The sequence below is a fragment of the Alosa alosa genome, chromosome 1, assembly GCF_017589495.1.
Source record: "Alosa alosa isolate M-15738 ecotype Scorff River chromosome 1, AALO_Geno_1.1, whole genome shotgun sequence".
Lineage (NCBI taxonomy): Eukaryota > Metazoa > Chordata > Actinopteri > Clupeiformes > Clupeidae > Alosa > Alosa alosa.
The window spans coordinates 34,063,527-34,173,018 of NC_063189.1; the positions used below are offsets into that span (position 1 = coordinate 34,063,527).

The 109,492-nt window shown below is 42.7% G+C and overlaps 4 protein-coding genes and 1 non-coding gene across 11 annotated transcripts in view; all 5 read right to left on the reverse strand.

Annotated features, from left to right (window-relative positions):
* tmem131l (transmembrane 131 like) overlaps positions 1–24,364 on the reverse strand; it is a 44,765-nt gene extending 20,401 nt beyond the window's left edge. Inside the window, exons 1-9 of the mRNA XM_048250820.1 lie at positions 24,278–24,364; positions 23,905–24,203; positions 23,121–23,191; positions 20,869–20,912; positions 6,210–6,281; positions 3,648–3,771; positions 3,064–3,180; positions 2,846–2,950; positions 674–751 (exon numbers count right to left, since the gene is read on the reverse strand). Coding sequence (XP_048106777.1) covers positions 674–751; positions 2,846–2,950; positions 3,064–3,180; positions 3,648–3,771; positions 6,210–6,281; positions 20,869–20,912; positions 23,121–23,191; positions 23,905–24,028 — 735 coding nt within the window. The 5' untranslated portion in view covers positions 24,029–24,203; positions 24,278–24,364. The remainder of the gene's footprint in view (positions 1–673; positions 752–2,845; positions 2,951–3,063; positions 3,181–3,647; positions 3,772–6,209; positions 6,282–20,868; positions 20,913–23,120; positions 23,192–23,904; positions 24,204–24,277) is intronic.
* A 1,821-nt stretch (positions 24,365–26,185) lies between these two features.
* On the reverse strand, positions 26,186–50,998 carry mnd1 (meiotic nuclear divisions 1 homolog (S. cerevisiae)). The gene is made up of 8 exons (XM_048263646.1): positions 50,863–50,998; positions 49,817–49,882; positions 44,153–44,210; positions 37,361–37,509; positions 36,749–36,823; positions 35,468–35,582; positions 30,641–30,685; positions 26,186–27,011 (listed from the first exon to the last, which is right to left on the reverse strand). The coding sequence occupies exons 1-8, from the start codon at positions 50,863–50,865 to the stop codon at positions 26,905–26,907; spliced, it is 618 nt and encodes a 205-aa protein (XP_048119603.1). The 5' UTR covers positions 50,866–50,998; the 3' UTR covers positions 26,186–26,904.
* Positions 50,316–50,388, reverse strand: trnav-aac. Its single transcript has one exon. It is a non-coding gene; the product is annotated as a tRNA-Val (tRNA).
* A 2,110-nt stretch (positions 50,999–53,108) lies between the features above and the next one.
* Positions 53,109–82,579, reverse strand: trim2a (tripartite motif containing 2a). 7 transcript variants are annotated; one of them, XM_048248433.1, is made up of 12 exons: positions 82,556–82,579; positions 62,613–62,794; positions 61,903–62,140; positions 61,265–61,416; positions 60,923–61,103; positions 58,545–59,280; positions 57,948–58,051; positions 57,459–57,626; positions 56,968–57,136; positions 56,785–56,855; positions 56,544–56,684; positions 53,109–56,315 (listed from the first exon to the last, which is right to left on the reverse strand). In XM_048248433.1, exons 2-12 carry the CDS (start codon positions 62,747–62,749, stop codon positions 56,163–56,165), a joined length of 2,250 nt encoding a protein of 749 aa, XP_048104390.1. In that variant the 5' UTR covers positions 62,750–62,794; positions 82,556–82,579; the 3' UTR covers positions 53,109–56,162. The 7 variants fall into 7 exon arrangements, with proteins under 7 accessions (XP_048104390.1, XP_048104365.1, XP_048104356.1 ...); XM_048248408.1 differs by lacking the exon at positions 82,556–82,579 and adding an exon at positions 79,716–79,949; XM_048248399.1 differs by lacking the exon at positions 82,556–82,579 and adding an exon at positions 79,712–79,949.
* A 4,706-nt stretch (positions 82,580–87,285) lies between these two features.
* fhdc1 (FH2 domain containing 1) lies at positions 87,286–99,572 on the reverse strand (the record flags this gene model as incomplete). The annotated part of the gene is made up of 11 exons (XM_048250929.1): positions 87,286–92,325; positions 92,421–92,585; positions 92,728–92,845; positions 93,590–93,660; positions 93,833–93,940; positions 94,217–94,287; positions 95,321–95,421; positions 95,828–95,913; positions 96,948–97,050; positions 98,310–98,371; positions 99,267–99,572. Coding segments are annotated over 11 exons (3,378 nt in total), but the record flags the coding sequence as incomplete, so codon positions are not given.
* Between the last annotated feature and the right edge of the window lie 9,920 nt (positions 99,573–109,492).

Here is a 109,492-nt window from a genome sequence, read left to right on the forward strand (position 1 = left end):
GCTAGGTTTAGCTGTGACAATATCCTGGGTAACATCCTACTATCAAGAGTTAATGCCATTTTTCACAGTAGAATTCACATTTGAAAGCCTGGTCATGTTAGGCTACCAGTTGTAGTTGCCAGTTTGTGTGGCTAGTTATTTTGCCTACTTAGAATCTGCAAAATTAAAAAGCTTTGTATGTCCCTTTTCGTCTTTGGTGGCATAGCTGATCTACAAAGCACAAAAAGGGGCAAAAATGTACATGCTGAAGGGCAAAGGGAATATTAAAATGTGGCCTATGTTGGGTTATGTATTGGTAGAGAACCCTGATAACTTAGCCTACCCGACACATCTGCTCGCTTGTCAGCCAGTGCCACCACGAAGTGAAGTATGCTTTGACACTTTTGTGTGTGTCAGATCAGGTGTTTCTTTTACTGCCGTCCTGGCCATCGGAATCAGTCCAAATAGCACAAAGGAGTTCGCTAAATTGGTGGGGACAATTTTGTCATCTCAAAATATTGATGGGGACTAATACCTAGCCATCATAACGTGCTTAATTGCCTACAAGTTTCTAGCTTCATTCTGAAATTGATAATAAAGGGTAAAAACTGGACTGTGAACTGATTATATATGCCAATGGGAGACATTTTGAAAAGCATTCAAGATACATGATGACATTGATCAGATACAGTACCTGAGGATGGCTGTACACATGTTTAGGCAAACTGCAGTGCAGCAGAAGTCCCAGAATGGTTATATTCGAGGCCTCTTCCTGGGAGGGGAGAGAAAACCAAAAGCACATGAACTAATTTCGTTTAATCAGATCAGTGATGCTATCCCACAGGTAGGGGTCTCCTTTACCAGTACACTGCAGTGTTAAGGTTTGGGATATGCAAAGGGAGTTGCGTTGCATATGCGTTGCATTGTGAATGGTAGCTGATACCATTACTCTGTGAAGGATCATTTAACCAAAGGAAAGCCTTGTGTGCTGTGCTAAAAATCACAGACTGTAGAGGCACCATTAAAACATTAACGGCAAACCAAGTAGCATATCATTCTGTTCCTTGTTTGTCAACCTTTTAGCCAGAAAAACCTAAAATGTTCAAGTCAGTCATGCATGTCAATCTACTACTGACTACTGTTGACTGATACAAGCTTCCAAATATGGAACAAAGGCCTTAGTGCACACCTCATTTGAATACTCTCTGAAGAGAAGTCATGGAACCAAAAGTAGAACTGGAACAAAAGTGCCGGTTCTCTTTGGCTCACACAGAGAGCAAGCTTCTCCCATGAGATCACTGGCTCTTTCTGATCGTTCCAGTACAGAACAGAACAGACCGTGGAGCTGGGACGCACTAAGCCTTCTCAGAATGTCATTTCCAGGCCTGGTCAAGCCTTTGGCCACCAGGGCCGTCATATAGAGGACATGTCCCCCAGCATACGGAACTAGAGGGAGACTGTGAGCCACTTCCCTTGTAATCAGTAACAGTACTTACATATGTTTTGTCATGGTGTAAGACAAATTAGTTTAACTGCTTTCACTACTTGAATATGTACCATTGTCAGTAAAATGAAGGGCATATTTACACTGGCATAACCCCATGTGAAATTAAGTTATGGCATTACACTTAACCCCATGTCTGTCAGCAAAGACTTAATATGGACTTAATTTCCCTCATTATCCAAATGACTATGGTTAGAATTGGGACTGGATAAAGCCACAGACACAGGTAGGGAATCCTTCCCTTCAGTCTCTGTAGGCTACATGGGATTAGATATATGTGGCAAATATTTACACAGTTTCCACCAGTGCTGTTGCTGTAGAGCGTCTGGCCAGATGGGTATCTGTGTGCATGCGTCAGCCCAGCTCAAGCAGCACAAGAGCTCAAAAGCTGGTGTTGTCATAGCACTGATCTCTTTCAAACAATGCAAAAGTTCAATTTCAAATGGGGCTGGGGGGGCATCTATATTTAAACCTGTTTAAGCGCACACGAGATCAGTGAAGCCTAACCACAACGCACAAAAGTGCAAACACTGCCGTCAGTTGATATTATCGCTCTAAATATAGCAACATTAGATCCTTTCACTTGAATTATGCTAAATTATCCTCTCAGCCTCTGAAGGTGAGTTCATGTGTCCTAAAAAAAATTAATTAAGTAAATTAAGTAAATTGTCCTAAAATTGTTGAGAATTGCTCTAAAACTTAAACTGTTTACCATGTTGTTAGTCGCTTTGGCTAAAAATGCGTCAGCCAAATGTAATGTAATGTAATGTAATGTAATGTAATGTTTCCTGACTGTGGGTGTGGCGATAGGCTTGTAGCTTGTTCTCTATCGGAGGCAGCAGTAGCAGCAGCACAGTAACACAGCCATGCGTACTGTACTGTACAATCTGTTCTGGAGATGATGAGGCAACACGATATATAGCTCTGCAGCTTCACCTCAAACGCCTGACATTTAGCAACCTCCACTCACTTCCTGTTGGGGAAGTGCATCACCAGCTAGCCCCATTTACACATTCACTAGTGTGTGTGTGTACACATTTATAAGACGTGTATGTGTAAGTGTGACATGTATGAGTGTGAATGTGACTGTGTGAGTTTATGTATGCACAAGATGTGTAGGTAGGTGTTTTATGTAGGAGAGCCTCATTTCCTCTTTCTCTCATGTCAAATCTGTAAATGAGCTTGTGTGTGCGTGTGTGTGCATGTGTGTATCAGTGGCGATATGCGCATGTGTTTGAACTGGAGACAGTGGTATGCGTCACTGCCTAAGGGCTGTTAATGTGTGAATATGAGTGTGTGTGTGTGGGGTGATGGGTGGATTTAAAAGCTCTGGCATTGTGTTGAGAGGGGCCTCAGTCTTACCTGAGTTTGTGTCAGTTTAATGCTCTTTATATGAGGGGATATTAGCACACTGTTTTTTAGGTGTTCTTCTCGTCGAGAGCCCCACGGGACACCAACACCAAAAACCTGAAATGGAACATCAGAGAGAGAGTCCTCACTACCAGGCCTCCAATAAGGACAATACGAGGAGAAATGCAGTGCTGTTTGTTTTATGGCTAGTACGGGAGATGGCAATTCACCTGGTATGATAAGACCCCGTGGGTAGATGTATTAATAAATAAGGAATTCTCTACATTTCCCTCCTCTGTTGGAAGGAAAATTAGTTTAAATGAAGTCTTCCCTCGGGGTGGAATCACCTGCCGAGAGACAGAGAGAGAGAGAGAGAGAGAGAGAGAAAGAGAGAGAGAGAGAGAGAGAGAGAGAGAGAGAGAGATCACATGACTAATCACATTACAAACACCATGAGAAAGAATATAGAAAATAGATATATTCAATTACATGAAAATGTAGTGTAGAGTGTAGCATACTTTAAAAGGAAAGAATGTACTGTTCTAGGCAGCCAATAGCAGTGGGAAGACTATATTAAGCGGTGCATTATTTTCAAAATGGCCTTCAATGCTGTTGCAGTTAAAAAAAAAATGGCTAGCGTCAGAGGTTACGATCAGTTTAGTTCTGCTGTTTTGTGAGAGGAAGAGGACAAAAGACAGAGAGTGAAAATGAAAGGAGGAAGTTGGTGAAAGTCAGATACACGCTACTGAGCAGCAAAAAGAGAAGTGGAGGAGGGGGAGGGGAAGACAGCGAGGCAGGCCAGGGACATACTTACCCTTTGATGGAAGGAAGGCATGTGAAAATGTCTACTAGATGTAAATATTGACAACAGAGTCAGAGGCAGCTCTGGGCTGGGGTTGTGTATGTATACAGTTTCAGCTCTTGGCAGCCCCAGCGGCCTGCAGGAATACATATGGAAGAGAAAGGTCTCAATGAGAGGCATTATCTTGTGTTTTAGTAACTGCAAACACCTCCGAAAATCTACACACTTCTAAAGTCTACCCATCTTAGCAACAGATTCCTAGCAAGTGAACGTGACGAGTGGATATCACACTGGCACCGCAACGTAAATGTAACACCTCCTGGAGCGGAATCATCAGCTTGTAGCAGAGAATAGGGCATTAACCAACTGCATACTGCAAGGACCGCCTCACATAGCCTATTCGAAGAGGTATGCAAGAGGCTTCAGTGATGTGACCACATTTCACGTAACCTGTTCGCTCTTAGCAACTTCCCCCTCGAAATAGCTGTGCATGCAGCAGCCCACAGGAAGACAGTGGGTGTGCTCTCTGACCAGAGACCCAGCTTCCACAACATGAAAGGAAACAAATGTCATGCTGCAAACTAAGGCCACCGCACAACAAAGCACAAGGTGCTAAAAAAAGCCGGCCGACGACATTTGGGTGCAGGTTGACCATTAGCAGCTTGGCTCTTTACCTTTTGATGTTATGGAGGTCAAAGGGAGCCATCAATGTCAAAGAGGTGCATGAATGCCAATATGAGAGGCATTCGCTATAAAAGTGGCCGCAAGGCCCGTATCAGATTCTGACAGGGGTGCTCCGCGCGGCTCAGGAGCACGCTGGAATGGCCCCGCGACCTACGGCTCAGCGGGTCAGCCTCCATGTGTGAATTTGCAACGGCCATCCAGCCAAGCCTCACACAAGGCAGGTAAAATCCCGAGACTTACTTTTGGGCAAGAACAGGACTTTCTCTGGGCTTCCTTGGAAGTGATCTCTTTTTTACCAGAGGTAAACCCCCCCCCCCAGTTGGTAAACAGGCAGGAGCATGTGGCTGTGAGGACAAACAAACTGATGTAATTAGAAGATAAGGTAAATAAAGGCCTGTTTGTTCTCTGTGCTGGCTCAGGGTGGAAATGCACGCAAAGAGAGAGAGAGAGAGAGAGAGAGAGCGAGAGAGAGAGAGAGGGGGAGAATGTGTGTGTGTGTGAGAGAGGGAGAGAGAGAGAGAGGGGGAGAATGTGTGTGTGTGTGAGAGAGAGTGAGTCAGTGAGAGAGAGAGAGAGGGGGGGAGAATGTGTGTGTGTGTGTGTGAGAGAGAGTGAGTCAGTGAGAGAGAGAGAGAGGGGGAGAATGTGTGTGTGTGTGTGAGAGAGAGAGTGTGAGTCAGTGAGAGAGAGAGAGAGTGAGAAAGAGAGAGAGAGTGAGAGTGGTGAGCTCCACACAGGGCTGTGTAGTCTATAAGATAACAGATTTACAGCTTCAGTTGGGGCAAGGGGAGAGAACACAGGCCTCTGCACAGGACTCTGATGGCTCTGAGTGCTCAGCCAATCCAACATTGGTTTGGGTCACTCCTTTAAGAATAGCCTCCTTTTACCACCACTTGGAACAATCTCACATGGCAATCATTTGAAAGAGTACAGCCCAAATTGTTAAGGTACTATTGAGAATGTACTATTTTAGGCCAAGCAGAAGTGAAAATGGCTGCTGCTCTGTGACCATCAGTGGTCGGCTTAGCCAGTAGATTTGTTGGACATTGCATTAATCATCACAATGATTGATTTAACATCGGCAAACTATCTAGCTCATGACTAAAGGAGAATATTTGCACTAAAGACTGGAGATTACAAATGTTTTGTCAACTGTTGTACTGTAGGTTAATGTGACTGCTTCATTGACAAATGGGACCTTCATAATAAGCCACACCTTTTAATGAATCTTTAATTAAACGTGACGTTCACTACCACATCCTTATGTAGAGAGCATGCGATTGAGGAGAATTCACAAAACATCAACTGTGTGCGCGTCATGTCAATGCTTCTGAAAACAAGCAGTGCGTAGTAACAGACTGTCATCCAAGTCCAACAGAGCTCCTGCTATTCTAGTTGTTTTTGGAGCCCGCAGGAAAACAGCAGAGTTCGTAACCTCTCCCTGATCCTCTCCACACAGCCCATGAGAAAAGACAGACTGCCATATTTGGCAATTCCATCTGCTGTCAAGCATGCTCTAAAGAGCCCTATTCTGTGCAGCCAATCGGCCTCAGTGTTCCACACTTATCACCACAAATACATGACGCTTGTTTTAACACCTCATCAGTCATAATGCAAAGCAAACAATGCCATAGACTTGTCAAATGCATTTGTCATAATTAACGGGAAACAACTTAGATAGATAGATAGATAGATAGATAGATACTTTATTGATCCCCAAGGGGAAATTCAAGACAAACTTGTTGGTTTGTCTAAAATGTCTGAACAGTATAAGGGCCTCATCATTTGAAGGAAATCCTGGTAGTACACATACAGTATTTTAACTAGCTAAATATTACAGCATTCCCATTTTGGAGGGTTTATGAGAACAAGACTGCAACCATCACTTACTGTGTTCCAAACTCTAGAGCTGGAGGCTGGAATCGGAGTGGCCTTCCACTCTCCCGCCCATAAAACGAAGAGCTGACCGAGACAGGGAGAGAAAGAAAGGGAAGGGAGAGAGAAACACAGTCAGTTAGTGGACAGTTAGTTCTGTCCATACTCCATAACGGATCAGTAGTCATGCATCAACTCCTACTTCAGAGTGCACATATCAACTTCTAGGGCAAAAAGGGTGGTCAGGCCTGATCCTGGAACTCAAAACCCATCAACGTCTGTACATTTCTTGCTATAATGCTAATGGTATATTAATGTCAGTGCATGGTTAAAATGGGGTTGCTTTAGATGAGGGAATTTGTCAGCAATGAACAATATCAATGGAAGAATGAGTCAGATGGTTGCAGGGTGTAACACAGGCTTTCTGTGGAAGGCAGTGACTCGGTGATAGGGGTGGTCGATATATATCGTCTGCGATAATATCGTGATTGTTGTTTTAACGATGTGCAAATTTACATTATCGAGTATTTAAATTACTTATGGGGAAAAACACTCGAAATCACGCATTGAAACCCCATACATTCACTAAATCCAGGAGGTGTAGCCTATGCGAGAGAAGCCCCTGGCTGCAGCAGAGCAAGTGTCTATTAGCATTAGTTTCTATTCAGTAACTTGGAATGTTAGATGTACTCTGTTGGTCTGCTTAGTTTTACAGTGAATCCTAAGTAAAGGTTTTTGAAGGGAACTTCAGCTTCAGACTTTCTCTTGGGAAACTGTTAGGCCTACTCATCTTCTCTAATGTAGCTGGCTAGACCATGTCATTGCCACACACACACAAGTGGGGGCAGAATTGGAAATGTGACAATGCATTGGTTGATTTGGTTAAAAAGTCACAGGTTAGGTTATTATTGTATTGATGCTATTCACAAATAATGAGCTGTAAAGTAACTCAGACTTTTACAAATTTCTTTTAAGGGATATCGACTAATTATCGTTATCGTCAAAATCACAAAAAATAAATATCGAGATATTATTTTTTTGTCCATATCGCCCACCCCTACTCGGCGATCCTCCTCACCTGCTGGACTATGACCTGCTTCACCAGCACACTGATAAGACTGCGGCGGTCGCTACAGAAATTACATCATAACCTCAGCACACAGGCTGTGTACATGGATAATAGTCTTGAGCAAAGGCCAGCGGAACACCAAGCCAATATGCTACCAGTTAGTGTGCCTTTCCTTCTTGAGGCACGTGTATATCAAGGCAACGTGCATATCAAGGCAACGTGCATATCAAGGATCAGACTGACACTTCAAGAACACTGAAGGACACAGGTCAATGGGGAAAATATCCCATATGTCGACAGAGTTGAAATTAGTTGGGTTGCCCAATCCATTCCACCCCCAAGGGCAGACCCAGGTTTCTGAAGAGATGGGTAACATATGGATATTCCATTTAAAAGAAAAAAGGCTACCTTAGTTTCTTTATTGATCTTACTGCTTTAGCAAAGAAATCCACATAACTGATGTAATATTTGTTTCTTGGTTTGTAAGACAATTGTGACAATAGTGGCTTGTACAGGATGCTGCATTACCACTGCTTTCAGTTAACTTGATCTTGAGATCCCAAATTCTCAAGTTGAAGAACAATAACAACAAATAAGTGTGTTTGTGTGTGTGTGTGTGTGTGTGTGTGTGTGTGTGTTTTTAGTTACTGCCAAAGCAGTAGTCATGTGGGAGCAGCAGCTGCAGCTTTTATTGATAGAGAAGCATACCCATCCTAAGTAACCAAGTGTGTGTGTGTGTGTGTGTGTGTGTCCTTTTTCTCCGAGGCTCTGTTGATAGAAGGTTACTGCAGCTGTTCTGTCAATGGGTGGGAGATAAAACTGGTCAACACCTTGGAGGCAAAAAAAGAAGCGCTCTTGCAAGTGACCTGCTGCTCTGGGAGGAACAACTGGACAGTGAGTGCAACTCTCCAGTCACTACAGAAAATCACCACCACACTGGTTCCACAGCCACATCATGTGCTCTGGTACTTATGAGCTAGCATGGATGTCTTTATTGGCCACTGTTATCATTTCAACTGAACCATGAGAGAACTGAATGTGGAGAGAGATCTCTGCATAGTGCTGCTATCCTTAACCACCACAGACTGTCAAAGACTTGTCCAAACTTTCAACAGCTGATAGCCTTGACAGCCAAGCCCACATAGCTTAGGAGCCATGGTTACTACACCAGCAGAGAGGGGCAAGACCAGACACAGCACTGGTCAGTCCAGTCCAGTGGTAAAGAAAAGAACTGAATCGAAAGCTTTGGTGGCGAGAGGTTCCCAGTCACTCAGAGACAGTGTTCTGTTGCTGTTCTGTGCCCACACCACATGCAGCATAGGGTCATGAACATGCCCACTGACACTCAGGTCAATGGGCAAAACAGAATGACCTGGAAAGCATGTTGGGGTGGCTACCTTTAGGGTCATTCCACGTCAATTCAACCAGGACCCACACACTTAGGTCTCAAAGAAATTCTGAATGCACCATTGACATCAATATGTTTTGTATAGAGCTACCACAGGTTACTCTATACAACCACAGGTGGCAGTGTGGTGACTCTATATAAAATATATTGATGTCAAGGGGGCATTTTGCCCATGTTCAGGGTGGAAAATAAAAAAAGAAAGATTTGCATAAGACAAGTCAAATTGGTGTCCCTTCAAAAAGAAGGGATCATGGAGAATAAAGAAAAACATATTTAAAAAATCTTTGTATATTCCCAAGGTGTTTGGGTGCTCTGAAAATGATAACCAAAATGATTTTTCAGACTTGTGAGGTCTGCTGTTCAGACCCTGAAGGGATTTGTTTTCTGTTCATTGCTTTTTGTGAGAGTATTTCTACTTATCTCAAAATAAATCAAGAGCCTATGTTGAGTACAAATATGTCTTCTGAAGGCTTAAACAGAGCCCAGCCAAAAACTCCAATAAAATTTGTATCAACTTTGAGGGACAGCTATGACCATGCAGGATTATCCAGACCAAACGTGACGATTTTGCTACATACTATTCCTATTTATGTACCAGCATGCAAAATTTGAACCTCCTACATGGTTTAGTTCTTGCACTGTGGGCTTGTGAACTTTGACAAAAAAAAGAGGCCGAACAAAATCGACACCCCCCCTCCCCCTGTAAAACTGGCTGTATCTTGGAAAGCATTGATCTTACATAAGAGTAATTTTACAGTGTGTCTCCTGGGTAACATAGGTACACCTGGTAATTTTTTCAGAATTTTTTGAGACCTAAGTGCGTGGGCCCTGATTGAACTGACGTGGAATGACCCTTTAACAAACACAGCACAGAGTTTTGCAGTGGAGGGAATTCCAGCCATCGGCCACAGTGAGCATGGGGTCAGGTAGGCCTTTCAGTGCCCGTTGGCCACAGTGAGCATGGGGTCAGGTAGGCCTTTCAGTGCCCGTTGGCCACAGTTAGCATGGGGTCAGGTAGGCCTTTCAGTGAGCATGGGATCAGTGCCTGTTGCGACTGGACAGGCACGGGCCGCCTGGCCAATAGCAGAGACAGAATGATGGGGATCAGTTTCCCGGCAGTGGAAAAGTTCACATCCCAACCATGTCATCATCAGCAGCGAGAACAGTGGGTTATGGATGCCCCGACACTGATGGATTAGCGCAGAACCTTCCACACCGCTGGGACACAGAGGAAAGGGCAGCCCTGCGCCACACACCCAGTGAGGGAGTCGTAGATGGTCAGTAGGAAGCCCAATCCTTCATTAACACCAATGCTGGAGCGTGCGCAAACACACACACATGCGCGCAAACACACACACAATGGTTTTCACAGCAAGGTCACACTTACTCTAGAGTTTTCTAATGTGTCAGTGTCTGATTAGCCAGGTGAATCTGGCTGGGAAAATTCACGCAGTGAATAGCGACTGTTGATTCATGCTGAACCCATTTACTTTCATTTATTTCTTCAACTGATGATTTTTGTTAACAATGAATTCATCTGCAGAAGGCACATCTATTTGGGAAAGGTCATACTGAAGCATGCAGTCAGCCCTGGCATCTTTCAGAAATAACATGGTGAATTATTTCAGCTCTGGTATGCTGTGTCAACCAAATGTCACAACCTCTCAGTTACAACAGCCCATTGGGAAAAAGCTGTTTGAGAAGTCGACTATCCTTTAAAACCGTGAGCTTAATGTTCTAGGAGGGGTTAGACTGTAAACGCTGAAATGATGCTTTGTGCTCAATCAGTCTCTTGAAACCGACTGCATATCAGAGACAGAAACCATACCGGGCACCATGTTAGATTCTAGAGACTGCTTGCCACTGCACAAACACAACACTACACTACAAGTAACTTCCTTTACATAATTCCAACTTAGTGCTTGAACTGGACAATAGCAATTTCCATCACTGACCTAACCATGTTGCACAAGCATGCATCTCAATCACATCCAAAATTTGTTTATACTCTCACTAGGCAGAGGACGTCAATTCTCATGCTGTGACTAGCAAGCTATGTATTACTGTTACAATTGCTTGCTCAGAGCAGTGTTAGCATTGCATAATTTCACAAGCTCAAAAAACACAGAGGACATGTTAGAGCAACTCTCCACCTCCTCAGGCTAATAACTGGGATTTTTCAACCTGCTGAACATGCAATGTCATACAGTGTTTCCCACAGAATTTAATTATATTTGTGGTGGTAGGTTTGCAGAATTAACTTGAATGCAACAGTTTTTAACAAATTGTCGCAGCGATGCTAACCAGATTTAAGTACAATTTAGTAAAACCTGGAAAAATCATTGTGTGGTGGTCAATATTGATATTGTGATGGGCCGCCACAAATAAGTCAATGTATGGGAAACTCTGAATAATAAAGTCATCAGAGGAAGCACCTTTTATTGAATTAGTTACACACCGTACAGGACAATATTTGCAGCGCTACATTGGCTTATTGCTTCTTTCTCATATTTATGCATTTTTAAACATCTCAAGTCAAGAAGTTCTTAGTTTCACATGCAATCCCACTACTGCCAAGCCATCACTTAGATCAGGGGTCTCAAACTACTGGCCCGCGCCCGGCCCAATTCCGGCCCGCGACCTAATGTCAAAAAATAATAATGTAATTCGGCCCTTGAAGGTATTTTTAATTGCGAGAAACAACACCACTGGTTAAAATAGACAATATATCCAAGTACGGTGACAAATCCCATTTGTACTCTCCTCCACAAATTGAAGCAGAAATAGGCTGACACCAAATGTTGGAGGCAGTGAAGTGGTTGAAAAAAACGTTCACGTGTGATGAAGTCTTGGGTAGGCTATGTTCTTCACCTATTCTGATTCTGAAGGAGAATATCTGCCTTTTGGGATTTTGATCGACTAATGACAGTGATCATCACGGTGCGTCTGTGAATGGAGGTGCGTCTTTGCGTGTATACGACGGTGTCCACTAAGCATACCATGCTTATTTCGACCCTCTGCCCAACATAGCTGGAGGTGGCAGTGGTAATCGTGAAGATCGTGTCCATAATGGACGTGGCAGACAGCAGGGGTAGTAAAAATAGGGCTCTGAAGAACTACAAAGTCACCCACGACAGGAACTGATTTGACCAGGCTACTTTATTGTAGGCCTATAATAACGGTTTGTGGTTATATAGGCTAATAATAGTTTACTCTTATTATTAGGCCTACTGTTTTCCTGTTAATTTGTTATATGGGTAATATGACAAAAAAGAAAGTAAACCTGCTCAAATATGTTCAACATCCAGTATTTACTGAAAGGTGCATAATTTGAGGTGCTTGCCATCCAGTGGCAAATTAGATGGGTAAATTTACCCCCTTCATAAACTTTTGTTTATACTCAAAGATTTTTATATTTACAGTAGGACTTTATCTCTGACCACTTTCAAACCTTTTGAATTTTTGATGTCAAAATCCAATGGTGTTGTTTTCTTAACCCTGGCGCCTAAAGTTTGTCATGCAGGTTTAAATAAGTTATGAGAGGTAAATATTTTTTTATTTGGTGTGAAACACAAGCATACCTGTTTTTATGCTTTTTGTTTGTTTTTATAATTTGTATTAATATTTATTTCATCATTATTTTGTTTATAAGCTAAGGTTGCTAGCACAGGTATTTTAGTTTGAGACCCCTGACTTAGATAATAACAACACGCTACATGTGAATCCAGCTATAAATATCTACCGTTCCCAACTACCACTCCATATTAGTTCTTAAACCCTGAAGAATGTCTCTTCTCATGTGCCCTACAGGCTGCTTGCCTAAAGCTTACAAGCCATTCTGCTCAGAGATCACAGAGAAATGAGAAAGAGAACAGAGATGGCTCTAATGGCGTGGGGTGCTTATTTCCTGCATGGGTAGAAAACAGGAAGCAGAGGGCAATTTGAATACTGCAGGGAGTGGCTGCAGCGCTCAGAGCTGCCAATCCTGCAGCTCATCTGCGCTCTCCGCGAGGGAGGTAATCTGTGCTCTGATCTCGGCTAATCGGGTCGATCACATTTCAGCCGCCTGACCGGAGGGGAGCAGAGTATATAGATGGGCCAGATGGAGCCTTAGCCTTATGGCTCCAGACACACTGAAAAAGGTCTTACAATTCGGATCATAATTTGGAGTTAAGATTGTCTATTGTAGATTTGCTCATAGGGGTTCAGACCAAATAACACCAAGGTTGAATCAGCCTTAATTTAAAACATGTTTGAACAGTCCCAGTGAGAACATCTCATATCAGATCATCTGTGGAGTCAGTGCACTTCTCCCAGATGTAAGCCTGATGATGTCTTTGTAACGTGTGTGTGCAGTGAGGTGAGGGTGTCACGCTGCCGCTTAAACCCCTCATCACCTGTCAAAGTCCTCCCAGCCGCACGGCTCTGAAGGCAGGCAGCGGACATGGCGTCCACCTCCCTCCCGACGCGCTCTTCTTGGAAAAACAACGAAGGCAGCTACAACTCGCAAGTCCCACAGGGAGGCAGGGGGGCCCTCGGTCATACCAGCGTACCCAAATTCACAGCCCTCCTTTGTTTCCTCTCGTCCTCCAGCTGCTTTCGCAAACCTCAGCCGTAAAACAGTGTTTGTGACGCAGTGCACACAGCAAATATGCCAGGGAGAGCGAAATAAGCAATAACTGATCCAGGCTGTGCAAGTGAGCCATCCACGGGGTCAACAACAATGATCTCATTGAATGTTAAGAATGGAACAGAACCCAAAATGGCAAAAGCCATAGTCCTGGGAGGCAGTGAAGTGGTTCAAGATGCTCCACATACTTTGCAGAAGTAAAAGCAGACTCATGCTTTATCTGCCTCAAATCCAGCAGTCATTTGCACCATACAGTAGTAAAACATCCAATAGGATACTAGAGATGGCCATTTTAAGAGATGCCAGAGGAAGTTGGATTATTATACTTCCAAAGCTAAGCAAAGAGCTACTCAGCCTGGTGATCATCTCATGCTGAACAGAACATGAGCTCCAGTTTTTAAAGGTTTCTGATTGGTAACTGGTTGACCAAACTAATCAGCAGGTCTTTATTAGGAGTTATTCAAGGATGCCTTCTAATAGGCCTTACATAACAAGCATGTATATTACAAAAAGCAATTTCAAACGACTGCCAACACCATTGAGCTCATTAGTCTCCCTCCCTGACAGAGAACACTCTACGTGACACAAAAAGCTACAAGCTACCACAGAACAAAAGGACAGTAAAGTGTCAGAGAACAGGGATTGGAGGAGAGACTTATTATGTGCAGACAATCTGCATTAATTCTGTTCAAATTCCCCCCCCCCCCCGTTCTTTGTTTTAGAATCACAACTTACTGTTGCTCAAGGAGGAGCTGCATGAGTGTCCCGTTTGAAGTGTGCTCTGCGAGACAAACAGCACCCTTCACATGGTCCACTGCTGTCTCCTCACATAGTGGAGGCCCATCACCTACTCGGCCGCCTCAGAAGAGTAAATGATCTCTGGCAGCCTGCTCGTCATGAAAATGCAGACGAGATGCCAGTAACACTGGTGTTTGTTATCTTTTGAACTGATAGGCACTATTATCTAAACTCTGCTGATACACTTACGAAGATTTGCTCTTTTTCATCTGCCGTAGTGCAAACACAGATTACTGCAGCACGCCGCACACCACACACACACACCATACCCACAACTTTGTAGGAGAACTTTTGAGAGTAAGCGCGGTCTTATTAGCAAACAGAACAGGCCATTGACATAATGTGGCAGTGACATAACGTGGAGTGGTCCGACCCTGTGGAGGCCTCAGGTGAATGGGGGTGTATCAGTACAGGCATTTAAGGGGAGCGCTAAAGGCTCCTCTAGTGAGAAGGAAGCTGGTTCCCTGGATTCCAAAGCAGACAGCACATACTCGACTGTTTGAAGCCTCAATCTACACGCACAACAATTACTTTACAAATAGCTCATCATCGTAGTCATCTGCTACCTTTCATTCAAAACTACAACAAAGAGTCCAACTTTAGTGGACAGGTTCACACGAAGCCTGTGCCATGCGTTTTCAAACAGCACAGAAGAGCGCACTGAAACATGGAGCAACTTGTTTAGAGTTGGAGCGTGCACTCCAGCAGACCCGCCCCGGGGCCAGGAGAGCAGAGAGGCTGGAGCTGCTATTTGCGGCTGGGTGAGTAAGAGCCTCCCTTGGCAGCGGGTAGGGAGAGAGAGAGAGAGGGATGTGTGGGCGTAGGACAGCAGGAGGTGTGAAAATTAGCACTCGGAGGGTTCATCTCCCAGCTTTTCACTGCACTATAGTGCTATAGGAGGGGTCTATAGACAGATATAGACAGAGATTGAGAAAGGACATGTTTTTTTTTGGGTGAGAGAGAACCCAAAGTCAAGAGCAACATGCAAACTTTGTACGTTTATTACAGTATGAAAAGCTGGTAAGCATACACCACATCAAAAGGAACATGCAAACACAAACACACACAGATATCGGACGCGTCTCCTTATCACTGACCTCATCAAGCAGGCCATGAAGTACAGGGTGTGCTTTATGCATTGAGAAAAAAAGAAAACCCACCACAGCTAACAGTGTGACAGGGCATGTTTGAGACGGCTTCTTTTTTTGTGGCGTACGTAGAGACTGAGTCAGCGCAGCAGTGAGCTCATAGGCAGCATAGAGCAGCCTTGGCAGCCACCGAGCCATGTGAGGGACAGGCCTGCCCGCACAACGCCCGAGCCAATCAATCACACAGGTTCCCTTATGGACTGGACGCTCCAGCCTCACTCCAAGCCCTGCAGTCTAGTGGGGCTTTGGTATGGCTGCAGCGACGGGCCGATCCACAGCCGGTCAGAGATGGACACACAGAGCAGTGGTGGCTCCGGTCCAAGCCGGGTGCAAGAAGCGAACTCAGTACACCCGCTACAGCTGATGGGGAGAACACATTTTATATGAGCAAGGGATTAAACAGCAGTGTGCTGAAAGGAGATAAGTGTCTTACAGCAGAGAAAGGTTTGGTGCGAGTCGGATAGAAACATAAGTACATGTTGCGTATGTATGGGTTTGCTTTAACACAGGCTAGCTTTATGAACGAATAACCACTAGCTTAAAGCTAAAGCAGACAACAGGGAGGCCATCTTGCTGTAAGTATATCAGACGCCCTTCATGTTTACAACCACAGGAAATTTAAAAAGGTTTCAAGTTACATTTTCAAGAAATGCATCTATTGTGAAAGCAGAAAAGGTAGTAGAGGCAATTAGAAACTCATTCACCAACATTTACAGTACTTTACAGTATTTCTGGAAACAATGTGTTGCCTGTTGACAAATCCAGTACTGCCAGCAATATTCTAGATCTTTCTCTGAGGCAAACCACAGATAACTTAACTGTTCACTTCCCCTTTCAGACTACAACTTTCCCAGATGGAGAAGCTGACCATCTATTGTAAGTGACAGTAGGAGGAGCAAGAGTAAATGCAATAACTTATCACCTGTCCCACAACAAAACATACACAGGAAAAACAAACCAACATTCTAAACACATTAACTACACAAATCTCTGCAAAGCTGCCTACAACAAAATGCATATCAAGCATGCATACCAAACTAGAATTCATATGACAAACAGAAGGCTTATCTAGTCTCTACTCTGGGTTTGGTAATTGCAGATTAATAATAATAAAAAAAAAGTCTTAATGATAAAAAAACCCGAATTGAATTGCCCATGGTAAGCTCCAAAAACAATTTACATTTGTTATAAATTTGTTTGTTTGATGTACATTTGTTTGTTTGATGTACATTTGTTATAAATAAATAAACAGTGTTGGAAGAGGGACTCTGGTTATTTGTTGGGCCTATAAACTTTTCTTGAACTTATTTTGTGGTCATGAATGAGTGAGTGAGACGTCATGACGCAGACACTACTTCTACTGCACGTCGCTGCTTTATTCAGCAAATGCTGATTTACATGTAAACAGGAGTATTCAGTTTCTGCTTCACATGAAAACATCTTATTCTGAATACTGCCAAAACCAGAATATGGTGTGCATAGAAACGTAGCCATTGTGTGGCCTTACATAACAGCAGTGCTGCACGGATGCTCTTTCACTGCTGGAAGTGCCAGTCGATTCTTAAGCTGTCAGACTGCATCATGTCACCACGCACCCCTCCCTGTGCCACCGCTAGGGTCAGAGGCGATATCTCTTCTCTAAGGCCAGACAGACAGACACACAGACACACACACGCGGCGTTCCATTAACATGATTATTGACAGGCTGCAGTTTAGAGTCAAAAGGGGCTGGTCTCATTGGTCTCTTTTCTTGTCAATAATATCCCGTTTCAAAAGTGGTTGGTGGCATGAGCAAGCATCTGGGTTTGTGAACTTGTGAACTGTAACACATAAAAGCAATAAACAAAGAGAGACATTTGAGTTCATCAGACCACCACCTGTACTAAAATGTAAATAAATCATTACCATGTGAATTTTACTATATTTCAAACACTAAGAAACGTAACTTTGACCAGGTTTTTCCACAACCCTTGCCTTAAGTATTTTTCCAAAATGTTTAAATGCTATTTGAAAGAGGTTACTGTTAATCCATCTCCAGTGAAGTGAACCTATAGAGCAGGATGTGCCGTCTGAGAGGGGGCAGTGTTGAACATATGGCTCGAGGCCTGTGGCATCTCAGGTGTGTGGGAGAATGAGGTAACACAGTAAGGCAGTGTTCTCCAACTGTGGCAGCTCACTCAAGTGCCCTCATCTGTTTGGTCAAGACCTAGGTGTGTTAGTGTGTGAGTGAGAGTAGGGGGTGTGTGAGAGGGTGTGCCCCAGCTCCAGCTGAGAGTTTGTTTTTAACTGGCTTGCAAAAACGCCAGTCAGCAGCACTGTTGACATCTCTGTGAGGTTCTGTCGCATTCAGTGTCTTAATGGTGAACTCTTCAAAAACATTTCCTACACAATCCTCACTAGGAAGGAAAACTGCCCGACAAGTCTGTTTCCAGCACGTGTGAGGTCAGACAGGCTTTGCTGTTATTTTCAAGGATTTCCAAAAGTGTCAGGTTTCAAATCTCAGCGTCTGTGAATAAACTCTTAAGGTGTCCCTATAGAAAAAAAAAAAACTCTCTTCGTGGTTGTGAACAGATACCATCACCAACGTCTGGATACATGCAAGCAAGCTACAGGCCAAACCAGCCACAAAGCCCAGACTCAACTGCATGGTATGTTCTCACTGTGTGAACTCGCTGAGGCTTTTAACCTTGCGGTGTCACAGTATTTAAAGGGTTTATTTCCAGTTATTTAAAGTTTCATTTCACTTCTCTATTTTCAGAATTCTGGCGGTTTTATTTCCAAAAGTACCAAAGTAGCACACATGGTCTGAGCTTGCCGTTTAATCCGGCTATGCACAACTCGCAGAGCTCTTCACTAACCACACAACTGGCCACTTGTTTTTGCCCAGCATATAAGAAACCAGAGACCTGTGCTAGTTCACTCACCACACAGCTGCTAGCAGAAGATAGCAGGGGCGGGTAGACAGAAAAGCTCAGCCCAGCACATATGTGGTTAAGAACTGGCTAGACTACTTTTTGTTGTTCTCAAGAGTGAAAGCACAGTGGTGTCTTCAAACACTGCCATCCATGGATGTGCAGGGTCAGTGAAGACATGCACACAAAATACTTCATACGCATTATGGAGATTTGGTAGCTAAATGGCATCTTTTATCCACCCTGTTTGTGATCTCAGGCTATGAACACTTTTCAAGGCGTGTCATAACTACACCATGCATAATAGCCTGGATGGGAACAACATACGTGTTTATCTATGTGTCAGGTACTGCAAATTTAAAATGACATCAAAAGTAGTTATAGACAAAGTACATATATGGTGTTGCTTAATCCACACTGCCACAATGAGCTCTTAATTATCACCCAAACTACCATTTCTATGCTTTATTTGTCATTCGATCTCTTATCATATCAAAAATACTACAAGGTCCTCGATGTCACGCTCAATTTTAGTGCATATGAATGCAAACCTATTCTAAATACATGTACACTTCTGTCTTCACCTGGAGTCATTATCAGAGAACAGTGCAGGGAGCTGGACTCAGTCCCTCCCCCATCCCAGAGCACAGCCTCAGAGTGCAGGGGGAGTGGTGGCAGTTAGTGAAGGAGCTGATAACCGTGGCCTGTGCGGGCAGGACCTTAGGAGCCCGCCAGCTCTACACCAGCACGTCGCCCAGGGTCTAATCCTGACAGCAGCTCAGACAGACTCAAGCAGTTCACAGCCAGCCCTGAGGACTTCCAAATGAGCCAGCTTGTGGGATAAAGGCCTTGCTGCCCCTGCCGCCGCTGGGATCATCAGTCTCTGACAACTGGTCAATTGCTCGCTTTTTGTAACCTCTAAGGTATTATGGGTCAGTGACTGACTGATGTACAGGAGTGTTTCCTACCTTTCAAAAGTACCAAATACACAACAGCATACAGATCAGTGATGAGGCACATTTTACAACATGAGACTACATTCCTTTTAAGGCATCGCAAACGAAACAGAGGTGCACTGTGTCCCATCAGGAGAGGACACACACACACACACACACACACACGCACACACCCCTTTGTCAGAGCACTTTAAATAAGTTGACACAAACCAGTGGCTGCAGTGACACTGGTCTGGCTAACCTTAGCTGGGGAACAGCTTCAAAGACAAATACTATACACATTCCCCAAAACAGCAAAGCAAACCAACAGTCCTGATTGCAAAACTACAATAAAAAAAGAGTTTGGAATACTACAATAGATTTCATCTTCCCTTGCAAGAGAACAGGCTTAACCACTTTTGGTGATATCATTCCTAACAGGCAGCTATAGCCCTGGCTGGTGTCCATAAACTGATTATCTAATGTGGCATGAATGCTTAATTAAATAACAGCAACAGGAATAACAACAGCATGGATCATGGGAACATACAGAGAACGTAAGTACAATGTATAATTGCAGTGTTGAAAAGTATGTACTTGCAAGATACATTTATTACCTTCAAAGAATTCATGAACTAAGTATATTTTAGGCATTCAGGAGCATGCGATCCACAGTTCAGTCAGCATCTATGAAGGTATTTCAGCTGCACCTTTACACAGTAAACAGGGCAAGGAATGGGCCTTTCCAATTCTGATATCTAACAGTACTGGAATGCTACTCTACACCTTTTAAACATCTCATTTTCAAAGCTTCATAGACATATGTCAACTATAAGTCACCAAACATCCTTTTAATGAGGACCTGTAAGTGCTAATGAATAGCAACTTAGAAAAGTATGAATGAGTCCCCTTGTTTGATGGGAAAACTGCTTCCTATGAGCGCACCATTCCCCTAGACTGTCCGACCTCCTCTCCATATTCTTTCAAGGAGTTCTAAAATTAGTCATTAGTCTGGAATGTAGAACTGTGCAGTAAACCTCTCCGTGCCCCCCTCTCTCTCACTCACAGATTTTCCCCTCTCATAAACACACACCAACCCACAGCACATGGCTGTGCTAAAGAGTACAACTACCATGGATTGGGCATGTGATCTATAACTCCTTTCATCACCACAAAATAATCTGCATATTACAGCCTGTTATCCAAAGATGCATACAGTCCTCAATCAGTGTGGCACTGACATCATGTAATTATCAATGTATGGAATCCATGCAAAACCTAGTGACATGCATCACTGAGTGAGTAAGTCTTAAGAGCTTAAAACTGTTCTGACCTTTATCGGTCACTCCCTTCCTACCTGTTTTTTTCCACAGAGGAAAAACAAACACATGTCCACCTGTCTTGCATGTTTTCCACCAATCACAACACAGTATGCCTCTGTGGTATTCTTCCGCTGGGCTCAGCTATGTTTATGTGCTCCTGCATGTTTTCTCCTGTCTAACATTCATCGCTCCTCTTAAGTCCTCACACAGGGAGTACCTACACAAGACTCTCCACAGACTTCATGTGAAAACGCTGCAAGATACTTCACATATGCAACACCAACACGGTGCACGGAGCCTTCTGTGCACACTTAAGCAGCTGACTGCAGATCAGAGCTGGCCCTCAGCAGCTTCTGCCTGAGGCTGGCTCAGGATCAGCTGTTAACAGCTGGAGCGCAGGCAGAGCAGAGGGAGCATCTGTGGGGAGTTTAGGTGGGGTAATGAGATCTTACCTCTCTTGCTGTGGGAGACTCTCTTTGCTGCGCTCTTCCTCCACCTGGGGAAAACAATACCATGACGCACAGGTTAGGGAAGCACAAACCGCTAGTAATGCTTATATAAAGCTGCTGCAAGAGTTGCATACCCTCCCTTAAAGCCTTTCATCATGTAGTAACAGAGCCAGCGATTATGTACATGAACGATCATCTTTATAGAGCTGGAAATGTACATGGGTATTGCACATATTCAACTATATAATAATTTGTGTCGAGAACATAGGCAAAAAAAAAAAAACCTCTTTAAAACCTCATTTCTATTCCAAAACCATTTGCCGAGATGCATAATAATATCTTTATCGAAATAATGACAGCTGATGATTCAGCCACACATTTAGCCTACTGTAGGGTAGATTTGCCCAGTAAGTCATTTAGCCCTTTTACTCCTTTGCACAGAGGTGCCTGTAGAGCATATCTGTGCGCGCTGATAGCGCCAGGCATGTGGGAGTACTAGGATTTAAATAAATTACTTACAAACGATGCAAGGAGTCCAGTGTTGAAAGGACTGTAAACTGCAGAACTGAACATTTCCAGCTGGTATTTTATATGCCAACAACATAACTCCTTATGAATATAGGCTATCCCTATAGGCTACATCAATAACAATATGGGGGGATGGCGGTAAACATGCCACTAGGTCACTCTGAATGGAATCTAGCCGGACACTTATTCAATCTTGGGATGGCTTACAGTTGGGATGGCTTACAGCCAAGAAGCTTCACTAAATTCCTTTCATATTCCATATGTGCTGTCAAGACATATATTCAACACCTGTTAATTGTAAACATATTTTTGTACTTTCTAAATGCAAACCTTGTGTGTTTAGACATGGTGGGGAGATGGGGTATGTGCAATATCACTATGGATTGTAAATGTCATGTCAGAAGATGGCTATGTAAAGTGACTTCAAGTTGTAGTCCCAGATTCTAATCTAATAGGCTGTTTGTCAAATTCAGGAAATTGATTCTCACAGTCCTCTAGCTTTGCTTTAAATAAATCTGGTGTTCATAAACATTACTGGATTTTTAACAGTGCTGACCAAGTCATAAACAATTCCAGCCAATCAACATATTGCTTCCAGAGCACAGAAAGGAGGTGTGATTTGATTGGCTGTTGAGCTCAAATTTCAATTGGATCTTTCCCAAGCTGTGACAAGCAAATAGTACATAATGTTTCAACAGCTACCAAGTCTTTTTAACAGATTGCCCCTCCTTCTTTGAAGTAAAACAAGAGGGGAAACATGTGTACTTCTTTAGACTTCTTTCTTTACTGGTGGATTTATACCCTTCCTTTCCTCATCCAAGTCACAGACAGTAGATACACCCTCATAGCTCAGGATCACGTCTGCCTCAAATAACAAATATCAAGATGCACAACAAGTTTGGTATCTGTCTATTCAGTCAGCTATGCTTGACATCTCAGTCAGAGTGATGCACCCTATACCACGTCCTAAACACAGGTCCCCGTCACCCAATATGATCCTTAATGAGCCTTTATCGACTGGGCTTAAACACATTTGACAAACTTGTGGGACTGCATCGTCTGCAAACCTTTGTCGGGTGGGTGAAACACTACAACCATGAGACTATCTTGTCTGCACACCTGTGTCTATGACCGCAGAGCGAACCATATCTACCTCACAGTTCATTGCAACACAGCTAAAAGCACATCGACTAGCACTGAAAAATAAACTTACAGCCGGGTGAAAACAACAAAAATACGCAGTAGCCTAGTGCATGCAATACATTCTACTGAATTACCTTTTCTGATTTGTGTGAAATAAGTGTCCGAAATTTAATTAAAAAACGATGACTCTCCGCACTGACTGTCAATGTAACTGATGCAAGTCCGGTGACTGCAATGTCCATATGCACATACCCCCGAATTCCCGCCTCGAACTAATTTATTCTTCACAGTCGAAACCATAAGATGTAAAACATTTTGCTTAAAACACCCCTCTCAACCACTGTGAAGGCAAATCTTTTAAATTGTACACTTTAGACAGAACAGTCTTTGCTTCGGCCAACATGGATACAAAATGTTGCCCTTTACGCTTCCATTCTACATGTGCCACGGGAAAGACAGTAGCTGCTAGTCAACAATGAGACTGTGATGTCACTGCGCATCGGATGCGTGTGATGTTTTATTGACTCGCAGCTTTTAAATTGGAACAGCACTGTAAATTAGGACTTTTTGTTTTATCCACATACCTGTGTAGGGACCAAAAAGTCCACATCTTCTGCCTGCAATACCTCCACCACGCTGGGCACTGGAGTAAGGGCTTAATACAAACAAGCAAGGAAGAAAGAATACAGTGTAAACACATGGGTATAACACGATATAGCCTGAACATAGCATCAGTCCTTGGTAATGGAATATTTTAACGTGGTTTATGTCAAGAAGTTTATCGATGCACATGATCTGCAAATATGATGAGCACGTTTACGTGTAGCTTAGGCTGCTCAAGAATGACAAAGGCGTGCAGCTTTCACCTATCTAGACTGATTCCGAGAACGCTAGTTTTGCTAGCAAAATTAGTCAGTATACCCACAAAAAGTACACCTATAACTTAAATTAACGACATACTTAGTATCTCATCCGTCTTTCCATGTAAGTAATAATGCTGTTGGGCATGTCAATTACATTTCTCTACGACAATAGTTAAGATTGACTGTTCAGAGCCCTGAAATAGGCTGTGCATGTTACACAGGAAACTCAACAAAAACGGCCAGGTCGAAATGAAAGCTAAATGTATAACTGATGCAAATGGAGTGCCAAGTAAGTTACACCAGTAAACGTGTGATAAAATGGGTTGTAATAACTATTTTAAATCTTTAACTTGGAACTCAAACTAGTAACTGTTACAGAATCAGAGTAGCTTCCAGTTTTCGCAGCTCGACTTGGTGCATGACAGATTTCAAGCATTCAGTTCTCTCCGACATTTTCGCAATCAGTTTAACGTTGTCAGAAAAACAGAATAGCTCCAACTCAGACCTGGCAGTTGAGCACCTCCATGTTGAAGGCAGGATAATAACAGCTGTAGGATCCCAAGTAGTATATTAATCCACGTTTTTCTGTGGCAGTGGCTGCCTTGCTGGAAGTCCCTTTGCCCCGCCATGCTGCTATGTTCAGTTAGCAGCCTACCGTATGTCCGCTAGTAGCAAGCGGCTTTCTCTTTCTCTCATTTACCCCTCACACACCCTTGCAGGCTATACCTCGCCCTCCTCCTAGCTCAGCAGAGTGGGCGCCGTCTATAAGGACAAGGCGATATGTCTGCACGTGTGCCTCTGGCGCTGAAACAATAGAAAATATATTTAGCTTGGATTGACACAATGACCCCAGAAGTGTTCAATATGAAATTATTTACCTGTATAGTACTACGATGGACTACAAAATAAACATTTGGGAAGTATACACTTAAAGGCAAGTTATGATGTTCCACTTATGTTTTTGTCTAGGCCCAGCGTTTCTCGCCAGTTCAAAAAAGCCTATTCTCCCCCGCCTACTTAATATTTGAAATAGAACACGTCAGTAGGCCAGGAGGACCCATCTGCAACATTTGCATATAAGCTGCAGAAGGCTACCTGTTTCTTGAATTTCCCCTGGGGATCAATAAAGTATCTATCTATCTATCTGTCTATCTGTCTATCTATCTATCTATCTATGCTTAGGGCATTCTTTCTTTTTTCGTAAACTTCAAGACTGAATTGATAAGCAATCTTAAACCAGAATAAGCATATGGATAATTTAGCCCTTGAATCAGGTAAGCACTTGCACAGTGAATAGGCCTACAGTAATTTATTACCAAAGAGCAATGCCTTCAATTTGGTTTGTTTGTCTGTCTGCAGGATTACACAAGACACTAACAATTTTTACTACTCATGAAACTTGCTGGAGGTAGAGCTTGGGTCAAAGAAGGAACCCATGAAATTATAGAGCAGATCCGGATCCAAGACATTTAACATTTCAAGATGGGGCATTGGCCGGCTCTTTGATTGAAGTTCTAGTTATTTGGCAGTCTTGAGAGGAAAGTAATCTCTTCATGTACCTTCCCTCAGTAATCCTACACTGCACTTCACCAAATGTAACATTGAATATCTGTTAGATATAGGGGGAAGATCTATTAGAAGAGGCACTGATTAGACATTTGTGGATGGCATGATCAGAAAATGAATGGTCTTGACTGCATCTAGCTGTTGTCTTTCACAAAGAAAGGTGAAAAGATGTTAAATATGTATGTACATTCTATTATCATGAAGCATGTTTCTAGACCTCTTGATGGTATAAAATTGAATAAACATTTAGCATTTTATACACATCGGCACAGTCCTTTTCTGGTGAAAGGCACTGGCAGGCGAGCTAATGTGGGATCATCATATCTGTTCATCTGTCCTACACTTCAACATGAAGGAACCATAAAAAATTGTTATATACAGATATCCATTATTATGACCGCTGCGCAGCGACACAGTAATTTTGTGTCAACGATTCCCGGGACACTGAAAGACCGGGGTGCACAAAACTTGGTGGGCATGTAGTCCCACAAAGATGACACGGAACCATTGTTTTTCGTTTTGATCCGTCACCCAACACCCCGCTGGGACTGGACCCCCAAAAGGAGGGTAGGGCGGACACAGTTTTCTGTGAATATCGAGAACTGTAGGGCCTAGGAGGACCACATTTTTTTGTATGTTTGTCTCAAAGGGCCATGTCAATCCATCCCATAACCACTCATTTGATGTATAGCGCCACCTAGTTAAAAATGAAAAAGCAAAAACAAGGCATTGTAATCGCGGGTATCTTTGGTTGACACAGGTTCAAAACTGCACAGAATTTGAAGTGTAGGGTCCGTAGTAATTCCGTTCATGGGGGACCATACAATAAATTAATGTGTACATTTAGTGACTACACTACGCATGCACACACTCTTTTGAACACACGCAAACACACACATAAATATACATGCACACACATGCAGGCACACACAAACACACACACACAGGTACGCACACTCATACGCACGCATGCACACACACACACAGTAGACATGCAGGCATACGTACGCACGCACTCATACACAGTCATACGCTCACATGTACACACACAGTAGACATGCAGGCATCCGTACGCACGCACGCACACGCACACACACACACACACACACACACACACACACAAGCATGCATGCACATACACACCCACACGCACACAGATATGCTTAACAATGCAAAGAAAGCACAAATTCTTCACGCCAAATGATTCTTCACACATACAGTCAATTTTAGACAAATTTATTAGACTAAGGGGATCCAAAAAAAATGAATACAGAAAATGATTGCTTGTTTGATCTGAATGAAGAAGATTGGAATTGCAGTCATGGGGCATACAAATTGCATTAATTTATGCTAGACCTCTGCTAGTTTAATCCATCAATAATGGGCGGGGCTTGTTGACTCTTAAACTGAGCAACAGCAGCAGACCTTTACTTGTCTGAGTGCTTCATCTCCATAGCTTTGGTTTTTATTTTCCCTCCAAAAATGCCCACCCAATTTAACCCATCTCAAATCTGGACATTCCTCCATACATTTTGAAGAATATTTAATAAACCAAAATCCAAATAGGTCCCCGTCTTCCAGAATGTCCAGCAATGAACCATTTTCGCCGGTCGGGGCACAGGCTCACTTTTCACACCAACAGGTGTCCCAAAAGTCAGGCTCCATCTGAGAGGATCAGAGAGGCAAGGAGCAGCCAGGAGTTAGTATAGCGCCTTCTCCAGTTCCACATTAATCGCATGTCCAGCTGTGACCCTCCACTGCACACATCAGATGGCAGGGCACGATCTAATGTGGCAACTCGGAAAAAGAGGGACAAGGCCGGCAGCGGAGTTAAGGCATCGTGGAGTTCAAGATGTGTCCCTAATTAGTGATAATCTCTAAGTTTCCTCTGAGGACTCAGGTGGATGGCTCACAGTTGTGGAGAGAAGATGAATGGTGGTTAATCCATGTAATCAAAGTCCTCAGGTATTCCGAATGCTTTGTCAATTCGGCTGTCCTCGAACGCAAATTTTCTCTTGGCCCACGATTTAATGGCGAAAACATTATCTAGAGAACAACACAAACATTATAAAAACACTCATCTGATCATAACAAAAAACAACTTTGAATAGCACAACAAACAACACAAAACATCTGTTAAGTGTAAAAACACAATGTTCTATAAGGACAGAGTTGTGATGTTTCACCTCCATCAGGCCTGAGGTGAGTGGCCTGATTTTATGACCATTACAGGCCTTTCACATTAATCACCTTACCATGCCACTCAACTTCATAAATGTATACCCATGTGTGTGTAAGTATGAGGGCGAGAGAGAGAGAGAGAGTGAGAAAGGGCTTGTGTGAGTGGGAGTGTGTGTTTACAGTCAGGCTTTGTGTCAAAACCAGATAACTTACACTCAAATGCTGCTTTGGTCATAACGTTTGGAACACATTTTGTTCAGGCACATTACTAATGTTTTTTTTCCCTTTTTGTATAGAACTTCATCAGTAGGCAAATTTTAACGATCATCCACTCAAAACACATGAAATCAATAAAATTGCTTTAAAAGTTGGCCCATGCATCACCTTTATACGACTATTACGAGTATTAGGGCCACACATGAAGAAAAAAATATTTTTGCCATGACTAGATTAAACTCGACATGTCAACATTAAACTCAACATTTCGAGAATAAAGTTGAAATGTAATGTCGACTTTAATCTCGACGTGTCGACATTAAACTCAACATTTTGAGAATAAAGTTAGAGAGAACGACCGCTCGGGACGATTGAAAGGGAGGACGAATGAAACATTCTAGTTTTCTTCAAGTGCAACAATGATTAGACATAGGCCTATATCATGTGGACAAAACATAGAACATATTAACCTCCATTGCTCAGCCAAATACTTTCCTGTTAGGTCCTTATCACGGAGTTACAGGCGATAAATGCGATGGTCAAAAGTAAACGTCATTAGCGGTTTAAGAGTGTTTTTCATCTAAAGGTTCAACTTCATGCTTGCACTAGACTAGGCATACTAAGTGCTCTCCCCAATCCTAGACTTTCACATTGCTTGTTTGTTTGTAATGGATGCAAAACAGCCTATTGCTGGAGGGACGAATGAAGCTGTCCTCCCGACCAGGCAACCCCATGTATTCTACATGCACACGCACACATAATGCATAAATAAAGTACATGCTTGTGCACATATTCCCTCATGGGATCAAAAGAGTATATATCCTTAGGCCTATACATATCTGTGTTAGCCTATATTTATTGCAGGTGAGACATGGAAAAGCAGTTTTAGACAAATAAGTTTTGCCATGTTAACCTATGGAGAATGATGGCCTGTGGGTCATGAAGGACAGTTATTTGGATGTGCGGTGGCCTTACGTAAAACAGACTGAAATAACATTTTGTATAGAAACATTATATCATTGGATACATGTATGATTCTAGCTATATAAATGGCATAGTGCATGGTATTCCATAACAGCGATAGCGCGCTTCACGATGACGGCAATGAGTACCTAGTTAACAGACAAGACGCAATCTATCTGAATATCTACAATCTATCTGAAATAACACCTATTTGAAGCCTATTATTCATGTCACATATTGTGTGTTAGTGTAGGCTACATAGCTTAAACTGTAGGCTATGTTTAAACTGTATTTCGAGTTTAATGTCGGCATGTCGACTTTAAAGTAGACACGTCGAGATTAAAGTAGATATGATATGATAACTTTATTCTCGAAATGTCGAGTTTAATGTCGACATGTCGGCATTTCTCTGTTCATTCTGGTTCATAAACAACACAACACTTGGGGTTAGTGGTATAATAAATAACACCATCATTCTCTTTTGCTCTGCTAATATTTTCAGTCAACATAACACAGCTACATAATAATAATAATAATAATAATAATAATAATAATAATACAATAATAACGGTTGCTATTATTATTATTATTATTATTATTAATAATAATAATAATAAACATAAAGCATAAGAGTGCTATGTGACCGCATCAACTATTGGCCAGGAAAGATGACAGAGACTGCTCCATTGCCTTCTCTCTTTACCACTTCCATCACCCAACATTCCACCCCCGTATCTTTTACATACTGCCAACCTGCTCCCCCCACAGTTTCATTCCCGCCCACTCATTAGCAGACCTATTGCTATGCCACTGCAGTCCACAACAATGCATTACCCAGCCCTTCTATCAAGACGCATAGCATTGAGTCAGAACTCCAGAGCAGGTGGCTGGTGAAGCTAGGAGCTATGAATTTGGGTTGCACAATTAATCAAATTTTAATCTCGGTCATGATTTTGGCTAAACATGACCGATCGATATTAAAAATGAGTGCTCTGCTGCAAAACAAATAAAGCGCTCCCTAAACCTGTCTAACTATGGACCTGCATGCGTCAATCACAGCTGTTCCCGTCACCACACAGCCTGAAGTTTCCTGGATGCACTGGACGAATAACATTGCGCTAAAGGAGTAATATACATCAGATAACAGACAGTCGAAATCAAAAATCAAATGGCTGGCACAGCAGAAAGACAAAGAGCTTATCCCTCGGAACGTATCATCCATTGTTAGGAAATATTTTGGATTTAGGGCAAGTGATTTTAATCAAGAGCAAATCATAAGCAGAGCAGGGCTCTCAACTCTCACGGACTGAACTTGAGACACACAATTGACCGATCTCACATGACCTCACGCCACACATGCTTTATCTCACACTAACTTTTAGTCTTTGCTTCCTTCAATGTATAACAAGAATTGAGCTGACAACCGGATCCGTGAGTTTAGTACACAACAGGCGACACATGCAACATGCAACACATGCAACCTGCAATGTGCGTAACATTTCAAGGTACACCAATAAAAACACAGAGCACACAGTTACTCAAATCATTCACACATCAGTGTTAAACAAACGGAACAAAAGGAACACGAAAATAGCCAGATTAATCAAAGCGAGTGTAGGGCAGAGAGAGAGATGGGTAAAAAAGAAGTGCCACCACCTTACTTTCTGCCTAAGGATGCCTTATATTCATATTTCCTGCAGAAAATCAAAGACTGACAAAGTCACCCAAGTAAAAAAAAAAAAGCAAAGAAGGGGAGAGGCTAATAACCTACACTGAAACTGACTTTAAATGAATGGCATATCAACTATTTCACTATGTAGCGCTTTTCCTGCATAGAGAATTATGAGGCAGCCGCCTCAGTCATATTTGTGTGCCACCCCAGCCTCCTGACAAATTTCTAGTTCTACGCTTGTTTTCACAGAACGAGCTTCCTAACAAGCTTCCTAACAAGCTTTGAACTAGGTGGTGTCGTTTGACGTTTGTAACTGTGGATCAAATGCAATGGTTTTTCTTCCTTTAAGACTGCAGCTAAATGAAAAGTTACATCCTATCAGTGCATGTTCTGTTTGCATACATGTCACTGGTGAGATTTGTGTTTCTTTGTCAGGACTGAAAGTAGGCCAAGTTCTCAGCCACAAGTGGAAGGTGACGGTGGAAGAGAGAATCATGTCTGCACTGTGTAACGTTTAGCCCAAAGGCACTTTTGAGTAACTGCCGTTTAACATACAGCATGTACAGGCATATGAATCAGAGGGAGAGGCATCTGCAAGGTGATTAATGTCTGACTTAGTTAGAGTATGGGAAGTAAAGCTTACCTGTCCACCTGGACACAGCCTCTTTAGCAGTAATGTTTTCTTTGCCTGTGGAGAACAGAGAAAATTAGCAAAGCTTTGCCTGAAGACCAGCTTGAAAACCACAGCTACACATAATCTACACAATCTTAAATGGTTAATAGGATGCACTATGCATTGCACATCATATACAACCTTTACGTATATTATAACATTTCCACATTAAACGTTTTTTTTTTTACTTCTGTTTATGGATTCAAGTTAACAAAGTGAGATCTGAATGCATATTATTACACATACATGTGTTTTAAAAAAACACACATTTAACAGAATTCTTTCGGTATGATGATGATGACTGCAACTACCAAAGTCAATACTTCAGGCAGGTAGTGTTGGTGTGCCTGAATGCATCTCCTTTTCAAGAGCAACAAGCAGCTCATCAAACCAGAGCTATCAGCCACTTCCACAGCAAAGCAGGCTTAGTCACAGCCCCTCGTCCATTAAGCTCTTGGAACAGCCCGCGGTGGAAAGATGTCAGAGCAATCTGCTCTCTCAGTGAAACTCAACACCCAGCCTCCCGCCAGAGGACTCCTGCTTGGCCGAAGGGCAGTGTAGGCTATCCTAATTCAGGGCTTTTAGCAGGCGCCTAACTTGGCATCACTTTGTTTCTGGGGTGGATGAGGAAGGCATTGCTCTAACTTTATTCAAAGCAAGGTTGACTGGGTGATTTAGACAAGAGTGCCATCAACACCTCACCCAAATGCTGCGTTAGTGCCTGAGTGTTCCAGATGGTTCCCAATGCTTCAGTATTGGTCTGAACACCCATAGGCAATCCATGGACAACCTCGGCAAGAATAATATAATGGACCACACCAGTGGTATAGTCTAGTTAGCTGTAGTGGGTATAATGTGCTGTAGAAGTTAGCTGTAGTGGGTATACTGTGATCAACCCCAAATGTTAATACATATCCTTGCCTAATTTAACTGGGGGCAATTCCATGGAAAATTACATTTTTGGTAACATCCATAACGCCAATAAAATGTGATGGTATGGTATGATGTGAATGATTACATGAAATTTGAGCTTTTGCTATTTTTGGCTGAAGAATGTAAATGAGAAAAAATGCAAAAAAACATGAATGATATCATTCACATCATACAAATGCCAAGGGCCGGCATTTCACTGGCGTTATGGATGTGACAAAAAGTCAATTTTCCGTGGAATTGCCCGTGGGTATACTGAGACAGTGATGCTTTTTAAGTGGGTATACTGCGTAGTCCTGCGTATCACGTAGACTATACCACTGGACCACACCCTTCACATACTCTACCTGACCCTAGTGTAACCCACCTTAAAGTTTGGTTACTAAGACCATAACTTTAGTTTTAGAACAGTTTGAGTTCAATAAATATTTTAATATATAAATAGAATAAATAGCAAGAAGCTGAGTTTACATGATTATATGTATTTCTTTTTTGGTCTGCTTGAAAGTGCAGGTATTCTAAAATACTTTTATTGTGGTATAGTCATCTCCTAGGTGACGGGTTTTTTTTTCACTCTCGAGACTCCACTTGAATGAAATTGATTAGACGTTACTGATAATCCTCTTAAGAAAAATAATACTCTTTATCTAACTCTAATCTAACTTTTTCTAAATCTATCTCTCATATTGAATCATTTTACCTTTCCTTATATCTATTTTTCTACGGATTGTTGAAGACCTGTGTTGTTTGAACCTCGAACTCCGGTGAGTTAAAATACTTCGCTAGCATTCTGCTAGCGAGTGATTAGCACCGTTAGCTGACAGTGCATTCAAGTCAATAGGATGATTAGCATGCTAGAAAACTGAGCTAACTAATTAAAACCAATCGGAGATGCTTTTACTTTATTGTTCTTTTAAGTGCTGCTATTGTAATAATATTGTCTTTAAGTATGTTTTTGAGTAATAGAGAAGTTGTTAATGAATATATTGAATTACATGATTTTAAATATATGATCGTTGGTAGTAACGAACTCCTAAGAGATAGGAGACGTTAATATTAGAATGTTTAGAGGAGCGCGCACAGTAGTAGCCTGTGTGTGTGAGTGAGAACGGCACCTCTTCTCTCTCATTACCAGCGACGCTAACGTCGTAGTTTGTGCCTAGCTAAGTTAATAGGACTTAATTGAACTGGAATTGTAGTTCAATTGGAATTTAATGATATCTTACGGCTTTGATATTGAATATATATCCTTAATTGTATTCTCAAACTGCTGTATGCAGATTGGTTTTTATGTACACTGGAACACTGGATGGCGAGTCAGTCCCCTTGGATCGATTGAATTGTTCTACCCTTTCATACTGGATAACCAACCCCTTGAACTGCCCTTTCATACTGGATAACCAACCCCTTGAACTGCCCTTTCATACTGGATAACCAACCCCGTGGATCTGTTCCCTGGATACAGATAAGCCTTCACACATACACTGACATTGTACACTCACACCACCTTACCCGGGTATTTCTTTTCTTTTGGACATTTGAGTTTTTAACTATTGATTTGATACTTTGCATTTTTAAGAGCTCTTTTATTATTTCATAGGGTTTTGTATTTATTAACTATTTATTTTCTATTTACTAATATTTCCTCTTCTTTTCTCATAGAGAAAAGATATTCTTGCATTTAATAAACCTGCATTATTTATTTATTTATAACAGTTTACATACTGGTGTCCTTGTCAATTTACTCCCCCCTTAATGCCGAACCTAGAACTGGCCTAAACTTAACAGTAACTCATAGAAGCACCTCCTTTTACTTTAAAGTGCAATTTATTATTAAGTAGAGTAGAGGGGTGCTACACTAGCATTAAAAAATACAATACAACTCGTGAGAACTTGGCTAGTTTCAAGGATACATAACCATGATCTGAGCAATGTCTCAGACCTTCACAAACAGATCCAACCCAAGCATCAGTGACTGTTGACCGGTACTGATGTTTTATGAAGGTAGCACAGGAGCTGACATGCTGAGGGCTTCTAAAACACCAGCATAACGACATACGGTATCTACATCAAAAGTAATTTTATATGCTGCTGAACAGGACTTCAGGACAGACTCAGAAGAAGCATTTACAGGCAAACATTAGGAGCAAGTATTTACAAGCCCCAGAATACTACGTACAATTTGAGTTACTGAATAACTCAACCTTGGTGTAAAACTCTGGCAAACCTAAAGACAATAGCATTGCTGAGCCAGGACTGAGTGTTATCTAGAGACAAGTTGGGTCATGCCTCACAAGAAATCTATATAAAAAAAAACACGCACTGCCAACTTGTGACTCTGCCTGTGATTAAATGAGTGTTTCCTGACCTGTGATTAGCAGTTGGTCAAGTTTGTGAACCGGAGAAGATTATGTCTGAAGCTGTTGGCATGACTGTGTAGGCAGCCTCATGGCAGCAGCTGCTGGGTAGGAGCGTACAGTACTGTAGGTGATGAAAAGTGGATCTTGGCCCTGTCCACACGTGTACACGAGGAGATCCCACCAGCGCTGATAGCTGTGGTCATGCTGCTCCTCTGAATCAGTCACATTGCTGAACAGGCGAGTCAAGCAGCGACGGCGTGCACAGCAGGACACTGCATTCAGTTGTGTGTCCCACAAATCACGCCAAGGCAGGTACACACACACACACACACACTCACACTCGTCCTTTGTGAGCTTTAGGGTGCAGGTTTTCCAGAGGTGTGTGAGAAATTAGATCTTCCTTTGCGACAGGAGGATGACACTCAAGAGGGTCCCGCCAGCTAAATTTAACATTTATGTGACCTACAAGCAGTCACAAATACATAGCCTCACACTCACCAAACCATAACACTGCATTTATGTGACCTACAAGCAGTCACAAATACATAGCCTCACTTTCACCAAACCATAACACTGCATGGATGGCCAGAGTAAACAACTCCATTAGGACCAGAGGAATAGGTTTCCCCCCAATTTCACTCTCTATTACCTTTGCTGCAGGGGGGACTTTCTGACTGTACTCATAGCTATACACTAAAGCCAACAAGGAGAAATGAACACAAGTACTTCTCCTGTGGCAATTCCTGTGTGTAAATCCTGTGAAGTTATTATTTATCCACCAGAGTGGCAGTATTTAATAGCCACTGCAGCAACACAGACAGACACTTCCTAGATTCATCTCCACAGAATGGGCCTGGTATCAGAACAGCAACAGACAAATAGACCTCTGCGATAAGGCCATGCCACAGCTGGAATAAACCACCTTCACAGTAGAAAACTTGTGAATGAACTATTTACTGTGTGGGATTAGCCGCCCGTCAGCACCAAGTAAGAAAACCCGCACAGACACAAACACAAGGGCTCTCCCTGGCTTACAGCTCCCGGGCTGTGTTGGTCAGGACAGCGGTAAAAATACTGGCCAGTAAATCAGCTGTGAAAGGGGCAGTGGCAAAGCTGTGACAAAGTGTTAATCTGGCCTGTGAGGGGCATCTGCTCTAAAGTCAGTGGGAGGTGGGCGTTATGGGCTGCTGGAGGACTTACGGTCGGCAGAGACAGTTTATACGGTCTGGGAGCAGTGAAACTGGAGTAGAGGGTCTGCTTTGGAGCCACCTACACAATACACAACACACATGCCGCCAACTAAAAACTCAAGGGCATGCAGTTGGTCCATTAAAACCCAAGTGCCTGTGTGTCTTTCCATGGGTGGCCCAACATCTAATGTCTTTCTGTGGTGTTGAATGAACACCATGAACTGCTCCCGTGTGCTCATAGGACTCATAAGGGCGGCATGAGATGGACAAATGACTGGGAGAATATGGAGGTGACTCTATAGAGGTTAGCTACTCACGCATCTGCTCGACGACTTCCGGGTCACACTCTCTGTACTTCTCCAGCTCGGCCTTCAGCTGGGCCTTTTGCTCCCTCAGGTCCTTTAGCTCCTGATGTAGGGCCGCCCTCTCCTCCTTTAAACACACACACACACACACACAAAAAACCCACCACAAAACCGTCAAACCACCCCACCCCCCAACCGGTGGCAGTTGCCAGGTGGTGATCAGGGAGTGCAGTGCAACATAACCTAGACAAGTGAAGGGCGTTTAGATGATGGCTGATGAGCTGGTTTGGCGTGCTGCTTGACATTTTGAGGAATGGGGAAATGTCTTTAGACACGGTGTTATTAATTTGCCAATGTGCCAAACCATCACTTAATAAAAAAAACCTTAAGGAGGATCCTTAAGGACCTGTATAAGATCACAGATTAAAGGTGGAATGAGCAACCAAGGTCTCTTCTGCACTAGTGAATTATTGAGGGCATTTAAAATGTGATAAAACTCAAGTAATTAGTCCATGTACACAGACCAACTCCAAGATAATAGATATTCTTCAGATTAATATGCCCGAAGATCACACCATTCACTCAAACAACACTAGTGACTAGGACTGCAACAATTAATTGATTAATTCTCAAGTATTAAATAAATTGCCAACTTTTATGGTAACCAGTTAATCAGTTTGTCAGTTTTTTTAAAAAATACCTCAAAATTCTCTGATTGCAGCCTTTAAATTTGCCAAACACATCTTCAGCTATTCTTACTCTTCTAAGACAGCAAAGTCTTTGATGTGTGTGCAAAACAGGGCATTGGAAGACATACATTTGGGCGCTGGCAACACCGATCAACATTTCTTCTGTTTTCTGACATGTAATTGATCAAACGAATCAAAGAATCGAGAAAATAATCCACAGATTAATCAAATCTGAAAATACTGTTGGTTGCTGCACTACCCATGACCATGGCATTTTCATTAAGAAAACATCAACAGCAATTTATCATTTGAAAAGGACAATCAATCAATGATGGTAAAAAAATGAATAACATGAGACATGAATAACACTTGTCTAGCAGATAGATCACGTTAGAAGACATACAAGAATTGCACATATAAAATAGCCAGAAAAAACAGTGCAAGTACACCTTCAATTAAAGATAAAAAGTAATTTCAAATCATAAAATATCCTACTGAGACAGGTGAACATTTCTGCTGCTGAAAACTGACAGGAGCCACCCCACCCCCAACCAGTCCAGTCCCACTGAGCATCTCCTTTGAAGGGGGCTTTAAAAGCACTCACTGTGTCCTGGCGTCCCACTTTAGCTTTGTCCACAGCATGCTGCAGGGCTATTTTCTTCAGTTTCCCTTCGTCATGCTGTGGCAGAGAAAACATGAGTTAACATACCGTGTTATTACAGTCTAGCTGTCATCATGTGAGAATGTCACAATGGGAATAGAGTTAGCAAAACCCAATAGAATACAAATCCATGCAACAAGTTCTGTTGTCGTGGCAACAGAAAGAAGAGCGCTAGCTTGTTGTCTGTCATTCTAATTGCACCTTAATTCGCCAACCCAACCTGAAAAAACATTCTCCATCCCTCTTTGATGGAGGATTTTTATAAACAATCATTCTGAGCTTGGGTGAGAATTGGATAAACTTACATTCAGATGTAATGTGCCTAAAGAATATGGTCTTTATGAAAACTGCTTGAATGCATCCGTTTTCATCCCACTTTTACATGGGGAATAATGAAGACTGAGGGATGGTTTGCCATTATGAATGAATTTCAAATTCAGCTCATGTAAGAGATACTGTATGCACAGATCACGGGAGTGAAACCAAACTGGACTATGAGGGGAAATGCATCATATTCCTGCCAATGAATTCAGTGTCAGACAGGGAGACAATCACCTGTTTCTCCAGTTCTCCAATCCTCCGCTTGCGCACATTCACAGCTTTGCTGGGGAATGCCCAGTAGTAGTTAGAGGTGCCCACTCGCTCACAGTCCACCATGTTGTCATCCACCAAGCTCTGCAGTACATCCTTCACCGACATGGGCGCTTAGGACGACATACACATGATTTCATACAACAGGTTAGTGTGGTGGATTATTTATTCATTTATTCACTCCACGAGTGGCGATCTCTCAGGATGTCCCAAGTGGGACTATTAGTAATCACTGCAAGTAATCACTACATTTCACATTGAATCATCCAACGTTAACATTCAGTTCATTCAAAGCAAGAGAGCCGTGATTTTATAATGTCACATTTGACAGTTATTGAGTGAGATGTAGTGAAAAGAGTAGATTAACAAGTGAGTCCACAAACTATTGTGCACACAGCCTCTTTCACTCAACTTGGCTGTAGTGTGACATTTTCCGTTGCTTGGCAACTCTAGACGCCAAGACTATTGATTGGGCAGAGGATGAACGAACAAAAATGTAAATAAAGGATAGAAAACACTTAAACTTGATTAGTTATAACTGTTGCATAAAACCAATTTGACTCTCGTGATGGTGGTGCTGGTAAAGGATGTATACCCATGGCTGTGGTATCCTTAACCAACTCTGGCTCATGTCACAGATACTTATACGATGTGGAAAAAAGGGATTTTTTTAGTTTCAGTTTTAAAGGACTACCTTATCAAATGTAAAACTTCCCTGTAGTAAGTGTGAACATACCTCAGGCCATCCTTAAAAATATTTTTGTTTGCAGTAACAGCCAAAAAAAAATAAAAATGGGTCGGTAGGTAGGTCAATATTTTTTTTTTCCAAGATTCAAAGTAAAAAAAAAAGTTCAATTTTGGTCATGGTGATTACGTAGGAATGAATTTACACAAATGTGCATATCGTGACGTAACTGACTGGGTCTTCAACCCGTGCCTTCAGGCGCAACATTGCAAACCTCATTCTGATGCAGGTTATATAGACCAGCCTTTCTCAAACTTCTTTGACCTGAGGCCCGGTCATGGCAGACCTTTGGGTCATAAGGCTCATCTACATGTACCCAGAAAGAAGGCTACAATAGCTCTTGGCCACGTTATATTGAAATTTGACTATACAATACTCAATGCTATACAGTATATTATACAGTCTCTGCTCTGTTTCTAAGGAAGTTCCAAAAAACAACGTTGTTCTATTAAGTTTCGTTAAATAAATAAATAGCCTTCCAACAGGTTGAAGCGGAGCTTTGATACCAACGTTATCGATTAGTTTCAGTTTCTCTCGGCGAGACGCCGCATTGAATGAATGCTCATACCACCACTTAATTGTAGGGCTCCATGTTTAATGACATCGATAGCAGAAACGTTTGTTTTTTTTTTTATTCGATCCGCGGTTTCTTGATCAACTGCGCAGCAAATTATCAGATGAAGCATCGGGCCTAATTTCACTCCACGACTCCATGAACCAGCAGTCTCCATGTTGCGGACCCATATTTCGAGAAATGCTGAATAGACCACAACCAATTTCAATACTCCGACACGGTCACCGCTAGACTAGGGGAGAAGGGATGAGAAAATATCTGGCCACAGTTCTTCCAGAACTTAGTGCCAAGTAAAAGCGTTATCAGTTTGTGTGAATGAAACGAAAGCGTAGGCCATAGTGTGACATCGTAAAACCAATGGTGTAGAGATGGCGCCAAGTGAGCCACGCAAAGTGAGCCACGCTTGCATGTAGGCAATTTATATTCACAATACTTGGGCCTACTAAAAGAAATATTATTTTATTGCATTTGTATTGGTATTGGTTGTTTAGAGTAAATACAATCGGTCGGTATTAACGTAAGTTTACAACCCGGCAAGTCGGTCGGACTAAAAGGGGAAAAAAATAAATATTTGGGTCGGTTCTAAATTGACAGGGTCGGTCGGGTTACGGCAAACGAAAATATTTTTAAGGATGGCCTCACAGCCCTCAAACACATGCCAAGGTCAAGGTCAACTTTATTATCTATTCATGTGGTCACCATTACACGCTCCATTGTTATACAGCCTACTGCATAACAATAAAAACATAAATACAAAAACATTAAAAGAACTAGATGTACCGCAGAGCGGTACAAAATATGACCGCCGCCCAGTCCAGCACATTTTTTCCAGAAAAATAAGTCACGCTTGTCAAATTGTGTTCATTTCCTACTTTGTTCCTTTTTTGTGTGTTTGTAATTGAGTGTCTGCAGAGTGTGTGGTTGTTTTTGTGTATATGTGTTTTGTGTGTGAGTGTGTGTGTGTGCGCAAATAGGTGTGTTTGTATGTGTCTGTGCATGTGTAGTGTGTATGTTTTTGTGTGTGTGTATGTGTGTGTGTGTGTGTGCGTGCATGTGTGTGTGTGTCTTTATGTATGTGTACATAAATAAAGCAAATCAGGGAACCACCTACTCTTTGCGATAAGTGCCATGGGATCTTTAACAACCATGGTGTGTCAGGAACTCAATTTAACATTCATGCAAAGGAAAACATCTCCTGCAGTACAGTGTCCCTGTCACTGCAAAAGGACATTGGGATTGATATTTGTTTGGTGGCTTTTGGCCACAGGGAAGAGTGCCACCTACTGGCCAGCCACCAACACCGCTTCCAGCAGGAACCTACCTCATCCAAGGAGGTTTCTTATCCAAGTACTAACTAAGCCTGCTTAGCTTCAGTAATTCAGCAAAGTTAGGGTATCTGCTGGTCTGGCTGCTGGCTAAAAACAAAAAGGTGAAAGGCATATAGGATTCTAACTGTCTGAATTGCATTATGCACACTCAATTTTCACTGGTATCTGCTAGACAACAAGTACCAAAACATGATTAGTTCATAGATTTCACATATAAAATACATTTTATACAACCCCACCCCCATTCTCAAGACATTCACAAAAAAATTCTTGTTGGTTTACGGTCAACTTGGCATGCATTCAGAGGGTGTCATAATGATCCTACACTTTCAATTTTGTGTCAGACAGAGATATTGTGATTACAACACCTAATTTTTTGCTTTTTAATTTTTAACTAGGTGGCGCTATACATGAAATAAGTGGTAATTGGATGGGTTGACATGGCCCCTTAAGATCAACATACAAAAAAAAGGTGGTCCTCCTAGGCCCTACGGTTCGATGGTTCCATGTTATTCATGTGGGGCTACATGCCCACCAAGTTTCGTGTACCCCGGTCTTTCAGTGTCACGGGAATCCTTGACGGAAAATTGGCCATGCGGAGAGAGAAAAAAAAAAAAAAATCTGACTAAACCTATATGACCGCCGCTTCCCTGCTAGGCGGTCATAATAACAAGGACAAGACAGACAAAGCAGTAAGAACATTACAGAATGTATGTATGAATAAATAAAATAGTTAAGTGCCGATAAACAGTATGCTCATAGTTTAAAATGCCTATACGAGTTTTTAAGTCTATTGTTGTACAGTGTAATTGCTGTAGGCACAAAAGACTTGCTATATCTTGTGGTCCTAATTTTCCTTTGCAGGAGTCTGGCACTTGACCTGAAATTCTGATGAAGGTGGGTTGAATCATTTAGAATTTGTTGTGTCTTTTTTAGACTAAGGTCATTGTACAATTGAGCTACAGATACCTATTGATCAATGATCTTGCTGGCTGTTTTGACTATGCGTTGCAGTTTCTTCTTTAGCAGTGCATCTTCAACCCCTCTCTCTGCACGATATGAAAAATGGTTTGGGTCTAAGATTGGTGTGACCTCACATAAAAGCTGTTCCAGGATTCTTTTTTTTAAAACATTTCATTGCTGTAGATGTTAGAGCAACAGGGCGCAGGTCATTAAGTTCCCTATAGGTTTATTGTTTTTGGGTACGGGCACAATCAGAGATTTTTTCCCATAGACAAGGAACTACACCAGTGTCTATTGACAGCTGGAACAGGCTTTGAAAGGGATGTGCCAACTGATCTGCATACACCCTTAATGTCCTGCTGCTAGACGATTATCTTGGGATCGAGTCATAAACTGTCAACCACACCAAAGGTGAGTATGAGCTTTTCTGGGGAAGATAAGGTAAAATTACTGGGCACAATAATAGATAGTCAGCTCTCATGGGCAGAACTCATCGATACCATAGTGAAGAAGATGGGTTAAGGTATCTCCATGGTGAGGAAATGTCTTTCTTATGTCCCTACACACATCGTGTGACAGGTGGCTAAATCTTTAATTTTATGTCATCTGGATTACTGTGCACCTGTATGGTCATCTGCATCTAAAGGTCAACTAAAGAAATGTCAAACTGCACTGAACAGAGCGGCCAGGTTAGTATTACATTGTCCCATAAGAACAAACACTATTAGTACTGTGTGCACCGTCGACTCTCATGAATGAGACTGTATTTCAATACAACTAATTTTGTCAGGAACACTGTCTTTTCTTCTCAACCTGTTTTCTTATATAACCAAATTGTTAGATGTGATCAGGTTTACTCTCATTTGACTAGGTCAGCTGATGATGGCCAGTTGATGTTACCACGCCCAAAATCAAATGCTTTAAAGAGAACGGTTATTTATCGTGCCATCAATCACTGGAATAATTGCCCACTGAATATACGTAAAATTAATAGCAAAGTATCTTTTAAGTACCATCTGAGAATACCGGTACATTATCTAAATTTGTGAGTAGGGAATAGACATATTTACTGTATGTATGTAATGATGAATGGAATACTGTAATTTATTTTGAATAATTTTTGTTGATGTTTTTAAGGATGTCTACAATGTTTTACTGCTTTTAAATTATCATTGTTACAGTAAGTGATCTTTTCTTGTTGTGGACCCCAGGAAGACTAGCTTGTCCCATTTTGGTGACAGGCAGCTAATGGGGATCCTTCTAACAATAAACAATAAACAATACCATCAGGCCCACTAGTTTTACAGGGATTCACATGACTAAAGTAAGACTTAACATTATCTATAAAAATGTCAATGTCCACACACTTCATACTACTGATTTCTTTACAAACCAATTCCTGTTCAGCTGTAAAATCATGAATATCAAATCTACAATAAAAAAATCATTCAAGTCATTGGCCATTTCAAGTGTTGAGCAAATTTGGGTAAAAAGACGATTTTTATTAACAACGCGTGTTGTGCTATTTAAACATCACAGACCACATAAGTAGTCTTGCTCACAGAGAGAGAGAGAGAGAGAGAGAGAGAGAGAGAGAGAGAGAGAGAGAGAGAGAGGGGAGAGAGAAAGGGGGTGCATACACACACAGACCAATAAAAAAAGGTATGTGTTCAGTGCCAAGTCATTTCCCTACACCTACACATCTGAGATACATTTCACACAACAACCTAACTGCATTGGCTAATTGTGCATAGCTAACATCTGAAGTATGGCGAGTCATGCACCGCGGCTGCTACAGAGCTGCAGTCATAAGGTTTGGTGCTTAGTGGAGAAAACGACACTGGTGCTCTTGTCTTGGATATAGACATGAAAGCCATCGGACAGCCAGAAGCAGAATGGAGTTGCTGCCCAAGTGCATCTCTCTCCTTGTACAAATGCAACTTTATCGGTTAGTTGCAATTCACTATCATATGCATGTTTTTTTTTTTGTTGTGTGAGAAGCCCACAGACATGAATACTATAAACAGTCATTCAGTGTGTGTTAATAAATTAGGTTATTTTTAATCAAAATGCCAAACATTGCTTCAGGTCTGTGTTTTCTATGGAGTTCAGCAAGAACCCAGAACCCACTGATGCACCTCCAACCTCTAAAAACACCCCTACGTCTGCCCCTGTCACTAAATCACCACCACAGAGTGGAACCAGGGCCTAGAACATGTGCTTTTAATCGCCTGCCACAAGCACCCGGGTCAGATTTCTCACAATTAAGATGACGTGCAAGGCATAGACCCTGCCTAGGTTCAGCTCCAAACACATACAGGCCCGCAGTTGTTTTCAGCTGCGCTCCTCTCATGACTGTGTACTGATGCAGTTTCACCCATCCATCTGTGTTTAAATATGGTAGGTTTCTCTTCACAGTAAACATGTGGTGTTTACGATTACAAGGCTAAAGTGTTGCTAAGCCACAAACTGGGGGGGTTAATTTTGCTTAAGTGAATTGAAGTTCTTTGAGTTATTATCATTGGCTGCGCTCACTGTCCCCCTACAAGCTATATAAAGATGTAATCGCACCCTGGAGGACTTGGTTGCCATGGCACTGTTGACCCATGCTGCCTTTGCAATTGGGGCTCTCAGCCAATAAGAGTTTGCTATGGGATGGCGTGGACTCGGGTGTTCATGGGAAGAAAATTATGTGCAAATATGTTAAATATGCCTGGAATGCTTGTTTCTAAACACAGACAAATTATCCACGTGTGAGACAGGCCTTTTAAAGGGTCAGGGGGCATTTCATTCCCAATAAAGTCGGAGTTTGTGTATTTTCTTTAGTGGGAAAAAAAACAAACTGTTCTGCCCAGACTGAGTCATATTTACACAGTGCAATTGAATCAAAATGAAAGATAATTCCAGTTCATATGTTTCCCCTATAAAAACTTCTAACAACTGGCCTAAATGTATTGATGATCAAAACATACATTCACAAAGTCTCTTATGATTGGCATCACATTGCTGAAGCTGATTTACCCTTAACAGTGCCTCCTCATGGACATACATTAGGCATGGCCAATAAATACGGTTGGTCACAGCTTAAACTGCATCAACCCAGTGAACCCCTGGAGTGAGAGCCCAATGCCAGATCTGATACTCACTGATTCCTTTCTGTTTGGGGGCGATCTTCTCAATGTCCTTCAGCTGAAAAACATCTTTCTGTAAGAGGACAAAGAACAGACAAATGGACATCATGATAGGTACATTCCCGAATTCCATTAGCAACAGCTAAATACGGAACATTCTGCAAATGACGGCCACATGGTGATGCCATTTCCAAAGAAAATAAAGCACACATCAGCCTCTCTTCATACTCTACTCCAGCAACTCCTTGTAAACCAGAAGACTTACATGCTCTCCCCTTGGTCGCTCAATGACGGGTGATATTCTAAATTCTCCTTGTAAACCAGAAGACTTACATGCTCTCCCCTCGGTTGCTCAATGACAGGTGATATTCTAAATTCTTGCTTATTTACAAAATGTAAAAAAAGGTACATTTGAATAGTGCTGTGGTGGTCATATGGGTTGTCAGAGTACCCCTCCTAAACTTTGATGTGTAGGATCACCACGACAACCTCTGGACATACGCCAATTCCATCCATAGGGGGCGTATGATGTGGTCATACTTGGCCTAAATTGCTCACATTTCCTCATTTCCTTTACTCACTCGTCAAAATGGCTGCCAACGGTCAATCAAAACTTAGCAGCCAAAATATCTTTTTGCCGATATTTCTTGCGATGTGAAGGTTCAAACCATCACTGCCACATTCTTAGATGCATGCCTTGTTTTATAAATTGGGGACGCTGCAACATATTTTACCATCTCAAGACCTGCATGTGCAGTGTTTCCCATACGTTGACTAATCTGTGGCGGGGCGCCACGAAATCAAAACAAAAAACAAGATAAAATCATTTCATTGAGCTGCGCTTTTTCTGCACACAGCCTTTCCTTGCCCCGCCCCGCCCTCTCGTAACGAACCCGCTGCCCCCGGCTGCCCATCCTCTGCATGTGCATTTAACAAAACATTAATGATTCTTGAAGGATTGTTGTTGCCACACAGAAGTATTGCATAGAAAACGGCGGACTAAATTGCTATTAAATCCGCTTAGCATCGTGACCATGCTGCGCAAATTTGTTCAAAACTGTTGCGTTCAAGTTAACTCTGCCAAGGTCTTATCACAACATAGTTTAGTCTCATCAATGCACTAAGTTAAGTTATGCAATCAAGCCGTTTCTCAAAGCTAACGTTAGAATACTGTTTGGATGTCGAGCTTAGCATGCTTAGTTACTGCTGCTTGTCAATTTCGACTAGGTCACTCATGCAGGGCTTAAGAAGAAGTACGAACCTTTATTTTAAATAACCACTTAGAAAACATTATGAATTGCATCCATATCAGCAGCCTTTTAACTGTGTTAAAATTGCAAGGGTTCCTCACACAGGCCCAAAAAGGGGCGTGTCACTACCACTTGGGGGGGCAAATTCTCACTATATTTTTCTGAAAGCTACATATCTCTGGAGTATGAAATGGTATGATAGCAAGTTGGATCTTGTAGCTTTGTGGCTGTACAGGCCTTCAAAGTTGACCTCTGATTCGAAAAAAGGAAATTCCGCTTATTGGCTTTTTTTTTGTTATACCACTCATAAGAGCCCAGACAATGATTGCAACCTCATTATTACTGATGCATATGTGGTGATTGATGTTGGCATACATATTTTGAAGCATTATGTGATTTTGCCCTTCATTTTGGTTGATAAAATTCAAGATTTATGTGTAATAATGATCAAATCTACGTTTTCAGAGACACGTGTTGCAGCACTAATTAAAATGCCCACTACCTCATTAATCAATTTACAGTATACCTTCCTACCTCCCAGCAGAGACTTGAAATACAAATGATTACATAGGTCTGCATTGCTATGCTATTTACTATTTGTAAATGTACTATTCGGAAACACCCCCAAATTCAATACATTTGTATTTTATTGAAACTACCCATTAGAGATATTCCAAGAGATCAAAACATCATGATTACCAATCACATATTACCTTTACATTCAAGGAATACCATATGAAAATTAGCAATTAGCATTTAGCCTACATTTGGCAGGATACTTGATATACAGGCTAAATGCAAATATGGCAATGTATTATATTATTTTACATTAACAAAATGTAGGAAAATAGAACAGACCGAAAATAAAGTAGGCACTGATCTTTAAAATCCTGTTTCCTGTAGCCTAAATGTTGTCAGTCATTCTTAATATTTGCAATTGGTGCATTGGCATGTTTAACTGTTAGCTGCAGTGTAATGCTAGATTATGTGTAAGTTAAGTACAGAAGTGACTGTGCGCCCAAATTTTGGTCTGTGCTCCTAAATTTTTTAACTTGGGCACACAAGTGCTCCTGGAAAAAAATGTTAGTGTAGAGCCCTGTTGAGGGTCCAAGAGAGGTCCTCAGAGATGTGGACACCCAGAAACTTGAAGCTGGTGACACGCTCCGCCTCAGTCCTGTTGATGAGAATGGGTGTGTGTGCTAGACTTCCTGAAGTCCACAATGAGCTCTTTGGTCTTCTTGGTGTTGAGAACCAGGTTGTTATCAGTGCACCACGATGTTAGATGCTGGACCTCCTCCCTGTAGGCAGTCTCATCGTTGTTGCTGATGAGCCCAATCACCGTAGTGTCATCTGCAAACTTGACAATGGTGTTAGAACAATGTACAGGTGTGCAGTCGTAGGTGAAGAGGGAGTAGAGGAGAGGGCTCAGCACACATCCCTGTGGTACACTGGTGTTCAGGGTGATGGTTGAGGAGGTGCAGTTATCTAACCTAACAGACTGAGGTCTGTTGGTTAGGAAGTCCAGAATCCAGTTACAGAGGGAGGTAATGATGCCCAGTTCACTGAGTTTGGTGATCAGTTTGGAGGGGATGATGGTGTTGAACGCTGAGCTGAAGTCAATGAACAGCATTCTTACATAGGTGTTGCTATGTCAAGGTGGGACAGGGCAGAGTGAAGTGCCATAGAGATGGCATCCTCTGTGCTCCTGTTCTGATGATGATGAATTCAATGAATAAAGATCCTTTGTACTCGTTTCAGCTACAATTTAAAAAACATTTGTGCTGCAGACTTATGTATGTCATTATTGAACATAAATTTCAACTCGCAATTGAAAGTAAGGAAGGTAGAATAGTAATAATCAATAAGGTCTGCATTCAGGTATTCCCGTAACATGTTGCTCTGAAAACTCAAATTAACTTTTTTTGCACATAAATCTTGAATCTTATCAACCTCAATGAAGAGCAAAATCACATAATGAGTCAAAATATGTATGCCAACATCAAACACCACATATGCATCAGTAATAATAAGGTTTGGATTATTTTCTGGGCTCTTATGAGAGTCAAAAAAAAAGCCAATAGGTGGAATTTCCTTTTTTTTCCAAATCAGGTCAACTTTGAAGGCCTGTACAGCCACAAAGCTACAAGATCCAACTTGCTAACATACCATTTTATATTCCAGAGATATGTAGCTTTCAGAAAAATATAGTGAGAATTTGCCCCCCCAAGTGGTAGCGACGACCCCCTGTGGCTCATGGACTATCAGGAACCTCTTAAAGTGACGGGCACTTAATTAGACCTGTACACTACCAAAACAACCCACCCACCCCGTTTTCAAAGTCAGCTACCACCACAGATTGAATCCAATTCTGTGGGAAACACTGATGTGCCAATATTTTGTGATGTAAAGGTTTAAAGTTTACAAAATTTGAGAAGCTGACTCACTGCCATGGTCTTTGCATGCATGCAAAATGGCGTACAGTACATATCCGTCCATAGGGTGTACTGCAACTGATAAATGTCAATAGCTGAACAATAACATAAATATACTAGCACTCAAACATACACACAAAGGAACACGCCACACCAGTAGAAAAAACAAGTAAAATAGAGTAAGTAAAATAGTAAGTAATTCCATAATACGATTCCGAAAATGAAAAAGGGACTGACATGACATGAGTGTTTAACCTGACTCTCAGGTTAATGAGTGTTGCCTTATATGCAGGATCACATCATAAATTACAAGATGACAATTTTTGTCAACTAACCAAAGCGCAGATGCAAAGATACTTCCACTAGTGCCAATAGTATATGTAAGGGATAATGTATTGTCCGCCGGTAATTATCAGAAAATAAGTCCCGACAGGGAGAACAGATCTGAAGGGACTTATTTTCTGATAATTACCGGCGGACAATACATTATCCCGCTTATTACACAGCTACTTGCCAAAACGAGAAAAGAAACCTAACACAATGAATCTTAAATGATTTTGCTACCATTTCGTGTCTTCCGCTGACAAAATAAATAGTTCGCCACACAGATAGAACTTGACAGTTTCAGGTGTTGCGATGGAGGCAAAGTCTTACTAGCTTACTTTCCCTTTCAATGAAATTCCATTGCAATAAGCGAACAGACGTCTTGCGGAGGGATATGAAAGACGTTAATCAACCCGTTGCCATTGACAGCGGTGATTATATACTTTGCCGGTGATTTATATAGATTTAACATAGGCCCGAACGTTGGGAAGGCCCATTCATGTGAATGGAACTTTCTGCAGCACTCTGAAGAGCCGTGTAATAAATACTGTATACTGTATCTCTCTCTCCAATGGATGGAGAAGGGGAAGGTGCATCAATCTCTCTCTCTCTCCCTCCGTCCCTCTCTTTCAAATAGATGAAGAAGGGGAAGGTGCATCAATCTCTCTCTCTCTCTCTCTCTCTCTCTCTCCCCCTCCCTCCCTCGCTCTCTCTCCAATGGATGGAGAAGGGGAAGGGAAATGAATGGGTACGAAAGAGATCAGTGACAGTAATGATCTTTCAGTCAGAAATAAAAAATATCCAGTGGTGACAAATGTCAGTCTCAGCCTACGACATTTAATTCTTTAAAAATGAGGATCTGTGTTGTACATCTTTTTCTTAAGAAGGTGTTGTATCTTTGCATAATCTGTTTAGTGGACTGCTTAATAGGCCACAGCATGGTCTTTTCATGTTGGAATGTATCCCCAAAACAGAGCACTTCTAGCAGCAGACCTGCTGGCTACTTTACCTCAGTGACCTCACGTGCTGAAAATGTCTAATTAATAGCTTTTCTTTCAGCTCAACTTACTAAAGTGAGAGTGAGTACTTAAGTAGGCCTACTAAAGTGACTTAATTGCCTAAGTTCATACTGCTATAACTACTTCTGCTTACACGTGGGTTTAAATAATAAGAGGGGTGGCTAAAGAAGTGTAACTAGTTAGGAGAAAGAGGGGTTATAACTGCCTGTTCTCAGTTCAAGGACCTTCCTTTCTGCTGTAAAATGTTCCTGTGCAACATAAATGTATTAACCATTAAATATAAAAATTAAGCAATGTTGCCAGAACTCTAAGTAGAGAAGCTGGGGTACAGTAGGGTTGGAATGTAGGTTTCAAACTGTAGACGAGGAAGAAGAGTTCATTGCTGATGATGGTCAGAATCAGGTTTTAGGCTACGTTTTATGTTTGCACAACCCTCAACACTGTAAGGTGACATGCCTTGTGCCTGAGAGTAAACCTGTGGTTTGTATATTGAGATTTATATTGTTATCGCCAAAAACACCACAATATATTGTGATATAGTTTTAAATCATTATCGCCCATCCCAGCACATACTACAATACCCACTACACAACACAACAAGACAAGACAATGCAATAAATCACCAATTAAGTCATGCAAAGGCCAAGAACTCACAGTCTCAAAGAAGATCTCCATCATGCGACTGCGCTTCTCCTCCAGACTTAGGCCCTTTTTCTTTGACTGAAGAATAAAGATCAACACTCACAAAAACAGAAGTAACAGGCAACATATTCATGGCAGACCTATACCAACTCTCTCCACTAAGGGGTGCAATTGTTCGATTTTCCAGTGTCATTGACTAAAACAAACTAACAAAACAAATGACTAAAAATACAGTCGTTACCGTAAAGAAGAGTGATTAGAATCTAGGTAAATGGAATTCCCGTCTGATAACGTAGGCCTACTCTCTTAACAAGATTGTAGTTCTACAGGTCGATTGTCTTCATTTGTCATTCAAATTCCTCCAACACAACGCCCAACGTACACCGTTCCTATTCATACCTTGATGTTATTTCTCATCTCCGTTTGTCTTTCACTTCTTTTCACATTTCCTTACCTACACGTTATAACTAGAATCCTGAACTAAGCAGCAGATCAGCAAGAAAACACATTTTGTTCCCGCCCGGTTTCGAACCGAGGACCTTTCGCGTGTTAGGCGAACGTGATAACCACTACACTACGGGAACTGATCATACAGAAAAGAACGGCCATTTTTAAAATGTATTTCGTTAGTGTAATGTTCTCTGCACAAAACAAAGACTACAATAACCATTACACATTCTTATTACAAACGTAACATATCTATCTGATGTCATATTTTTCTAACTTTAACTTGAGTAACGACACGTCTTGTTTGACAAGCGTTAAGTTTATTGGCCACTTTAACTAACGTTAGGCTAGCTGCCTTTTTTAACGACAGCACAGCAAGTCGTTTTGGCAGCTAACGTTGGTTAGCTATGTGCAGCCTCGGTTACAGCAACCCTCAGCGTATTCCTAGCGAACATCGATAACGTTAGCTGTGTTCAGAATGTCATAGAAATTCGTCTCCACCACTCCAAATGACACATTTGCCGATTATGAATAATGACTGTCGAAAATAGACACGCTTTAGAATCAAACCATAATAATGAAGTAATGTTAAGATTGACTGGGCTACTTGCCATTTTAACGTTCAACTTCAAGATTTGGCTCGTACTGTTTCCCTTAGGTCAGCTTGAAATACTCGAATTTTCCCGCGGTGTGCCAGCAAGTTTTCCAAAGTGTACATGTGCCATTCCATGCGTTTGTTGATCTCTGGCGCCCTCCTCTGTCCAGTACTATCGCTGCCAGTGATTATGCACTAGCAACTGTTCAACTCATAGACTGTATATATAGAACGGTCTGGTTCAACTATTCTCGAGTCGACGCTCAGGTGTAAACATTAAACTGCAAAATCATTCTATCGATTAATTGTTTTCCTTAAAAATAGAGAATGAGTGGGGGTAGGCCTACATTAGCCTACGACAAAATAAAATGGTGTGAGAGCCAACAGCTGACACTTGAGGCCTCCAATCGAAGGTGACCAGATTTCAACAAAAATGTCGACAAAATCCCGGGACATTTCCGTTCAGAAGCGTTAATTAGTTAAAAGACTACAGTCTTTTAAGAATCTTTCCCAAATCTTGTCAAAAGTTCTCAAAAAAGATAGGCCTATGGTTTGGAGGGTCGAATCAGTTTCCCCTTAGCCTACACAGGTCAAAACTCATCAGTCATACACTCGAATTTTCCCATAGGCTAGGGTTGAAGGGTGGGACATGTCTAAACACATGTTAGGCTATATTACATCTTGAGCTATATGCTTTCAGAAAATAGATGGTTTAGATCAGGGTCGGCAACCTTTTCTCTTAAAAGGGCTATATATTTTTGACCAGAAATATAAAACTGTGAAATATAAAACTATAAAACTGCAAAGATGTCAGAACCATTTAAAAGAAATCAGTTTAAACATCTCTATCTTTATTAGCCTCAGGCATGACATACTTTGCTGTATTGTACAGTATAATAGGCTACTCACTCACTGTTAATGTGTTGGGACAGCTTGAAGCTTAACAACTATATGAAATTGCTAGAAATATTTTATAACTTCCATTTTTATAGAAAGCCAGGCAGCCACTAGAGAGGAACTAAAGGGATGCATGTGTCCCTCGCTCCACAAGTTGCTACCCCTGGTTTAGATGGTTGAATGGTGCTGGCCCAAATGTATTGCCATACTAAGCATTAAATAACTTAATTTAACAGATATTGCAACTGCATGGTTAACTATACCATGAGGTTAATAAAACTGGTTCCGAATTAGTCATTGAATTAATAGCTTTATTTTGTTATATAGAAGTATCTAAATAACCTGTTAAAATGTACCAGAATTCAGGAAATTGCATCTAGTCCAAAAACAAAATTCTGGGGGAGGACACACATACCCCCCGCTGAAATGTCCCACCCACTTTCAGAATGCCTCCGACGCCCATGGCCATACACCCAATTTACGTATCCCCAATATATTAAGTGTGGGCAACAAAGGAAGAAGATGGAACATGCCACAGTTTATATTGTACGAGAGACAGCTGCTTTTACACACACATTATTGCAAATTGTAGATTATGGTTAAACCAGAGAGGGTAGCAGAGCCAAGGGAAGTCAAACAACTATGTCTGTGACTTTATTAGAAACAAACTGTGATTTTACCATTAGATAGCCAAGCCTGCCTCAGCTTCAGCCCTCTCTGTTGGAGCTGGCGTTCCACTCCAATCATCAAGACAACCTTCTTACCCAACTTTACTGTAAATTGGAGCAAGTTGAGATTCTGCCTAGTCATTCCCTTTACAGAATACATTCAGCAAGCCTTTAGAAACAATTCCAAGACAACCAGCCACTATCATATTATCAGTATATCAGTACATCAGCATTAAATTACAGTATTATATTTTATAGTAGGGCTAAAAGTGCTATAGTTTTCTCTGGCTTTACTTTGCAATAGAGTAGATGTCCGTGGGCAGAGCTGTTGCAACACGTGACGTGTGCTGGTGAGTGCCCCTCCGCTCTCACCCCAGAGGGACGTCTCGCTCACATCAGAAGGCTAACCGAGGCTCTTCATGTCTGGGGTCCTCCATGCCTGGATAACACACTTGATGGCAACCAGGCTGCACTGTCCCATATCTCTAAATAATGACATTATTCTACTACAGTGAGGTACTGTAAAAAGGACCAATGTTATGTTATGAGTATATGGATAAGATATAACTCTACTAATGAGTGATCTCAGCTGTGTGAGTAATTGAGAAAGGGTTACAATGTGATAGAAGTAATACTCCAAATAAATCAATCAAACAATCAAAACAAGTAACAAACCGCAAATAAAGCAAGACAAACCTTTAAAGACTGCATTATTTATTTGTGAGAGGAGACAAAGCAATTATGGGTCAGACTGTAAGGTAGTTGTGAACATACACTGCAAGCACAATATGGCCAGAGGGGACTATGACCTACAGCCTACGAGTGACCTGCAAGGACCTTTAACACAACTGGTGTTTCCAGTGGTGCCGTGTGTGTCAGTAAGAACTACTCTCAAGTTGGAATGTGTGAAAAATGTATAGGCCTGTTATTACAAGGCTGTGTTTTAAAGTGTGAGGATAGGTGTGCAACATGCAAGTCGATTCTACCATAGGTGACAAACAGTTGTTTGAAAAAGTCTTAAAAATAAAACAAATAGCATCAAATCACACAGACTTAATAAAAAAAAAAAGCTCCATGAAACACACACACTTGAGACCTGAACACTGGGAAAGCAATAATCAACATCTCTGTGGGCACTTTTTCATTTGGCATCATAGTCACTGTATGTACATATGAGATAAATAATTTTTACAAGAAAATAAAATCCTACTGTGCAGAAAACCAATATACACATGCAATGTATGCATTCAAAATGTTTTCACATTACTTCCTGTGATAGGAAACATTCATTTATCCTAATTAATCAGACTGAATGTACATAAAATGTTTTCCTACAGTTACACCCTGTTAAATGATCTTAATACACTCACTAACCACTTTATTATGTACACCTTGCCAGTACCAGGTTGTTTGCCTCCAGAACTGCCTTCATCATTGGTAGCATAAATTCAGCAAGGTGCTAGAAACATTCCTCAGAGATTGTGGTCCATATTGACATTGCACGTTTGTCGGCTAATGAGAATCCCGTTCCACCACATCTTAACGGTGCTGTGGAAGTCACCCGACTCTAGAGAGCTCATTAAGAACAGTGTGAGATGACTTGAGCTTTGACATGGGCCATTATCATGCTGGAAGTATCCATCAGAAGATACACGGTGGTCATAAAGGGATGGACATGGTTGGCAACAATACTCAGGTAGGCCATGGCATTTAAACTATGCTCAACTGGTAAAGGGCCCAAAATGTGCCAAGACACTATCCCCCACACCATTACACTACCCCCACCAGCTTGAACCATTGATACCAGGCAGGATGGATCCATGTGTTCATGTAGTTTACGCCAAATTCTGACCCTACCATCCGAATGTTGCAGCAGAAATCAAGACTCATGAGACCAGGCAACATTTTTAAAATCTTCAATTATCCAATTTTGGTGAGCCTGCACAGGCTGTAACCTCAGTTTCATGTTCTGAGCAGGTGTCAGGTGTGGCACGTGGTCCTGATGCTGTAGCCCATCTGCTTTAAGGTTCTTTGTGTTGTGCATTCAGAGATACTCTTCTGCATACCTTGGTAGTAACGAGTGGTTATTCGAGTTTCTGTTGGCTTTGTATTAGCTTGAACCAGTCTGGCTGTTCTCCTCTGACCTTCTAACCATTCTCTGTAAACCCTGGAGATACATTGGGTGACAATTTGTGCTAATGGACAGTTTAAAAGGTGTACCCTAATAAAGTGGCTGGTGAGTGCATGTCTGATACCAGTTTAAAAAGTAGAAGTGATAGCGTGTCCCTTTTTTCAGTCCCACAGAAGAATAAATGAATACAGTTTTAATCTGTCAGCCATGATACTTGTCATAGCTCATTGTTTATGTCACATAAAGTAACGAAAGAAACCACTATTGCTTGTTTAAATCAAATTCTATCACAAACATTATACATATTATACAGCTTCTTCACAAAAACCTTGCTCCCCTCAAAGAAAGCTTGTGCTCATTGCATCTTACAAAGAGCTACATTAAGTGCTTCACTTGCTGGCTGCATAGTGCAGTTGCATTTCAAATGGTGTTATGTGCACAACCACTCAATCACACATGCTCAGTCACACATCAACCTTCTCCTGCAACAGAAATATTAAACTTATAGCAATCCCTTTTCCATGTGAACTAAATCAAAGTGCACACTACTGTACATTTTAACAACAGAGACCCACCAAACGTCTCCAACCTATGTGACCGGTGTTTACCCCATGCAGATGTGTGGCTAGTTCAGTCGCTCCACAAAATACAACACTTGCATCTTAAACATGCTGTACTTCCCCTGAAATGATCTATCTGAGGTGGGGCCAGTGTCTTCCAGTCTTAACCAGGCATTGGAAAAAAAGAAACTTGATGGTGAAAGACTCCACCCATACAAATGGCATGCAGTGAAACATAATGAAATGGACAAAAACTAAACAGGATTGCAAATGGCCCACATTAGATCTTCTGTTTTGGTTTCCAGAACTTTCCAGATATTTCTTCTGCCACCAAAGACAATATATTTACATTTACTTACATAAAATATTTAACTTGTGACTATCACTGTCAACTCAACATTACTAGTATTCAACAATAATTTAACTACATGTGATTTTTGTAGATGGAAGCCTCCAAGTTAACATAATATGAACTCATTGTAAAAGAAAATTCACTGCCTATTTTAGGTGTGCACTACTGAATGATCTATTTGTCATTTTTCATTTATTATCACTTTTGTGCAGCATCAAAATTGAGAAATAATTTTCCAATCACCCTTGTTGTCTGGGGTAAAGAAATAAAATGATTGAAGATATCATTGGTGATCGAAGGAAGGAGGTCTGTAACACAAGAATGGCTAAAGACTTAGCAAGTGATGTTATTAGTGATTTTCTCTCCTAAAAATAACTAGGGAATGTCATACAGTAGTGTGCCTACAAAGCTCAGTAGATGGAGACAGACTGTGTTGAACGCTCTGCTCTTTCCTTGTAGAGTCCACACTAGTGCATGTAGCAGATATTTTGAGGGTCTAATTCATTCACACGTTTCCATTCAGTCTGCATCAGGCCAGGCACCTCTCTCAGGGCACTTCCTACACTACTGAGATGGTACCTCAGGGGTCCTGGTGAAATGGGGGAAGATGAGTGCAGAGGAATCGGCGTAGGCGTCCTACTGGCAGAGTGCAAATAGACAGGAAAGGTGGTGGTGGTGGGTGGGAGATGGAGGGCTGAAAGGCATGAGTCACTGCAGGTAGCGGTACACTTTGAAACAATGGTTCCCAGAGTCCGCCACCACAACATGGCCATCAGAGGTGAGGGCCAGACCCTGAGGGCCATACAGAGGGTCCGCCGATGTGTTGATGTAGGACAGGAAGGAGCCACTGCCATCAAACACCTGCATCAGAGAGACCCGTTAGTACCAGACAGAGGAAATCGGATAAAAAAAAAAAAAAAGGGCACCGAGTGGATTGTGAATAATGTCTATCAAAATATGAATATTACAGGCATATATATATCCACTACATTCTCCTATGCTCGAAGGCAACGGTCCCGCTGGCTCCAATGTGGCTACGCATGTGCATTCGCCATCTAAATCAATTAATTTGAGATGAGTGACCCTCACCTGTATCCGGCTGTTGCCCCAGTCTGCCACTATGATATTGCCATTGATGTCTACTGCCACCCCTGTAGGGGCATTAAACTGTCCATTTCCTTCACCATTGGACCCAAACTTCAGTAGAAACTCTCCCTCTGGATTAAATACCTGCAAATATAAGGAATGATGAAATTCGGGACACCCTGTTATGGTTACACCGGCATGATTGTGGGTCTGAGTAAAGTGTGCTGGTATTTCTATAGCTTACCTTCACAGAATGGTTGTGGAAGTCAGTCACAATTATTTCATTGTTCTGATTCACTGCAGCAAAATGTGGGCCTAGAGGAGAGAATGGCCTTCACTATTCAGTTCAAATGAGATGCTTTTCCATAACTCATTGGATTCTTAACCAGAAAGAGACAGCCAAACATGTATTCAGACTATACTGTACCTGCAAACTGTTTGTCTCCATTGCCACGGCTTCCAAACTTGGTGACCAGTTTGCCGTTGGTCTGGAAGATGAAAACACAGCAGGCCTTGTTGTCCACGACGATGATGTGGCCGTTGCGGTCTACGGACACACCCTTAGGTCCCATCAGCTTCCCAGAGCCAATTTTTGCCTGAAGAAACAGATGAAGAGTTAAGGCAGATGACATAACTTCTCCCATTGATGTTTCATTATAAACCAATACAAAGGCCTACTAAACACCAGGGGATAATTGAGCAGTATATTTTATGGTTTGTGGGGATTACTGTTGCTTAGGCTGTCGTTGACTATGACACACAACATTTACTACGGTTTGTATACCGTAATGACATGAACACCCCATAAATGAGGGCTTTGATAAGTATTTAAGATGTTGGCATTTCTCTGTTTTTTCATGTTGGAAGATCTAACCCACTGTATTTTATTTGGACGTATAATGAGCTTGACAAACCTACCTTGAATTTCCCCTCACTTGAAAAGATGCTGACCCACTTGTTGTCATAGTCAGCAATGATGATGTCACCATTTGGGTGAACTGCAACACCTGTGGGTCGCTGTAGTTGCCCCGGTGACCGTCCTCGTACTCCAAAACGGCTTTTAAACAGTCCATCATTTGAAAATATCTGATAGAAAACCACAAGCCTTATCACATAGCCTCTTATGGGGTACAAGACATTTACAATATAGTTACAGCATACCAAGGACACAAATTGAGCCTAATCTACTCAGCCCTCTGCATGGAAATTGAATTCCTGCTGTAAAATTTGGTTTCCATGGTAACCTACTGAGGGCTGGAAATTCAGACTATTTGTGCCGAGTCACGGTGCATCAGCTGTGAATGCCCATTGGCAAAGGCCTACTCTATTCAATTACTATAATCGCACAATCTCCGAGGACTTCACATTTAAAGGTCACATTTGTCAAATATTACTATATATTTGTACCTGAACACACTGATTGTTGCTGTCTGCAATTAAGACTTTGCCCAGTGAAGATGCTGCAACTCCCTGCAGGTTGGTAAATTCACCTTTATTTCTTCCCTTTGTACCTGGAAAACACACATATAAATTCCAAATCACAGAGAAATATTTCACTGACACTAACAGAGTGAGTTCTTAACATCTGTGACTCACAAGGGGGTTGTTAAAAAATATATATATCATTATTGGGAAGGACTGTATTGAATCTCTTTAAGAAACCTGACAAATTCTTGAGAAGTGGCATTTCTCTAAACCAAATCCTTAAGATGATTAACTTAGGACAATTCTCCTGCCTTTTCCAATTATGCAGTGGTGACTGACTGAATCCCTTCTTTCAGTCAATGCTAAAAGCGTTTGAAGCCCCCCAAAAAAAAACAAGGACAAAATAGGACGTGTGCACACACACGCTGGCTTCATACGCACACACAAGCTGGCCTCACACACACACACACAAACACACACACACACACACACACAAAATACAGGCAACAATAATGACTCCACACACTATAGTGAAAACCATAATGCAAAAGTAACCATGACAGGGGAAGCTGGCCTCACCGATGCGGAACATAAGGTCATCCTCGATGGGGTTCTCTTTCCTCTTGCCCGTGCTGTACATGCTGGCGGGCCGTTTGATGGCACGCTGCTTCACATGCCCGCTGCCCGGCGACTTCAGGCGCTTCTTAGTGCCGTCCACCGCGTTGGCGTTGAGCAGAAGGTCGGTGGACTTGGTTGCCCGGATGGTGAAGGGGCTGCCCTTGATGTGCTGGTCGTAGAGGCGCAACGAGAGCGTGTAGCGGCCTTCACGCGGCGCCGTGTACAGGAACTCGTAGGTGCCGTTCTTGTGGTCCAGCACCTCGCCACTGTCAGCCAGCCCCCCGTCCGGAGACGCCAACTCCGCCGCCAGGCACGCGCTGCCCATCTGGCACAACTCCCCATCCTTGTCCTTGGTCGTCACAGTGACGGAGGAGGGGCGCCCAACCACACACTGCCGCAGACCGTCGCCAGTGGCAACCGTTTCCGCAGCGACAGCGTTGGTGGTGACGATGGCGCCCAGGTTGTGGATGGACTTTTTCAGGCCCTCCGTCTCCACCAGGAAGTCCAGCTGGTTGTTCTCCTCGGGCTGCAGCGGGAGCTCCTGATTGGCCAGCTCGCGCAGGCGCTCGCTCATCTGCTTCTTGACGAGCAGCACCTCGGCCTCGGAGCCGTGGCTCAGCGCCTGCTCCGTGAAGCTGCAGCTGCTGCTGATGCCCTCCTGCCCCGACAACAGCGAGTCCAGCTGGGCCTGCAGTACCTGCAGCCACAACACAACACAACACACACACAAACACAAAACACACACACTTATCACTCTGTTAAACGGCCTTACAGGATATATACAGCAGGTAGGACACCAGAACAAACTTCAGCAGACTGATGTTCAGAATGATGTTGAGATGAGATTAATGGTGTTACTAAAACAGAGAAGAGTTTAGAGAAGCAATCAGGACACACAACATTTCATAAATCCACAAAAACAAGGCCAGATTCTTCACCAAAGAATGTGAGAATATAAAAGTCTGTAACATGCAAAAAAAAAACAAAAGCAAAAGTAAATTCACAACCATGCTTTCTCTTCAGCAGTGGGGCACTGGGGGAAATATTTACAGCTCTGGGACCCTGTACTTTGACCCACTGCTGTTTCTTTCCATATTAGACAACAGTTCGGCTATGCATTTTGGGACACTTTTGCCATGAATTTGGGTGAATGCTTACCAACTACAGGTCACAGAAGCCTAAACTCTGAAAACAATTACACATTCATACTCTTAAATAGATTTCTCTAATCGGTGTCAGATCAACAAAGTAGCTCAGCAACTCGCCGTTTCCCATGACAACCATTTCCAATGCCATACGTCTGACCACTCACCTCAATTTGTTTGGCTTCATCCTCGTCCTCCACTGACGCCATATAGAGTGCTACCTGACCCTGCTAGCCTAGCTCTGGTTACTGGACTGAAAAGCAGCACAGCAGAGGCACGCACAGGCACATGCACAGACAAACACACGTCACTGTTTACTCGCCATATAAAGTGTGCAGATAAGAGGACCATAAAAGCCCTCACTGGCTGGCAGGCACACCACACCCTCTCCCGGGTGATTCATCACCATGTGACTGGGAGCAGGCTGCCAGGACTCCGCACTGGGACAGTGAGTGGCTGGGCTGGCACCTTACGTCACGCTGGCCTCAGCTCCCAGATTCACTTTCACATTGATTGTTTACCAGAACAGCTGCGCCACAGACACACAGGGAGCCAAAATAGTGGTGTGGCTCGGATAAATATGAGTTTGTAGATAATCCGTGACTGTAAATGACAGTCTGAGAAGCCACAGGTGATTGCAGGGGAGACACTGTCAAGATGAATGTGATATGAAATGTGTACAACATTCAAGATTTACTGTGATTTTTAAAAAAGAAATATAAGGGTATTCATTATTTCAGACCCGTGTGGATTAGGGTCACTCAAAGATGCTGACCACAAACACTACATCATATGGTATGTGCCATGGAAATGGAAAGGTTTGTTATAGAATTTCTTTCAAACTCCTTCTCTTCTTGCTCCTTCAACACTTTTGTCACTTTGCATCAGTGCCCAAAAATACATGTCAGTGTGTTCTCTCACTCAAAAAGAGACATGTGAATACCATTTCAGAGGAGAGCTAAGTGCTGAAGATCATTTAGCTGATGTAAACCAATTTTCAGAACTGCCATGATTGATCAATAACTAACAAGGCTATGAGATCACAGTTGGCAGTGACATTCCTCAAGGGAGCACAAATTCATATGCTTGAAACAGACCTGTGAGCATAACAGTAGAAGAATGCCATGCTGGATAGCTACTGACTAAACCCAAAAATAACTTTGACACTGCATACAACATTCAGCTACCACTGACCTTCTGTTTGAGCCCATAGTTGACCTCCAGCTCCATGAGAAGCACGCTCTTGCGCACGTTGAGCGTTTTCTGCAGCTCGTCAAACGTTGCGTGGATGTCATCCTCTATAGAGGCCTTCTGGTGGGTCAGCTTCTGCAGGATGTCTGAGAGAACCTGCAGGGCCGTGTCAATCTCAGGGAGCCTGCAGACAGGAGAGAGGGGGATGCACAGAGAGGGAGGGAGAGAGAGAGAGGGGGACCAGTGAGAGGAAGGAGAGCCAACAGTCAGGCCTCAGTACATTCGGTCACTCGAGACTTTCTCCACCCTGCAGTCGTGCGACGCGTGCGTGACCCTGAGGCTCACCTGCTCTTGACAGCGTCCAGCTGGTCCTGCAGCGAGGCCTTGTGCTGCTCCAGCACGTCCTTGAGTGGGACGGTGGGGTGCTCAGCGTGCTCGCCGCTCGTGCACTCCTCGCACATGGCCGTCTCGCACGGAGGACAATAGAACTCCATCACCTGGCAACCACAAACAGACAACAAGCAACTTCAAACAAGTTGGACAAGGTAATTATCCGTTTGTCATTTGTGTTGTCAGTAACATGTTTAACCATTTTATTGCTCTACACAGCACAAACTGCTGAGCAGCAAATGTGCATTTTCACGTTCTGCTACTTCTATTAGAGAAGTTAGGTCAGACACTTCCACCCTTTTCAAGATTTGTATGTGACTGACATCCTGGACATTGAGGTAATGAATAACCCTGAAATGATTTCAAGGAATTGTAACCAATCCTAAAGGTGTTTTTCCCCAGATCATTGATGTGGAAAAAAGGAAAGAAAAGCAGCATAGAAAGAATCTGATGGAAAAAATTAAATTGTTGCTTGGCCAGCCTGTAATCTTTACAACGCACTAAGCATAGGACCTATGACAGATTGAGTTTGTGAAAAAGCAAAGCACTAATCAGTTGGTCAGGGAGGGCGGGGGGTCGAGGGTCAGTCTTACGTTGCCTGCATGGTTGGGGCAGGAGAGGGGCTGTCCGGTAGCCACAGCACTGATGTTGTCGAGGGTGCTGCTCTCGTCACTGCTGCTGTCGGGGCTGCGCTGCAGGACGTCCATCAGGTTGGTGATGAAGAAGTTGCTCTGCAGCGCGGACACACCCTTCTCTGGCAGGATGGACGTCTGCCGGCACACAGGACACGACAGTGTGAGACTGTGAGCCGGGATGTAGTTCTGCAGACACCTGAGGGCAGAGCACATGGCAGAGGAGGGGTGAGGAGCACCATTTTTGGTTACAGGGGAATCAAGATCAGAACTTGAACAAAGTTATGCTTCCAAAATTACTATAACAACAGTGTTGAGCACAGTGACAAATATTTTTTGTGGAAGTTGCAATCACCTCTGGAAGTTGCAATCAACATCTGGATTCAGTACAGTAAATGGAAAAGCAGACCATTTATGTTCATTTATGATCACTCATATTTAATCAAATTCTCTCCTGACCTCATGATGAACTATGTATATTCAATAAATCTATACATTCACTAAAATCAGGTGAGTTTTGCTTTCTTGTCATTAAAAGCCTTACATTCCATATTTTCAACAGAGATATTTTATCCCATAAAAGAATGGAAAACGAGTCCGAGGGATACAAGTCTGCAGTTGCAGCTGGATGTACATCCAGTTGACTGAGGAGAGCAAGATGGGTGGAGTACCTTTCACAGAAGGTGTGGAGACAGGGGAGGACTTTGGGGTTGTCGTAGCGATCGAGGCATATGCTGCAAATCAGGAACTGCTTGTCAATCTGACGCACCACAGGGCTGGGGAGGGTAGCAGCACCTTCACTGGCCATCCTAAAGCCCTGGCACTGGAGTCCAGCAGTCTCTCTGCCCACACCCTGCACACAGCACAGCACAGCATGGTCAACACACAATATAAACACGTCATTATCGGATCAAAATATAACTGCTTCAAAACATAAGTCTGTAACAGACGGCTGGAGTTTTGAATACTTATCTTACATGCTATTTAAGACTAATTCAAATGTTCAGTGAGCTGCTATTGTATTGAGGCTTTTCACAGGTATGGCCAAGCTCTCTGGAATGCCCTCTTTCACTCCGCGGTCTTTTAGGGAAACACAGTGGTCAGGCGCAGAGAAAGGGGAGAAAACAAGGAGTTTGGAGAGGTCAGACTCAGGTCATTGCACCAGCACACAAAAGTGCCTTCCAGTAATTGGGTCCAGAAAATACCAGAGCGGCCATGTCCATTGAGTGCTACCAAAATGGGGGAGAAAAGGCTGCATGCTGTTATATTGTCAGGAATAATAATAATAATAATAATAATAATAATAATAATAATAATAATAATAAAATAAAAATAATAATAAGCTTTATTTGTATAGCACCATTCATACACAGAATGCAGCTCAAAGTGCTTTACATTTGAAGCATGTAACACAATAATAGTCAGTCAGTCATTATCAATCACTTTTCTTCATTGCTGGGGCCGTTTATGATCCACTCAGCAACATATCAAAAATATAGAAAAAAACATGTCATAAGACTGGCAGCCTTAACCCTTTACCCCCCATAAGCACGCCATATGGCAACTGTGGCAAGGAAAAACTCCCATATTCCAGGAAGAAACCTTGAGCAGAACCTGACTTAATAGGGGGAGCCCATCTGCTCCAATGGCAGCAGATGTAGAATAATCTGAAAAAGTATTCTACAGGATAAGATGAGTTAACTAAAAGCTTTCCTGTACAGGTATGTTTTCAGATCTTTTTTAAGAGGCCTGTCTGTGCCCCCAAAAGAGCAAGTGTTTCACGCCACAGCACAGCTGAGACAACGGCAGGTGTCTGAGAAGCTAGAGCTTATGATCACTATCCTACACTTTATATTTATTCTTTTCATAGATTTGTATATATTTTTGTATATAAATGTATATACTTATTTATCTTCTGGTGTACTTTCCTACTGTTATATCTGCACCATTGTAGTACTAAGCAACTGTAAATTTGACTTTCCCTTTGGGAAGTTTCTATCTATCTATCCATCTATCTATCAGTGGGAAGCAACTCACTCTAACTTGTTCATGCATTTTGATCCAACTTCGCAACTTCAGCTTACGACAAGTGAGATGTTTATAGAAATTTCAGATAGCTGACGGCAGAAGCAATGTACCAATGCAAGACACATTAACCATGTAGATTAGCAAGACAGTTAAATATAATGATGAAATTAGTCTTGTCCTAAATGGAACTGTCTAGGACTCCTGTGACTCCATAAGCACATTTGCTGCATGGGGACTAATCTGCCCCATTTCTCATTTTGGACAGAACAGTGCCCTTCAGCTCCCTCCAGCTGGCTGTTCTGAGCACTTTTATATTTATGTCTGGCTGGTGTGTAGTTAAATGAATCTAAAAAGCCGCTTTCAGCTGGTTGTGTGTGTAAGGTAGGTTCTCTATTCCCAATGTACTTTACTCAAGAGCTTCCATTCATATTAATAAAGAACACTGGCAGTTTGAATTAAATTAAGATTTGTCTACATGGACAAAGTCAAAATCTTAACTCAAAGATGTGAAACAAACCTGCCTAGCCAAGTGATTACATTATACCCCTCCCTGTGCCCTGGGTATTTCTCAGTTCATTTCAGAGCAGTGGGTTTTTCTTCTCAGAGAAGGGTTACATCCACCAAACCAAACAATATAATTTCATAAACCACCATAGCATTCTTGTTTTCTTCCCAAGCTTTTAGCTGGCGTCCCAGAGGATTCTGAAACAGCACTTTCAGTGATAAATATTTGATGGAATAAACAGCATCCCATGATATACACAATATGCATAATGTTACCAAAAAACATCACATTCAAGACACTTCAACTGGCCCTGCTCAGTGCTCTACAAATGCATCAAAAACCTGAGCAAGTATTGGAAGACATTCGGTGATATGAGGGCAACCACAGCATAGTGTTCTATTCTAAGCAACTCCAACATAATGAATAATTCAATGCATACATACATGTCCTACTTGGAACCTGCACACCCAGGTACTAGTAGCCCAAGTCCTGGTTACCACACTAGCATGCACTTTATCCATAGAACTGCTATGAATGAATGTAAGATTGTGGCCCAGCTATTTATTTAAATAGGAATACTATTTAAGTAAGATGAGACAAGTATAACATTTCTCTATGTAATAAGGTCGGTATCATAATCAATCATTGGTGAGCCTTCTATTGACTAACACTTGGACAAGACGTTAGACAGTCCTGCAGTGTCTTGAGCATTCACCTTTGTGCTGTGCTACTCATCCATCACCCCTGCTCCCTCATCCTGAGCCCCTACTTCCCATTCCACACAACATGAAACACTAAAAGATGGAGAGACGCAACAGTAATCATGTGCAGAAAGAGCTCAGCACTTTCTTTGCGCATCTTCCCCTCTGCAGTTGCATCTTCAGGAATCAGTTGCATTTTCAGAACTCTGCCGTGTGTGTGAGAGAGAGAGAGAGAGAGAGAGAGAGAGAAAGAGAGAGGGAGGACATTTGGCATCTGCAGCACATCGATGTGTGTCACCCGGCCTGCTCAGGTCAGGGCGAGGCCCAGATAAAGGACACAGACAGCGCTGAGGGAGAATCCCCAGGGGCTGGAGCGATGTTCTGAAAGATCTCTCAACGAGAGAAGGTGCCGTTGCCATAGCAACAGAGGGTTCAGTCATCGTGTGACCTCTGGACCTACAGAGCCACGTGACAAGACCCTTGACCCTGTGGCTGCTCTCTCTACTTACTGTAAGTATCCCAGACAAGTTAGATTTCACAGAAACACAATCTTTTTTTTACACCTAATGCATCATCTGAACAATTTATTTATGATAAATGCATTTTTATAACTATAACTTTTATCTACCTTAAACAAAACATGTGTTAATAGTTGCTGGTCACTTAGAAAACATGAATAGGGACATATATATAAGGCACATAAAAAAAGTTACTGTGCCTCATGACAGTGGTGGCACTGACCAAATCATTACATAAGTTGAGGTGTACAGTAGTGCCTCAACAGGTGGTTGTGTGCATTGCAGGTGGCTTAGTTGGACTCACTGACAGATTGAATATTGAAATGCCTTCAGTGACAAGAGGATCATATGTAAAGCCCTGGCATGTTTTCATTTCCTGGGATAAGACAGCTACAGCAGTACATCCAAGGACCAGAGCAAAGACGTGCAACCACATTTACAGAAAACATAAACAAACTACAGAAGAAAATGAAAAGGAGAAAAAAGAGATTCCAACAACAAAAAAAACATAATTGCTTGAAATAATAAGTAAGAAAATAAAAATAGAAAAGGTGAACAGGTCTTCCTGTATCACTTGTGAGGAACAGCATATGTTATAAACAGCTTGTCAAGGATGAGCAGATGAGATGAACTCCACCCTGCCCTGGATGAGTGGGATGTTACTCTGCCACCACCATATTTCTCATTCAGACGTAGACAGAATTGATTACATAATATTTACGTAAGACAGCTAGGGGATCCTAAAAAAAAAACTCCATCTTCCTTCTCAAATAAAAATGTCGTCACAGAAGACTCAGAACCATAATTACATAACCTCTTGAATCGTTAGACACACAGACCATCAGTCCGAGGCCAATAAATTAAATGCATACACTACCAACATGAGTCATCTAAATACTTGTATAAGTCACAGTATGCAATACAAATGCAGATACGATATCAGCAAACAGCATTGTAACTCGTCACTCGTGCAATATTTTCAAAAATAATCTTCCACAACCAAACGGACGTCAGCTCAGGAAACATAACAGCAATAGCATGGACGCAACGCACCGAGTAGAGGTTGTGGCCCCTGCGGTGCACAGGCATTCAACAGAGCCCTACCAGCTCCCGGTCATCCTCGGAACACAGCAGCCCACATTCGCTCGGCAGGAGAAGGGCCAGCACGGGTCATGGTAAAGGCAGCAGCTGATTCACACGCGGCTACGCCAGAGAGCGGAGGAGCGCACACGTCAGGTAGAGAAAGGAGGGGGATTTAATGACGGAGCAGGAGCAGAGTCATGTGTGTCTGGGTTCCCTGCCAAATGAAGCTCAACAAGCCCCCCCTTCCTACCTCCCCAGAGTCTCTGTCTCTCTCTCTCTCTCTCTCTGTCTCTCTCTCTCTCTCTCTCTCTCTCTCTCTCTCTCTTTCTCTCCTCTCTCCTCTCTCTTCCTCTCTCCTCTCTCCTCTCTCCTCTCTCTCTCCCCCCCTCCCTCCCTGTCAATGCTCATTACAGCATACCTGCAGTGCATTCTGGGACTGAGATGCAGCAGCAGCGGTGGCGAAGCGCTGAGATTTGGAGCGAGAGGGCGGGCATCAGCTTACGTAGATTAGGGGCCAGCCAGTGGGATGAGAGAGAGAAGGATTAGACAGGGAAAAGATGCAGGAGACACAGGGAAATAGAGGGAGGGGGACCAGTGGCTGTCAGCAAGCAGCGTCTTGCTGACTCACTGCACTGCTGCCAGGGAAACACACATGCACACACACACAGTCACACACACACACACACACACACACACACACAGAACCCCCACTTCTGAACACAAAGCCAAACTATGAGTACACAACCTAGGAACTAAAACTGTGAAGAGCAGAGGGAGCAAAACAACTACAGAATGGCAACTAAGCATAGCAGCACAGTGAGACACACGTAATGCATCCCTCTCTACTCTTCTGCCTTTTGAATCATCCACAGCCCTCTTTCTACTCAACAATCTTGTCTGGATCAATAAGTCTCCTGCACCTAGAGCATTAGCTCTAGACAGACCTCCAATAACCCATTACAGTCATTACAACAGAGGGTGAAGCACATCAGTATGTAAGTGCCACTCCATTGAGATTTGCCTTCTACCATGATTATTATGACCATACTGCAACAAAAGAACCGAGAGAGTAAAACACTGAGAAACAAAAGAAATGTCTATCCAAAACAAATGGCTATCCAAAAGAAAAGTCATAGCAAAACAAATGGCTATCCAAAACAAATGGCTATCCAAAAGAAAAGTCATCCACCAGCAATCACCACCAGGCCACATAATAATACTCCCTTAAAGCACCAACAATTTATTTTCAGACAAACGATACCAAAACAATCTGGCTGACTGTGTCTGTGACATGATGTTTTGTCTGTTGTGACAGCTCACACTGGAGCTGAAACTCACTAAACCAGACCCTGACCAGACGCCAGAGGCAATAAGCTCTATAACATGGTAACATGGTAACAGGAACAGGTGTCTGATTGCACAAACACAGCTGAATGTCTTTTTGCGAGAGAATGTATGAGAAGACACGCAAGCATGCAAATCACCACAGAACATGGGTTCCAAAAGCATGCAAATCACCCCAGAACATGGGTTCCAAAAGCAGGCAAATCACCCCAGAACATGGGTTCCAAAAGCATGCAAATCACCCCAGAACATGGGTTCCAAAAGCATGCAAATCACCACAGAATATGGCCTCCAAAAGCAGGCAAATCACCCCAGAACATGGGGTCCAAAAGCATGCAAATCACCCCAGAACATGGGTTCCAAAAGCATGCAAATCACCCCAGAACATGGGTTCCAAAAGCATGGAATATCAATTAGTGACTTGGTGGCCACATTCATGCTGTCCAAGGAAACAGGACATGGTTTTGCCTTCCATATTTCAAAGCCTGTGGCAGCTGAGCACAAAGTCTGTCATATTGAAAATATTCCAGTCCATTTCCTTGAGACATCCCTTCTGCAAATGTGAAGCAATGGCCTCCTATTATAACCTAGAACAATGGAGATTTATAATCTTTGTCATACATAAGAAATATGGTACTTTTGAGAGACTCCTAGAGTAGAAAAACAAATGTATGTCATAAGAGACATGAATGTCCCCTTTAGCATACATAGAGAGGATGTATGGGGCACTTTTAGAATGATCTGAGTTTATCAACTGGGATTACATTGATTTGTGATAATGGGCCCACTGTCCTCATTAATTACTTCCCCCCTCGGTCCCGGGCACAAATTGGGTGACAAATCTGCTGTTTTCAAAACATGCACAGTGATGACTGATTGAGCATGCCCAGGCTTTGTGAGGAGGCCATTTCCACATTGTGCAAAGGGACTGCACACGTCTGTGGGGGCAGTAGGAGCAGCTAATTATCACCAGTCCAAGGTCACTCGTCTCCCTCTGCTGACTGATCCAGACAGAACTCCAGTGAGGACGCCGTCCCTGAGGCTCCTCTATTCCCCTCCCCTCCTCTCCTCCCTCCAGACGCCAGATTGACTATTACATCAGCGCTCAGTCAGTTAGAGGGAAGTACATGAGGGCTGTCTGCAGCCCTATCTAGTACAGGAGGGCTATCTGCAGTCCTATCTAGTACAGGAGGGCTATCTGCAGTCCTATCTAGTACAGGAGGGCTATCTGCAGCCCCTATCTAGCCCTCAAGTAAGAAGGTGACCGCAAGAAAGGGAGATTGAGAATAAAAAGGCTTTGTAGTCTAAACAGTCTGCTCTCCAGCCCACTGGTGTACAGCTGAGCCATGGACAATGGTGGAGCCACTTCAATTACAGCACTCATCAACAACAGGCACTCAATAATAACATACATTCAGATGGATGGCAGGAAATGGAACAGACTCCAAAATGACAGTCTATTTCACAAAGAGCACATTTCCAAGCGACAAGATATGCTAGATTTAGATCTCTGACACAGAACAGCAAATAGGGCAATTCCACACCTTGCAGTTTAACTGTGAGAAAAGCTGACAAGCTGACTTTTTTGCACGTCTCACACACACACACACACACACACTCATATAACAGACAGTGTAAAATAATCTGTTGAATGTCACTGAAACACTCTTCCGCAATGAAGTATACTGGGCCAAGCAACTGGCTCATTCCGATTGCTGTGCATCTGTTTTTACTTATGACGCAAGGCATTACGACAGAACATAACATATGTACTCACCCTCTCTATATAAGTCCAGATGTAGCCTTCATAGGTCTGCAGTTGTCTTAATAGGTGTGACTAGTATACGGTCCTGTATCGCTATGCTAGGCTTACTCTCCAGCGCTACAGCAGATTCTAGAGCACTGAGGTCAGCTATTTTGCTTCACCCAGGCCTTGGCCACGGTCACACAAACTGGATGACAACAACTACAATGATGATGCTGGCCAACCGCTGACCACTGTTAACATAAACAAGAGGTGAGTGTCTGAGGGAGTGGGAGTGGGGGTGGGTGGGGACCCTGTGCCATGAGTGACATCAGTGCATTGCTGAAATGTCACACAGGGGCTATCAAACATGACAGTGGTCTGGTCACATGGCTGCAGTGCCCATGCAGCTGTGTCCCATCTGACGGAGGCTGCACACACACACATGAAATCCGAGTGCTGGCCTCGGGCCGGGAGGCTGGACGCTCTCGGGGGTTGAGAGAGAGGCCCTGGATGGGGAAGCAGAATCCTGACCGCCTCCTTAATGGCCTCCTTATGAGGGACCATACACGCCCCAGAGGCTGCAAACAGCTCAGCCCAGAGTTACGGAGCACAGTCTGAGCCTCTGCCCTGTACTCACACAGACACAAACAAACAAGCACAAACACACACACACACACACACACACACACACACACACACAAAATGACCTCACCTCACACATATTTAGAACCACACAAAGACACATGCATTTCCTCTTCAAATTTCTCTTCCAGGAGCTGACACTCACACAAAATCACACACTGCAAAAATCTGCAGTGACAGTGTAGGGGAGGATGACAGGCCAGTACTGTTATGAGAGATTGGGACACTTTTCAATTCAACTATATTTTAACTGTCACACTACGTAAACAATCCAGATAGCAACAATCTAAAATCTCAGCTTACATGAACTATACAGCTTAATGTTTATGACAAGGTAACACATTGCAGGGCTACAAGTTACCATTACGCAACCAAGGGAGAATCTGATTGCAGTCCTTCAGAAGTGAATGAATTATATTGTGCATGTGTCACCAGTCCAGACAGGTGCAATTGGGGAGCATGTGAAGCGTGTGCCTGCCTTTCCCTTTTCCCAAACAGCAGGGGCTCACACTCTGTTCTGAAATCACCATCATTACCAAGGATCCCCATCAGCTCAAATGGACAAAGCAACACCTTGTCTACAGTTTGCACTGAGACGAAAAACATGAACAAATTAACTTAAAGGGGAACAGACCAATAAAGTGCTTGTTCTTCCATATCAATAATTACCCTATAGAAATACACAACACTAAAATAGGAATGAATCCAGATATACAACCAAACAGGATAGTCGTAGAGATGGGGCCAATAGTAAAGCTACTACATAAATCACTTTTAAATTCAGGACACAGCAGGGGGGCATTACAGACAATTTGCTGTACATTAGAAGCAGACCCAGTCATCCATGCATGGCTGTTATTTGTCTATCAAATGATCCAAGCCAGTGTTTTTTCTGTCTGTCTGCAGGTTGGTGAGGGTGGCTTCTGCTCAACATTATGCAGACACTCCCCCAACTAAGCACTACCAGCATCAATCACATGGATGTTGGATGAGAGGGGGTTAAAGATCTGCATACAAATGAAAAAAAAAAATTCTCTGCAAGCTTTCCATGTCGCAAGCCTTCTGTTCACACACACGCACACACTTCTCATCAGCAGATCTATATGTTCAGTGATAGAGGATTATGGTGGCGGACTGCTCTGTGGTCCCATGAGTCCCCTCCCCCCAGTCCCTGTAGCCTCCAGCATATGTGTGCTTCCACAATCTTGTACAAAGACCTTCCAGATATAAAGACCCAATGCATCACATTAACAGTGTAGGCTACAGAAGGATGAGATGCATTTCTTCCCGTCATACAGTATATGTATGATCAACTGTGATTATGAACTGAAAAGAAGATGACTACAGACGTCTATGTAAGGCCATGATCAAATACAGCTATGGTCAAGCCATTGTCACACAAGGACAGATTAACCATTCAGATGAACGGAGGGAGAGGCACACAAAGACTCGTCTCTAGTGGCAATGGCATCGACTGTTCTGGTGGTGACCTCATCTTCGGGAACTGTGTTCATTTTCCCTCAGCTGTCCTACTGTTGCTGAGGACTATTACATCTATTACTGACCAACAGAGATGCCATCCAGCTACTGTTGCTGAGGACTATTACATCTATTACTGACCAACAGAGATGCCATCCAGCTACTGTTGCTGAGGACTATTGCATCTATTACTGACCAACAGAGATGTCATCCAGCTACTGTTGCTGACTATTACTGTACATATATTACTGACCAACAGAGATGTCATCCAGCTACTGTTGCTGAGGACTATTACATCTATTACTGACCAATAGAGATGCCATCCAGCTACTGTTGCTGAGGACTATTACATCTATTACTGACCAACAGAGATGTCATCCAGCTACTGTTGCTGAGGACTATTACTGTACATCTATTACTCACCAACAGAGATGTCATCCAGCTACTGTTGCTGAGGACTATTACATCGATTACTGACCAACAGAGATGTCATCCAGCTACTGTTGCTGAGGACTATTACTGTACATCTATTACTGACCAACAGAGATGTCATCCAGCTACTGTTGCTGAGGACTATTACATCTATTACTGACCAACAGAGAGGTCATCCGCAAAATCTTCATTCATAACATCTTGCCTGTGCCAACAAAAGTGAAGCTTCAGTGGCTTTATGAGCTGCCAGTTATATTTTTGTAAAATATAAATAAAGTATATTATAATTAAACTGTAGCAATAAAGTATTTTATAATTAAACTGTAGCAATATAATGTGTGGTGAACAAAAACCCTGCACAACATCAAATGTCTAAATTAACTTTAAATGTTAATTACATTCATTATGCAGCATTTGTTTATGGTGGAGGGCAGGTTATCCAGTTATGTATGATAAATGTTTATAGGCTTATTATGTACATTTTACTCTAATACTAAACCACAACTTAAGAACACATGCCATTTGTACAGATGTGGTACTGCTGTGCAAACACTGGCAAACCTTTGTACTGTTAACTGCAGCATTTCAGATTTGTTTCACGTTTGCTGCTATGTGAACTGATGTGATTCTTTCTCACTCCTTTAAGTGGTTACATCTCGGGGCGGCTCTTCTGTTGTTGCATCGATTGACACTGAGACCTCTGCTGTCTCTCTCAGCCCCCACGAGACCAGGGAGGCCTCTCGAGTGAAGAGGCCCCAACATGAGGATGTAGCACATGCTCATATTGTGCATGGTACTAAAAATACGCTCTCAGCTCTCCACCACACGTGCAAATGAAAAAATGAGGGCAATCTTGTCTCTTTCCTGTGTACAGTAGTAGTAACAGAATGTTGATAAGTGAGCTGTTGCACTCTGAAGCACAACATGCTTCACAAGCATACTATTCGGTATTCTGTGAATGAAGACCATGTAAAGAATCATTACAAATAAAGAAGCCATACTGCTACTGTCATTTGAAGCAACAGTGATTCACCGTCAGTGGAAATGGGTTGCACTCGTGTGTTGTGAGGACTGTGAATGCAAAGCCAAGCATGTATGTAGGAGGCTTGACAAAGATTTCTTGAATTGCCTTCACGTCAGGGCTCTCCTCAGATAGCATGCATCTGCAATCAATAATGCCCCCACCCCACCCCACCCCACACAGGCCCTCTTCCTCTCTGAACCCAGAAACACACAATCTGCTCTCTCCATATCTGTCTCCCTGTGTGGGCGTCAGTTGTAGTCTGTGCACAAAGATAACGTCATTGAAAGCAACACCAGAGGGAATTGACGCACAATATTCAACAGTGTCTGGTCTGTGAACAAATGTATGTATTCAGCAACTATCATTCTGGAATTGTTCTCCTGATGACGGCAAAATGGTGCGATTTCTACCATAGCCTACTATTCACTGAGTAAAATTGAAGGTTACATGAATCAGGTCTAAGCTGTAGGCTACAGAATTATGTGAGTTAGCCTATAGGGTTCCTTAAAGAGTCAGGCAAACAGGTGGCATATCGGCCTGATGATGGTAACTGACCGAAACCATCAGGCAATGGATGCGCAGCTTATTTTATGGCTGCTGAAGCCTATCTGTCACACACAAAAACTGTTAACTGCTAAATGTAGGCTATCAAATAAATGAAAAGGGAAGGCCATCGATGTCAGTATTTGGCTGTTAGTTACTGAAAACAAACTAATCAGCAGCTTATCCCTCCAAAATGGTAATGTGCACTTCATGTTTAAATGGACAACTTGTTGTGATGTGCGTTTAATTGTAGGCTACCCACTCCGAAGGATCCAATGTTGTAAGCTAACCTCATACGCAAAAAGCTGGCATGGTTACCAACTAGGTTGTCCCTTAGGGATCCGTTATTATTATTCTTTTATCTGAGAAGCATTGATGTTTCAGCACCGAAACCTTCAATCACTTCAACGAAACTTGTGATTTCCTGTTGATTTGAGAGCTTCGTTACAAGTTCACACACTACGAACGATGATTAGCCTACTGAGGCATAGGACTACTTCGCTGGAGATGATTCTCGGGGATCAGGATCTTGACAGTTTAAAACTATAGTCTTGGCATCATCCACATCAACTGTGGAAAAAAAACACGGTGGGGATGCTCCCTTTTCCCATCCCGACGAAAAAAGTAAACACTTACGTGAACTCCATGGCTGCACTGTCTAGCTTTCCGGATTGCGTGTAGCGTAGGGAGGACCGTCAGGACAAGCTGTTAAAATCAATCGTTTCCATTCTGCATAGCCTAATGTGCTTCGTAGCAAACACAAACGTCGGATTGCGCGAGCTGTCAGTACTCGAACACGAGGGGGAGGGTCGTGTTGTCATTATAGTGTGGCGACCAATCAGTAAAATCCATACAGCTTGTAGGCGGGGCCCAACTCTGGCTTTTAACCCTAGATCAGGGCAAGAGGTCAGAAGCTAAAGCTTTGCAGTGTTTAACTCTCCAGTGAGCAGTAATCCATCTAATTGCCTTGTCTAAAATCATATGCATATTACACCAACATTAATGCTGATAACTTGTATGATCCCATTTCCTATTCACATACCTATTGTATCAAGCCTATGACATGGACAAACATACACATAAAACACATACCTATGTGACAAGACATGGCATGAAGACAATATCTTAAAACCTTGAACAAGTTTCAAATCATCCTAAAAGCTCCATGTGTAATTGGAGTGTCTCAGGGCTGACAACATGTTATAACCATACATCTCCAAATTGTGAATTCCCTACATCCCTCAGAAAAGCAGGCTAAACAACAAAACAGTTTCCAATGCCACAACATATTATACAGACAAGACACATATACAAGAGGTTGGCACACTTCATATAAAATTAAGAATTTTGTCCCAAGTAGCCAACATGAGTGATCTTTTATCTTTTGCAGGGGCCCGGATAAGTTGCCGCTCACTGTTCCGAGTCGCTCCCTCTGGGCCTGTAACACATGGACAGGCTGATTGTCCCAACAGGCACTAGGAATCGCTGAGTCACACAAAGCGGACTGTGTGGGGGGCTGCTATCGCCCAGGATACAGCCTGTTGAAACTTGGACATCTCATCACAAAAAGCAGTAACAACAGGCACACATATAAGGAAAAAGTTGCAAGTGAAATATTAAAGGCTCCCCTTGCCTAGTAAAGACCTTGCAATATTGGCGTACCCTTTCACGACGTGTGAACAAAGAGAAAGAAAACAACTGAGGCAATCTGACCATCTGACCTAAAAGAGGCTGACATACACTGCCAAATGTCTCACACAAACCAGTACAATCAGTAGACCTCTAAATGTGTTCGATTCCATGAAACTGTTTAGCACAGATACTATTGTGAGTGGAGTGCATGTATGGAGGATGTACAGTAGGCTGTGCATGTATAGAGGATTTATTTTTATGCTCATAGTGTATTCTCTTGATGCATGTGAACCAAACCGTGAACATATTCACAAACACACAGATAGAGAGAGAGAGAGAGAGAGAGAGAGAGAGAGAGAGAGAGAGGAAATATATCAAAAATAGCTCCCAGTGCACACTGGAGTCCTGACAAGGTGATGGACTCTTCTGTTTTCACATTGAGTTGTCAAGGCCGAGGAAGAACAATGAAAGGACTCTTGGCACCCACTGCCATGTTTTACCAAAACAGGATGCCACTTAGGGACGCTTTCTCCTTGGATCTGTGGTTCAGTCAGAATGTTATATGAGAGTCTATGAAGCTATAAACAACAAGGAGAAACAACAACTTAATGTCCATGTTCATTCTAATGTGAACTTGCTATAGACAATACAGTCTTCCAGACTTCAAGGAAAGCAAAATATAAAAATATAAGAATTAAAATGAACTCATCACTTAATGCTAGACTAAGCAACACAGGTCAGGTGTTAGAATCCTTGTGCTATAGGTATGAGTGGAGTGGGATACTACCATAATGATGTACTACCATAACAGCGACGACAACAACAACAACAACAACAATAACCACGAACCAAAGACGCAAACACAAAATCAAGAACAAAGCCATTCAGGAGATGCACTAAACAGCTCTGTGTTTCAGGTAGGAGCATTGCAAAAATTAAAGAACATTTTTCACAGCCGGACTTTGCTTACTATCACCAAAAGACACCAATTATCATGTAGGCAAGCTTACAGCAGTGCCAATAAGAGTTTGGGTGGTGATTGTAAGTTTCTGCATGCCTAGGTAGGCTTGTTTAATACTGATCTCTAACATATGCCTGATATATAACTGGCTATATCAGAGGGGCAGCCGTGGCCCACTGGTTAGCACTCTGGACTTGTAACCGGAGGGTTGCCGGTTCGAGCCCCGACCAGTGGGCCGCGGCTGAAGTGCCCTTGAGCAAGGCACCTAACCCCTCACTGCTCCCCGAGCGCCGCCATTGAAGCAGGCAGCTCACTGCGCTGGGATTAGTGTGTGCTTCACCTCACTGTGTCCTGTTTGTGTTTCACTAATTCACCGATTGGGTTAAATGCAGAGACCAAATTTCCCTCACGGGATCAAAAAAGTATATATACTTATATATATATTTGTTACTACTGTTAGACTTGGCAGACACAAACTAACAGTCTGACCTGAGTAAACAGACGCACTAGACTAGTGCATTCTGACTTTTAGCTTTCATTTCATCTTTGACACTGGCTTGGGTATGGCAGCAAAGTACATGCATCTCAGCGTAAATAACTTGCCTTCAGTATTTCATACTAAACTAAACCTCACCACATTTTGTTAACACAATCGTATGAATATAACTGTGAAGACATATTAAAGACATATAAACCTCAAACAGAACACATTTCCATCATGTTCCATCATCACTAAAAATGTTTGCACATACACATCAAACAATCTTTAAACTATTTTTAAATAATGTGAAAGGACAGCAGTGCCGGTTTGTATAGCAGCTCAGAGTGAGTTGTCATTTTGATTGGCAGATAAGTATTTCTTACACTTTGACACCCTCTACTGGTGGAGCAGGAGAATACAACCTGTTTATTGACAGACCATTTCATTTGATAATGGTCAGCCAACAAACAGGTAGTCTGCATGACACAGCCTAGAGAGTTGGTTCTGCTTGTTGTTCACAGCTTATTATCACACAGCCACCATCAGTAATGCCAGCTGTACCAGTCCCATGCCTCGTGCCCATCGATCCAGGAAAACATCGGGTCATGACACTCCGATATTCTACACCCTTGGGGAAAATAAAGTCACGCAAGAGCCGAGTGTGCTGCCAAGCTCGAGCCCCATCAATAATGATGCACAATAGCTTACGAACAACAAAGAACCTATACTGCATGCTGATCTCAAACAATAATATGGGCCTCTAAATTTTCCTAGAATTCTGCCACAACGAGATGGTTGACAGTCAGCAGAAACTTCCCAACAGAACCCTCCTTTCTCACATTTTACAGTTATCTTTGTCTCCACATCGCCCCCGGTGAAGAGAGTGCTTGATGCACTGCACTTCTGTTGCACCTGACAGCCTGATCAAAGGGAGGCCCATAAAGTCCCTTTGTTGCAGCTCAGCCCTGCGTTGCATTCCACTGAATCCTTAAAATAATAACTGGATCAGTCCAGGAGCAACACTGCACTGCAGTAACAATTATCCCACATAACCCAGCACTGCAGAAGGACAGGACTACTTCCACTTCTGCTCTCCCCAGCCTGCCGTTACTCAAGCAATTAAAATGGGCTCACATCCAACAGGAGAGTCTTATGCAATAGTACACTGCTGCACCACACAGAGACCTAAATTGCTACTAAGAACCGAAGCAAAACCTCCTCAAGCTGATATTTAATGCATGCACACATGATTCTGCTACATCTATGACCTGTCACTGTGAAAAATCAAAAAAGATCATAATAAAAACAAACAACAGATTTTATACTTGTATTTGCACATTCCACAAGACTGAACATCTTAATATTTTCACAACATCCCTTTCTCAAACTAATCTGCAGGTGTGGGCCTATTTTGATATCTACAAATAATATATTGTTCAATTCTTTATCACCCCTTTCAATGCAAGCATGTAATTTTATAAACATATAATTTTATAAACATATGTTGTTAACTCTTATTCTAAAAACATATCAGTTCAGGATGAGCTTAATGATGTCCTCACACCATGCTTTTGGACATGAGGAGCCATGTCAGTCCTCAGGCTGAAGCTGACAAGAGAACAGTTCCTGGAACAACTCACATCAGTGTTATTGTTTAGTCACTGTTCACACTATTCCTGTAAAGTTTTTCTTTGGTAACTATTACTAACTCTTCTTATTGAATATAATGACAGAAATAACATCTGATCGATGTAAAGTCTGGTCAATGTAATGACATCTGGTCGCTGTAAAGATGCAAAGTTAGATACTATATGCTCATGCTTTATGGTTTCATATGGTTGGCTTTGGATGGTAGTCTAAAGTTAGGGTTCAGATGTTTATATGGACCATGATGCCCAGCTTAGATAAACATTCCTGCAACAGAATCAGCATTCAGTTTAACTGCTTTATCTATCCTACTGCACATCTCTGTCAAGGACTCACAAAGTAGATAGAAGAGAACAGGCTGATTTCTCTATCCAAATTAGGTAGGTGTACACACGTTAAAACAAATGCTATTCTATCAACATACAAGCAAATGCAGAATGACACGAGTTGGTCAAAATATTCCGAATTGCAAAACAAGGACTGCACAACGTTTTAGTTGCTACTAAAAGGAGCGGAAATGAGAGACGTGATTCTTCAGTGCTCTGACTGTAGGCTACAAGATGCGATCTACATTAGAAAACATTTATCAAATGTCCATTTAGTCTGGTGAAAACGGCTAGAGTAGCAGAGCGTCTGATCCTCAACCCTGGGATGGCATGCATGCATGCATGTTTAGCCTATGAGGACGCCAAAAAGATCCATGCGTGCATGCATGTCCCACTAACTGACTGACGCACCTTGTATCATCTTTGAATAACCCTTCATTAGCATCTTTTTAGAGAAGTTAATTTTGTTACCATGTAATGTTACATTAGGCTACAGCATTTCCTCAATTAATCTAAGCATGTGTGAACACATCAACAGCAAGCAGCATGTCAGAGAGTCAGCGTAGATAACTTAACAAATAGTTACTCAGTTCAGCCATTCCCTTCATTCACTCATAATAAAAAGCCCTGTATGACGAGTCCTCGGCTAGGCAACTAGCGAGACATAGGCTACTTACTTACTCACTCCTGTGCTGTGTCCTTGCGTTTGCGTTGGGCAGCAGTGGATGTCCTACATACAGATAGACGCTATAGGCTACCCGCAATACTTTCTCGTTGAGATGTGCAGCCAAGACGTCCGGGCAGGGACTAGGAGAAGTTGCTGTTCCTTTCATCCGTGCAAGGAGAATAATAGCATGCTTTCCTATTTACCTCGGTGTTACTGCAGTCACATGGAGGCTTTACACGAGAGTCCCCCAGTGGAATAGACATGCATTAGTCCAATCCGTTTTCACGCACGGCGTTATAAATTATTATGACCGCCGCGCAGCGAACCGGCGGTCATATGGGTTTAGTCAGATTTTTTTTTTCTTTTTTTTTTTTTTTTTTTCGCATGTCCAAATTTCCGTCAAGTATTCCCGGGACACTGAAAGATGTGTGCATTCTATAACCACTCATTTCATGTATAGCGCCACCTAGTTAAACACAAAAAAGTAAAAATGACGTGTAATCGCAGGTATCTGTGACCTAACATAGTCAAAACTGCACGAAATTGGAAGTGTAGGATCATTATGACACATTCTGAATGCATGCCAAGTTTTGTGAACTTTCGTTCATGGGGGGCCTTACAATAAAATTATTTATGTGTACATTTAGTGACCGTACACCAACAAGGATTCCTGGGACACTGAAAGACCGGGGTACACGAAACTTGGTGGGCATGTAACCCCACATGGATAGCATGGAACCATCGTTTTTCATTTTGATCTGTAGCCCCCCCCGCTGGACTGGACCCCCCCGAAAGGAGGGTAGGGCAGACACAGTTTTCTGTGAATATCTTGAGAACCGTAGGGCCTAGGATGACCAATTCTTTCTGTGTGTTTGCCTCCAGGGGTCATGTTAACCCATTCCATGTGCACACATGTGCATAAACAGATACACACGCACACACATACATTCACAGTAATCATACAAATGACACATACTCACACAGTAGACATATGTACGCATGCATGCACATGTACAAACACACATACGCAGACAAACACACAAGCACGCACACACACACACACACACACACATAAACATGAACGTGTGCACGCACACATGTACACAATTCAATAATTTCTCAGAATTATGAACAGGCAAGATGGGGGTGGGGTTGTATAAAATGAATTTTACATGTGAAATCTATGAACTAATCATGTTTTGGTACTTGTTGTCTAGCAGATACCAGTGAGAATTGAATGTGGATAATGCAATTTAGTGAGACAGTTAGAATCATATAGGCCTTTCAGCGTGATGTATTTTTGTGGAAAAAATGTGCTGGACTGGGCGGCGGTCATATTTTGTACCGCTCTGCGGTACATCTAGTTTAGGTTATTGTGATCTAAGCTAAAAGTAAAAATAGACCGAAGTTATGAATCCATGATTAACTCAGTTCTGTAGATTGCATTGTTGGAGGGGAGATATGATTCAAGTTAACTTTTTGTGGAAAAAAATGCTTTATGTGTATGACATTTTTGTTTTGTATTCTGAAAGATGATTGCAAATATTTTTCGTTGTACATATCTATGGAATTATTCTCATGTAAAACGACTATTTCCTTGACCCCAAATCCCCAATTAAAACATTCTAATGATTTAGCTCTCAATGAAAGGCGAAAGAGTAATAAACACACAGCCACACTGAAATAAATAGCCTACTGTACACTATTCTTAAGTAAAGCATGTTTGCAGAGGAGATAAGCCACTATTTCAGCCTTTTTAAGTGACAGATTTTGAATTACACTAGAAGTGACTCCTGTAGTGTACAAATATTTGAAATCAAATCACAGTGACCAATGAGCATCCTAATTTCCATTCCACTCGCCTCTCTTGTGCATCAGACGCTTTGCATGAGCCATGTTACCAAGGGAACCCTCCCTTATCCCTCCCTTTCCTTGGGAGGCTGTTACCTAAGCAACTACACATTATGCATCAGCCCATGAAAGGCTTTTCAGAAATAATAATGAAAAACGAAAGGAAAAGAGGGATGGTGTGTGTGTGTGTGTGTGTGTGTGTGTGTGTGTGTGTGTGTGTGTGTGTGTCTGGGGGGGTGTTAACGGCAAGCAGCACAGAGCATTATTTGCATCCCCTTTAATCCCAGATTTCTTTGATACTGTTGTGTTTTGGGCTTGAATCCTCGCACCCCCCACTACACACGCACACTGATGTGACTCACTAGAGTGAACATCATCCCAGCCCTCTGAGGCTGCATTGTACTGCTGGAGAAAGGAGACTGAGAGCAAACTTGGGATTGGGCCTCTTCCTTTTTATTGAGCTCTCAATCTCTCCTTCAACACACATTAGCACACACAATACTACCAGACATTCTGAAAAGCTGAAAATACTTTCTGTGAAAGATAACTGGCATCACCTTTTATAACTGTCACAACGTTTTATTTCATGGTTCCACAAGTACCACCTGCTATTTTTAGTCTTGGTAGAACATCCCCTCATAACAAAAGTTTAATTTCTCTGACTGTCATGGAGTAACAACTAAAAAATGCAGTTTTCCTGGTCTCAGCCGAGAGAGAAATGCTGAGGAGTGTAAAAAGGAGGATCTCTTTATACAAATGGCTTTGGGTCTTCTAGTGTTGCCAAAAACTTTTGGATTATGGGATAATAAATCAGAGAGAGAGTATCAATTGCTAAATAAAATGTTAGCACAGGAGGCAGGGTTGTTAGGATAAATATTTGTCACTGATGTAGCCTATTCAACACCCATCTCTGAGGGTTGCCCTGGACCCCTAAGCTCAGTCATCATCAGCGCTAAATGTCGTATTCGCTTTGGTGTCACCGAAAACATAATGGCATTCTTACCCCATGATTAATCCTTAGTCTTTTCGTCCAAATGTGAATTGAAGAATCAGTCACAGGGAAGTCAATATTTTATGAGAGGATGTTGAAGACCTTTCAGATATGCCAGTGATCTGCGATGTAAGAAAAAGAAAACTGTGAAACACTGGTTAAAACTGAATAAATGACATACATGGGGCTGACTCCCACACCAGACACTTCATCCACTTACAGAGTAGACACATGATAAACAAACACACACACACACACACACACACACACACACACACACACACACACACACTTTTGAGATCCTAAAGCAGTGAGATTTCTCAGGGGGACAGTTTGAGCAGCCCCCTTGCGCTGAGCCTCTTATGTCTAATCACTGTTCCACTTCTGACCTCCACTCGTAATCCAGTGGCAAGTTGGAGAAGGACCCGTTGCCTACACTGCCTCAAATTAACACCACATCACATAGCATGGTGACTAAATAATACATACATTAGGTTGTTCTCCATGGGCTAAATTAACACCACATCACATGGTGACTAAACAATACATACATAATAGGTTGTATTCCATGGGCTAAATGTTTTACTACACTTACGTAAGCACACATTAGCTATGCAAACCGACAGTATATTCTGCATGCATTGCTGACTCTTGAAATTCATATGCAATTTGGAATGTGTAATCATGCAGTTGATTTACAAAAGGAGTGAATCAGTAGCATGTTTTTAGGCAGCTGAAACGTCACAACAACTTTTTCTAAGGAGACGATATTGCAAATATAGTGTGACATGATAAATAGTGGTTCAGAAAACATCCACTATAAAATGAAACTATATGATTGCCTTTTTAAGGTGTATCATAAGAAAAACTTAATGATAGTAGCACTGTACATGCATGACAGACAGTCTGACTCCAATAATCTGATAAGACACTAGCCTACAGACTGACTAACAGTACAACAATAGACAACGCAGTTCATGCCTTAAGACTTCACTCAACAGTTTCAAAACACAAACACAAAAAAGCGAGGAGATGAAAAGACACTTATGTCAACATGTCTGTGTAATAGAGACTAGAGTAAACCACTTTTACTTTGGTAGATGTCAGAATCACCTGTAGTGTGAAGTGGGTCTAGGATCTTCATTCAGGCTGTTGCTGTTGTTCCGATGAGACATGTCCTGTACATCTCACAGCTTCAAGATCATAAAAAAAACTTGTTCATGATTAATGATTGCCTGTTGATTAATCCGGCTGAAGGATTCATCAATTTATAGCCAATAAAAGTTGTAGACAGCGTGTAATAAACTAAAGCTAGTAGCCATGGTTTCCAGGCTACTTCCGTATTTCCAGCATTGGGAGATGGTTGCTCACCTTGATCTGCTGACCTGGCTGAGACTTCTACTACATTGACGCTCTGAGGATACCCATTAGATGAGAGATTAGGAGGGATTTGGTGGTAATCCTTCAGGCACGAGCAGAGAAAGTTGATCCACAGATCAGTGAGACTGAGCAAATGTGAAACTCAGACAGGAACAGGTTGCACATTTCCAAGTACCACAATAGTTACAAAAATAGTTCTCACTTCTAAGGATTTCAATTGATTATTTTGCTTTTTCCTATAATTGCTTTTCTTCCTAATGTACTGTACTGTGCATTCTCAATTAGAACATTCTGACCAGAGCATCTTATTGCTGATCTTGAATTGGCATTAACAGATATTAATTATTAATTATTATAACAGTCATTAGCCAGGCCATTAACCAGGTCTTGGTATAGTGGAAATAATGAGGTTTAATAAAGAAGGGACTGTCTCATCAAGAAATGTTATGTCAGTCATGGTGCACCATCATTGTCAGTATGTGGAACTATTTATGATTGAGATGTATGTTAGGTAATTCAAATGATCATATTCATCATATCATTTGCCCCAGTTGAAAAAAGCCCATCAGTGGCAGGTAGTTTTCTGCAATCAAATAAAAATGCAATGCTGCCCCCATGTGTTGAGGAACATGCATAACATCTACTCAAAGAAACTGTACTCCAGTTCGCAAAGGGGGCAGCTTAAACTGGATTCATCATCTGAGTTAACCTGACTCTTGCCAGATGAATTTCGTTCCGCCTATTTTAGATAATGTAAAGGTGACATCATGTTATGTTATTTCCTTGACAAACATAATTTCCTGCTACCTGAATGGTGCGTTTTCCACTATATCCCTTATTGAATGAACAATAAAGGGTTCAGGTTTCTTTGGTTCAATCAGGCTTTACATAGTCTAATGTCCATTCATAATTTAATTTAATTTAATTTATTGTGCTTATAGAGCGCCAAAACACAGAATGTAGGCAATCAGAGAAAAAAGGAAAGAAAGGAAGAAAAGAAAAGAAAGAGAGAGGCCCATGGGTAACAGGGGCGACGGAAAAACTCCCTAGAATTGGAGATACATATAGGAAGAAACCTTGAGCAGATCCACAACTCAAGGGCCTGACCCATCTGCCTAGGGTCAAATACAGGACAGTAAGGTCTGTATATATGACAAATGCATAGTCAGGTGTAGAGAATAGGACATGGTGTTTAAATCATTTGAGCTGAAAGTTACAAGAGGTGGGATGAGAAAGTTCAAATAGTCCAGAGTTGGAATTGTCCAGGGGAAGGGAGTTGTCAAGAGGCATGTGGTGGGTCGGCAGATGGGCCAGGAATCCAGGCAGAGTTGTCATAGGATTGAGGATGGGACTTCAGGTGAGATGGGTGAGAAGAGGGTCAAACACACGGATGGTTGATGACTGGTGATGATACTGTATACCTCACAAGTGAGGTTCAGTAAGGGGGAAGAAAGAGAGATGTAGAGTGGGTTAGTATTACTGAAAATCAAAATGATTAATGTCAATAAGTAATCAGTGGTACTATATATTGTTACAGTATACCATAGTGAGAATAGGCAAGAGAGGGAGAGTTGAGAGAGAGAGAGAAGGGGTGAGAGGAGGGGGTTGTACGGTGTGGCACATGAAAAGTCCATGACAGCACTATGCTATAGCAGCATAACCAAGGCATGGTGAGGGGTAGTCAACACCAGCGCAGGTATGGTCAGTGACCACCATCGCACGCGTGACTGGGGTGCCAGTCACACGAGGACTATGCAGCAGGGATGGATTACTGCACAGTCCTACCGGGCCCAGGCCCAGGGGCCCAAGGGGTCAGGGGGCCCTAAAGCCCAAGCCATTGCATGGAATCATTGCCTCAATATCAACAACAACAATGTAGGCTATGAATCTGATTGAATTTAGTATTGGCCATCCCCAAAATGCACCAGAATACAGGAAATCACATCAAACAAATTAAACATTTCCTGGGGGAGGACCCCCAAACCCCCCCTCCGACAATTAGTGGGGGGGCCTTAATACATCTGGGCCCAGGGGCCCGAAAGTTCATAATCCGCCCATGCTCAGCAGGGTGGTCCATTCCAAAAATCCCTGAGGTGGGTGAAGTTCCACACCGCACCATACCTAACTATGGGAGGCAGTAAAGAGGTATGATTTAAGTCTAGACTTAAAAATTGGGAGGGGGTCTGCTGGTCGAATTGAGGAAGGGAGATTATTCCAGAGGAGGGGTGCGCAATAGCTGATGCCATGTCATACCTTACAATCTAGCAAAACCTTTATTACACTCTTAGAGGGACTTTTACACTTTTACATTTTGCCATTTTACAGTAATATAATGGGTCTATTTTGACGATCAAAAATGCAGCGCAAAGCTTATTCTTATCTTACACTCGATTTTTTTGCCATGCGCATCACTTTTATTAAGCCTTGCACTCAGGGGTGTGGCAGAAGGTGTGGTCTGGCGCATGATCGAAAAATCGCTATCTTACTCCCTCTAAAAATCATTACGCCACTGACCAAGAAAAACCTGGTCTATAGCAAAAGGCGCATAAAGCACAGCTGAAGACACACTAAGCAGCCCTTAGCAAGCAGTCCCAAAAAAACTTCTCTGCAGGATAAAAAGCCTTCAAGTCTAGAGTCGTCAGTCAATAGTGAAAGTAATTAACTGTGTAGACCTGTTTTGTTGTATGAGAGCCTGGTGAAGTTAGTTTCACTTTGCCAATAAGTTATAACAATAGAGGAGTGCAGATGCATGTAACTATACTCTGTTGGGTTTTAATAAAGCTTGGTTTAGTGGAATACCTGTTCTATACAGTCTCGTGTGCAAGCAGATTCCTTCAAATGCGCCACTGACTATCAAAATATGCAGTTTGAAGATGCGCTGCTTGCTGTTAAGTGAATGAATGATGTCATTTTCATTGGTTTAAAGGATGTTACGCCCAAAACACCCATGACTGATTAAGAAACATAAGAACCGCCTTGTTGTGCCAATCGCCCGACGTTTGATAAGAAAACCACCCCGAATGTGGACTGGACACACCCCTGAATGTACTTAAGCGTTTCCCCAGTGACCATGCGTTTTAGATGGCCAAGGTAGAGCCCAATAGGTGGAGAGCTGGCGCTGTGTTGCTGGACACTCCCAAAGAGGAGAAGCAGAGTCTGTAGCCTAGGCTACCTCAGACTTGTGTGCTGGTCTCTGCTACCATGACCAGCACCATGCAGAGGTGCTGCAGTCAACAGGAAAAACGTCCACAATATACAAACTTCAAAAACGCTCAGTAAATAAGTAATAAGTTCATGCCTTGTTCATAATACACAACATACATTTTATTCTCACACTGAAACAGGGAATGTTTCTCAGGAAAAGTTTATTCATATTTTATCACAGCACAAATGATTCTGCAGCGTGCAACAGTGTAGAGATCTGATGTTTGAGGTTGCTGTCTATTAAAAGAAACAATTTAAGCCAGTTTAAGACACTTTCTGATAACTGACCATTAGGCATAAACCACACAAAGTGTCAAAGTGCTTGACTGATCTCAGACAGTAATGGTTGAAAAATGGACTTTGATATACCAGCTATAAAAAGTAAACATCCAGAAAATTAAGCTGAAAAGGTAGGAAGAAAATGATTAACAGTGGTTTCAATTGCAGTTTCACAAACACATTTATATTTGAAGTTGTCAGACGATGTAAATCTAGTAGTACATTTTCAGGCAGAAAGAAGACCATCCTCTTTGTTTAGGCTACGTCAGCCTAGCCCAACCACATGATTGCGTCAATCCACTCAATCAGGAAAAGCAAAACTGAAAAAAAAAGCTACACATTTGTGACAACCAACTAGAAGGTCAGTTGAGTATTACGGAAAGTGCTTGGAGAGTGACATTCAGTTAATAATTCAGTGGTGTTCAAATTTCTATTGGAATGTTGAATGTTTTGAGATAAAATTCAAGTGCATCTGTATCTACTGTCCCAGTTGTCATGGTGCATATTATTGGCATGTGCAAGAGATAAAACAGAGAGAAGGAAAGGTCCCACTGTTGGATATCCACTCTGACACAAAGCAGGCCATAGTTGCAGATGGATTCCACCACGGAGAGTAGCAGGTGGCATTGTGTTGAAGTGCTGGTGTTTCTGGGGGTAGAGCATACAACCTGAACCTTTGCAGACATGTCTTCACTCTGTAGGCCTTCTGATCATATAATAATAAGGTAAACAGGGCATGAGCTTATGTCTACTCTCTGAGGACCAGCCTAGATCTGACTGCACTGATATATGGGTCTCTTTGGAGCACTTCATGTTACAGTTGCATTGTGAAGAACAGGGAAAGAGGGAGGCATAGCAGGCATACCTAGCTGACATCATCTGTTCATTATCTCACTGTATCTGATAAAGCAAAACAAACAAAAAAAAAACAGATACAGAGAAAAAGAGATGAATAATGATCAAGTGGACTTTATGCAAAAGGAGGCTAGTACATCCATGAACCATAACAGCCCCATGTATAAATCTGTGAACAAAAATAATAATTTTGAAGTAGACCTATTTACAGTTCAGAATCATATATGATGTTGTAGCTGTAAAGGATTTAAATCATTCAAATGTTCACTGATTGGTATGAAAGTTGTGTTCTTATTTACATCAAATGTGATAGCCACATATTAAAATAGATCTGCTACAGTGACCTATTCAGCACTACTCTATAAAGCACTACATGTGTGTCAAGTCCATATGGCACAATGCTTTCAAATAGGCAGGAGAGGTGTAGCAAGCATTTCCGAGGGCCGAGAAATCTACAGTGTTATGTCAGCATTGATTATTGTAAGAGCGTCACACACTGTTAATGTCTGAGGAGACTACCGGTAACATACTCTAACTACAATCACAATGGTCAAGCTGTTCAACTCACACTGCTGTGGGCTGTCATGCCGAGGTGCACTTAAGAACAAATTACTCTTCATTTCATGATACAGTACAGCAGTCCAAAAATTAGACTACATTTGCTTGTCTTTTCCAAAACACGACTGCTAATATATAGCTGAAAAAGACTTCCGTTGTGCATCAGTCTTCTCCATTGGAACAATGGATGCCATCTAAAGCTAAAGTACACATATAGTACATTGCATACATAAATACAAGACAGAAACAAAATAGTACTGAACTTTTGCAGAGGCACTGCTACAGAGCTCTAGCAAAATCCACTCATTTGAAATGTGTAAATTGTATTTTCTGTTGTCATGATAGACGAAAGTTCAATTCTGTAAGTCCAGGGAAACAATAGTACTTCACAATAAGTCTTTACATTCTACATATCTTGTTTTGTTATTTCATTTGTTTTATGCATTTATTTACACTCATCAGCGAAAATTAAACAATGTAGAATGCCAAAAACCTGTATTGACATCACATCATGCCAATAACATTACAGCTGTGTTCGGTCTGGAAGCCTATCTGTTTTTCTTTGTACAACTACAACAACTAGATTTGCACCTTTAACTGATTTAATAAACCAGTCCATATGCATATATAATATAATATTTATATGATCTGGGAGCTAGAAACATAGTGCACTCTGCCAAACCTTCAGTAGTAGTTCAACTTCAAAAGACAAATGCAAACAGACAGACTGAAAATGGAAAACTTATTTGCAAAACATAAAGAGTAGCAAGGCATCTCCTGAAAAGTTAGAACCCTGAAAGATATAGTGCCAACTCAATGTCAAGTGTAAGAGCTCATTAGCAGCTGTGAAACATGAAAAGTACTGTCACTCTGACACAGTCTTTCTCATTACACGGATTAGCTAAACTTAGCTTGACAGTTCTAAGCATTTTGTCTTGCAATTTTATACAGTATACCATGCAAAGTAAACAAGCAACTGATGTCAGATATTTTACAGTGTTCATATACATATTTAACAGATATTTGTTGGTACAGATGAGACAACTAAATACAAGTAAATCTCTGGAAACGCAGCATCAACTGTGCCAAACAGGTAACAGACAATTGACCTTCAATTACAGAAAATAAGGTATGTTGAAATATGAGATGAACTCCTTGGAAAAAAAAAACGATAAAGACAGTAGCTAAAGGCCTTTAGAGATGTGCTGATATGGATGTTATTATAACGTGGCTCCCCTAATGGAACTGGGTTCCACAGTACCACACAGGGACTCAAAGAAATATCCAGTGGTAAGGCCTAAAACAGGTGACCAGCCATTTCACTTCCACGAGGGCTTGAGAGTCTTGGTGGATATGGAGGTCTGGAAGGACTTTTCGGAGAAGTTGCTGCTCTTGCGAGAGCGCTCGCGGACGGGTGGTGGCGGGGTGTCACTGCGCTGGGTACTCCGACTTGAGGCCCTCACACTCTGCACACGCCTCAAAGAGCCGCCCTGGGCGTTCTCCTCCGCCTGGAACCCACTGGCCCCTCCCTGCGCCTCACTCTTGACACTACCCCCCACCTTCTGAGAGCCAGTCCGGCCGAGAGTCGCACTCCTGACAGGGGTTGCTGGGCTGGACGGAGCGGACGCCTCTTTCTTGGTCCTGGAGACGGACGATATGGTGTTGCGGGCAAAGCTGGGTAATGGAATAGAGCCTTTAGAGCCGCTGGGGAGAGTCTGGCTAGAACTGGCCTCTGAGGCGGCCTGGGACTGGGCCTGAGCCTGGGCCAGTGCCCTCATGGCTGACCGGCAAATCTTCTCCTCCGGCGCTGGCTTGGGGACGTTCCTCAGGGGCTTGGCAGTGGGTTTGCGGAAGGCGGACCTGCGTGGGGTTGGGTCTCGTGCCCACCGCGTGAGGCTGCCACTGGGCGTACTCCCTCCACCACAGTCCTCAGGCGGGAGGCTGGAGTGGCGAGCCGCTCGAGGGTTCCTCTCCACGGCCCTTCTGGCTGGGGTGCTCTGGTCACGGAGCGGGCGTCTCAGTTCGCTGCCCTCGTGTCCTGATGGCCTCTCTGCCTTCCTTATGCCACCGAATGACCGGCTCACCTTAGTGAGGGGCACCACCTTGCGCATGGTCTGGTGCTCAGAGGGAGTCAGCGTCCTGGGAGAGCGGCCGAGGCCAAGGGTCTGGGTTGCAGAGCCTTTGGATGAGGCCTTGGTCTTGTGGGCAGGTTTGGGGCTGCAGGTCTGCACAGCTTTCTCGTCCACTTTCCTGCCCTCATCCGTGTCCACACTGTCGGGGTCAGGCTCGTCAGTGGTGCCAGACTGGCTCGCAGAGGCTGGGCTACACAATCTGGGTGCAGGAGGGTCTTCAGTGGACATGGACTGGTCATTGGTCGATGTAGACTCCAAGTTAGAGGACAGTGAGCTAGGATCTCTGGGAAACCTGAAGTTGCCCGGCGATCTGGGGTCGAATCCCATCCCCTCGCGTATAATCGGGGAGGTTTCCAACTCAGAGAAGTCCAGCATCACTGAGCAGTCCGTCTCAGTGCAGTCCAGCCCATGGTACACTGCTTTGTTACCAGACATGGAGGGGTCCAGGGGGAGGGGAGTGTCACACGTTGTGGAGGACACAGTACTGTCGTCTTCCTCCTCCGGCTGCAGAAAAGAGGTTTTGCTCTGCCACCCGGCTTCAGGCTTCGGTGCGTCATCCGAGCTCTTACTGGACGGAGGGGTGTCTAGGACAAGGCTCTTGGGCACGTTCCTCACCACCTCCTCCAGATTGGTGACTAGTATGTCCTTGTAATTGTTCATCTGCTGGTTATTGTTTTTGTTGGGGCAAGACACGTCAAATGGCTGGGGGCCAGCCACCAGCCTGTGCCTCTCCACACTGACATTTATGCGTCCCAAATTCTGCCCAGAAGTCTTCTGAAAAACATTGATGTTATGAGCGGGGAGGCCACCTTCAGAGAGGCTGGTGTACTGGTTGTGATTGTTGTCATAGGGATGATCTTTTGCACTGTAGTCCGTTGAGTACCTCGCCAGTGGGCTAATGGGCTCTGTCTCTGGAGAAGTGACCTGCCTCTCTTGAAGCAGATGGCTGTGGGGCTCAAGCTCACGATTGTCGTCCTGATTGGCTAGCCAGGCCATTGTCCTGCGCTGATGAGCTCGGCTTGAGCGTGGCAGGCTGTTGAACTTGGCATAGTCGGTAACGTTGGGGCTTGTGCCAGAGAACAGCTCCAGGTAAGTGCGGAGGTTGCGGTCGGCGGAGCCGGGGTGTCGGTAGCGGCGGGCGCTGGCGGAGCGTCCCAGGGGGCTGTGGGGGCTGTGTGGCCGAGACTGGAGCAGGAAGTCCAGGAGGCCCTCTTTGGTGAGGGTGTCCACGTCGGTCTCGCTGCTGCTGCGGCCGAAGCCCCCGCTGCTGGACTGCGCTCCTGCGGCGTTGGCCGTCCAGGCGAACCGTCGCTCCTCCAGCTCCCGAAGCCGCCGCTGCCTGGCCATCTCCTTCAGCTCCCGGTCAGAGTTATCCTGAGGGAGGAGAAAAGGGTCAGTGTACGGCATGTGGAAGTGCACTAAAGTACAAGAACATCTGGGACATTTTAAATCAAAGAAAAATGACATACCTTAACCGCTTTTTTGAACTTCAGACAGAAATCCTGGAAGGTCCTAAAACATTCATCAAGCTTAAAGCTGTCTTTGTCTTCACAAAAGAAGTCAATGAGTGCATTGCCCTCTTTGCGGAGGTCCAGCCTGCGTCTTTTAAGGTCCTGCAGCGTACTTGTTGAGTTCTGATACAAGGGGTAGATAAGCTTCTGACTCACAAGTAAACAATGCCAAGCACTATGAACTATTTGATGTATTATAGTTTTAGGACTGAAAAAATGGGACTGAATAAACTCCTCAGCAGCACATAACAACACAGGAAATAACCTGTAAAAAGGGCTCCAGTTGCAGCAGAAGTTCTGGTTCATTCTGGATCTTTTCCTCCAGGGAGCGTGTCTTGACATAGAGTGAAGAAAACTCTGTCTCAATGTTCTCTACAGAAATCCTGTGAAGTCAAGGAAGCAGATACCATGGCACTATCAGCTGGGTTGGAACAGCTCTCGCCATGGGAAAGATGAGGGCAAGCAGTGGTTCAAGAAACCTGGAGACTGAAGTGAATTTTGTTTAGTAGCTGCTTTCAGTTATAACCTCCGAAGTATATGCGGAGCTTTGTCAACCGGAGGTCCGACCCTTCATGGTGATTCAGATATGATGCTAACCTATGCTGACATATGTGTGAAAGACACACACGCACATGAACAGAATCTCTGTGTGGTTGACCAGGTTGAATGTGGTTGAACAAGCACATGAACAGAATCTCCGTGTGGTTGACCAGGTTGAATGTGGTTGAACAAGCACATGAACAGAATCTCCGCATGTTCTTCGCTTTGTTCAGACACAAGCTCATTTACATAATGTCCGTCGGAAATACTAGGAGGGGAGCAGTAGAACAGCCGGCTAAGTTCGGAATTCCAAATGTCCGTTTATGTATCTATGTATATATCAGATATACGGCCCAACTGTTTAACATCCGCAGAACCTCCGGTCTTACATATAGGTCTGAATGCAGCTAGTATGTGTGAAAGAGATTTGCAAAAGTTCCTCAGGATAAATGTGCACTTTATAAATTAAAATATCTCAGCTATGTGTGCTTCATAACAACAACATTTAACTATCATGTCCTTATGATCACTGCTCATGTCTTGGGGGCACACAGATGAAGGGGCACATTGGTGACAAAAATGTGTACCTGACAGCACTCTGCACATGTTGCAGTTTCTCTGGAAACTTCAGCAGTTCTTCATCTTTCTTCTGTGCTTCCTGTATGTAAAAGAGGGGATTTTATCACTTAGACTATCTCAAATGTGCAACTTTAAAGGTTTTACTACTGTTAAGCAGATAATGACTCAGGTTTCCACTTGAGTTGAGATGTGTGTGTGTGTGCGTGTTTGTGTGTGCGTATGTGTGTGTGTTTCATCTAAATCTTACTCACCAGAGCAACAAAGTGCAGCAGGTTCATGCCTGGCTTGTTGGCCTTTGTGTCAGCCAGAGACAGCAAAGAAGAGAGCTTGAAGCCGACAGCATTGCCTGCATACCCGCCCTGCAGGGAACGACAGCACACAGGGTCTAGCCAGCACCATAAAACCCTTTAGCATTCTCCAGAGATTACATCAGTCTAAGAGGGATGGAGCAACTAGAGGGCAAGAAGCAAACATGGAGGGAGAATAGGGAGGACGAGAGACACAGGAAATGAACAGACAGAGAAAAATCAAGAGAGAGAGAGAGAGAGAGAGAGAGAAAGAGAATGAGAGAGAAGGAGTGAGAAAGAAAGAAAGAAAGAAAGCAAGGAAGAGACGGGATCTCAGTAGCTACTTACAGCATTCATGATATTTCCAGCTTGTAGCACCAGGTGTAAGATTGCATGTAACTCCTCACAGTTCATTAGTTCTGAGATAGACCCATGAAACAAGCAGTCAGCCAATCTGGATTCATTACTGTGTACATCTTTGTATTGTACAGTATATACTCTGCATAACTAAAGTGCATTACTTTAAGTAAAAGTGCAGGCACTAAAGCCATTACAATTCTAGGAGTGGCCTGGGGTGATGAAAGCCATTCTTCTCTTTGCTAAGTACAGTCACGAACAAATGATTCAGTCCTGGGAAAGTGTGAACGGGTCACAGGCTGCTGAGTTCTGAGGGGAAGCTAATTTAGAGGGAGTGAATCAGCAAAACTGACGCTGTGGCACGTGACTGTGCAACTGATCCCTGAGGACAAGCTCTTTTTAACATTAATTGGTCAGCTTCTTAAGACCAAAATATGCTGAGATTGGTAAGCTTATCAGTGAAAGCGTCTGTGTGTGTGTGTGTGTGTGTGTGTGTGTGTGTGTGTGTGTGTGTGTGTGTGTGTGTGTGTGTGTGTGTGTGTGTGTGTGTAAATGTGTTAAAGTGTACACATAATCATTCTGAGGGATTCAATCAGGGCCCAGTTGCTAAAGGATGCAGCCTTCTGAGAGAGAGGGAGGACAAGGATGCAAATCCTTATGGCTTGGTAGGCTTAGGCTTGTTATGGGTGCATACACATGGGTAAGTGAATTCTGTCAGTAGTCAGTCATTTTTCACCTCTGACCTCTACTGGACATTGGAATACCTCCTCCCATGCCACCACTCCCCTACAGGCCTCCAGCAATATTAACTGTATTTTATTTCTTGATGTCATTCATCAGGTAATGTAGCTTCCTGTCAGAGTTTAACTAGGTGATACTTACTCACTGAGTCATCAATCTGACTGCTCATCTTACTTTTAGCATTGCATGTATTGTGTGTGTGTGTGTGTGTGTGTGTGTGTGTGTGTGTGTTTTTGTGCGCGTGTGTGCGTGTGTGTGTGTGTGTGTGTGTGTGTGTGTGTGTGTGTGTGTGTGTGTGTGTGTGTGTGTGAGAGAGAGAGAGAGAGAGAGAGAGAGAGTTTGCGTACACATTACCTTCAGTAGCCATGCGGATGACATTGATCTCACGGCTCATAACAGCACATAAGGGGAAGAACTCCTCTTTCAAAACCATGGCCTCGATTCGTACCTCAAAACTTGAACAGATAAAAGGACAAAGTTCAATGGCTGACTGAACAATTATCAGTGACCATCAATACAACATAAACAATGTAAACTGTGATAACACTGATTATTTTCAAAGCTACACATTTGACCACTGCAAAAACATTGAATTTGTTGCTTGCCAAAAAATTATATCTTTAGTACTAAGTACTGAGCAGTGGTGTAGTCTAGTTAGCTGTAGTGGATATACTGTGATGCAGTAGTTAGCTGTAGTGGGTATATTGTGATCAACCCCAAATGTTAATACCTATCCTTGCCTATTTTAAGTGGGTAGAGTGAGATGGTGATGATTTTTAAGTGGGTATACAGTACTGCGTAGTCCTGTGTATCACGTAGACTACACCATTGGTACTGAGAGGTACTAAGATGATGGCCTACCGTGGCACTTCAATCAGAAGGTACATGAAGGAGTCCACCAATGTCAGTTTCTCCGGGTCCCCTTTGAATGACTGGAGCTTTTTCACCTTTACATACAGTACAGAGACATTTTATTTTCCATGGATCAGTTTAAAGTCTTGGTCTACAACTAGTGATGGTCTAAAACTAGTGAGCTATCTACGTGTAATAACCTTGCAAGAACCAATACAGAACAGAGCTACATAGCATAGCCTGGGCAGCTATAATTTAAACAACAGGTGTTTATTTGTCCTTCACATGAGTCATGACCATATACCATCTGTGCTAATTGATACCAATGATGCCATTTTATAAGCTAGTTGCCTTTAAAATATACTTCAAAAAGTGTTGAACTGTAGTATTGCTTTAAGGCACTATACTGATTTATCCTCTAGTGTTCCCTGCCCAGAGTAACTCACAAGGCAGCGTCATATGGGAAGCTCTATGAGAGGTCCTTTAATACTCACAAGGCAGCGTCATATGTGAAGCTCTATGTGAGGTCATTTAATACTCACAAGGCAGCGTCATATGTGAAGCTCTATGTGAGGTCATTTAATACTCACAAGGCAGCGTCATATGTGAAGCTCTATGTGAGGTCCTTTAATACTCACAAGGCAGCGTCATATGTGAAGCTCTATGTGAGGTCCTTTAATACTCACAAGGCAGCGTCATATGTGAAGCTCTATGTGAGGTCATTTAATACTTTGCAAATAGTGAGAAGCTCTAGGGAGAGAGGGAATCAATGCTATCCACATGGCTACTCACACTAATGGCTAATGGTTTCCATCCCTCTCTTTCTGTCTAACACACATGCACACACACACACACACACACACACACACACACACACACACACACACACACACAGACACACACAGGCACACACACACACCACTTACAGACACACACATGCGCACACACACATACACACACACACACACACACACACACACACACACACACACACACACACACACACACACACACACACACACAGCACACATGCACACACACACACACACACATACACACACACACACACACACACACGCACACCACTTACAGACACACCCAAACCAAACACACAGAGAGATCTCTTCACCTCCTCTGACTCCGGCAGCAGTTTCAGCAGTTCCTTCAGAGGTTCTGCTCCATAAGGCTGGCTGTTGCCGAGGCGGATGTCCTCCACCATCACATGGTTAGGCCTATGGGGATGCACCAGCAGCAGTAGTTATTCATGATTAAAATGCACCAGCAGCAGTAGTTATTCATGATTAAAAAATGGTGACAAATATGGAGGACCTATGATAGCAGGAGTAAAATCAAGTGATCTGAAATACCACACCCTCATTATTAATACAGCATACTGGAACAGGGAGCGAGACTATCCAAACAGGGCTTTGGAGGCAGTATGTGTTCAGACTTCCACCACAGGGAAATCAGATGGAAATTGTGTAAAAGAATATGCAAATACAGAGCTAGACAGACTTTCATCATAAATGAAAAGGCCATGTTACTTGTGTACAACTTCACTGTGTACTTTTCTAACCAATCCTGTGAAGTAGAGGGTCAAGATATGTATAATGAACATATGTACAAAACATGTTATTGCAAATCTATAAAAGCCTTTACAGTGTTAAAAAACACGGTATTTGTGAGCTACAAGATACACATACTAAATATATTTCCCCTCTACCTCTATAATGTCTTTGTGGACATGTATGTGTAGTTGTGTCTCTGCTCCATGTGTGTGTAGCTGTGCCTCTGCTCCATGTATGTGTAGTTGTGTCTCTGCTCCATGTATGTGTAGTTGTGTCTCTGCTCCATGTGTGTGTAGTTGCTCCATGTGTGTGTAGTTGCTCCATGTGTGTGTAGTTGTGTCTCTGCTCCATGTGTGTGTAGTTGCTCCATGTGTGTGTAGTTGTGTCTCTGCTCCATGTGTGTATTTACTCTAATCACTCTCTCTATCTCCCCTCCATTTCCTGTTCAGTGTGAAACTCCTCCTCTGCATCAGATGGTCAGCTAAAGGTGTGCATGTGGTCACTCTGGGCATCCACTCACTACAGCTGCAGAGCCCTCTCATCTACTGGACTCAGTTGCTCGGACTGCAGCATATGCTAACATTTGCACCCAGGATAATAAACACACCAACACAAACATAATGTGGACTCCAACTCCATACACAACAATTCAGCTCTGCAAATATGCAGATGCAATACTGAAGCTCGTCAAGGTCCGCAGTCAGCAAAACCTCAAGAGAACCCCTTCAATCGTCTCATCTTCCTCTTGTCCAGAGGATAGTGTCATATCAGGCCTGTGGTCTCTATCACCACTCCAGTGTTACACAAGCAGGCCGGGTTTCACAGCCGAGTCACGTTTCCCTCTGCAGGCCCTCAGTGGAGACCGCGCGCGCTGCGCCAGCCTTGTGCACACGCCAATCTCACACGGCACTTACAGTACTTACTTCTTAAACTGTTTGAGGAAAATTCCCACGTTCATGCCTCTCTTGGAGTCCAGGATGCTGACCTGAGAACAGCAGGGATGAGAAGAGGCGTGTGATTTAGGACAAGACATCTTATTGATTAGCTGCACTGTTGCCACACTTTATATTATCTGCTGAAACCCAACGATCAATTAAGTGGTGTATGCGTGTATAGGATGGGAGGATTTCAGCAGGAGTGTTTTAGAGCTGCATTGCGCTGCTAGAACACAGAGTCGTCGAAATTAATTATGGACCACAGTTATTTATACTATCTAATTGAACAAATAAACCCATAAAATCCACATTAGCTGATGCAGTGTTAACTCCTGAGATATATCAACGACCCCAGAAATATGGTCACAGCATAACTTTGCTTTCAAATTTTATGTGCAGTAGTGTTCAGGTTCAGGTATGGCGTGCCAGCAATCTGAGCAAGCTGTGATGTAAGCCCCATCACCCCCCCCCCCCTGGGGTCATGTGACTACTGAATGGCCTGAGAGTCTGAAATTTCAGACAGCCCCCCCGTGGGCCACCCCGCCTCCGATGAACAATGGTGCCATGGGTCTTAGTTAGTGTACAGGTACATTCAGTCCTGATTGTCTAATGACGACACACTACCATACAGTAGGTGCACTGCAGAAAGGACTGCAAGCTTAGAGGAATGCTATTGAGCTTTAGAGAGCATGCTCTCAGATAATACTATGGTTTGAGCATGCAATGAAACTCTGATTCAGTCCAACAATGTCCAACAATGGCACATTTTACTGCAAGCAATTAGAGTTTCTCGCTTCATCACCACATGGTGATGCTTGCAGAATGATTTTCAGTTTCAGCAAAATCATCAAAATATTTCATAAAATGTAACAATGCATGCAAGTCAATGCACAGCATTGCACATGTTCTTTTTTACTCAGAAAGTTGTTCTGTGTCCAGCCTCACCTCGTCCATGCTCTCCTTGAAGGAGGCTCTGGAGCGTCCACGACGTGGGGCGCCACTGGCGGTGGGGTTGCGTCCGGCGCCGCTCTCCTCCTGCTGGCCAAACAGCTCCTCCACCGTGCGCACGTCAATCTGGTACTGCTGCTGCCGCACGGCCATCGTCCAGATGTTGGGCTTGCCGCGCACCTTCTCCTCGGGGATGGTCTTCCAGTAGAAGCTGCGCACGCGGCGCTTCTTGCGCACGCCGTGGGTCTGCGTGCCGAGGGGCAGGGGCGGCGGAGGAGGGGGTGGGGGCGGAGGGGCGGCCGGGGGCCCGGGGTCTGGACTGACCGCTCCGCCGCTCGGGGTCACCTCAGAGACGGGGGCCTGTCCAGGCATAGGGTCGGCGCTGAGCCGCTCAGTCTCATTAGCCAAACTCATGATGCTGGAGACGTGCATCACAGGAGCTGCTACTGGAGACTACTGGCGTCCTGCTTCCTGGACGCCGCAGTGAGTGGCCCTCTCACTTAGTAAACCTTCAGCGCCTCATTATCACCCAACACCATTCAGAGACGAATGGATCACTTTATGCAGGAGGTTGTGGGGAAGGGAAGAGCAATGAAGGTGTCCCACACTCCTGTCACAGCATCTCAGACTTCAGTCAGACATCACAGCTGCCTATCCATTAGACCATGTAGGGCTTTCCAGGCTTCCACACCCACAGGAGGAGTCAAAGGCCAACAACATTGAGCTGGGAGGAGAAACACAGAAACACAGAACACTAAGGTTCAGTCACACACAGGTGCTCAGTGATCCTCCCTAGTCCCCAGGGCTAAAGAACTACTCAGAGATAACATGGAGGAGGCCATTGTGGTAGTTTGGGAGCTACCGTAATTAGTTCGAACAAACTCTTGCATCCATCATCAGTACATCATTATCACTTTTAAAACATGAGAAAAGCCTCTGGTTTGTTGACCTACAGTACACTATATATTCTGGAAATGTTGCATAATGAGTCCAAGTGACCCATAAACCAGATGGCATGTGTGACATCACCTGAGAGATGTGCTTAATATGAATAGATTAGTCTCTCTACTGTCCCTCATTTCCATATACAAAGCAGCCCAAGGGAACCCTGGGAAAAATCTAAGCTAGCAAACTAAGAGATGCTTCAGTAGAAATGCAAACTATGAGATGCATCAACATTTACTGGCCTTTTGGACATACTACATTACAAACTGAGCAAACATACAGCAAACAGGCTATTCAAAACCATTGCCACTGATTGCATTTAGTAATATTTTTTAGAAATCAAAATATATTAGATTAGATTAGATTAGATTCAACGTTATTGTCATTGTGCAGAGTACAAGTACAAAGACAACGAAAATATATTTTAGGTTTGACCAGGTTAGAGGTTAGAAATAGAATACACGTTGATGTTTCCGTATGTCTATAATAGTGTAAACTCCTGGCCGATGGTGACAGTCCTTCATAGGTTTGGTGGCGTAATAAATATGCCCACATCCTAGTGCCCTGGCACACCTGAGAGCCCTGTTGGTTGAGCCCAGCGCTGCTACGGGCACTGGCTTCACTTAGCAACAGGCTAACCCGATCCCTGCTAATTGTTTATTTATTAATGTTCCTGACGTCACAGGAAGATTCCAGTTTCCTGCCAGCATTAGACTGAGCTTGCGTGACCCCCTTAGGGTCAGCCTCATGTTAAATTCATCATCCACGCAGGCCAGTGGAATCTTAACTTACAGCTGAATCATATCAATCAATACCAAGCCTAACTGCAAATGGAGAATGTAATGGATAAAGTTGGACAAACTCTGTTCACTATCACTGCTTGACCAATATGTCTCTAGTCCGTTCACATTCTCACTGTTAACTCCACAGGACCCATCTGCATAAAGAGTCCACTCACAGGGGCAGACTGGGGCAGTAATGCCGCTCTCTCCTTCCTAACACGTAAACAACAACACAACTCGGTTTCAGAATGCTCACATTAGTTATTTTGTTGTCACTATTTTAATACCAGAAACAGAGATTACAGGCAAACACCAAACACACGTGCCTGGACACACACACACACACACACATACACACACAGCTTGTTCAATAGAAAAGGGTTCATTATGTAATGATGTGGCACAGTGGAGAGGAGAGAGTTAAACACTTCCTCTCTCCCTCTCTGGTGTCTTTGCTGCAATGTCACCGTTTCAGATTCTGCACCGTGCTGCAAACACGAGTGCTGTAACAAACACACCGACACACAAAATGTACATCATATACATCTATACAATCCACATGCATGTGGGATCATGGCTGTGCACACTGAATCACAACAAAATGACACACACACACGCACACACACACACATGCGCACGCACACACGCAAACACACACACACACACACACTCAACACTGATCAATAGAGATATAATAGGTAACCACAGAGAACCATTACACCAGTTTCCTTGATGATATGAACAGGAAGTGAATAGTGCTCCATCAAGCTGTAGTGAGGACCAGACAGGACTTGTGTGATTTGTGGTGAAAAGGCCATTTGTTGGAAGGGGTAGACTTACGCACCATTACTCTAACTGATAGGACAGCCCAGCCCATCTCCCTACTGCCCTCAGGGTGTCTGCATAGAACAGCCAGGTTGTCTATGGACAGACAGTCCGTCCCACCACTGACAAAGAGCAGGTAGTCATGTGGGTGTCGGGTGGTGCCCTCTGCCCTGTTCTTCTGGATCCAGAGGCTCCCCCATCCTCTCTCAAAGAGAACTTCAATGAACAATGGGTCAATGAGAAAGACACACCCCACCATAAAGGAGATGCCTCTGTAAACTGTGGGAAAACCAGGAAGCGTAACAGAGCCAAGGTGATAAATCAATAATATAAAAAAAGGTTCCATGAGGATATTCCATCAGCATTCTTATACAAGCTCCTCATATTTTATTTATTCATGGTTATACTCCTGAATTACTCCTCATACATTTCCTGTCAACATTGTTATGAATCTCGTATCTGTCCATCTACATTGAGAAACTAGTTACTTGATAGGGTGAAATGACATTTAAATATAGGGATTTAGATGTCTAACTGTCAGTGCAATTTTAGCTCTTAGTTGTTGTGGCAACAAAAAACACATCGATCATCCAAGGAAGGATGTCTTTCATAAAAAACAATACGTTGAGACAGGTGCACACAAAGGCCTTAAACAATCACACAGTGGTACAACACACTGCTCAGATGTTGCCGTGAGCAACAGAAGGTCAAACAATGCAGAGAGCTCATTCTAAAGGACACACGGATTAGACAGATTCCATGCACAGAATCAGAGTGATATCATGACCAGATTACAATGCTGGACCAACATGTTTTATTTGAGTTACACATTTTAACTGAGGTCTGGAGTTTCTGTATTTAACAACAGGACTATTTAGTCTGCATGGTGGGTACTACAATGTCTTGAGTCTAGATGGACATTTTTTCCAGTTGCTGGGCACATGCAACGGGCAGGAATCAGCCTGCTTCACTGACCAGCTGGCAGACGTAAACAAAAACTTTCGCAACACTAACAAAAGAGCCTTTTGGTGGAGACCCAAATAATAAAATTCAGGGTAGCAAACAAATAAGGCTTATTCAAATACTTTGAAAAATTCAGGTTTTAATGTCTAAAAGGGTTCCATTCAGCTGGCTTTCAAGCAGGCCTATGACAAGAGTCTGAAATTCTTTCAGTACCAAATCCATACTCCAATCCAAACACACATTAAAAATGAATACAATGTCTCAGGCAGTGACACCAAGAACGTCCAGCAGAGTGACACATCACCTCTTGCATAACCTTCTGTCCTGCTGATATATTGAAGAGCCAAGTGCAAAATGTTCAGAGAATTAATTATGAATATGCGTCTTCCAGGAAGGGCCATCTGCATTTCAAATGTGAGAACACTTTCGGCTGAATTCACAGAGCTGGACAAGCAAGGCCAAAGGCGGCCCAAAGGCACATCACATAGTGCAGAACTCTCCAGAATAACCAAATGGACTCATCACTCATAGTGCAGAACTCTCGAACAGTGTTTCTCAAACTTTTTCAGACCAAGGACCACTTAAACCAATAAAAACAATGGACCACCTAGCTAAAAAAACAGTAGTCCTACTTCAACAGTATATTACACAGTAGGCCTACTCACTGAACCACCTTGCTTATTGTATTTGCACCTTGCCAGTGGTCCCCGGACCACACTTTGAGAAATACTGCTCTAGAACCACCAAAAACATGTGAGTCTGCACATCATACCACATGCCAGTATTTAAGTTTTAATGAAAGTGTAAGGCTGATTACCACACAAATAAGCGTTGCTTGGCTTTCTACGTCTTAGTTTGATCCAGCAGATATAAGTTATTCATCAAGACAGATTTCGCCGTCCATGCCGAGAGACTGTCCCTGCCGAGAGAAAGTGCTGTGCTCTCAATCAGGAAAATGGATCCTAAATGAGAAAAGCAAGTCATCATAACCTATTACAGCAGTGCAACTTAACTGAGTGATATAAGAGGAGCATACTCAGGCTGAATTTGAATTGACATGCGCTTGCTCTTTCCCTCGGGCCATGCTGTAGGTGAAAATCCTCTAGGCTCTGAAATGCCTCTAAAGGATCTCCTCTGGTCTGTGTTTTGCTGAGCTCACACATTGCTGCATGTGTGTCTATTCTTGCCTGCCATCTGTCATGTGGGACCCTTATCAAGAGAGCTCCCGCTGCCTCCCGCCATTCCCTTTCCCTCCAACACCAGCATATCAACTCCCCATTGCTTGTGCCCTGTGTACTCAGCAATACAACAACAACAACAACAGAAATTAGATGTACCGCAGAGCGGTGCAAAATATGACCGCCGCCCTGTCCTGCACATTATCTCTGCAAAAATAAATCACTCGTCAGTTTGTCTCCATCTCCTACTCTTGCATGTAAATGAGTGTGTGCATGTGTGTGTTTGCTTTTGTGTACATGTGTGCTTCTCTGTGTGTGTGTTCGCTTGTGAGTGTGTGTGTGTGGGGGTCGTGGTGTGTGTGTGTGTGTGTGGGGTTTTGTGTGTGTTTGTGTGAGTGTGTGTGTGTGGGGTTTTGTGTGTGTTTGTGTGAGTGTGGGTGTGTGCAACCCTTCGCTCAATTCCATCATCTACAGCCACTAAATGTACACATAAGTTTTTTTTCACATTTTTGCCTTTTCATTTTCAACTACTGTAGGTAGCGCTATACCACAAATGAGTGGTTATGGGATGGGTTGAGATGGCCCCTTGAGACAAACACACAAAAAAAATTGGTTCTCCTAGGCTCTATGGTTCTCGAGATATTCACAGAAAAGTGTGACTGCCCGACCCAAATTTCGGGGGTCTAGTGCAGCGGGGGGACGACGGATCAAAACGAAAATCGTTGGTTCCATGTCATCCTTGTGGGGCTACATGCCCACCAAGTTTCATGTAACCCGGTCTTGTCCTGGGAATCACTGATGCAAAATCGCTTGCACGGTGGTCATAATGAAGACAATTTGCCCACTGAGGATTGAATTGAGACCACACACAGTCAGTGATTCACACGTCTGTAGGGAAAAAAAACAAACGGCACAGAGAACTACAGCTGTATTTCAAACAGAAAGTTCAGAATGCTCATATATAATTTTAGTATGGAGCCAAGCATCATACCGTAGGAGCAGTAACCCAACTGCATACTTGCCTCTGGGTGTTCTGTTTTATAGGCTATATGAGAGACTCCTTCTAGGTTACCACTTGCACATTTTATTGAATCAACTCTAGAAATACTACACAATCTGCACTCTCACAATAGCCGTAGGGAACAGAATTGGACATCACATAATGTAATTCTACACACTACAGTAAAACATCTCATCCAATATGAATATATTGAATTATCTCACACATGGGGGGGGTTATCATCTTAACAATGATGAAGTATTGAGATATACACACTAAGAGAAACCAAGCAGTCACTAATTGGCATTGGTCTGCTTAAAACAATCAGCTCTTAGGTGCTCATATGGATGCAACTATGACACAGCTATACTTCACAACATCAAAAGGTTAATGAGCAACAACGGGTATGGAAATACAAGAGTGTGGAATGACGACATGGAGGCCTCTCACTTGAGTCTAACCCCAAAGGAAAACAGCCTAGTTTGCAAAAACAAGATTAGAGCAAAACAAATACCACACATCTGTTCAATGCTATTTGTTCTATGATTTCTTTTTCTTTTAAAACCACCACCAGCTCAAACATCATGTATAATTTGCATTACCCTGTTTCCTAGAATATTTTAATACACTTTTTGCATTGGATCTTGGCCTTCATTATTTTCTATTATTATACGGCTCTTCACAATGCAAGTAGAATGCTCCATTGATCAGCTGTGTTCTAAAGAATGTTTGATTCAAGTTCAGCGTGTGTTGCGAACTATTTGTTTCTCAGCAAAAGCCACGACGAAACGGTAACAAATAAGTGTAAAGAGACATATCATGGAGTTTATTTTTTCGTTTTTGGCAAGTAGCCGTATAACCGCTGGCGCGTCGGGGTCCGGTTCGCCCTGTTGGGACTTATTTTCCCCATAATGACCGGCGTTCTATACATTATCCCTTACTTATTCCCACACTCTCATTCAACACTGAACCACAGATAGGCTATCTCTGTATAGCATTATTCAAATGCAGACCAGTCTGCAATATCATACTACCTTCACAGGAGATAGTAACTGACGATATCCAAACCTGATTCAGTCTCTAGCTGGAGGACACATCCAAAGCCCAGAGAGGCCTGCCCTACATACAGACCCCATACTAGCAGATGGGGAAATGAACCGAGGAAGGGAGGAAAGGAAAGGGAAGGAGTTGGAGAAGACAAATGATCTCAGGAAAGAGGGACACTTGCAGTGTGTGGAAGAACGCAAGAAGGAACACCCTCCACTTGTGAACAGACACATCAAATGGGGACATACAATACAGGATGGAAGGAAATGAGCAGCACTGATCATTTGACGTATATATCTGTACAGTACCTGAGGTGCTGCCTGTAAATGCTTGTGCAAAGTACAATGAGGGACTTCTAACTGATATAAATGTTACTGTTATGTTACCAATATAGTAATGTTAACAGCATGTGTAGGATTTGAGGTTCTCACCTATGCATCTACAAACCAGAACACTTTGTTCCTGTTTATCTTTTGACTGTTGGCAAACATTAAGGGGTTCTTATGACGGAGAACGGTGCAGTGTGTTTTTCCCCTGATTCAGCATTCTAAAAACAGTGGAGAGCAGCCAATGCCTAATCCCGCCGCGGTGTTCAGCACTGATCCTGCCATCATTAGGATGGGTAAATCTGAGACCTGCAAACAGGCACACCCGCGTGTGGCCAGATATGGTCAGTTACAACAAGACTGGACTTTTGGGTTAGATCTTACTGGGTTGTTCTTGGTCTTTGGGTCTGGCATTATTGGTCTGAAGTAACAGAATGTGAAACAGACAACACAGCTCATTCATATATTAGTAAATTAGATTGACGGGATGAAAGTTGTCATTTCAATAATGACATTAAGCTTCCATTAACAACAAGGCAGTTAACTGGCTTTTAAAGACGTGTAATTATGGTTCTGAAGACCCTTAGATCACATAATGAGTATGAAGATCGTTCTGTATTACTGGGAGTTATACGTATATTACAATAGCACTCTTGGATGGTAAAAACCATGTTATTGCATTATTGACTGTACTGAGGTCTGTACTGTACTGGGTTGAACACTTTGTGGGCCCTGTCATTTACATCAGCATTATAAATCCTGTTAATGCCCTTTGGCAGAATAGGCTCTTTGCCTCATCTTTAATCTTCAAGTCTTCATAGCTTTAGGACAATAGTTCTGAACACAGACAACAGATGTGGTATGGCTGGCATACATTCACTTCTCTCTATCAATACAATGCTATAAATAATGAAATGAATAGTCTCTGTGTCATATTTGCCAGTGTTACAGTTTAACAGTGACCTTCATGAACACAAACATAAGTGGACGACACCTGATCTGACAATTTCATAGTCAAAAGACTAAGGCTACAAAGTGCACATAATATACTTCTAAAGCTCTGATATTAACCAACAATAGAACCATGTTTCTTTTCTGAGTTGCCACTTGTCAGTCACCAGGTCATGGGCAGATTTACATATGACTCCTAAGTAGTCCAAGAATTATTGTCTAGACAGAGAATTATGAGCCACATCATTCAAAGACTCAAAACAGAAGAAACAAACAAACAACAACGATAGTAGCCAGACTAGGTTAAACATCAACGATACCTACCAGACTAGGCTGCCTACCTGGAAGAATGCAAGAAGGAACACCCTCCACTTGTGAACAGACACATCAAATGGGGACATGCAGGACAGGACAGGACGGAAGGAAATGAGTAGCACTAGTTTTTTGACCCAAAGCAATTCAGGCCACCACTCCATTCAGTAAAAACCTAGATAGAGCTAGACTGAACTGTTTCATGGCGTTTGCTATATAATGGTTGAAATAAAATATGCATGACAATTGTTATTTCCATGTGCCAGAATGAGAGATGGCTTTTGTCAAATAGATTACAGTTACCAACTGAAAACAACAGAAAGTAAGCAATATATAGTAATAGGAATCCTGAAAAATTAGATGGTGAATGAAACAGCCTTCCCTCAAATATACTGTAATATATATACTGTCCCATAACTGTCATTTATGCAAACAAAAAAATAATTATTACCATATTAATCTGACCAGGCACATGTCTAAAATAAGGGCAATAAACAACAGGGGAAATGAATATTTTAACAGAGCCATTATATAGCATCATTATCAGTATCACTCACTCACCCAAGGCAAATAAACAAATCCTGGGGTAAAGCCTTAGAGAGACACTGTTTGATCACCATAGTGACAGTGTAGAGGAAGTAGACGGGATTCGAAACACCTGTTTATGAAGACGAAAAACATGGCTACTCACATGACTGCATCAAATGTCTGACTGACTGCGAATACTGATTTTTAAAAGGAGCATACCATAGTAGGCTATGACATTCTCAAGTAAGTAAGTATATATACTCTTTTGATCCCGTGAGGGAAGTAGGCCTATGTTTAATGCTTGAAATATGATGACATATTATCCTTGTGAACTTGTGAAACTCCACAATTCAGCACTTGTTATATAAAACATTAACACTACACTAAGACGTTGAAAGGGATGTGTGGTCTCTTACCCAATGGTATTATCTACAATATGAGACCCTTTGCTCTGGGGACATAATGAAACTCCATTGCTTGGGAGGGTCACTGAAATGGGGTTTCTCACCATGCTCCCGTGGCAACACAGATACCATCCTCCCCCTTTTGACCAGACCAAGGAGGAACTTTCCTTCTGGCTTTGTTCCCAACACGTGAATGGACTGCCTCTAATTCATCCCAGCATGAAAAATGGCCTTGAAAGGCCAAGGAAACAGGCTTTGTGGGATTAAAACAAACCAAGACGGGCAGGGTTAAAAGCTTGACATGGGGGCTCACTGCCTCGGGTCACAGGGACTTCTAACATGTCATAATGGACACTGCTGAACCCTATAATCCAAGTGAAATTCTACACTCTTGTGCAGACACAGGACATTTATTTGTATGAATAGAAGAACGACTTCACTGTAGTCTGAGATGGTCCAGTCTTCTGAGTCACATAACAGCATACACATGACAGTCCCTTTGATATCATAAGCATCATGCTAATTGACACTCAGTATGCCTGGTTGGTGTAAAATGTCATTATTTAACCTGTTGTATAAATCGCAGCCTACTGATTTATGTGAAGAGTAGCCTAATTGTTCTGAAGACCACAACATTCTTTTCAACACGAGGATTCCATGGAGAAGCTGAGTAGCCTATTTGGGACCTACGAAGATCACTATTTAATGAGTTGAAATCAATAACAGGCCACTCTATGCCCGTAGTGAACATCAGGACTCAGACTAATGTTGGCTATTCTACCATGGTGCTTTTTTTTAAAATTATTATTTCCACACAGGCCGTCATTTTTACATCCACTTAACAATCTAACTGGACTGTATACTCAAACTAAACAGGCTACATGCACATGCCCCCCCCCCCCTCCCCCTGTAGCCTAAAACGTTTTATATAAAATATTCTGCATGCAACATGTAGGCCTTTA

What these genes read in the sequence shown, in the direction of transcription:
- mnd1 (XM_048263646.1), bottom strand. An exon ending in TGGAGATCTTCTTTGAGACT is followed by an intron (nt 44,211 to 49,816) that starts GTGAGTTCTTGG and finishes GTCCTCTTACAG; the next exon opens with AAAGATGTTTTTCAGCTGAA. An exon ending in AAGTGGGACGCCAGGACACA is followed by an intron (nt 35,583 to 36,748) that starts GTGAGTGCTTTT and finishes GTGTGTTTAAAG; the next exon opens with GAGGAGAGGGCGGCCCTACA.
- trim2a (XM_048248381.1), bottom strand. Translation starts at nt 66,782, where the DNA reads ATGCCTGTGCACCGCAGGGGCCACAACCTCTACTCG. An exon ending in GCCCCAACCATGCAGGCAAC is followed by an intron (nt 61,417 to 61,902) that starts GTAAGACTGACC and finishes TGTGGTTGCCAG; the next exon opens with GTGATGGAGTTCTATTGTCC. An exon ending in GCAACAATCAGTGTGTTCAG is followed by an intron (nt 57,627 to 57,947) that starts GTACAAATATAT and finishes GTTTTCTATCAG; the next exon opens with ATATTTTCAAATGATGGACT.